This window comes from Pygocentrus nattereri, chromosome 22 (genome assembly GCF_015220715.1).
Source record: "Pygocentrus nattereri isolate fPygNat1 chromosome 22, fPygNat1.pri, whole genome shotgun sequence".
Lineage (NCBI taxonomy): Eukaryota > Metazoa > Chordata > Actinopteri > Characiformes > Serrasalmidae > Pygocentrus > Pygocentrus nattereri.
The window spans coordinates 26,615,636-26,759,814 of NC_051232.1; the positions used below are offsets into that span (position 1 = coordinate 26,615,636).

The 144,179-nt window shown below is 39.5% G+C and overlaps 4 protein-coding genes and 1 long non-coding RNA gene across 8 annotated transcripts; 3 read left to right on the forward strand and 2 right to left on the reverse strand.

Annotated features, from left to right (window-relative positions):
* The first annotated feature begins 34,693 nt into the window (after window positions 1–34,693).
* LOC108414732 (SLAM family member 5-like) lies at window positions 34,694–43,438 on the forward strand. 2 transcript variants are annotated; one of them, XM_037533039.1, is made up of 6 exons: window positions 34,694–34,936; window positions 35,898–36,236; window positions 37,910–38,200; window positions 38,417–38,539; window positions 38,656–38,726; window positions 40,745–43,438. In XM_037533039.1, exons 1-6 carry the CDS (start codon window positions 34,888–34,890, stop codon window positions 40,814–40,816), a joined length of 945 nt encoding a protein of 314 aa, XP_037388936.1. In that variant the 5' UTR covers window positions 34,694–34,887; the 3' UTR covers window positions 40,817–43,438. The 2 variants fall into 2 exon arrangements, with proteins under 2 accessions (XP_037388936.1, XP_037388937.1); XM_037533040.1 differs by lacking the exon at window positions 38,656–38,726 and having other exon boundaries at window positions 34,695–34,936.
* Window positions 43,439–52,606: 9,168 nt separating this feature from the next.
* On the forward strand, window positions 52,607–62,727 carry LOC119262074. The gene is made up of 5 exons (XR_005129394.1): window positions 52,607–52,864; window positions 54,604–54,632; window positions 59,313–59,445; window positions 59,926–60,000; window positions 62,542–62,727. It is a non-coding gene; the product is annotated as an uncharacterized LOC119262074 (long non-coding RNA).
* On the reverse strand, window positions 55,303–61,419 carry LOC108413578 (CD48 antigen-like). The gene is made up of 6 exons (XM_017686169.2): window positions 60,349–61,419; window positions 59,097–59,435; window positions 58,249–58,536; window positions 57,789–57,914; window positions 57,609–57,679; window positions 55,303–55,584 (listed from the first exon to the last, which is right to left on the reverse strand). The coding sequence occupies exons 1-6, from the start codon at window positions 60,395–60,397 to the stop codon at window positions 55,516–55,518; spliced, it is 942 nt and encodes a 313-aa protein (XP_017541658.2). The 5' UTR covers window positions 60,398–61,419; the 3' UTR covers window positions 55,303–55,515.
* Window positions 62,728–71,570: 8,843 nt separating the features above from the next.
* LOC108413580 (CD48 antigen-like) lies at window positions 71,571–81,817 on the forward strand. 3 transcript variants are annotated; one of them, XM_037533046.1, is made up of 5 exons: window positions 75,914–76,583; window positions 77,655–77,993; window positions 78,752–78,916; window positions 79,047–79,070; window positions 81,344–81,817. In XM_037533046.1, exons 1-4 carry the CDS (start codon window positions 76,535–76,537, stop codon window positions 79,067–79,069), a joined length of 576 nt encoding a protein of 191 aa, XP_037388943.1. In that variant the 5' UTR covers window positions 75,914–76,534; the 3' UTR covers window position 79,070; window positions 81,344–81,817. The 3 variants fall into 3 exon arrangements, with proteins under 3 accessions (XP_017541661.2, XP_017541660.2, XP_037388943.1); XM_017686172.2 differs by lacking the exons at window positions 75,914–76,583; window positions 79,047–79,070 and adding an exon at window positions 71,571–71,675; XM_017686171.2 differs by lacking the exon at window positions 79,047–79,070 and having other exon boundaries at window positions 75,911–76,583.
* Window positions 81,818–124,926: 43,109 nt separating this feature from the next.
* On the reverse strand, window positions 124,927–139,796 carry LOC108415311. The gene is made up of 10 exons (XM_037532810.1): window positions 139,745–139,796; window positions 134,103–134,441; window positions 133,197–133,484; window positions 132,924–132,997; window positions 130,141–130,156; window positions 128,973–129,171; window positions 127,544–127,675; window positions 127,356–127,473; window positions 125,910–126,336; window positions 124,927–125,282 (listed from the first exon to the last, which is right to left on the reverse strand). The coding sequence occupies exons 1-10, from the start codon at window positions 139,794–139,796 to the stop codon at window positions 124,975–124,977; spliced, it is 1,953 nt and encodes a 650-aa protein (XP_037388707.1). The 3' UTR covers window positions 124,927–124,974.
* Between the last annotated feature and the right edge of the window lie 4,383 nt (window positions 139,797–144,179).

Genomic DNA, 144,179 nt, shown 5'->3' on the forward strand with positions numbered 1-144,179 from the left:
CAGCTCCACTTACTGTATAGGAGCACTTTATAGTTCTACAATTACAGACTGTAGTCCGTCTGTTTCTCTGATACTTTGTTAGCCCCCCCTTTTACTCTGTTCTTCAGTGGTCAGGACCCCCATGGACCCTTCACAGAGCAGGTACTATTTGGGTGGTTGATCATTCTCAGCACTGCAGTAACACTGACGTGGTGGTGTTGTGTTAGTGTGTGTTGTGCTAGTCTGAGTGGATCAGTCACAGCAGTGCTGGTGGAGTTGTTAAACACCTCAGTGTCACTGCTGGACTGAGAATAGTCCACCAACCAAAAATATCCAGCCAACAGCGTCCTGTGGGCAGCATCCTGTGACCATTGATGAAGGACTAGAGGATGACCAGCACAAACTGTGCAGCAGCAGATGAGCTGTTGTCTCTGACTTTACATCTACGAGGTGGACTGACAAGGCAGGAGTGTCTAATAGAGTGGACAGTGAGTGGACACAGTATTTAAAACCTCCAGCAGCACTGCTGCGCCTGATCCACTCTTACCAGGACAACGCACACTAACACGTCAGTGTTACTGCAGGGCTGAGAATGATCCACCACACAAATAATACCTACTCTCTGAGGGTCCATGGGGGTCTTGACCACTGAAGAACAGGGTAAAAGGGGGCTAACAAAGTATCAGAGAAACAGATGGACTACAGTCTGTAACTGTAGAACTACAAAGTGCAAAGTAAGTGGAGCTGATAAAATGGACAGTGAGTGTCTGATTGGTTTATGTACTCTCAGTGGACACTCTGTCAGGTCCAACTACCACTTTATAGCCCATCTGCTTATATTTAGGTGGTGGATCAATCTCAGCACAGCGGTGATTATGACACTGACATTGCAAAGCAGTGTGAGTTCTGATGGCACAAGTATATCAGGAACAGAGGCGTTTCTGGAGTTTTAAAGCATCTTAATTTTAACCCACAGTCATCATCCAGCAGTAAGCAAGCCACGTTTATTTATACAGCATATTTCATAGACAAAGACAATTCAGTGTGCTTTATGTAAAGCAAAAGGACCATGTAATGGAAAAATAGACAAAGTGCTTAAGAGTGAAAAATCTTTAAAAAATAATAATTAAAAAGAAGTACAAAGTGCGTAATGTAGAATAAAAACATATAAGAGAATTAAAACAAAAGATTTGTATTATTAAAAAGAGCTTGTTAAAGGTAAAGTGCAGTAAGAATAGAGTGCAAGTTTTAGAGCTCAATCAAAAGAGAAATGGTCTTAACCAGGATTAAACATTTCTACATTTGAGGCACATCTAAGTTCTTCTGGGAGTTTGTTCCAGTTGTATGCAGCATAACTGTTAAATGCTGCTTCGCGATGTTTAGTCTGGACTCTACTATCTAACCTGTGTCCAGTGATCCAAGAGACCTGCTTGGTTTATATTGTTTAAACATATCAGAGATGTAATCTGGGCCTAAACTGTTCAGTGATTTATAGACTAGTAGCAGCACTTTCAGATCCATTCTGTAAGCCAGTGTAAAGATTTTAGATTAGATTAATGTGCTCTGCTCTCTTAGTTCTGGTTAAAGCTCTAGCAGCTGCATTCTGAATGAGTTGTGTCTGTGTAAAGGTTTTTTTGGGAAGCCAAGTTAAGAGACTATTACAGTAGTCCACCTTGCTGGGGATAAAGGCATGGATGAGCTTCTCTTAGTCTTTTTGGGACACCAAACCCTTCATTCTGGTTTTAATTTCAAGATGATCGAAGGTTGTTTTGGTGATTTGCTTTGTTAAGGTCATGTGAAGGTCAGATCTGAGTCTGTTAGAACTGCAAGATTTTGAACTTTGTCTTTGCTTTTTAGAGCCAGAGAATCGAGGTGTTCACTAATACTAACTCTCTTCTCTAATACTAGCTTCTAATAATCTCTTCTTTTTTCTTATTTAATTGAAGGAAGTTTTGGCTCATCCAGTTATTTATACGCTCCAAACAGTGACACGGTCTACTGGGCTGTAGTCATTTGGTGATTTGTATATCAAATGCATAACTATGGAAATCAGCACTGTTGTCCTGTCTAATTTGGCCCAAGGGCAGAACAGAAGAGGTCAGAGAACTGAACCCTGAGGGATTCCGCATGTCATAGCTGCCCTATCAGATTCATAACTGCCAATGGTAACATAATGACTCCGGCCTTCTAAACAAGATCTGACCAAATGAAGGACTGTTTTGGAAAGTTCTACCCAATTTTCCAACCTGTAAAGCAGTATTTTATGATCGACAGCGTCAAATACAGCACTGAGATCTGGTGAAATCAGAACTGATATTTTACCTGAATCAGTATCCAGCTGTATATCATTTAACAATTTCATAAGAGCAGTTTCAGTACTGTGTTGAGGTCGGAAGCCTGATTATTTGCCAAGAGAACTACTCAAGTTCAAAAAATTGCAAGACGATTAAAAACAAATGTTCTGAGCTATAAAAGGCAGATTTAAGACAAGTCTGTAGGCAAGTATGGCACAAAACATTTCGTTTAAGGCAGTTAATATAGTTGAGCTTGGCTACATTTACAGTGATTTGATTGGATTGTGGTTCACTTTGCAGGACACACTTTAAAGTCTAAATTAGACTTCATTATTTATAGAGTAATTTCAAGGATATATGCATTGTGGCATTTCCACTCTTTAAATTCATTCAGACTATGTGGGTGTTTAGACAGATAAGACCATAGATGGCAACTTTGAAGATAAGCGTTGGAACAACTTTCACCACAGTGGTCTCAAACCTTCACCAACACAAACCCTCAGTGAGCTGCTGTGGAGAAAAAACTCATTCTCTCTTGATTTCTCAGATTGTTGGTTACCGCACATCTTTTGTGCAGTGCATGAAAACAGATGTTCTGTTAACTACTGTAAAAGCCTGAGACAAATGCCTTTCAAGCTTTGCTAGCACTATAAAGACGTAAATTACATTGGCGTTGCTCTGTGCCGAGTCAGAGTGCTACCGAATGTGGTTTATTCTATATAGGTCAGAATGTATGAGGGTCTGTTACAGAAACTGAATGTGGCTTTCTATGCTGAATGGAAATATGTTTGAATGCATGCACTCCTCTAACTGGCTTTTTGTGGTTCCAGTTCCTGTATACCTCCTGTGTTTATGGGCTCTCATGGGCACATACTAGCCTGATGTTCAGAGAACAGTGAACACTTCAACAAGACATTTACAGAAAACGAGAGGCAGAGGTTACTGGTCAGGCTGAGCAACCCACATGAGCACCCCCCCTTATGTGAAAGCTTCACATGCATGCCCCACTCACCCTCCTCATGAGACTGGTGCCTGCACAAGCTTATCTAGAACGATTCATAGAACGAGTCTTAGACATTGACCTGCATCATGCTATTCTGAGATATTCAGACTAATATGTCATCATTAAAGGCTTCTTATAGTAGGCATTGATTTTCATGGCTTCTGATGGCAGTCCTTAACACTTCTGTTTAATGACAGGCTCTTTTCTTTATTCAGTGCCCTCTATTGTACATTCACTGTCAAATCTTTATTCTTTACTCATATTACCCTTGTTGTGTTATGGTTTTGTTAGGTCTTGTCTAAACTAATGTATATGCTTGTTTAAAGAACTAAAAAATAAATGGCTGTATATTTCAGCAAAAATAAGAGTGTTGCACATTTCCAATACTTTCTCTTAAGCCAAAGTCCTAATATAAGTGACATTTGGTCTTTAACAGTCCAAACTGTAATAGTAAATTCAGAAATAAAAATTATGAATCATTTAATAAAGTGCTGTATCAAGAGTCTTGAATGTAAATATCAGAAATAATTAAACCTACACAGAGGAGACATTAGATGTTCTTTTAATAGACATTAACCATGATTTATGGTATTATGTGAAGCAGGCAGGCCCAGATCATGTTAGGGCTTTTATGGGCATGTGTACATGGGGCCCCCCCCCACATGCAAGTATGTTGTATGTAACAGCTGTTCAGATTCACAGTGGGAACATTTGTAGTGAAATATTTTTCTTCCAGACAACCACTTCCAAAGCCAAATACAAAATATTAGCCACCCAAGTTAATAAGGCCTGCTCATAAAGTCACCAGAGTTACAAAATAAATGAGGAAAAAAGACAATTTTCTATGCCAACCGTGGCAGCATCCTTCAGTTTAGGATGCTTGACAGTTTGGGCTTTGGGTTTGTTGCTTTTTTCCATCTTTACTGCTAGTTTCTTTTCATTTGTCATCTGCATAAATGCTTTCTTGTCTCATATTCTACAGAGAAGTGTTGCATTAGTTGTTGAGTTTATGCTAATCTGTGCTCTCACTAATGAGTGAGTAATCTTGCTAAATGATTGGAAAAAACGATGCATTTATAGTGGTGTCCAACGTTGCGGGTATGCTACCACTGTGGTGCTGCATAACCCTCATGTAGCCTGCTGAGATACTGTAAATGGATGCCAGACAGGGGCCCACTAAATATTTGTGCCCAAGGGCCAAAAACCTGACGGCCTGGCATTATAGTTGGGTTCTTAAACTCAGAAAACGTAAACATAATGCACTACAATTTATTATGAGTCAAGCTGGAGTAACACTGATGCCTCCCAAGGAGGGGTTTGAGAAACACTGCTCTAGAGTTTGTACAAGAAGGCTCATACAATGCGTTCACTGTCCTGCCTTCTTGCTTATTCTGCTGATGAATCATATTGGTTGATTCCACAATCTTTATATAGATCAATCAGTCTGGATGTGGTTTATTATGGTATAGGAAGTGAGCAGAGAAAAGAGAACAGGACTTGCCCCATGTTCCATGATTAGCAGCAGTAATGGTGCAACAGCTCTTGTTATCAAAATATTATGGCATGGTTGAAAATAAGGGCTGGGCCACTTTTTCCATCCTGATATACAAGGTGACCTAACTGACCCTGGTCAGGCTGTATACATGACGTGAAACCCATTCAATTTCCAACTTCAAATGCAGTTAATTGGTTTAAGTAATTCGTTGATTAGTTAAATAATTCCTTGGAGTACAGTTGTATTGCTGAAGACCTCTCGAGGACCTTCATCACCTCCCTTTTCCTCAGAATAACAGCATCCACACTTCCTGAGGATGTCTGTCTGCCCTGCTAGATTTTCACCTTCTTAGGATAGACTGTGGAAAAGAACAGTGCATTGATAAAGCAGTAGTAGCAGCCATGTTGATGCCTGATTTTTCTCTCTGCTTTTATTCATTCTTATAGATCATCGTTTACTATAGTGCCAGACATCACATAAATAAGATTACTCTATGACTTCATGTGGTCTGAGGCGAGTGTGTGATGATTTAGACAGACAGTTTGCACAATACTGACTGTAAAAGCTAATGTATTTGCACCACTGCTAAACATTTTATGTTCTAATTGTACTAATTTGGACCACCTTGTATGAATCATTTTAATGCTTTTAAAGCCATATTATTTGAGGAATAGCACTGATGCTGGGCCCACTCTTACTCCAAGCTGTTAATTGTTGTATGTTAAAGCATTAAAAATTTAAAAAACAACAACAACAAAAAAAAAAAAAAACAGTCTTGTGAAGGACTTTTTAACTGCAGTTTAATATGTTGGCTGCGAATAGAAAGTCATGATACTGGACGTGTCTGGAAGCTATGTGGTGGTATGTAGGATTGGTCCGCAGATCAGAGCCGTACCGTCCTGCCGATGGCAGCAGAGTGTATTAATAAGGAATTCTAAAACAAGCCACTTCAGGCTTTTCACTAATATTTAGTAAACTATTTTGCCCGGTCTCATGCATTTTCAGGCAAGTGCATCTTATCCAGTTCAACAACCTTTCAAACTCAGTTCATTTTTAAAACTTACAGTGTGCATTCGATACATCAAAATGGGCAGACTTGGAAAAGGCCTGTGTAGCTCCAAGTACAGCCTTAAGAACCAAATTGTAAAGTAAACCTGAACAGCTGATAACCTCCACTGCCTTCACTGCCTATTACCTGAGAGAGAGAGAGAGAGAGAGAGAGAGAGAGAGAGAGAGAGAGAGAGAGAGAGAGAGAGAGAGAGAGAGCTAGCTCTATGTAAATACATGTCATTTGTATGCAGGTGCGAGTCTGGACTGGCTTGGTGAAAAGCTGCTTTGTGAAACTGGCGAGGTTCTCTTTTCTGATTGAACATGAAGATGAATCTACACACAGAACTGCTCAGACATTGAAACTGGCTGTAATGCTGTGAGCAGAGGTTTGAACTGTGAGGGTTATTTAGTGCATCTCAACACAGTCTCAGCTAAACTGAGCAGCTGTCACTACAAGCTAACTTAACACCAGCCTGACACGTCTGAGAGGCCACCGCAGAGCTGGGTTTGATCGGGTTCGGACAGACAGTTCAACTCTGGGCCGGACAGAGGATTACTATTATTTAAATGACGTCACCAGAGAGGAGGAGGCCCGCTGTATGGTTCCGCCGCCATTTCTATGGGGAGAAAACAGTGCGCAGGTATCGGTCGATTCTCTTATTCTTTTCTACAGCGTTTCATCTTTTCTTCATCCTCTCCGTTTTACAAGACGCTGCCCAGTAACGTCTGCCTGCCGTAAACGAGCCCTAGCGGTGTGTCCTCTGTTTACTCCTCTCTCTCAGCGGGGTCCCTGCTCTCCTCCTCAGAGACCCTCTGGAATACAAACAGCGGCTCGAGCGCAGAGCTGCAGGGAAATCTTATTAAAGTGAATTAGCCGCTTTAATTTAATCCCTCGGCTGACTGCGGCCTCGGTGGGATCCACTAGTAACACCCAGGTGGGGTATTTAAGCAGCCCGAGCAATCGAGTTCAGATAAAGCGATATATCAGCTTTAAAAAAGCGCAGGAAATAAAAAAAAAAAACATTTACACACGTTTAGTTTTTCCGCTGTTGTCGGAACAAAACCTTGTATCTCCAAAATTGTAAATTTACAGGAGAAGGAAAAAACCTACTTTACTTTTAATGTAAGTCAATGGAACCAGAAACGCCCCCCAACCCCCCCGCCCCCCAAGTCATTTCGAGCTTTGGTCCATTTGGTCCATTTGGTCTTTTGGTCCATTCATCATGAAATTTACATACAATGTAAAAATCAACAGGCATTTTCACATTCATGTCAAAAACCAAAAAACATCAAAAGTGGAGAATAAAGATTTTCTTCCGCCAACTGTGAAATACTTCAACATGTTTGCTCTTTATAGCGTAAAACTCAATAAAAAGACTAGATTCATAAAAAACACACTGTGTGTCTGTTCTGCGCTGCACTGGGCTCTGACCTCACGACTGGAGAACTGGTTTAGGGGTCATTCTCCACTTGACCCTGTCACAAAGGTTGCAGGGCTTAAAAGATGCTTGAAATATTAGGCGCATCTCCAAGAGTCAGTAAGTACACTGTACTGCCAAAAGTATCAGTCACCCATCCAAATCATTGAATTCAGGTGTTCCAATCACTTCCATGGCCACAGGTGAATAAAACCAAGCCCCTAGGCCTGCAGACGGCTTCTACAAACATCAGTGAAAGAATGGGTCGCTCTCAGGAGCTCAGTGAATTCCAGCGTGGCACCACGATCGGACGCCACCTGTGCAACAAGTTTCTTCACTACTAAATATTCCACAGTCAACTGTCAGTGGTATTATAACAAAGTGGAAGAGACTGGGAACGGCCAAGAGATTTTGTACAATTTCATGCTCCCAACTTTGTGGGAACAGTTTGGGGACGGCCCCTTCCTGTTTCAACATGACTGCGCACCAGTGCACAAAGCAGGTACATAAAGACATGGATGAGCGCGTTTGGTGTGGAAGAACTTGACTGGCCTGCATAGAGTCCTGACCTCAATTCAATAGAACACCTTTGGGATGAATTAGAGCGGAGACTGTGAGCCAGGCCTTCTCGTCCAACATCAGTGTCTGACCTCACAAATGCGCTTCTGGAAGAGTGGTCAGAAATTCCCATAAACACTCCTAACTCTTGTGGAAAGCCTTCCCAGAAGAGTTGAAGCTGTTATAGCTGCAAAGGGTGGGCCGACATTGCATTAAACCTTATGGATTAAGAACGGGATGTCACTCAAGTTGATATGCATGTGAAGGCAGACGGGCGAATACTTTTGGCAATCTAGTGTACATACACAATTGACCTAAGATAAAATAACAATTTCCCTTATGATTTTTTTTATTTTTCATTTTTTATCCTGTTTCATAGTCACTAAACATCTGTAATAATAACATGCTATCTGCATTCACATGGAACATGAATTGTGAATTGTGAGTAACCATACTGTGGATCTGCCTGTTAACGTGCTAAACTGAGTTGGGTCTGTTTAGTTCTGAAACAAATGCTTCATGGTTGAGACATAATGATAGCTGATGGCACATTTTATGTTACTATATATTATATATGTGTATATATGAGTGTATATATATACACATATACACACACACACATATATATGTGGAGGGCGATACCTGAGAAGGGGGGGAAATAACCCGGGCTGCCCCCCCGGGCCTCCAGGAGGAAGACGACAGGGGGTTATGGAGTCTGAAAGAAGAAAAACTTAGGTTTTAAATATACTCCTCCATATTTAAAACCTATCACTCACATTCTGAGCGGCTTCTTGGAGGAAGACCACTGCTGTTCTTCTCCACTTCTGGATCTCACCTCACTCCCTCTACATCCTTCTCCATCACCCACCACAAGCAAGGCAGAACCCAGACTGGATTTGAACCAGCAACCTCTTGGATGTGAGGCAAGGCTTTTCCCACAAAGCCACTAAGGTTCACACTCAACACTCTTTTTTTGGGGGGTTTATCTTGAAGAGTGAAAGGGTGCCGCATGACCCCACCTAACATACTCTTACCAAAAAGCTCATCTCAGCCACATGTGATGTTCTAAACAGTCATCCTTTACTCAAGTGCTCCTGGTTTAGGATGCTCTCTAAACTAACTGCTTCTGGGAAGTTTGGAACATAAGCCGGTTTAATGTGATTGCCAACCTGTGGATTCAGGTGGTGCACCATCAGCGAGGTAGCATGTGATCAGTTTATTAGTACAGACCAGTCCAGGGCATTAACTATTTGTCCAAACTGGATAACACCCGGCTGTACATGGCGGGATTGGAAGTAGTTTCTCAAATGCCTGAGGCTTTTACTGACATTCCTGTCTCCTGGACACTGTTGGAATACACGAAAGCTTCAATCGTTGTCCACCAAATCAAATGTTTTCAAAAGCAAACAGAAAGGTGGTCTTCCTGCTGCAGGAGTCTGTTCTGTATTTCAATTTTGGTGCACACAAACAGTGCATGATCAGTAACTTCTGTACTTACGTTCTGAGACAGGAAAGAGCAGAAGAGCATTCATACTTTGTGACTGAAAGATTAGAAACTGTCGTTGTTGTGCATAAAATAAGATGACTGGGGCAACCAAGATCATGTATAAAACTTCACAAAGCAGCATGAGTTTATGCTGCCAATACACCACTGTAATTCTTAATGTAATTTGTGGGTAAAAAGATTGATCTGAGTTGATCCAAGCCCCCTACCAATGACCTTAAGTCTTTAAAATTGCGTATTTCGATTTTTAAATACATTTATGTGAAAAGTAGAAGCAGAAAATTAAAAGGAGGGTGTCCCTAAACTTTTGATTAACAGTGTACAATCAGTCAGCATTAGACTTGCTAACATGAGCGGTGAGTACTTTGTCTACTCCAGTGATTTAAAAATCTGCAGACTGCGCCCCCCCAGTGGGCCATAGGGGCACTGCTAGGGGCCATGACTGCTTTTTTTACTTCTATCTTTTTACAGTATGCAAACATTTAACCAAGTGCCATTTTAAAAACGACTAATTATTAATAACAGGACATCAAATTTAGGTGGACCTCATTTATGTAATGCTAGCTATGTTTGCAGTTTCAGTGCAAATCAAAGTAAAACATTTCTTTTTTGATCATATGAAATGTGTCCACTATGAATAAATGGTCACAAAAAGGCCTTCTAAACTTTCTCTAGCTGAGCAGGTACCTGAATGTGTGTTTAATAGCAATACAGCGTTTAATTAAAACACAGCATGGACTTCTCGAAATGTTATGGTGGGAGGTACATTAGCCCAGGTGTGCATGTGTGAACTATGTCTTTAGCAGCTTTAAGATAAACCGCAGTTAAATCTGAAATACAGTGACATCTAGTGGCAGATGAGTAACTTGCAAGTGGACTTAAACTGCAGGTGCGCTTTAATTGTTTTTAAATATTGGTTTCATTTGTTAAGGATGCTTTTCAAATGAAATTCTATTCAACTCAATATTTAAAGAGTAATAGGTATTTCAAATTCACACAGGCCTTAATGGTGATACAACACCACAGATGTTAAACACTGTCCTTGATGTAAACATCAGTGTCACAGAGAGAAGTTTGTATTAATATAGCGGTCATTAATGTCAGAGGTGTGACCTACCATGCGATACGGCCATCAGAGAGTACCACTGTTGGGTGTGATCATCTGATGAACAATGAAAGTGGCACAAATAGCCATGAATTCCTTGCGGATGCTAACTTAAGAAAAAAAAAAAACTTTTGTTCTGAGATTGTCCCTCGAGTTTCCGACTGGGCCACCTCTGCTTCTGGCCAGTCCAGGGTGGAGCCTCCTTCCACAGTCTCTTTCGTCTCTCTTCGATCCGCATCACTCAGTCCAGGCTCAGCGTCCACCCCCTCTCCTGGCACCATCTCATCCTCTTCTGGGTGTATTGCTTCCTTCTTAAATCTGGAAAGGGAGTCAAAATAAGAAATTCCCAAAGATGGATTTCACTGTCCAGATCAAGGATCCCCTCAGTTTTTCATGAAATGCGAACAAATCGTGACAGACATCAAATACACTCCGCTACAGATCACGCCAAAAAGGCTCAATTCTTTCATTATGCGCCTGCCAGAGCCCATGAAAATGTTCATGAAGTGGGAGATGGTGTTGTTTCCCCCACCATGATCCATCCTCACTCTGGAAGAAACACCATATGTGCCCACAGCACTGATAAAGCTAACAGGGCCAGAACACAACAAATACTTGGGAAGATATTGATGAATGAGGCCTGATTTTTTCCTCAACTTCTCATGATCTGTATAATGTTGTCATATTTTAAAGCTTAATATTAAAAGTATTTTCAGCAATTAGCACAAAATAAATTCTGTAAAATATCATAAATTTGATTAAACCTCAACTGAACCCATCAATTGTTCTCGTATTGAAAAGCCAGTAATGTCACTAAGGAGAAGGTCCGAAAAGCTTTGAACTAGAAAGATTATAGAAATACTGTTTATCTGCATAATGAATACAACACTCAATTATGTATGGACATAGTTGGAGGTGAAGACGGCTAATTTATACCTAATAACCTGTTGATGTGACACTGAGATGGGTCCAGCCACACGATCATTTCCTATGCGTCACCTCTGAGACGTAGCGTGGCAGCTGCTCTTCAACCAACACACACAGTGCTCTAACTCTTTACCTCTGCACTCGCACACCTTCTGTCCTTAGTTGCACCCCGACAGCCTCTGAATCTCTGATTCTTTCATCAAGGACAGAGAAAGGCATGCCAATGCACTCTGCGGACTGGTGCAAACTTAAGTGCCTGTGGGAAAACAACCATCACAAGAGTTAACAGCTAGTGCTGCAAAGCACATGTGCAGCAAGGGGAGACAGGTTCAGAAAGGTTTTGTTCTTTAATGTATTTCCAGATCATATATCCACTTAAAATACATTAATATGAACCGAACTATGTATTCATAAGCATAAAGATATATTTAAAAAATTAAACAATCAAAAAAGTGTGAACTGCACCTGGTGTTATTATAAAAGATGTTGGTTGTTAAGAATCAGCAAGTAGCAATCTTGGTGAATAAACTTCCTAAAGCTCTCGGGGACAGCATCATTAATCAAACACTAAAGAGCCATCGCAAAGACCTTGAGCATCCCTGTCAGTTTAACTGGATCGATAATATGCAAGTGGAAGATTCATGGACCCTCAACTAATCTGGACTAATCTGCCACATCAGATTTCAGAGAGTTCACTGACTAATAATAATGAATGTAAGAAAGAAGCCAGAAGTCGCTCGAACAGTGACGAAAAGAGCATCAGCATAATTTAGATAATTGGAGACATATTAGTGTGATGAATATAGATTATAGATATCAGTGGAAGTCCTAATGAGCTGAATGATGAGTTCATAAATAGAGCAATCGAATTTGATCAAACGTGCAATGAAAGGTCATTTTATGATTGATAATGTATGAATGGTTAGGGAAGTTATTTCAGACAAGCACGACTACCGGTTAATCAGTCTGGACCAGAAAAAGGCTTTTGATTTTGTTTCAAGGGAGTATTTGTGCCAAATGATGAAGTGTTTGGGTTTGCCTTTAAAATTCATAGATATGGTGAGTATTACCGTTTGAGATTCACAGAGGGGTTAAACGGGAACGCCCTCTGAGTGCTGCACTCTATATCATAGCCATAAGTCCTTTTTTATTCCTTTTGTATTTTCAGGGTTTAATAAATCAGGTAAACAGGTCAAAATCGCAGACGATGTAATGGCCATTATTAAAATCCAGTGCAGATTTAATGCGGTAAACGACCATTTAGAAAAGCATAAAGAGGTCGCTGGGGTGAAAGTAAATCCAGATAAGACTGTGTGGATAAGGAATGTGGCTGGGTGGAAATAACGAACCTCATATGAGTATAAACACGAAGGAAGAGATGAAAATTGAAGGACTCTTGATTACAAGCAATAACTGTACTGAGCATAACTGGAGCAATAAAGAGGAAGAGACCAAAGGAACAATGGAAAGTATCAAATTATAAAACCAAGATCCATCCATCCATCCATCCATCCATCCATCCATCCATCCATCCTCTAATCCGCTTCTCCGTCAGGGTCGCGGGGGGGAGCAGTCTTCAGGCGGAAGGCAGGATACACCCTGGACAGGTCACCAGTCCATCACAGGGCAGACACACAGACACAGACAGTCACTCACACCTAGGGGCAATTAAGCACGTCCAATTGGCCTGACTACAGTTCTTTGGACTGTGGGAGGAAACCGGAGAACCCGGAGGAAACCCACGCAGACACAGGGAGAACATGCAAACTCAACACAGAGAGGACCCCGGTCACCCAGCCGGGGAATCAAACCCAGGCCCTCCTTGCTGTGAGGCGACAGCGCTACCCACCACGCCACCGTGCCGCCCCAAAACCAAGATCCAAATTATTAAAATGATTGTTTTGTGAAAATTGTTGTTTTTAATCCTATTTTCCATCCCAGTGAGAAATGCATTATGAGACTGAACAGGATGTGTGCGATTTATTTGGAGCACTTCCATCACTAAAGTCACTAAAAGGGAAATTTTATTTCAATCTAAAAATTTATTGGGTCTCAGCGCAAAAGACATTGGTTAAAACTAAAAATGGCTTATTGTAAAATGACAGCACAGGCAATAAAGAGAGGTGCAGTGCGGCTGGGTGACATTAGAAGTTGGGGGGAAATATACTTAAAACTAATGTACAGCGACTTTATTTCCAAATATGAAAAGCTGCAGATTGACTGGTGTAATATTTCTAGTAGAAAGATTCAGAACATTTATAACAAACAAATCTATGGAGACCTCTATCAGTATAAACATCTATATATCATATAGATGGTATATATACTGGAAACATCTCTGAGAACATGAGAGGCACGGCGTGGCTAGTAAATGTGGGGAGATCAGCTGTACGACGTTGTTAAGCTGAGTTGCTACGTCACCATAAAAATACGTCCAGCTGCTGATTGTGATGAAGTTTAGACCACTGGACATTTGTTAACTCACTGTGAAAGATCTGTGGACATGAGGAAAAGCCTGAAAGCACTTGGTGTAAAGTTCAATATAAACATTAAGACTATAATTTTGCGAAATTTTGTCAGGAAAGATTTTTATTGGTTCATTGTTTGTGTTACTAATGATGAAATGTGGAAAACAAGATGTAAAATGATAATCCAACAGACTCAAATTCCTGTGGAAGTTGTTTTAAACGGCGACCATGGAAAGAAGACACATCAAAATATCGCTGCAGTCTGGATTTATTGTTCTCTCTTCTAAATCAATAGTATGTTTATTACTGTGTTTCAGACAGACTTGTTGTACTGTGTGTGTGTGTAAGTTGGTTCTCATGTAATTTTGTATTGATTGTTTGATTTTATGATTTGAAATCTTTAATAAAGTCTATTTTAAAAAGAAATTTGGTGACGAAGAAGAACTTATAAAGCAAAGGTTTCTGGAATGAACAGCTTTGTTATCATATATTCACTGTTAAACGACAAAAGTTCAAAAATTCATGAAAGGACCACAATATACGAGCAAACGTTCTCATCCAGCGGTCCAAGGTTTCTTGGCAGCGATACTGTACTATAATATAGCTCAATGTCTTGGTGGAATACTTATGTCAATTATTATTAATAATAACTTACCAAATTTTCTGAGAAATTGTCTATTTTATCAGATTCTATGTTGGCCACCACTTTATAAAAGCAATAAGCCACTTTTTCCATCTGTTGCTGTGATTTCATCACAGGGAAGGGAGTTTCAGTGACTCCGCGTCACGCTTCAAGTCGGTTATTGCTTTATTATACGAGCACAGAGCTGAAGGCGTTTTATGTCCTTATTCCCAAAATAGAGCCAAATCTCAAATGGCTCCCTACTCCCTGCCTAGTGCACTATGAATAAAACACTGCCTACTCACCCAAACAGCGTGGAACATGTCTATATAATAATCATTACTCCTCACCATTTGCTGGGCTTTTGGCCTCGTTGAAGTATTTGGCAGCAACGCTGGTGAATCCATCCGCAGCCTGCGCACTCAGTCTGAAGGCTTCGCTGCATGGTTTCCCTTCTGCGTGACGGGTCAGCAAAATACGCAGTGATGTGATTGTCCTAAACAAACCACAGTCCTGAAAGCACAGCTGAAGAACTGAAACATTTCCATTGAGGTCATTCCACACCAATCAAGGCCTGACAGGTCACGTCTTGGACTTCCATTAAGAAACTCAGGAACAACAACAACAAAAAACATTTATTTGAGGCAGCCATGAAAAATGTCATTAAACAGTCAAATAAAATAAAATACATATCATTCTCATTGTTGTATTTATATCAGGTAGATATTTCAGCTCAAGTCAGTCAGTCTGTAAACAGTTAAACTAGATGTTCAGGTGCAATTTAGAACCTGCTGGAGCAACTTTAACAAACCATAAACGCTCTGGAGAACAGCTCTGGGGCAAATCTGCACGGTTCATGAATTAAACTGGGCGGTTTCACTGATCAGATTTCATGGAAACACATGACCTACCAGGTTTCATCTGAGAAGAGCTGGAGAGGAGTGTGACGTCACACAGCTTAACTGATTTCCCCGTTAAATCAAATACAGGCCTGCTGACCGCCAGAGGGCGCCCGCGAGCAAGTCCTCAATGAATGGGAGTGAATGGAGCTCAACGGCTAAAGGCGAACAGTTAAAATAGTTTCTAATCACTCGCCCGGAACGTTTCTTTAATGTTAGAAAGTAGAAGAATTTATCTGCTGTTTAGTAAAAATATAAGGTGCCAATATTTCTCCTTTTCTACAGTAAACGGGTTTCGGGCAGCAGGAGGCGGGCTTTACTGCATGATTGATGGGCGAGCAGAGCAGCTCATTGGCTGTTTGCTTACTGACGTCATGGACCTACACGACCTGTTTTAAACTCCTATAACTCGAGTTTAAAAGCTCTTAAAATATAACAGCGGTGTTAAAATGTTTTATGCTATTGTTTATGCTGTTCTGTGTTCAGGAAACGAATGTATTGCTTCATATTAAAATGTTGCAGCGTTTATAAACTATGATTTTTCTCAAATGCTCCATCTCAACCCATTCGTTTTGGACTCGCTCGGGAGCGCCCTCTAGCGCCCGAACCACGGGATAGCATTTTGTTATTTATCATGTTTCTAATAGCTGGTAATACAGACTTAAAACAAACCTCCGTTCACATTAAATGTTCTTAACTAACGGCTCCCAACACCTACAAACTCTGCAGCACGTTTTCAAACAGAACTCATGTTTTTCTAGGTGTCATACTAAGAGCTACCGCTGTCATGGGGTTTAGGTTAGCAACACACATCCTCACATCGCCAACTGATCCAGTCATTACATCCCATATACACGACTACTGAAACGGACAGTGCCGAAGTACTGCAGGGTATGCCGCACTCTTACGTTATTCCGCCTAGAAAACTAGTTCCTCTAGCACAGTGCTTCTCAGCGCCGGTTCTGGAGACCCACTGCCCTGAATTTTATTGTGCGCTGCCTTCTCTCAACATCATCCAACAAATCAGCTTATTAACAACCCATTATTGGGTTAAAGTGAGTGTGTTAAAGCAGGAAAACCACCAAAATGTGTAGGGCAGGACCAGGGCTGACAAACGCTGCTTTAGAGCGCGTCATCGTTGCCGAGCAACCATGGACCGTTTGAATGAGGACACGACCATTCAGTCGCTCCTCAGTGTATAGTGCGGTCATTTTCATGGACTTACTCATAATATAACGTTAGAACTGTTTAACACAAAAACCTTCATTTTAAAAGTACTTTTTGGTTACCAAAGCACCACCGCGACGACAATGCTAATTTTCATAACCGTCTGAACGCGATTTACAGTCATTTTAGCACCAGGCTAACGCCCCTCCTCACACGCTGGGGCTCAATCCCAAACGGCTCTTGCGTTCCTACATAGTGCCCTAGGTAGGGAATTGATTACTGGCTCCTACATCCCAATAGTTCAAAATATGGCTCAAAACGAGGTCATCTGAGACAGCCATATACATACTGTACATACTGCGCATTAAGCAGCTTCAGAAGCTCAAAATTAAAAACTTTCATAGCGCACTATCCAGGGAATGCGGAGCCATTTGGGATCCAGCCTGAATTTGACGCTAGTTAAGGCAGATCTGACTGAAACACTGACATTTGAAGCGTGCAAGCCATTCAAATGACATTCCTTCAACTTTTACAATGCCGTTTCACACCGAATCACGCCGTAGCGTCAGCTAAGCAACGTTAACGTTACTGTAAATCAAGCCTGTGGGATTAATGACTGAGTTGTTTATCATGTTTACTAACTTTTAGCCTGTTAGCTGATCTAGCTGAACAGTCAAGCTCTAGGTAACGTTAAGAGAATAAGCCGTCAGCCATCAGTTTAAACAGAAACGCGTGCTTACCTCGTCAGTACACTCGGACGTCCAGGCGAGCGGCATTAGAGTCAGAGATTAATATTAATCCACTAACACCACAAGGAGTTTAGTGACGTGGCGCAGTAATACAGACCTCAGTTGCTGTGAAGCGGTCATTGATTCCCCCAGCCAATCAGACTTAAGACCGGTACTATACGCTGTCTGGGTTTTGAGGCTGATGCTGTTGTGTCTTTTTCATTCAACCATGAACTGTTTTGTGTTTCATACTAATTAACATGTCCTAAAATTATACAGCTTTTAAGCTTAAAAACAGTAACCCGGGTAATTTGAAATATGTAATATTAAGTTAACTTATAATTCATATTTTAAACTTGTTAACTTAATATCACGTGATAAAAATCAACCAGTTCTCAACAGAAAATAAACAGGGAGCATTTTAGCTCATTTTTAAATTCTGGGTTTATAATAACATTCACAGCATTTAGCAGACTGTCTTATCTAGAGTTCTTGTTCACGAGGTCCAATGCTTGAAAGACTCTTAAGGCCCAGTGATTTTATTTGAACATTTATTTTGACAGTTTTATATTACACGTTTAAAAACAGAGAACATTGCCTCCCTCTAGTGGCGACAATCCGAACTGCACACTCAAACTCATGACGTGTGAAAGGATACAGGCCCTAATTGTTATATATATATAATTATAGATCATATATATCATACACAAGCAAGATAAGTTATGAGAAGATAAGATAAGATAAGATATGAGTGACAAACCAATATGGGGAATTTAGCTTCAAAATACTAACTGAAAAAACATTTTGTCCCCTAATTTGTGGAAGGGGTGGAGTAGAGTGCAAGGTGGGGTCGACTGGTAGACAAAATATTACATTTTTATACACTTTTATACATTCCTTGCCTTGAGTTTTCCACCCCATGTGCATTTGTGAGTGGTATGAAGCTGTGATAATGTTTGAAAACCAAATAATGTTGGTTTTCTAATGCTATTTTACTGTCTTTTTCATGCCTACATTACCAGGAGCTGTGGTTAAGCTCACAGTAGTGTAGTGAGTGTTGTTTTCTTCTGTACTGGTGACAGGATATGAGAAACTACATGTGATGAATGGGGAACCAGTCAAGGCCCTGGAGCTCTACCTTCCCCGCAGACATTAGCGAATCCCACTTGATCTAATTACTCCGTTCAGACGTCCTTGATCAGCTGAATGAATTGTGTTAGATTTAGGTTGGAGGTGAAACCTTTCAGCATCAAGCTGATGGTAAACTGTGAAGAAAGTCTGGAGATTTCCAGCCAGACTGCACTAAGGTTACTGTAAAGCAGGGCTTCCCAATCCCAGTCCTGGCAACTCAGCATGCATATTTTTGTGCCTTGACTAATTGAGCACAGCTGATTCAACTCGTCCACTGGTTAACAAGCGCCTCATTCAGTGTGTAGAAAAGGCTGATCCAACATAATTTACTTCAATTGGCTAAACTTAATCTGCTCTCATTTCCTCCTTAGGGTTCAGGGAACTTGATTTAGCCCTGCGATGGACTGGCGACCTGTCCAGGGTGTATCCTGCCTTCCGCCCGAAGACTGCTGGGCTGGGCTCCAGCACCCCCCGCAACCCTGACAGAGAAGCGGCTTAGAAAATGGATGGATGGATGGATGGAACTTGATTTACCAGTGCTGACTTAACTCGTTTTACTCATGCAGGTCCAATTTATTTGACCAAAGTTGTTATAAAATAATAGGAGTTCAGTTACCTGGAATTATTATTGTTTGTGAACAATCAGTAGACAGACTCTACAGCCTTGGTAGGATCATAACACAGACAGAGTTGCTGCAAAATATACTTATATTTTTTAAATAGACACACACACACACACACACACACACACACACACACACACACACACACACACACACACACACACACACACACACACACACACACACACACACACAAACACACACACACACACACACACACACTCACACATAGCAATCCACTGCTTTCAGCTGTTAAACTACGTTAATCCTGACTATAAGAATGAAATTCCTCACTCTGAAAGGTGGCACATCTATGAACCCAGCTATGTCCAGTTCCTTTAAGGTGGAAGGTTTTATTTAAGTGTAAGATACTTTTGAGTATTAAAGGAACAATATGTGATATGTTTACTGTTGTAAATCACACAAGGACCATGATGTGTCATCAGACATTAGGGAAACATGCTACATTGCAATAGTGGATTCTCCGACAGCAGCCCTGCAGCAAGTATGATGTTCTCTGAAATTTCCATTGCGGAGCGGAAATTCTGCTTGTGTTTCGGTTTGTGATCCCGCCCACTGCCCATTTCCCAGCACTATTTTGACGCCCCAGGTTGCCAGATACTAAACAAACTGGCTATCAAACAGCATCCTACCATGGAAGTGAGCAAATGAAACAGAGATAATATTAGGTTCTACACAAGCTGAAGAGCCTTGGCATCTTTCTAAAGAGCTCCACGATCAGAGATGTAGTAAAATGCATGTAATTGTGGGTGATGCATTTGAAAGACTGAGATAACTTAGAGCCCAGAAAGATGGATGCCTAGTTGGCTGATTTTCTCCTGAACTGGTAAGCACTGAGTTTCAGCTAAGATTAGCTAACCTTCACTAATTTATTAGGCTGACCAGGGACAGTGAATCTGTAAAAACTTTGCAGACATATACACAAACTGATCAACTTACAGGGTAGGACTCATCATCACTTGCCATGTCAAAGTTTAAAGTTGAGCTTGTCTTGAGCTTGTTGGTATAGTTTCAGTAGCTTTAACCTGGCAACCCATGTGAGGTTCAAGCCTGGGGAGGAGGTGGTGGGTGAACAGAACCCTCTCCAGTATTTTGAATTTGTACGGAGCCCCACTGGAGACATCCTGTATAAATGAAAATAATGCGTGGCCACAACTTAGTAAGGCATGGGAACGATATAATTAAGTCTTGGCCACGACTTAGTAGAGTGTGGGAACACTATCCTAATGCGTGGCATGACTTAGTAAGCCGTGATCTCATTCTCATGCCTTACTATGTCATGACCATGACTTAATCATCTCATTCCCATGCTTTATTAAGTTATGGCCACACATTAGGATCTCATTCCCACACGTTAATAAGCCATGCATTATTTTTATTTATACAGGATGTCATCAGCGGGGCTCTGTAAATTTGAACTGCGGTACCTATTTAAACGCTTTCTGTCAGTATTACATGTTGTTCCTTTAAGTAAGAGAGAAGAGAAACATTCTCTGTTTTCAGTTCTATTCAGTACCAAGCATTTTTACATACAGTCTATTTTTTGTGTTCTGATATGAGAAGAACATCAGTGATTTGTTAGTGGTGACGTTTTCTATTTAGTCCTCCATCTGAAACTGATCTGGATGTGAAGTGATAAAGCAGGATGGAGATGGTGGCCAGGACCACCAGAGCGGAGAGCACCAATCGGACCACAAGCTCAACTGAGCCACAGCAGTGGACACTGGACAAGCCTGATGAAGAAAAAAACAAAGAATCTGTGTGTTTTGAAGGGACAACTCCAAAATGTGTGATCATAGACATCAATATTCAGATTTCTAAGTTTAAAAGCTGCCTAGAACTCGTTCAGGTAGACATATCTTCAACAGAATAATGTGTGATGATCATTCACAGGTCAAAAACTGGATTATATACTAAAACAAAGGCTCCTCAGAACTGTCAAACAACAAGAGCAGCGCTGTCATATAACACAACACAGTGCGATGGTTATATATAAATACACACACACACACACACACACACACACACACACACACACACACACACACATATATATATATAAAAAGTTGACTGCTGTCTCAAGGTTGAAAGTTTCTAGTACGTTGCTGCTCTGAAGGACTGAAGGGCTTATCATTCCAGCTTCTGCTACTTCCTGGATGGACAATTGCAATGCCTTGTTTTTCTGATTTGGCTTTACTCGTTTTACTTTTGTCAAATTAATTGGCAAAACATGTAAAATTATTAAAAATGTAAAACTAATGAGATATACCTTAGAAGTACTAAGAAAAACCTCAAATTGTTAGTATTGACATAAACCTTTAAAACTGTGCTAATGTGCTACTTATTTAATTACGGATAATTATTGGCTTTTTCCAGGAATTTGCATGTAATTAAGAAAAAAAACAGAAAAGTACTATATAAATTATACAGTAATGTTTCTGTAAAACATGTAAGAAATAAATGTAATTTGTCAGTATTGGTAGAATCCTTAAAATAACAGTTGGCCAGGTAATTTACAGAGGTCCATAATTTTAGAGTCTTGTATACAATTAAAACAAAAATAGAAAATTAACTTAAAAATTTAAGTGTTATTTCCTGTAAAATTAGGGCCTTTTTTACAATGTGTTGGATCATATTCCTCAATAAATGACCGAGTCAATATTTTTGAGTCATTTATTTAATTTGGGTATCTTCTTTCAGGACTTGTGTGAAAATCTGGTGAATTTTGAGATCAAATTCATACAAATATAGAAAATTCTAAAGGGTTCACAAACTTTCAAGCACCCCTGTAGATTCCTCTATTACAGTTACTGACTTAATAAGCATTATGTTACTTGCATTACTTATATGTCTCTGACAGAGCAATATTAATCGCTTCTGTAGTTTCTTGGTTTTGAGACCGATTCATAATCTGAACCATCTCTGATTATAAAGCCTTTCATTTAGTAACAAACAAGATGCAAAATCAAAATAATGAATTTAATCTACCTGTGCTGTTATAGCAGAGTTCTGTAATGTTGAGCTGGGTTGTCTGATTACTAACTGGATTAGCAGCTACACAGGTGTAAGCACAACAGTCTGGGTTGGTTTTATTCAGAGGAAGATAAAGATGTTCACTGGAATCTGAGCTGCTGATGCTGGAGATTCTCTCTTTCTCTTCATACCAGGACAAACTCACATCCTTCCCATTCTCCACAGAGCACAGAGGAGAGCACGACTCTCTGAGACTCACTGAGCGCTTTTCAGCTTGATTTCTTATGACTGGCTTTGATACTGGAGCTATAAAATACAGAATAAAACATTAAAGCAGATAAAAATAGCACTGGAAAAGTTACACACAGAAATATAACCACAAACACTGCCAATAATACTCTTAACTACTAACAGTACAAAAAACAACAACAGCACAAAATGTCAGAAAAATGGAAGACCCCCAAACAGATCACTGAGGTTTAAGGGATGAAAAAAATCAACTTTCCCAAGTTGGAAGATTAATACTGTTTTACAGTCTGAACCCAGTTCTGCTACTTCATCTTCTACCTCAGTCTATAGACAACAATGTAATATTTTCTCACCATAGACATCAACACTGAAACTCCAGACTGAGGATATTCCAGTAATGATGTGCAGTTTATAAACTCCAGAATCTTCTCTGCTGATGTTCCTGATGGTTAAAGATCCACTGGTTCTGTTCAGCTGCAGTCTGTCTCTGAATCTCTCACTGTAATAGTCTGTAATAATCTCTCCTCTAATGATCTGACTGTTCACTATCTTTATATCTGCGTTCTCAGATCTATAAAACCCCAGTATCTGAGCATCACTCTGAACTCCAGTTAATCCAGTATGGATGGTCACAGTGTATCCCTCCAGCTCCTGCAGTCTGACAACCTCTTCTCCAGCTGAGCACAGCAGACCTGAAACAGTGTAAGTAGACAATATTAGTCTAAACATTCACATACAGAAGATATTTACTATCAGTTCATTTCATATTAACCTCTTAAAGTCCAAAAAGTGCATATGAAGGCCTACACTTCAACTTCTCACTCTTCTTATTACATTACCTGGTAATTTCACAGCAACTACTAAACCTTTTCATGGAAATGACTGAATAATATGCCTTAAGATAAACCCTTAGACGTCTAGAGTTGCTGTCATTTTTGACTGTTTAATGTAATTACACAATAACATGCTTAACTAGTTAGTTAGTGACTCTTTACATTCAGTTTGCATTTGCTGTGACAGGATTGAGTCTGTATTTATGACTTTCCTTAAGTTAAACAATGAGAAATACGTAAAGGAAGTTTGTTTTCTTTCCAAATGATTTTCTGTGCAGATTGTAATAAAATATCTCCTATTTACAAAAACATAGATATGAAGGCAAAGTTTAAAATCTGTGCTTTGACCAATTTATTCTGCTTCTTTAAATGTGCTAATACAAAAAAGCAGACTCACTTTGCTGTGCTTTAAGCTTTAGCTCAGTTATATCTGCTTTTCTCGCATCTCAGCAGGAAACTTATTGGGAAAGTAGAATGATATCTTGTAAAATGTCTCTCAATGTTTGGCGTGTTATGAGGCTGAAGTCAGCTTCTCATTTGCCAGCTTCTACTCAGTTCATATTCAAAACATTTTAGCGACAGTTTCTCGTTGCAGATTAAACGTATCAGGCATCAAGCTGCAGTGTTTATAAATGCAATTCATGTCCAAATTAGCAAGACTCTTTTAAAGTCTTTGTCGTTTTGTTAGCTTCTAGCTAGGCGAGACTGTTGTCTGTGTTGCTATGGTGAGCAGTCTGTGCACCATTCTTTAGGGTTATGGGGTGATCTAGTAGTTATATATTTAAAGATATAACTTATATATTATATAACTTTCATAACTTTAAGTTAATGTAATTATATTTTTCAGTAATTCTGGACAGTTTCTGTTGGTTCATTAATCACGAAACATTCACACAGTTTAAAGAGCAGCTGATATTTATAAAACAGAGCACAAATTTAAAAAGGAGATTTTGATGGGACAGTAATCTGCAATGCTTTTCACCTTTGCTCACACTTTAACTAAACATTATACCTGCACCCCAGTTACTCTGAAGGGTCACTGACCACAGAGCCCACAAAGGAAATGGGCAGCACTGCAGCACAAAGAGACTCTAAACACACTTTGTTCCTACAGTCACACTTTGTGATGTCTAATGTCTAATACAATCCAACAGTGCAGTGTTTATAGAGCCAATAGCTTCTGAATTTTAGATTTGTTTTAGTTTATGGCTTTATTTAGTTTAGTTACTGGCATATATTCCATAATGAGAGTCATTCCTTATATGTTTCAAAATCCATGTCTGGCTCAAATGGAGAATACAAGAGAAATACTCATTTTTGATGACTGGGATTTTTTTTAGTTAAATCAATAAAGCTGCTACTGTTCAATACAATATGGGTACATATAGAGCAGTTAAGGACAAATCACTCTCACTGCTTTATAAGCAACTCAGTTTAAACTCAATTTGTTAGTATTGCCCAATGATAAAGCATTTGCTTCTGAGGAATCTTCTTTCAGTTAGTAATTACCTCTGATCAGTTAGTTCCTCTCACTTTGGAGATTTAGCATTTTATTTTAGGCCAGATGGAACCCAAAAAAGATGCTGGATGAATTAAGGTTCCGCTGTAGTTCTTTATGGAACTTGTTTGGACCTGATATGATTTTACACTGTTTTCAGCTCGGCTACTTCTACTACTACATGAGATATTATTCCATTGACATCAGTACACTTCAGAATGACTCTATGTTGCTCTATCAGTCTCTGGATATTAGAAAAGATGCTCACCTGTGGTGTAGATGATTAAACAGATGAAGGCTCTCCTGCTGGAATCCATTCTTTAAGCATGTTGTGGAGTTTCTGTGGTGTTCAGCTCTCACTGTGATCTCACTCAGCAGAGGCGAATGATACAGACTCTCATCTTCTGTCACTGTTCAGTAAGGAAGTGACTTTACTCTGTGTGTTAAGAGCTCCGCAGCTTCTGAGATGTAAATAAATGTCTCAGGTGGAGCTGAAGCTGTTATTAGCTGTAAACAAATGTGTTATTGATGCAAAGCACCCTGGGCACCAGATGATCAGCTGTGGCTGATCCACATGTACCACTGTAACACACACTAACATGCTACTATGTCAATGCTGAGAATGATGCACCACCCAAATAACACCAGCTTTGTGGTGGACCTGTAGGGTCCCTTGAAGAACAGGGTCAGAAGGGGCTAACAAAGTATACAGAGAAACAGTTTGTACAGTTAAAAGGAAATAAATTAACTGTTGATGTTCATTTTTTCTGTCTTCTTTCTCTGTTAGTAATGTAGCTAGTAAGGGTGTAACAACTTCAATGACTTGACGAAGTGGTAAGTGATCAGCAGATGGCGCTATTTCTATTTGTGCAGATATTTAAGAGTTCACATTCACTGGATGCCCACCATAAAAGTTCTCCTAAAAAATGCTGTAGTAAATGCTTTTATAATTAACATATACTATTAATACAGCTTTATTTAACTGGTGATTTGTGCCTCTTCAATTACCTTTTGTTTTACAACAGAACATGTGCTGTCTGAATATTTTGTACATGTCAACCTATTTTTTGGCTCTTAAATATTAATTTATTTAACCTCTTGGCACAGGCCTACATCGCTTACAAAGAGTTTCCAAACATAAATGCCAATAATAATATGACAAAGTCTATAGCCAACCCAAGTGAGCAAAAAGAAAATATGAAAGAAACCAAACTATCATTAATTCACAATAATCAATAAAAGGTAATGTTAAGACTATGCTCAGTAGAAATTCATAATAATAACCGAATGAAGTTATCAAATTAAGAGCATTTTTAATGTCTATGAAGGTTTTTGCATGTTTAACATGGTAACCTGTTCATGTCTCCAGGTATCATGTTATTTAAGTCATCTCAGCAATGTTGCTGTGTATATATACAGTATCTGACAAAAGTGAGTACTCACCTTACATTTCTGCAAATATTTTACTATATCTTTATATCTCATGAAACTTGAATATAACAAAGTAGTCAGTGTACAGTTTGTATAGAGGTGCAGATTCACTGTCCTCTGAAAATATACACTACAAAAATGGCCTAGGTTATAAGAAAATTGCTAACACCCTGAGACTGAGCATAGTGACCAAGGTCATACAGAGGTTTTCCAGAACAGGTTCCACTCGGACAGGTTCCACTCGGCCTCCGCAGGGTCGACCAAAAACGTTGAGTCCACGTGTTCAGTATCATACCCAGAGAATGGCTTAAAAAAATAGATGCATGAGTGCTGCCAGCATTGCTGCAGAGGTTGAAGAAGTGGGAGGTCAGCCTGTCACTGCTCAGACCATACGCCGCATAATGCAATAACTCCATCTGCATGGCTGTCGTCCCAGAAAGAAGCCTCTTTTGAAGCTGACACACAAAAAAGTCTGGAAACAGTTTGCTGAAGACAAGCAGTCCAAGAACATGGGTTACTGGAACCATGTCCTGTGACCAAGATAAACTTGTTTGGCTTAGACGGTGTCCAGCATGTGTGGTGGCGCCCTGGTGAGGAGTACCAAGACAACTGTTTCTTGCCTACAGTCAAGGATGGTGGTGGTAGTATCATGGTCTGGAACTGAGGACCTTTGGTTCATTGAGGGAAACATGAATTCCAACATTCATCATGGAGGAGTGGAAGAGGATACCAGTACTATATAGGTGCACTTTGTAGTTCTACAGTTACAGACTGTAGTCCACCCTTTTTTCTGCATAATTTGTTAGCCCCTCTTTTACCCTGTTCTTCAGTGGTCAGGACCCCCATGGACCCTCACAGAGCAGGTACTATTTGGGTGGTGGATCATTCTCAGCACTGCAGTAACACTGACTTGGTGGTGGTGTGTTAGTGTGTGTTGTGCTGGTATGAGTGGGTCAGACACTGAGGCAGTGCTGCTGGAGTTTTTAAAAACTGTGTCCACTCTATTAGAGACTCCTACCTTGTCAGTCCACCTTGTAGATGTAAAGTCAGAGACGATAGCTCATTTGCTGCTGCACAGTTTGTGTTGGTCATCTTCTAGTCCTTCATCAGTGGTCACAACGCTGCCCACAGGACACTGTTGACTGGATATCAAAAGGCAAAACCTGGATGTACAGCAGCGCCATGTAGGCACTGTGGTTCAAATTTACTGTCACCTCAAATAAAAGACCCATTTCTGTGCAATTAAAACACACCAGAACATCACAGAGCTCCTACAGCTTGAAACATACCTTGCTCTCAGTCCTTATTGAAGGCTTACTGAGGTCTATGATGAACATAAGGTCTAGCATCATTCATATACAGGCAGAAACAAGATTCATCTGTTTCCAGTCATGAACAGTCCAGTTTTTGTGTCTCTTCTGCCACTAGAACTTGGCAAATTTGTGAGTAGAAGTAAGCAAAAGGCTCTTGCATGCCACTCTGCTCCATATGTTCATGGCATGCAGCTCCCTGCGCAGTGTTCTGTCAGAAATTGGTTGTGACCTGCATCAACTTCTAGAAGCAATTCTTGCCTGGAAGTAATTTTGATTCACAAGCCATGAAACACACCGGCAGTCCCTGTCCATCAGTTTGTCTTTCTGACACAATTCTGACATGAATTTCCTGTAGATTTGCATTTTTGTGACCCATTATCCACACATGGAGTGAGACATTCACTGCACCGCACCACCTTTTCTCAATCAATGAATCCTGTCTCACACGTGCAGGTACTTATAGTCTGATCATCCTTGTGCAACACCATCTACAGGAGCCTGAAGTTGCTTCCACCTTAAACACCCAAGGTGACAAAGTTCTTGTCTGGGGAGCTTATGTATGTATGTCTGTAATGTGTATGCATGTAGGTATGTATATGTGTGTATGTATGTTCATGTAGTTGTGGAACTATTTATAAAATCAATGAATCAATCAATCAACCTTTATTTTGATTCGGAAGTACATTGAGGGCAACCCTCATTTTCAATGTAGCCGAGCATTTACAAAAACAGAGATTGACATGACAAAGAAAATAATAACTACATTTAATCATTTTAAATTAAAAGAAAATTTAAAATAACAGTGAATAAAAGATAAAAGTAAATCCACAGATGTGTTAAATACATGCTTTCTTTGTTTATTGTTGACACTGTAAAATGAATAACTTTCTTGTGCTTAGTACTGTATGAGCTTTCATGAACATTCAATAACTTCACACATCACAGGCAAAAGGGAAGTGGTGGGGATTTGTGGGTAACGTGTGAACAAATTAAAAGAAAGTGTGAAAGGAAACAAACACACTGTCAGCTCAGGTTCATCCTTTTATGATATATTTGAGCTTGAGGAAGTTTTTGTGTGACTCTTGTTTTCATCATGATGTTCCTTTGAACAGAGATGTTCAAAGTAAAGAATGGAATGGAAGACATGAAGAAGTCATCACATGCACGTATATAGACTCACATAGTGGCGGTTGGTTAAAGGAGGGTAAGAGGCGTGAACACCTCAAACTGCTTGCTCTAAAACAAGCTCCACTCTTCCTATCAATACCCAACTCTTAAAAGCCTGATTTAAGTTTGTATGTAATTGTAATATTTATTTTACATGAGAAAAACCTTCAACTATCGTTTGTCAAAGACACTAAAAAGACAAAAAGGAGGGCAATTCTGCAAAAGCAGCTATAATCACTGTAAGATTTATGAGTCTAACTCAACTGCTTTTAGACCCTCAGTGGCTCTGCATTCACAGTCAGTGCAGAATCTCATAGCAGCTCTGAAACTCATAATGGAGATTGTGGGTTTCTGTATCTGGGGCAGGACATTGATCTGTACAGTGGTGAGCTTTGTTCAGTAGTACAGTCGCACGAGAGCGTGTCTATTTCTGTCTGTGTGTAAATGCACTCTTTGAGGACGGATTCTCTACTACTTTTCGATTTACTAAACTAAATTTTTTTTTACAAAAATTAAGTATTCTATGTATTTGACAGCACTGAACAAAATAATATTTGGAACTAAAGATGTAAACATGAACTTTATTAGCATGATGCTCATTTTCTAACCTTTCTGAACTAGTTGTCAGCTTTGTTAAGGCCAAGTGTTGTTTTCTACATGATAAGCTCTATTAATGAAACTCTGGCTACTGCTTTCAGTGCTCCAAAAAGTATTTCAACCATAAAGAGTAAGTAGATATGAAAGAACAGTGAGGGACTAATTATTTACTTGAGACAAACTGAGACATTATAACACTCTAACAACTCCAGTCTTTTAGGGCTGGTGTCCAGCACAGTTTGGTGATGTACCTGCTCAAACACACTCATATGTTGGATGCAGGTTTATTGATTGTGTTTGATTAAGGAGACCTCCAAGCTATGCTGGAGACTGGCTCTCTAGGACAGGAGTTGTGCACCCCTGTTCTGTCAGGCCAAGTGTTAAATTGCTGGATTTTATCAGCTAACAATTGTACACACGGCTGGCTATCCAGGAACATAATCAGCTTAGATGATATGATGATAAAGGTCCTCACTGTGAAATTCCATGAGGCTAAATGAAGCTGTAGCTGATGCAGGTTCAGAGCTCTTCACTGTTCACTCACTCACGTGATGAGAACTGAAAGAGATGCTCTCACAGTCAGTCATACAGGAAGTGCTACCCACGAGAGAGATATTAGACACTTGATTTTCATTTAAAAAGGGAAGTGTGAAAAATTACATGAAAAAAAACAGGTGTTTCCAAAACTGAAGTTCAAAACTATAAATAGATACAGAGAAAAATTGGTAACAACCATGTAAGACACGGAAGACCACCAAAACTGTTTGAATGGATGCTGTTAAGAAGCTGTTACTGAGAAAATTTAACAGATAAAAAAGACGACAATTTGTACTATAACACCAAAATTGGACATCTGAGGTGTGGAGTACGCTTTCATAGCCTTATGAGTCTTAATTTGTACTCTTGATAAAAATGATAAACTGGGACACACCACTTAATCGTTGAATTCAGGTGTATATAATCAAGCACCTAGCCATGCAGCCTGCCTTTACAAACATTTGTGAAAGAATGAGTCGTTCTGAAGAGCTCACTGAATTCGAGTGTGGTACTGTAATAGGATGCCAAGACAGTTTCCTGTTTACTCAGAAGAAATGTAAGCAAACGCAAATGTTTGTGGCTGGTAATTGCTTACAACCACTTCCAGACAAGAATCTAGAAACTGTGAGGCAAAGTGGGTGCTGAGCTACAGCTGAGCTGAACAGTCTAAAAAAGAACTTGTGTTTGTTTTTTATAAACATTTTGGTTTCTCCACATGTTCTCCACATGTTATTATAGTTTATCTTCACTATTATCACATTTTGAGACAATATGTGAAAAATCTTTAGAGAATGTTCTTGAGGGAGTAGTTCCAGATGAAATAGTAGGAAGGGAGAAGCTTCATGAAGGAATCAATCAAGATTTGAATTTTGGGAGGTTGCTGGTGGTCAATGATAAACTATGTCACAAACTAAGTAAGGGAATTTCAAGACAATATTAGGATATACTGTATTTTGGCTTATTCTAACTTGTTCTTTCAAAATGGAGCAGCACTGATCTCTGTGGTATGTGGGTGAAGTCTGGATGCTGTAAGCATCACAATGCAGTGAAAAGATGGACAGATAACAGAGACATTCTAAGAAAGGTAGTTCAGTTTACACAGAGAGACACATCTTATCTAAGTAAAAAATAGTAGAGCACAGTGGAAGAGCAGGAATATTCCAAACTGAAGGAAAGGGACATTCAACATTATGGCAATATAACAAATTAAATACTGTGCTTTCTTTCACTTATTCATCAGCTGACTGTGACGTGACTCATGTGGAAGTGAGTAACAGTGCACATGGCTGGAGGAGACTTGTTGTTTGTTAGTGTTTTTTCCCTTTTTCATGAAAGACTCAATTTAAAAAGGATGCTGTACTGTTTTGTGTGATGCAATACAAAGAAAAACTACTTGAACATTTTTTCAAAACTCTTTTATTTCAGTATTTACAGTGATTACACAGTTTGGACCTTTTAGAATAATCATTCAATAGACAGCTATAGCATACAAGGATGTGGTTCAGCACATGTGGCTTGGCATAACACCCCCCCCCCCACACACACACACACACACCTCCACAAAATTCTTCCTTCCCTTTTTTCAGCAGCTGAAAAGCTCTATTCTGGTGTTCTCTGATTATTTCTGCTTTTCTTATTTCTGCTGTGCTCTTTTGTGGTGATTCCCTTGAAACTGATGACAACAACCAAACAACAAAACAGAGAACAAATAGTTGAAAATAAGGAACTAAACAGTAAAATAATAATTAATATTTAGCTTTGCACAAGAATTAAATGCAAGTCATAACTGAGCTGCAAATGAAACAATAAAGAGCAGATTAATGGCACCCTGACTGTGTGTAGTTCTATGATAAAGGTTCTAAGGTACAACTAAAATGACTAAACATATCATTAAAGAACCAATCAATTACAAAAACAGCTAAAATAGTAAGGGTTTCAGTGGCTACAACAAAAAAAGACAAATTTATTTTCAGATCAAAGATAATACAGATAAAAGAATGATTTTAGTGACTTCCAAACAGATGCTGTTTTTTATTTATAGAACCAGTAGCTTCATGTAACTGCAGCTCTTGTTTAATTGCTGGTTATTCATTTAATTTTCTCTGTTGTTTTTCTAGCTCACTCACCTGTTCATTTCATACAGCAGACGGCTGAACTCACTCTGTAGAAAGAACAACAGATACTGAATAAGTGAGGATGGATGGATAAACAAACCACATTTTCCATTATGATTCTCAGAGCTGCAGCCAATTTGATCACAGAGGCATATCGCTGTTGTTGGATGAAAACCTTGTATCTCCAGAATGGTTACTTTAAAGGAGAAGGAAAAAACACACTTTACTTTAAATGTAAGTCAATGGAACAAGACTTTTTTACAAGTCATTCTGGTTCAATTATTTTGGGCCACTCCTCATGAAATTTACACACAATGTGAAGGACAATGAGTGCTTTCAAAATGTGTCACAAACTGAAAAATGGCAAAAATGGAGATACGACAACAGCGATATGATAATGTATTGATGTGTGGATGATGGTAAACGGAGGAGGATGCATTAAACCCTCCAACACACTAAGAATAAAACTCTTAAGTGAAATTCACTAGAGCTGCTCTAGTGTTCAGTACATTTTTGTACTGTAAATAATCCCATGATAGCATAATCATCAAAATTTGAATAGTGGTTTCAAATTAGAATAGTGAATTTAAAGCGGCTTTATACAGAAGCTTTTAGATTTTTCTATTGTAGTCATACAACTGCCTAAAAACATTTGACCGCCAAAGGGTCACAAATCTGCTGGTTGAACAAAACCATAACATGGCAACATGATCCACTTAGTCCAGTGCACCACATACTAACACACCACCACCATGTCAGTGTTACTGCAGTGCTGAGAATGATCCACCACCTAAATAGCACCTGCTCTGTGAGGGTCTGTGGAGGGCCTGACCACTGAAGAACAGGGTAAAAGGGGGCTAACAAAGTATGCAGAGAAACAGTTGGACTACAGTCTGTAACTGTAGAACTACAAAGTGCATAATCAGTGGAGCTGATAAAATGGACATTGAGTGTAGAAACAAAGAGATGGTCATAATGTTATGCCTGATTGGTGTCTATATATTACAAATATAAGTGAATAAATTGTACTTAATAATCGTTTTGACTGAAAGTTAAGTAAATGAATGGTGTCTGACTTTTGTACTGTACTATATGTCTGTGGTTGATGAACTCTAGTCACAGTGGCAGCAGTCAGCAGCCCCCCAGACTCACACTTTAAAACGGAAGTGGTGGGTTTCAGCTTAAAACGAGGCCCCAGCGTATCTAAAAGTTTTATACAATACATGAGAGATCAGAGACTGTCTTTTCTGATCGTTTTAATTTTGATTGATCAAGGGAAACGTAGATTCCACTTTTTCAGTGTACACCGGAACATCTAGCTTGTGAGAGTGTGAGAAAAAAGAAATAACAGCTAAACAAATATTCTCCTTTATTCAGAGCCTCCAATGTATTCCGTCAACGCCTTCAGCACGAAATATAATGACTGCCTGAGTTTGACTGAACACGTGCTGAAAACAACCTCGGGGTTGCTCTCAGGAACTGCAGTCACAGATACAAGCAGCTGTGCCACTCACAGCCATTCTTAATAGTGTTTCACGTTTTTGACTTATAAAGAAAACGTGCATAGTGTGTTAGGCTGAAACAAGAAAACATTTCAGTTTGTTTTCTACTGTTTATGTATGTATGTTTATTTGTATATACTGTTTTATTTATTCTTCTTTTATATGTACAATTATGTTATTTTTCACCTGATGTTTTTATTTGTGTATAATATTTATTACTTCCATTGTAAATGTACTTGGGTTTTTGAAAGATGCTTCATGAATAAAAGTTAAGTTAAGTGATACTTTTTTAATCCCACAACTGGGGAAATTCCACCTCCGCATTTAACCCATTCTTGAAGCGAAACACCACATACACACTAGTGAACACACACACTAGGGGGCTGTGAGCACACTTGCCCGGAGCGGTGGGCAGCCCTATCCACAGCGCCCGGGGAGCAGTTGGGGGTTAGGTGTCTTCCTCAAGGACACCTCAGTCATGGACTGTCGGTGCTGGGGATCCAACCGGCAACCTTCCGGTCACAGGGCCAGTTCCTCCAGCCCACAACTGCCAGTGTAGTAGTTGTAGTAGTATTGGAAGTTTGGCCAATAATTCACCGTATAGAAGCCAGCAGCACTGGGGATCTAAGTCTATAAGTGTAAATTACTGTGGCACATGTAAGCAAAAACAACAAAAAACTGTAATCTTTTCAGGAGATCCTAATCTGAGAAAATGAAAAGTAAAGCCAATTAGTTTAACATCACAATAAACACAATAAGAACAAATAAACACTTAAAGAGCGCTGGCTTAACCATTTCTAAATCTCCTCTGGAGGAAATCCAGTATTTACAGTTACCACCCAACACCTGCTTCAGCTGATCAATCCTTCATTACATTAGGTCAGGTGATGATGATGGGATTGAATAAGTCCATACAATGACTGGAGATCAGCAAGAAGTCGGGAACCAAATCTGTGTTCTTGTACCTCAGTGGTCACCAGCTCTCTCTGTAGATCTACTTTCCTGCAGTATTTAGTTCCAACCTGTATCTAAAATGCACACTAAAGCATCCGGTCCAGCCAATCGTGTCCTTCTGAAGAGAGGAAGCAGGTGTTGCAGGTTGTAGTTGGAACTAGAAGCTGCAGAAGATCTACAGCACCAGGGTTAGTAATCATTAATCTAACTGCCTTCCTTTAACCATGATGTCAGCAACTTTATTTGTGTGTATTCTAATGTAATATGGTGTTTACACCAGCTAAAAGAACAACTTACTGCCAAGACAGAGAATTACAAACAATGTAAACAATGTAAATATATACACATGCAGTGCATTCAGAGAGTTTGTGTTTACTGGGTTTACAGTGCATGATCACAGCAGATCATTTATAACCCTTCACTATAATCTATCAGTATAAATCATGCAGTTAAGGGTTAACCTATATTTTATACAAAGTTTTTAACATCATTTAAAAGACTCATCTCACCTGATATTGTTATAACTCCCGTGTGTAAGGTGGTGAAACAGCCTGTTAAACTCCATGTCAGCTTTTACCGCAATGCATGATGGGCATGCCCAGCCTAGCCCAGCCCCTAGAGGACATCAGCTCCGTCTTTCTTTTGTTTTCTATGAATCTGAGAAGAAACTGACGATGGAGTTGAAGAGTTAGTAGATGAAGCTGGTTGATTAGAATGGCTGGTTAAGATGTTCTCAGAATACAGGATTCATCCAGCTCTGCTTCTCCTGCTTTACTGTAAGTCTGTTTTCCTCAAACTATTGCAGGAAAACGAGGAGCTCTGGACTGACAGAGCGGTCAGTCCGGTCTGATCACTGACAGAGATCGTCTTTACAGTTACTGCTCTGGGTTTAATAGAAAACAGTGTGACTGTGAGTGTTGATGTGTTTATACAGTAGAGCTGAACTGAAAGCTGGTGTGAAATACAGTTACATTAATGATGGATCTAGTACATAAAGTGTGTTGGATGAAGCTTTAAGCAGTAGTGAGGTCACTAAGCTTGTGCAGAGTGATAGAAAGATGAAAGAAGGAATAGCAGGATCAGGTAGACGAGTGCTTAAACGAAGTGCCACAGTACTGAGTCAGCAGTTGAGTGTTTACAGCAGGGCTGATGGCTTTAATTTGAAAATGAAAATGAGCATGTTAGCTATGGTCATTTACATATATGTAAAGTATGAAATATATTTCAAATCATGTGAGACATGACATGCAAAAAAGTGATGTGGTATTTAGATGCTGTTCACCAGTGAATATAGTGACTTAGTGCACATATACTATATGTTTTATCATATGACCTGAACATTTTTTTTAACAAAATTTTTACTATTTTTATCAAAAAGCACCTTTGTAATAGTTTAATTACATTAGTTTTTACATTAGGAGTCTCATTGTTGGTACTTCTTCTGCAGGTTTTATTAATATTTTAATATTGTCTTAAAGGACAGTTTAATAAGCTTAAAGTTTAATACGTAAAGTAGAGCGGTGGTCTTCCTCCATAGCAGAAACACAGCAAGCAGTCTGCTGAGCTTGTATCTAATGTGAATTCAATTCAGTAAGAGTGTTGTACAACAGGCCAGTTGTAGTCCAAGTTCAGTCACTGTTTAATTCATCTGAGAAAGTGGCTTCAGAGATGAATTCATGTGAAATATCTTCTGTATGTGAGTCTTTAGACTAATATCATCTACTTACACTGTCTCAGGTCTGCTGTGCTCAGCTGGAGAAGAGGTTGTCAGACTGCAGGAGCTGGAGGGAAACACCGTAACCATCCATACTGGATTAACTGGAGTTCAGAGTGATGCTCACATACTGTGGTACTATAGACCTGAGAGTGTAGATATAAAGATAGTGAACAGTCAGATCATTAGAGGAGAGATTATCACAGACTATTACAGTGAGAGATTCAGAGACAGACTGCAGCTGAACAGAACCAGTGGATCTTTAACCATCAGGAACATCAGCAGAGAAGATTCTGGAGTTTATAAATTAAATATCATTACTGGAATATCCTCAGTCTGGAGTTTCAGTGTTGATGTCTATGGTGAGTAAATATAGTTTTATCTTCATAGTTCTTGTAGAATGATGTACAACAGAAAAAAGAAGAACTGGCCTCAGATTGAAGACAAATAGTATTGAATTTCATCAACTGAAGTAGCTGCAGCACCAGAACAGGATTTTTATTTCATATTTTTTGCTTGTATTATTACATTTTCAGTTTGTATATTATTATTTTTAATTTATTTTACTTTCTTCATGTGATGAGGGCATTTTCATGTAATGTAATCATAATCCAGTTCATGTCCAGTAACTACATTTAGTATAAGGAATTTATTGCGACTAGTGTAAAGTGATTAGGTTCTGTATAGTTATATCTTTAACGAAGAACTAACAGTACAGAATATGTGGTCACACTTTATTTTGTTTGTCCCGTATTGATTATCTACAGAGTCTCAAAGTTGTAAACAAACAATGTGGTGAAACAAGAGAATATTAACAGTGTCAAAGTTAATGTTAGGTTTGGATGAAAGTTAAGGTTGGATTGAAGTGTAAATTTGGATTGGGATTAGGTTCAGTGTTAGATTTATCTGAATCAATTACATTCATCTTCAAGTTCAGCTGTGTTTAATAGATGTTTAGTTGAATGTTAGTTAAATGGAAGCCTGACTATTAATATGTACATTAAAATAATGAATATGTTCAACATTGTTAAAATATGATGTATAAACCAAATGGAAGTGTTTTGATTATAATAAAACATGAAAAATATACAAAATATCTCTGTTAGTAGACTGACATTATCTCTTTGTTATAATGTGTTTTGGTGCAATAAATCAAGAAGTGTTTCTCTTGGGTAATGTCTCGGTCTATCTAAATTGGGAAAGACTAAATTCAGGATTTATATTAAATTAGATATTTAGTGCATTGTTCCTCACTCAGTGGGCAAGAGAGGGAGCGCAACCATGTAATGCGGATACAGAAATGGCAGCCTACAAGTTTTAGTAGTTATAATAGTCATTTTTAATAGTATGTAAAGTATTTTGCTTGGTTTATACAACTTATTTTAGCAGACTTCAATATGAACACCACGTTCAGGCTTATATGTCTGAACTTTCAGGTTTATTTAAAGAGAAGTTCAGCATCTACAAAACATGTCCAGCAGACCTTTTGATACTTTTATTCACAGTCAAATTTGCATATGTGACAATGATTATATTTAATTATAATTAATTAATTATTTATTTACTGATATAATTTTGATTGATTTTAAATTGTACCTCATTTAATTTGAGCTCTGGCAAGTTCAGAGAGCATATCCATTATGTTTGTTTTGTATATAATTGTTGTAAAGTGAATATGGTAGATTCAGCTATGCTTTATACTGTAAACATGCATTTATTTTTGCATACATTACCTAAGCAGAGCAGCACAGAGTAAATTTAGTACATAGAGTTGAAGAAATTTAGGAGCCACAGTAGATATCAAACGTGCCGAAACATGTCTGAATTTTGTAAACTGCAGCTGCAGCATAAGATCAGATACTGAATCATCTCCACAGCAGCCAAACAGTCCAAACAAAACACATTTCAGTTAATATTACTAAGGTGTAACTGTTAGTTATTTGATATATTTCTGTTAGTTTTGTCAATGATTATGAGTTCAGTGATTCAGTGAATGTCTCTTATCTGCTTTGTTATTTGATTTTGTATTTCACAGCTCCAGTATTAAAGCCGGTCATAAGAAATCAAGCTGAAAAGCGCTCAGTGAGTCTCAGAGAGTCGTGCTCTCCTCTGTGCTCTGTGGAGAATGTGAAGGATTTGAGTTTGTCCTGGTATGAAGAGAAAGAGAGAATCTCCAGCATCAACAGCTCAGATTCCAGTGAACGTCTTTATCTTCCTCTGAATAAAACCGACCCAAACAACTCTACCTACACCTGTGTAGCTGCTAATCCAGTTAGCACCCAGACAACCCAGCTCAACATTACAGTACTCTGTTTTATTAACACAGGTAAGTGTTACCATTATCACTTTGACTTTGTGTTTTGTTTGATGCTAACTGAATTGTGAATATAGTCAGAGTTGCTTACGGAAAGAAACAGTTAAGCCCTTCACTGGATCCTCAGATGCTCTACTGATACTACATGATACTAGAAATGGTTGTCTTTTCTGTTTTTGTAAAGTATTTGGCAATAGTATTATTATTATTATTACTATCCCTTTACAGTTAGAAATCCAAATGAGGCGGGTCGTATGAAGTTGCTGGTTGCTGTTCTTATACCTGTTCTCATTGTTGGTCTATTATTGGTGTTTATTGCGCGGGTCTGGAAGAAGAAGTCAAAGCAACAAGGTGAGAAACACATCTTCTCAATATATCTACTGATTTTCATTATTTGTGATTTAGTATGTGACAGAGTTTTTTTATGCACTTCTATAATATACTGTTCTTTGTTGTTGTGTCTGTAGTCCCTGTCGATGCTGAGCTGAATTATGCTGTAGTTAAAACTAAACCTCAGAATTCAAAGGAAGCTCGTGAGGTAAGTTTATTACAAATCTAATTGTTAATCATATATGGTAATTGTGCTGTGATTATACATACCTTATGAGCATGGGGACATTTGTGTTCACCTGCTTCAGACTTGAGCAATCGCATCCACACCTGAAATGGTGCAGGAATAGAATAGAAATAGGTCTCTTTAAATTAGTTGTTCATTTACCCACTTTTAAGCATTAGTATATGTGCACAGATTTTGGCATAATATATATATATATATATATATATATATATATATATATATATAAACACTGTGTTATCAACGTTAAATAGCTCGGCCTTAAACTTCACAGACTGACTTCAGAGCTTTCCAAAATGTGCTAACAGAATACTTGTTTACTGGTGTTAGTTCTTTTGCATATGTAAAAGAATGCCATGCTTACAGTATATTACAATATATTGCTGAATCTGGTGGATTGTGGACGGTATCAGGTATTTTACATAGGATTTTTTGGTGGTGGATCCACTGAGGTGCTTTCTGACACTACATACAGAGCCTCTGTGAATTCAGTATAAAGACATTATTTTCTCCTTAATTACAGAGTTATGGTTATGAACTCAATCTGCCTGAATGGGAGAAGGTAGCCGTTTCAAATACAAGCCATGTGTTTTGTTTTAGCGAATGGCCACCAAGACACAAGACAGGTTATAGTGCATGAAACCAGTCTAGCTGGTTTAACGGACTTGTTGAAACTCATGAACTGTAAACAGCTTCACATCTAGGTCTTTAGATATGTACACTCGTATGCTTTCATTACATAGTCAAAGGCACCAAAGCAAAATGGAAGGATTGTATAATGGGGTCCAGATATCTGACAGCACTAGTGGAAATGCTACTACGTTGCATTCTTTACCAATTAAATACAAAATGTCTCATTACAAATGATATTATCAGCATAAAAACCTGAGTCTAAAGTAGAATATTTGAAATTTGAACACTTCAGAATTTAGTATTTGGTAGGCCTCTTTTTGCTTTAACTCCAGTGACATGAATTCCATGGGTTTGTGAACATGTTTCTTTTGAATGTGACCCTTATTAGTCCCACAACGGGGAAATTTCACCTCCGCATTTAACCCATCCGTGAAGTGCAACAACACATACACTCTAGTGAGCACATACACACACTAGGGGGCAGTGAGCACATTTGGCAGTCCCATCCGCAGCGCCCGGGGAGCAGTTGGGGGTTAGGTGTCTTGCTTAAGGACACCTCAGTCATGTGCTGTCAGCTCTGGGGATCGAACCAATGTCCTTCCGGTCACGAGGCTGGTTCCCTAAGCTCCAGCCCATGACAGCTGACCTTTGTGAAGAAAAACCTGGCCAGTGTCACAAACCTGATTAAATGTAAATATTTATTTTATGTAAAGATTATTTGAAATTCTGCACTATTTCTACTGTTTTTAATTTTTTTCAAAATTTGAAAGGAGGGTTTGGAGGTATGATGGTTATACAGCATACCAGCGGAGTGTAAAATGATGATGTGTCAGGTTTCTATTCCATGACTGGATGGAAAAATAAACACATGCCAACCTTGCATATTTTAGAGGGCTCACCAGTCGGTGGTGTCGGAGCTCACTGAGCAGTGGCACTAACAGAAAAGGAAGAAAATCAGAGCCAGAAAAAACTCAGAAAAGCTAAGCATGATAGCAGCTCCGCCACAGCAAAGAGCTACACATATCAGAATCCGCACACACCACAGAACACGCTCAAATTCAGCTTTCACTCCAACACTAGTCACTCGGCTTTGTGGTATCCTCTACATTTTAGCCATTTTAGCATCAGGTAGCTATCAAGCCATATTCTGCAGGGGGCAGAGCTGTTAGCATGCTGGCAAAGCTAATGCTAACCAGATCCTCTGTCCTAGGTAGCAGCGCTGCTTGAAAGTTTCTGTTGTGTATTTTCAGATGTTGTCAGAGGTGTTTTGATGAAGACTTTTGGACCACAATGTAAATTTTATCAGTATTAAAAGAGGTTTTAAGGAAATGTCCTTCTGTGTTTTACAGGAAAACAGAGCTGGAGTAACAGAAGTTCAGGACCAGAGTGACTCAGTGCTGTACTCGACTATCAGGACGTAACTCATTTCAGTAGCTGTATATATCCTTTTTCAGAACATTTCAACTTCTTTGTTCATCCCTGCCTTGTTTTGATCCGTATTCAGTCTGTTGTTTAGAACTGGTCAGAAATATTAACTGTATGAGAGCATTTACACAAATCCACTGCTGTATGTAAAAATGCACTTCATTCTGAACTGCTATAAAATGGTATTTCAGTCTTATCTATTGCATATTTTTATATGATTTATTTTGTTATTGTATGTTTAATTTTTATGACATCACAACTGTCTAGACCTGTGTGAGCAGCAGTTTAATCATGGTTTTATTATTCACCCTCTTGAATACTTGGGGTTCTGACAGAGGTGGACCTATTTTTTTTGTGTGCCATTTGTGGCATTGTGAAAAATATCACAAAAACCAAAAACCAAACATGCTACATGGATAAAATGATTAGAAAGCAATTGTTACTCCAATAAGCACAAAAAGGAAGCATTGATTTTTTTTTACAGTTATATACATGCTTTACATTCTGCATATTTATGTAGATTTCTTTTTTTTTTTTAATGTGTTGCTCCTCTATGGCTGTAAATCATTAAGTTCATGCGTACATTCACAAGCATGAAGAATCACAGTTCGAGTATCTAAACCTGGAGAAAGGTGGGTAACACTTCACTGAACAGCAGCATTTGTAAGGCTACATGACACCTCCATAAGCTTTTTATGACAACTGACATACACATTATGCTTATTCCAGCATCAGCTAGCGAAAGCTGCTTTTGTCAGTTTTGTTGTCATTTCACCTCACTAAGCGTTATAACTGATACTTATGTAGGGGTATCTTATGAACGCTGCTCTTCAGTATTGTTACTCAACACTTTACTGACACAGTTGCGAACAAGCGTCATAAAAGCAGTAAACCACAGATGCCTTTGTTAGGTTTTAATGACGCTGAAACTCAGTCTGGAGTCCTGTCTTGCTTTGTGAGTTCAGCTTGCTTTGTGAGACAGACCCCTGACGAAAGTACTCTTATTACTACATTACTATATCTTATGTCACTTAATAATGTGAGGGTATGGGATAGTGGCGCTGCAGGACTTACAACAGCAAAGCCTTTGGGTAGAATCTAACTAGTTAGACTTGTTGTAAACTCTCAACTCAAGCAATATTTTTGAACACTTTTAAAGTAGAAATGTTAAAGTGAGCTAGGGAAAAAACAGAAATAAGTGAGGCCATTGAGAAACTAGAACTACTGACAACCAGCAACAATAGAGCAGCTTCAAGTTTCAGTCGTCCCAAATTTCAAGGTGTGTCCAGCATATTTTGTGCTCTGTATCTTCAGTAAAAGAGTCAAATCTATACACACCAGGGTCTATTCAATGCTGTAGAAATAATCTAATGTCAAATAGATAATAAAGTTGTTATTCTATAACCAGCAAAACCTTTAGAATAAATATAGCTTTAATTATTAGAATTTTTAAAGCATTCACTCATTGCAGTGGAGATGGAAGGTGCACATACATTCAGTAAGACCTTATTTCTTTGTTTTGTTTATGTTCAACTAACAGGGATCTGCAATTCTGTATTTCTATAGTGGGTGTTGGCTGCTGTGCAAGTCAGCACATGAACCTGGATCGTTTCACAACAACTACGACAACATCGCCCCCTAATGTTCAAATGTGTTTCTCTCCATACTGAAAAAAAAAAAAAAAAACACATGAGGACAGAGAATGCACAAGACCTTAAAATCCATTCAGCTTTTCAGGTGACCACTTAAACTCTTTCAGTGCTGTCTTAAATTGTACTTTTCTACATTTTTCAAAAATGATCCATCAAAGCAGTGCAACACAATGAAGCAGGTGGATTTACATGCTATTCCATGTTGGCTGACTATGTGCATGTGTGTGTGATTGATCTTATACATCTGAAATAGCATGCAGTGCACATGACAATCATAAGAAAAGTAGAAACTCTTCATCACAAACTGGAACTGTTTGAACCACTAAACTACAATTTAGTCTTTCCAAGAAATATTTAGCAGGCTTCCTCAGTTTATTACATTAAATTGACTGCTGACTTATTAGTGAATTTAACTGAAAATTTTGAAAAATAATCTAATACACATCATCCCTCCTTCCTTACTCTCAGCAAATGAAGGTTAGGGGGATAAGCAAACTTTTTACAGACACATATATAGACTCATGCTTTTCATATTGCAATACTATATCAAAATTAACTCATAGCCAATAACATGAACATTCAAAACATGATTAGCATTTTTACATCAATAACTTTATCTACTTTAACTACAGATCAGTTTATTTAACCTATTTTTATCATTCCTCCAACAGATCAGAACATTAAAGACAAATACTCTGATAAACAACTAATACTACATCAAACAACCTTCACTCCCCAATAAAATAACCTACACTGAGTCTTCAGTAATAAAGTTTCCAAAAGTTTTAAAGTTAAATAAAGTTTTTCCAGCTCAGTTTTTCTTCCTAAAGGACACCAACTGGAGTTCCTTCCTGCTTAACTATCATTTGAACTGTAATCTGAAATGCCATTTTAAAGTGAATCTGTACTCTGTAGTACAATAATACTGTAAATAAATCAGTATAAATGTATATAATCTCAGTAAAATGACGAGCTGCTCATTCTTTAGTCTCTAATCTTCATTCTTTAATCTGAGTGAATGTGTTGTCCTACCGTCCTTCGTCGACCTCCTCTCAGCTCCGTCACCCTTCAGTTTAGACAACAAGAGCAGCCAGTCAGCCACATCCATCAGACAGTGTCCAGGTCTTTAGTGGAAGAAGGAACTGCAGGCATTTCCAGCAGCAGTTTGTCAGCAATCTTTTCATTCTTTATGAACTGAAAGTATGTTCAGTCCAGCAGATCAGCTCTGAGCTCCGACCGATGACTGTCTGCGCTTCTTCGAAATGGCGACAAACATGCAGAGTCTCCTCCTACATGGTGACGTAGCATCACAGCGTCACTCACAGTATAACAAACCTTCGTCTTCACTTTTAAACTCAAATTCAGGATGAAACCTCTGTTTCTGCAGTAATCTGAAATGGCACTAAATCATCACTCTGTATAAAATCATTACCAATTAATTTCATATAATCTGAACAAACTATAATCTGCTCATTCTTTGGAGAGTTTGAAATCTCCATTAACTGTGACAAAATATTTCCTGTTCATGATTGTTAAAGTCAGTCCAAATGAAGCATTGAACCATTTAAATATGTAGAAAAAGTATTTAATTAATTCACTAAATTTGGAAACCTTCACTTACCTCCACTTCACTGAGCTCCACTCAGCTCCTACCAGGCCACTCAACAAGGACACCTGTTAGTCAAACCTGTCAAACAATGACCAGACTGATTGTTTTTTTAATGAATGAAGGAATTGCTGGCATTTGTAAGAGCTGTTTGTCAGCATTTCTTCATACTTTCATCTACTGAGATTATGTGCAGTACAGGAGACCTCTGCTTTAACCAGTACGTCCTTCTCTCTGTTTACAGAATGGAGATTGAGCTTTTGTCTCCTCCTCCATGGTGACGGAGGATAATGCCATCAGTCAAATTAAAATCAACCCTTAGTTATTTCCCGTACACAGTAAATTCAGGATGACAGTAGAAGAATCTGTTTTTACAGTTATAGTAAATTGTTAGTTCACAGTACAATAGAGAGGTTTAGTCAGAGTCAGCATACTTACAAATAAACCTCATATCATAGTTCAAAATCAACTCACATTAATTATTATAGTCAGTCTCAGGCTCTAGTGGCTGTGCAGGTCTATGCATGTATACAATTATCTTATATTAAATCATTTATTAATGAAGTTATTAGTATAAAAGTAGAAAATTCTGTGTCACCACTCCCTGCTGAGTTTATATGTCACACTGGTCAGAAGGAAGAAGGAAGCAGGATTCTGGCACATTGGCTTTAGTTTTGTTTATCAAATGATGTTCAGAAGGTCTGTTCTTGAATGAAAGCTAAAACTGAAGGCATTTCGAAAGGCCTGTCTGTCAAGAACTCCTTCACTTTCTTCATTATAAGACCATTTACAGTAATTAAATCTCTTTTCTTTTTAACACTGAACCAGAACAATGATGACTGACCCACCTATATTTGCATTAAACACACATAAAAAAGGACAGGATTATGACCCAAATCATCATCTTACTAACCTGTCACACCCCCATATACTCAACAAAGTCAGTATAGAGGTATAAACAAATATTAGTGCAAAGACTATTATTAGTGTGATTAGTTTCAGTTTCTATGAAAAGCTTGAGGGTAAACAGTACGTTGGGATTACAAAAGAAGCACCTCACTAACATACGGTCAGGACCTTATGGTATGCAAATATTTGGATGTGCAAAGTTATTATTATTTTACCTGTCTATTACAGTGTTTTGGAGTTGAAACTGATTAACAGATGTGACCTCAAAGTGCAGATTATCTGCTTTCATTTGAATGTGTTCACATCCGACTTGGATCAAAGGTGTTGGAATTACAACCATTTTTAGTCATAGTCTCCCCTATTTTTAGGGCCTCAGAAGTAATTGGATACATGGATGATCAGCTGTTTTGTGGCCAGATGTGTGTTACACCCTCATTATTTCATGTTGCATTTACATGTGGGACCCAAATCAAAGTCCAAAGAGCTGTCACTGTCAGCATGTTCACAGTTGCTCCCTGCCAGCTCCTAAAGTAGTCTCAGAGCTAGCTAGTCTAGGCTGGTAGGACATCATTCTGGTTCTTGTATAAAGTAGGAATGCAGAGATTTGGGAATTGTGAGCAGATGCTGATTTTAAATGTACATATCTGTCCATGGTGATACATAAACATTTATAAAATGTAGAAATTGGGACTAAATTCACCTGAAATATGTTACAGAAAAATATTTGTAGAGGGTAAAATGCAGGTCTTTTAGCATAATAGCTTAGCATTGCCTAGTACAGAGGTAAAATGTGCATTGTCAGGTGGGCCTTGAGGACTAAAACGTCCTGTTATACCATGATACAATAAATATTTCATCACATATTGATTTGAAATATCTGTCAGATCAAAACATTTGGACTATGTTGATATATTTTAAGCAAATATTGGTTCTGGTATTAACCTGCATCTGTAGTGATAAGTTCATATTAGCTTCAGCTTTCTCTAAGAAACTTATTAAAATATTTTTGTGGAGAATTCCTCCATTTAATTTAAAATTTTAGATGTAATCAAAGTCAAACAAATTTAAAGTAAAATGGTTTATAACAGAGAAACTCACTGACTCTGATTTCTCTACAGTAGCGTGATAGGAACCATGGGTCACAATGTCTTTGATGCATCTACACGTTTTCTGAAATTTTTGAGCTAATGCAATCACAGTCCGAAAAAAATATGTTTCTTTGGGTACTAGTTTCCCTTACAACACCCTGCATGTACATCTCCAGCATAAATGACTTTTAAAGATCCGTTTTAGGTTGAAATCTCATCCCAATCTATTATAATAATCAATGCCCCTGACATCAGGCAGTATATTCATATCCATTTGATGTTATAACCTCTGTAAAGTAGCTTTAGAGGCATCAGACTCTTTGTTTAGATGTCTCATTTCTCTCACCACCACTGTGTACAGTTCTGATATACTTTCTCTGAACATTTCACACCAAACCACTGTGAATAGCTTTGTTTACACCGTAATTGTTGAATAATGCATAAATTGTTAAAAATCAATGGAATTTATTTTTAGAGTTAGACTTTTATAAATAGTCCACTTAGTCTGCCGTATGAGTATAAAAATCATTTATATCTGTAAATCTGTATTGTGTCTATATCAGTCTATATGAAAAAATAAGCTTGGTGAGCAACCAAGACTATGCAGAGCTCACTTTATAGGTCAGTGCACCTTGGCTCCACTTATAGCCACTAAGCTTTGGGGTTCTTTCACAGTTATTGTTGGTTTGTCTGTGGTTTCCCTCACAAGTCTACAACTTGCTTGGATGGTTGGGTGGGGTGGGTGGCTTCTTCTGGTGTGCAGGTTTGATACAGCTTTGACCTTCTAGTTATTGACCCAGTGCTCACTTAAAGATCCAAACACTTTTTTTCTAATTTATGCATTAAATAACTTCTAAACATTGGTCTTTAGTCACCAATATATTTGTAAGTTTTTACTTGAATAAATTTGTTCTTGAGAAAGGTCCTAAAACAAAGACAATGCTAGATTTGTGATGTGATCTTAAGCTGCAGAATTGTTAACACCTTTGTGCTCTTGAGAGTGTGTAGATTCTTTTCTTACCTAAGAACAAATCCCAAATAAGAAAACAGTGGTTAGTGGACCTAAAAACGAGGACTAAAGAACATTGGGCTTCATTCACCAACCGTTCTTAAGAAGATTCTGATTCTTAAGAATGGTTGGTGAATGAAGCCCGATGTTCTTTAATCCTCATTCTTATCCTTATACGTTGTCTTCAGATTCACAGGGTACACAATGATCTTTATTTTATTTAAACCGAGAATTATGTCCATGTAGCACTTTGTAGCTCACCTGTTGCCCTTTTTTGGATGGTAGGCCCGTCTTAGAACAGCAGCAACAGGGACCTTGACAAAGCAGTGTGGGTGGTGATGGTATGACAATCATTCACAGCAGTGCTTTTGGAGTAAAAGTCTTAATTTCAATCAAAAAGGTATTTTTCCACAGCTCCAAAGTCTTAGAGGCTGGCTGCATTTTCTCACAATCCAGAATGGAAGCAGATCAAGATTAAGTTAAGATTATCAGTAGATTTGCTAGTATTTGTTCTCTAGTGCTGGTGGGGAAGGAGATACAGAGATACTGATCATTTACAATACAGGTATGGTGTACAGCACTGTGTGTCGAGCATGTAATAGAACTGATCCTGGCTGCGTTTGCATTGATACCCACTTTGACTTGTTCTGTGCAGGTGTGTTTGCCTAAGAATCTGTTTGATATGGAAAAATCGATGTAATTTTATTGTATTAAGCAATAAAAGTTTGAGTTACATGAAACTCTGTCATGTGTTCTTTTTTGTAGGGAAAATGTATGCGACAAATTAAATGTAACTAATTTCATTTCACACAGACAATGTGGGCACATTGAGAGATAAGATTGTATGTGCGTAGAAAGATGCAAGACAAGTGTGGGAACAACAGAGACAACCTTTACCACAGTGGTCTCAAACCCCAAACACCTTCACCAACAAACCCTCAATGACTTGCTGTGGAGCAGAAACACTCTCTGATTTCTCAGATGGTTACCAATGTTGTTGGTTTTTGCCCTTTTTTCAGCAATGCATGGAAAGAGATGCTCTGTTAGCTACAATACAGGCTGAAAAGAAATGCCTCACAGGTGCTGTGAAATATATATATAAATTCCAATAGCATTGCTCTCTGCAGAGTCAGAGCGATACTTAGTGTGGTTTATTCTATATAGGTCAGAATGTATGAGGGTCTGCTGCAGAAACTGAATGTGGCTTTCTATGCTAAATGGAAATGTGCTTGAATGCACGCCCACCTCTAACTGGGTTTTTGAGGTTCCAGTTTCTGTATACCTCTGTGTTTATGGGTTCCATACCAGCCTGATGTTCAGCCCATACTGAACACTTTCTCAGCAAGTCATTTACAGAACACAGGAGTCAGGAGCTCACAGGCTGAGCCACCTACACGTCCATTTAACCTCCTGCTATGCCTGAAAGCCTCACCTGTATGATCCACTTACCCTCCTGATAAGATTAGTACCTGCATAACCTCAGCCTAGAGCTTTTCAATCTTAGACTTTTGTTCATTATCCATACTAATGTGCCATCATGACAGGCTTCTAACAGTAGCTAATAACACTTTACTTGAACTCTGCTTCCAACATTGACATGAAAATGCCATAAACATGTCCTGTCCAGGGTGTATCCTGCCTTTCGCCCGAAGACTGCTGGGATAGGCTCCAGCACCCCCCCGCGACCCTGACGGAGAAGCGGCTTAGAAAATGGATGGATGGATGGATGTCATGGAAGTTACAGTCATGAGTTATAATGACCGATTTTGTTTAGTAATACAACAGTGCCCTGTTACCATTACCAGGAACTGTCACAGCAGATAACAGTGTTTGATATCATGATGGTTTTTGTCACATGCTTTTTATTTACATGTACTCATTAGCCATCATGGCGTTAAGCATGTTGCCTCATTTTCAGTCATTTCTATTAACCAACGGCTCAGTATAAATAACATTATTTACTATACTTGGACTACTGCTCTGCTTTTTTGCTCGGTTAATGCAAATGTAATGCAATTTGAAACTGTATTCATATTAGTATTCATATGTGTCATATTAGTATGATTCATTTTAGTGCTCATGTGATTGATGTGTAGTCTGAAAAACCATGTTCACTCTATTGCAGCACTTACATCCTTTAAAATGATTCTTTAAAGCTGAGTAAAGGCAGTGCATGGGCAGACTGGCCATCTGGATGTTCTGGAAAAGTCTAGAATGGCTGTCCATCCAATTACTGTCAGCCTGACAACCCTGTGTCTAAAATAACTTATGTTTATTCATTTAGGAGACACTTGTATACAAAGCAATGCACAAATATGGTAGATATAATCAAGCATATTTATCTATTCAATAATGTGTTTATTGTTATTATTTGTTTATTTAGGTTGAGGATAGTTTCAGCCCAAGTTATGTCAGCAAGAATGCTGGGGCATATCAAGGAGATAGCTTAACCTCATATTATTTTAAGCGCCCCAAGACAGACAGTCACAGTCTTAAATAGTGTGTTCCGCATCTCTCAGGTTTGCAGTTGGATTAGAATAATAGATGTCATTATTTGTAATCTGTCCTTTATATGTCATGGTCATCTCATTGCACTCACTGCACAGCACTGTGAATTGTGAGGGCATGTTAAATACAATTGACTCCAGCCTGGTCATAGGAGGTAGTACTTTTAGTTGATTATCTGAGGTCTACTCAAAAGATTAAAAACACAAGAAAGTCAAAAACAGTACAAACGCTCAGCAGATGGACACAAAGGAACTGGCAATACTTCAGACTGGTGTGCTGTGCTAGAGGAGTATTTGAGGTGAGGCTGATTAACACTGTGATGAGGTGCAGGTGGCATGGAATCAGAGTTAGTCTGGAGAGGGAGACCTCTGGTGGCCAGGTGGGGAATCATAAACAATGAGTTATAATCCACTGTTACAAGTCCTAAAACCTTTTTTGGTACTATATAATATTGTTCTAGCTGAAAAGTGTAGGCAAAGGTAAAAATGTTAGTTACTACATGTCTTGAACATAAATATTAATAAACATAAATATTAACAACAAATAAACCACCTAAATGCTCAGGGGAGTTTTTTCTGTACATGGTTCATTAGGCTCCATTCATGCTGTATCGAAAGGTTTCTCAAATTTAAAGCATGTACTACTAAATGTTTAACCCTTAATGAAGAATGTTGAAACACTGGAGACTCCCAAAATGTATAAGAAAGAGAAACGCTGCTGTAGTGCAGGCCTATGCACTAAAACTGTCCAACTGCCACATAAACATGTTGAATTTACATTTGGAGCACAACCTTCTTCCTCCAGGAGGCTATATATGCTTTATCAGAAGCAAAAATACATGCTTGTTTAGCTATATCATATTTCTTGGAAGACATTTGGGTAACTGAAGACATCTCATGGACCTTCACCACCTCCCACCTCATCAAAAGGCACACTTTCTGTGGAGGCTGAGGAAAGTCTGTACATTTCTGTACTTTTGGTGAATTTTATAGATAAACTTGCTATGTAGTGCCAGAAACCCCATAAGATGGGGTTTGAGACTACTCAATCATCTGATGTGGTTTGAGGCAAGTGTATGTGATTTATACATGCATTTTGCACACAACTAACACAAATGTATTTTATTTTCACACATTTTCTAAACTGCTTCTCCCTCAGGGCCGTGGGGGGTGCTGGAGCCTTTCCCAGTGGTCATCGGTGGAAGGTAGGATACACCCTGGAAAGGTTGCCAGTCCATCGCAGGGCATATTTTATTTTCAATGCTTCTGAAATTACATTCGTTGATGTATATTACTGCAGGTGGATCCCGTTATCCTTCTGGTTCACAGGGGGAGCCGGAGCCTATCCCAGCACTGATTGAGCAGAAGGCAGGAAACACTCTAGACTGGTAGCCAGGCCATCACAGGGCAGACAAACAGGCACATGCAATTACACACTATATTCACATCCAGGGGCAATTTAGCATCTCCAGTTCATCTGGATGCATGTCTTTGGACTGTGGGAGGAAACTGGAGCACCCAGAGGAAACCCACACAGACACGGAGAGAACATACACAGAAACTCCACACAGAGAGGATCCTGATGGCTTTACCTCAATTACTTGGACTTACTTATTGTATCATAAAGCCACTTGTCTTACGTAGTTATTATTAACTATATTTTTCTGAAGAAGAGCAACAAAAGTTTGTTATACTGCACATACCATGTGCTTAATGACAGCAATAATGAATATAAACTGGCAGATCAAAAATGACCTGACAATGTTGAGAACAAACTCTCAACATCATCAGAAACATCTTTGTAAAGGACTTTGCAGTTTAATTATGTTGCCAGTTTGTGGAAAGAAAATCATAACACTGAATTGGAATGACTGGGTTTTATATGGAAGCTACACACCTGTATGCAGCTTGGTGCAACTCACACAACGTAGCAACTGTTTTAATGTTTTTGTTTAGTTTTTCAGAGGAAAGCTTTGGTGAATTTGGCCTCTCACCCTCTATTTATATGTGTCTAATGCAAATATAGGTGGGACAGTCATCACTGTTTTCCTTCCACGTTTAAGAGGCTACAGAACAAATATTATGAACATCATTTGACAAGCAAAACTGAAGCAAATGTTCCTGAACTCCAGATCAAACTTCTGACCAGACTGATATATACACTCAGCAAAGAGACAGGTGACACTGAATTTTCTACTTTACTGATACATCAGCGAGAGGAACGCAAAGATAATGTGGACATGCAGAGAACTGCTCAGCCATTAGTGACTGAGACTGACTATAAAAAAAAGTCCAGTTGATTTTGAACTATAACATGAGGTTTATTTGGTGTGTGTCAGGTGGAGCAGTAGATATTTTGACTATGACTACATTTACAGCATTTAGCTGTAAGTGTAGTCATAGTCAAAATATCTGACTAAACCTCTATACTGTATTGTGAGCTCTACCTGATAATGACATTACTGTAGAAATAGATTCTCATACTTTGATCCTGAATTTGCTGTAAGAAAGCAGAAATAAACAAAGGTTTATTTTAATTTCCCTGATGGCTTTATACTCTGTCACTTTGGAGGAGAGATAAACTCAATCTCCATTCTGTAGTCAGAGAGGATGTAATGTTTTAAGCACAGGGCTGGTCTGCTGTACTGCACATAATCTCAGTAGATGAAAGAATGAAGAAATGCTGACAAACAGCTCAGAAATGCTGACAAATCAGGCTGGTCATCGTTTGACAGGTTTGGCTAACAGGTGTCCTTGCTGAGTGACCTGGTAGGAGCTGAGTGGAGCTCAGTGAAGTCTCAAAAGAATGAGTAGATTATCATTTGTTCAGATTATATATCATATATTTATATAAAATAAATTTGTAATGCTTTTTAGACACAGATGGTTTAAATTGTGTTCTACCTGAAAATGGAGGTGCAGATTACTGTAGAAACAGAAGTTTCGGAGTGGAAGACATCAGACGAAGGTTTGTTACACTGTGAGTGACGCTGTGATGCCACGTCACCATGTAGGAGGAGACTCGCTGTATGTTTATCGCCATTTCGAAGAAGCGCAGACAGTCATCGGTCGGAGCTCAGAGCTGATCTGCTGGACTGAACATACTTTCAGTTCATAAAGAATGAAAAGATTGCTGACAAACTGCTGCTGGAAATGCCTGCAGTTCCTTCGTCCACTAAAGACCTGGACACTGTCTGATGGATGTGGCTGACTGGCTGCTCTTGTTGTCTAAACTGAAGGGTGACGGAGCTGCGAGGAGGTCGACGAAGGACGGTAGGACAACACATTCACTCACATTAAAGAATGAAGATTAGAGACTAAAGAATGAGCAGCTCATCATTTTACTGAGATTATATACATTTATACTGATTTATTTACAGTATTATTGTACTACAGTGAACAGATTCACTTTAAAATGGCATTTCAGATTACAAATGATAATTAAGCAGGAAGGAACTCCAGTTGGTGTCCTTTAGGAAGGAAAACTGAGCTGGAAATGTAAAACTGACTTTATTACTGAAGACTCAGTGTAGGTTATTTTATTAGGGAGTGAAGGTTGTTTGATACATTATTTGTTGTTTATCAGAGTATTTTAATAACTGTTGTCTCTTATGCTGTGCTCTGTTGGAGGAAAGACAGAAACAGGTTAAATAAATATAAATTAAAAGATATAAAAAGCAGATGAAACTATTGAAACCCCAGATATTCTAGATCTCAGCTTGGAGAACAAAGAGAAAGCTGCAGACTATGTTCAACTTGGAAAATTATCCAGTGTTTTTAGTTAGTCAGGCAGTTTTTTATGAACAGTTTCTGAGATGATTGGCTATTTATTCATTAATCATTATTTATGCATTTATATAAAAATAACAACTTATTTTTCTATTCATAATCATGTTATGACTAGTCACATTATTGCTTGTTTATCTGTGTGGTCTGTATTGTGTTTTGTAACATATTTCTAGTGTAATTTAAGCTATAATGAAATATCAGATCATGAAAAACCACCAAGCTTTATGTGCTTAAAAAAGTTTGCTTATATTTTTCAGTTAAACAGCCTAAACAAAAGTAATTACAGCTCTAAAACTGGACATTAACAGAAAAGACAACTGTAGTTTTAATGTATAAAACATCTCAAGATTACATGCTGTCTCAGAAAGTCTAATCACAGACATTTATGTTGACGTGATCAGAGCACGGAGGTTATAAAGCCTGAATAACCTGTGAAAGCTTGTGTTTTATTGTGCTGCTTGCAGTGATATTGCTGTTTACTTCCCAAATGCTCTCTAATGCTGTTGATCTTGTTTCTTGGAAAATACAGAAGTTAAGGCAGAGCTGAAAGAGAGAACTCTGTGTTAACACAGTATGACAATCTGTGTCTTCAACAGCAGAGGGCGATGTTGTTTTGAAGGTCTAAAACTGGTCCGACTGATTAGCTGAGTGGCTCAGCAGATAACACACACAATAAGAACTAAACTAGTAAAACACCACAAACAAAACAAGCTGATCGTACTGACTGTATGTTCAGAGAATGTTTGATTGCTCAGGTTTATTAAGCCTATTTTAATGCTATATTTTTTTGGTAATAGAAGAACAGCTTTGAAATCCATTTGACATTACACTATTCCTACAGCATGAAATAGACACTGATGTGTTTTAACTTTGACTCATAGAGGTTTACTGAAGATACACAGCACTAAATACTCTGAACGGACATTGAAAATTGAGGGTTCGAGCGTCAGACTGAAACCTAAAGCTGCTCTGTTGTTGGTGGTTGTCAGTAGCTCTCGTTCCTTGGTGACCCAGTTTCTTCCCTTTCTAACTTCAACATTGCAAGTCTAAATCGTTTAAATGTGTGCAGACCCACAGGCTGAGGCTTAGTCACTTATCAGACAGTGTTTGTGGCATGATAAAAACAAAAACCTAGGAAAAACCTAAATTCACAGTGGTCTCAGCTTATTTAAGTGGAATAACAACAAAATGTTTTTCTTATGTTTGTTTTTCTTTTCTTCTAGGTCCTCTCTCGGTACACATGTGAGCAAAGGTAGGATATTGTTTTCATTAAATAAACCTGATACAAATATAAATCTGTAGTAGTTATAGATTTATTATAGTTGTTAGTAGTTATTCTTTTATATTGTTTTTCACTACAATCAGTTTTATGGATATTATTGATGATGATGATGATTATTAGGTCATTACAAATCCACAAGATAATTTTGTTCTTAAAGGCCTAATTGATGAATATGTATACATGTTAATGTTGGGTAATATTTGCATGAAACATTTAGATTCATATGGTATGAAGCAGTAGTGCTAATTAGAGGAATAACTGCTTTAGTAGTATTATTTGCCTCCTTTGTTAAAACATACCACATATGTCAAAAAAAAATGGCTCCACCCCCTCCCGTCCCTGATTGGTAGGAAGCTCAACCTTCAGGTAATCTGATCTGTTATTCTGAATTTAACTGGCACTGGAGCTTGATGAACAGATTAAGTTACCATGGTGAGGCAGCCTAGTAAAAACAATCACTGGTGGGTGGAACATCCGGGAAAGTCCAGGCTGGACTGAATTAAGTACAACGTTAGCGGAAAATACTGCTTGGTGAGACACGCCAGGTGTTCAAGGGGTTAAACAATAAATCCACAATTAAATTATTCACGCAACTTCAGACAGGAGTCACCACAATCAACAGACTGTAAATAAAACCATGTACAAAGACATAAAATATAATTTAATACCAGCACAGACTGAGATGTTTTTATAAAATTCATAAACAATAAACACAGCATAAATACAGAAATGGATTGGGTGAGCGCTCACACAGTAAACGACAAGTTTGGCCAATACTGATCAAAACAAGGCAGCTATCTGCAAATAATGTAAAACATAATTAAAAAAAGGACATACAGCTGCTGAAATACAGTTAATGTCTGATCTCTGTATAATCCACTGATCCACTGTGGTCTTCTTCTGCCACTCCAGCTCTGTTTATCTGTAAAACACAGCAGGACTTTTTAAGGCTTTTTCATTTCTTAATACTGATAACATATACAGTGTCTAAAAGTCTGAGAATGTGTTCAACACCTGGGAAATAAGCAACAAAAAACTTTAGCATTCAGAAAAATATCGAAACAACGTAAATCTAAATAATAAATAAATAAATAAATATTTGAGATTCTGCACCATTTCTAAATCATGACTTATCACCATGTTTAGGTCCTTAGATTAAGGTTAGACTAATTATAAGTATTCTCTCTTCCACTGAAGTTCGTGTTCAGACGACTCTCAAGTGATCGACTCCTGTGTTCACACAGCTTGAGTGCACACGGTCATTAAAGCAAAAAGGGGGTGTAATAAACAGGCCTACGAAGAACGCCTAAAACATCACAAGTATTCCTCTCTTCACTCACATTGTTGTGTTAATAATATATTCTGAAATAATCTGATTTGTATTCATTTAGAAAAGAACACAAAATAGAAGCATTTTCACTAGAGGCCTGAGACGTTTGGACACCGCTATAAGACCCTTTTAGTTTGCTTTTGTGGCTTTGACTTTGATTTAAGCCTGAATGGCTGCAGCTTTAATGTGGCTTCTGGGTAAAAAACTTTTAGCAGATCAGTAATAAAATATACAGGGAATCCAATGTGTGTGTAATTTAGTACAAAGAGTGGGTCTTATAGCCAGAAGCACAGGCGCATGAGAAATCAGATTTCCTTTGACTGGTATTTTATCACAGACACAGCATCTTGGAAAGTCCCTAGCACTTCAGTTTCGCCATTCAATCAGGATCTTGAGTCCCCATCTGTCTTTCTATAAAGTAAAACTTACTGATAAACACTTTTGTGATTAATAACATCATAACACGCTTTTCTGAGAACATCATCGTCAGTACTTATAAAACACTGAGCAACGGACAGACAGGTTAGAGAGAGCCAGTAAACAACAACAACCAGTGTACGGTAACTGTGCAATGTCTGTTATTTATTAATTTAACTAAATCTTTGGTCTTCCCTGCTGTTTGTTCTAAAATAGTTATGAAAAAATAAAAAGTCAGGTGCTGCCTGAGCCTTGTACTCAGTTTAAATGTAGCACTGCAGCTTTTGTATATTCCAACTTGTTCACAAACTTCAGAAAATAAAACATACTGATATGTACTGTGTATCATAAACATGTCTTCTTGTTCAGAAAATTACAAGCAGAACTACATATTAATAATAGTACATGACACTGCAGTCCATGGCCATTCTTTAATAATAATGAAAGCATAAGAGAGTGAAGAGTTGGAGTGAAATCATAAAAATAGTTGTTTATATTTCACAAGTCTCAACAAGTCCAATAAAACCAGCCAGACTGGTTGCACTATCTACAGTCTAGATTACTGTCATGCATTTCTGGCCGTTTGATTCGTTAAACAAAACGTATTTGACATGACTGAACTCCCCATATGAGCAATCCATTATGAGACACATATTTGCAGAGTACACAGCTAGAACACTTTTAATTATAGACAAAATAATGTCTCTATACAGAACTCACTGAAGCTCTGAATTTGCTCTGTAGTAGCTTCAGAAAGAGCTTCACTGACAACACCAAAACTGGCATAAAAAAAATATAGTTATATGTAATAAATCTAATACAATTTATTTGTCAATTATAGTAATAGTATAGTAATGTCGGAAAAAAATATATAAATTATTTCATGAAGTGAATCAGTCCAAGTCAGAGGTATTTCACAGTACATAGAAAAATGACACTTGTATCCACATAAGAGTTACATGCTGTATGACAACCTTGATCTGTGATTCCAGTCACAACACATTATCACAGTGTGACCATTTCAATGACCAAACAACTTAAAGTGCAATAATAACATTCTGCTGCTGTTCCAGTCCAGATAAAGATGCTGATGTTCAGGTTTGCAGCCTGATAGAAGATGAATATTCTCCTCCTCACAAAGTGTTTTTAAGAACTTCAGAATAAGGACTGACTAGTACATTTATACATATAACAATTACCTCAGGAGCTGCTCTTGAATTCCGAGTTAGGGTTTTTACTTCAGTGTAATTCAACTCAGCGTCTTCGGAATCTAGAGGGGAAAAAAGGCAGAAGAGTGTTTTGTATAAATGTGCCAAAAACTGCGTTACATACAAAAACACTAATATCCATGCAGCAAATCGAGAAGATGCATGTCTTGCCTTGTTTCCTTTTCTTCTTTTTGCAGAACCACACAAATAATAACGATGGAACCACAAGCAGGCCTACAGATGTCAGAACAGCAGCCAGCAATATGAAGCGATCTCTCTTAACATTTTGACCTGAGGCTGTTAAGAAAAACATTGCTGCCCTGAATTAGTCCAATAATTATACTGTTAACACTCCAGGTTTATTTCATACAAAAGGCTTATTATTCAGTAGCTACAGGGACTGCTCAATACAAAATAATAAATCTATTTTTAGGTTAAAGAAGTTTGTAATAAAACAGGGCTTTAACAGGACATATGTGTTAAACCTCATTAATCAGCAGATGGACCTGCATCATTAGATGATTAGAAAAATATTTTATTGCTTCTTTGTGTAACCAACTCTGATCAACTCTGTAAACTTCACTGATCAACTAACACATAAATTCAAAGTATTAAGGATTTTGTCACCTACCTGCTTTACAGCAGATGTTTGTAATGTTGAGCTGGGTTGTTTGAGTGCTAACTGGATTAGCAGCTACACAGGTGTAGGTAGAGTTGTTTGGGTCGGTTTTATTCAGAGGAAGATAAAGACGTTCACTGGAATCTGAGCTGCTGATGCTGGAGATTCTCTCTTTCTCTTCATACCAGGACAAACTCACATCCTTCCCGTTCTCCACAGAGCACAGAGGAGAGCACGACTCTCTGAGACTCACTGAGCGCTTTTCAGCTTGATTTCTTATGACTGGCTTTGATACTGGAGCTGTGAAAGACAAAAGACAATAGCAAAATAGAAAATAGACGATTAGTCTCACACAAAAGTCATTAGTCACATGCAAAACTACAACTAAAAATACAAATATATGTCAAATTACTATTAACAGTAACACTGACAGTGTTAAGTGAACTGTGCTTGTCCTGTTTGGCTGCTATAGAAAAGATTCAGTGTCAGCTGCAGTTTACAAATCTCAGACAGGTTTCGGCACGTCTGATATTTACTGTAGCTCATAAACAGCACATCCGAGCTTTGTGCTGTATCTCTATACAGTACACACTGACTGATGATCTCCTGTCTGTGATCACATCCTTCAAAACAATGTGTTTTGTATTATGTTAGATAATTTGTAAACAACAGGCTTACACTATAAAGTGAAGGTGTATCTTCCATGTTATCCCAGATTAGTTGCAAACAAAACACACAAAACTGATCTATAAGGGCCCACAAACTGAATTTTTACACTCTAATTTTATCAAATCAATCACATAATATACAAAACAGTGCAGACCCACATACAGACACTTTGTTGGGTAACATTTACTCACCATAGACATCAACACTGAAACTCCAGACTGACTGATGTCCAGTAATGATCTGTAGTTTATAAACTCCAGAATCTTCTCTGTTGATGTTCCTGATGGTTAAAGATCCACTGGTTCTGTTCAGCTGCAGTCTGTCTCTGAATCTCTCACTGTAATAGTCTGTAATAATCTCTCCTCTAATGATCTGACTGTTCACTATCTTTATATCTACACTCTCAGATATATAGAACCACAGTATCTGAGCATCACTCTGAACTCCAGTTAATCCAGTATGGATGGTTACAGTGTTTCCCTCCAGCTCCTGCAGTCTAACAACCTCTTCTCCAGCTGAGCACAGCAGACCTGGAACAGTGTAAGTAGATTATATTAAAGATTATATTATATTATTCTAAATGCTCACATAGAGAAGATATTTACTATCAGTTCATTTCTGAATCCACTACCTCAGATACTTTTCTTCTACACTGTAATTTAATCTGATCCACATTTAGTACAGGAACAGCTGTGTGTCTACTATAAAGGAAGAGCACTGACTGTTCCACAGTTTCCTTATCAAATCTAGCAACCATTTACTTTACTGGTAATACTCAAACATTAAGAACAAATGCCCACAATGAGGCCCTGATGCCAAAACTAATCAATATTAAACTGTGTAAAATGTAGGTTTTTATAATATTCAGTTTTCTTTGTATTCACTACAAGCACTTAATAATTTTGTCCCATCAAACTTTATTTAAATTATACTGTATACTCTTCATAACAGATGTGCATGAAAGAGTCTGAATTTTATGATCCTGAAGTTCCTCTTGTGTTTTTTATGAATTCCTCTTAGAAGATACAGACACTGTAACAGAGCTGAAACCAAAGCCAGCAAACCTGCTAGAAAGACTCAGCTGACTCAGAGCTGGTAACTACACTTCAGTTCAGCTCTCTTTTGCCTGATCTTGCTGTTCTTTCATTCCTCCTGAAAAACCCCACTGATCTCACTACTGCTCCAATGTTCAGGCTTCATCCAGCACACTTTATATACAGATCCATCATTAATGTGCCTGTATTTCACACTGATAGATCATCATCTAATACAGATACACCAACTTTCAGTTCAGCTCTACTGTATAAACACATATACGTATTTACAGAAACACTATTTTAAAAAAGGAGCTGAAACAATGAAGTCAAACTCAGTCCAGAATGATCTCACTGTGAGTTCAGAGCTTCTCATTTTCTTGGAATAGTTTGAGCAAAACAGACTCACAGTAAAGCAGGTGAAGCAGAGCTGGATGAATCCTGTATTCTGAGAACATCTTAACCAGCCATTCTGATCAACCAGCTTCATCTACTAACTCTTCAACTCCATCGTCAGTTTCTACTCAAGAAACACACGGGACTCTAGGGGCTGGGCTAGGCTGGGCATGCCCCTCATGCATTGCGTGAAAAGCTGTCATGGAGTTTAACTGGCTGTTTCACCATCTTACACACTGGCTGGATCAGATGATAGTGTTATGAAAGGAAGAGGCAGCATTTTAGATACAGGTTGGAACTAAATACTGCAGGAAATTTGATGCGTGTTGCACGCATCAAATTCAAAATGACTGATTATTTGCAAAAAACTATAAAGTTTATCCGTTTGAACATTAAATATCTTGTCTTTGTAGTTTATTCAATTAAATATAGGTTGAAACGGATTTGCAAATCATCGATTTCTGTTTTTATTTATGTTTTACACAACGTCCCAACTTCACTGGAACTGGGGTTGTAGATCTCCAGGTGGATTTATTAAATTCCATCAGTGGCACATGAGTTAATGTAATGAAGATTTTAATCAATTAGCTTCATCAACTTACTCTTCATGTCCATCAGGAATCTTCTCAGCTTCAGAAAATAAGAAAACAGCTGATGTGCTCACACTGGGCTGGACATGTCTATCAAACATTGCATTGTGAACAGTTCAATGAATCAATCAAATTTATTTGTGTTCATCTCTTATTTGTAAAGGTAAATTGTCACTTATTTCCTCAATGTACAAGTGTACAGTAGTAGGAAAGTTAAGCACAACCATATTCAATCTCGTAAAGACTTATATCCACATTGTGTATCACACATTTTGTATCTATGGCTGTAGTTTCAAAGTACAATCAGTAGATTGTTTTCAGCAGGAGTTCAGCCAGACAGAGGAAGTATTTATATTTCATGATGAAGGCATTGCCTGAATACGCTGGAAGCTCTGAATAAAGGAGGATCTTTATTTAACTGTTATTCCTTTTTTCTCACACTGTCACAAGCTATATTTTCCAATGTACACTGAAAAAGTTGGACTTATAAAATGTTCCTCCTTAATTAATCACGACTAAAACAATCAGAATTCTGAGATGATAATCTTTGGGTGTTTTCTAAAGGATGGCACTTTTATTGTCCTGCTGTAAAAGTGTAAGGCACGCTGAGGCCTCATTTTAAGCTGAAACCCACCACTTCCGTTTTAAAGTGTGAGTCTGGGGGGATGCTGACTGCTGCCACTGTGACTAGAGTGCACCAACCACAGACATAAAACACTGTACAAAGATCACCTTCATTTATTTAATTTCCAGTCAAAACAACCACTAAGTACAATTTATTTATTTTTTTAGGAGGAAATTAGATACAATATAATCGACTGTCACAATAAGGAGAAAGCTAAATGAAAAGGAATGAAAATACAGTAGTTTCCAAAACTGGAGTTAAAAAAAAAACAAAAAAAACAAATAGAAACCACCAATTAAGACCTGATAGACCACCAACACTGATAACATCAGATAAACAGTGCTTTCATCTTGGAGAGAGAGGAGAAAATCAAACTGCTTTAGATCTGAAAAAATCCACAGGTTTTTCTGTCCATCCTTCCACTGTGAGAAAACAACTCAATGCTATGAGCCTGAAAGGATGCCGTTCCAGAGGAAAGTATAGCAGCATGTTTAAGAAATGTTTTTGCATGTTAGTTTTAGTATTGATTGCACTTTCTTTATTGCTATGTACTCTAATTGCAAAGGGCAGGACAAGGAACCATCCCAGGAGTGTGACATATGTGCATGCGTGTGTAAAACAGAGAGAGAAAGAGAGAGGAAGAAACAAAGGCACATTGTTGAGTTGCGGGTTATTCAAATCTGAAGTCATTATCAGGGACTCGTGACAATTTTATCATGTGACCAAGGATACACCTGTAGCTGAATTAGAACAAGAAAATATATGCAAAGTGCTAAAAATGTACTGAACACTAGAGCAGCTCTGGTGAACAGGTTTTATTGGTGTGCTGGAGGGTTTAATGCATCCTCCCTCCACTTACCATCATCCACAGATCACACGCTCCTGTGATCTAATGAGCTGCTACACTGAGAACCATAATGGAACTTGAACATTGTGCAGCTTGTTTATTCATCCATCCTCACTTATTCAGTGTCTGTTGTTCTTTCCACAGTGTGAGTTCAGCCGTCTGCTGTATGAAATGAACAGGTGAGCTAGAAAAACAACAGAGAAAAACAGCCATTAAACAAGAGTTACATGCAGTTGGGAAATCCCTAAAAATAATTTTGGATTTTTTGAAACTAGTCTGGACTCTCCTAAAATTGAAATTATGAACTAAATAAATAAATGGAATAACTTGCATTATTGCATGTGTGTGTGTGTGTGTGTGTGTGTGTGTGTGTGTGTGTGTGTGTATGTATATATATATATATTTTTTTTTTTTGACAATACTTGTAAGATGAGGTGTATATTCATTTTGGTTGCACTTTAAATAATTCAAATATAACACCTAAGGATATTAACATGGGTTTTTTGTATATTTGCAGGTCAGTAATCAGTTCCATTTAGTTAAACTCAGAGAAAAGTCTTTTAATGCTTCTTTATCTATTTTACTGTTTAGTAGCACCCCTACATATATTAAACCACACCCTGCATGTATTAACCAAACCCCTAAATGTAATAAACCACACATACATGTATTAAACCACATCTACATGCATTAAACCACACCCTGCATGTATTAGCCCTGCATGCTACAGCTATCTATTGCATGGTTATTATTAAGTGTCAAACTCTTTGATAAATGTAAGCATTCAAATAATAATTGAATAAAATATATTTTTTTAAAAGATGAAAGATTTTTTCTTTGTGTTCCAAGACCTTCCTTAGAATATTTGTTCATCTTTTGGATGCTCTGTTATGCTTATGATGGCCAGACTTCACCAAAAGATCTCAGAGTTTATTTATTGCTGCTTCATTTTGAAAAAGTAAGTCAGAATAAACCACATTATACCTTAATGTTGCTTTGAACCCTCCTTCCTTGTCGTGGGAGTAGACTACAACTTTCTCTCTATTGAAAGTACCACTTCCTGTGTGACTGACTGTGAAACAGCATCTCTTTCAGTTAATCACACACTGACCTCTCATCACCTGAGTGAGTGAACAGTGCAGAAGCTTCATAAGCTACAACAGCTCAATAACTTTCTGAAATTCCTCTAAGATCAGAGCACATGTTCCTGTTGACCTCTACCAATTTCTCACCCCTCTTTCTCTGAACATTCCTCCTATTTCATACATTTTGTTTCATGTCACATGTTGACTCATCAAACAAGACAGAGTATTACATACAGTACAGAGTGTTTACACTATGGAGTCTTCAGTGGGTCTGCAGTTCTGATGTTCCAAAATGTTTCTGAATTTACTGCATAATTATCATTTAAATAAAGAGACAGACAGAAACGAAGCAAAAGCAGGAGGTGTCTACACACCAGGCCTTTTGTTAGTGATATTAGCTGTTTTCTGTACCTTACAATAACATAACGCAAAAGCACAGATAAGCAGGTATTTATATATAAATAAAACAGTTAAACTGAAGCTCAGGATGTTGTACTAACAGTAAACTGAGGTGTGGGAAGTTTGTTATGGTTCCACTACACAGTAACTGAATAACAGAGATTAATTAAAAAGTGATATGAAATACTGAGGACAGTTAGTAGTTCAGTGAAAGTGTAAAGAAGCAGAGAATCTGTCTATAAAGACCACATTTACACACAAAGATACACAGACATGCACTCATGCGACTGTAATACTGAACAAAGCTCACCACTGTACAGATCAATGTCCTGCCCCAGATACAGAAACCCACAGACTCCATTATGAGTTTCAGAGCTGCATTCAGATTCTGCACTGACTGTGAAAGCAGAGCCACTGAGGGTCTAAATACAGTTGAGAGAAACTCATAAATCACAGTGATTGTAGCTGCTTTTATCTTTTTACTGCCTGGAAGACCTTTGAACTTAGTGGCTGTTCTGACCAGAAATTTAATAAATTAATAAATACATTTGCACATTAAAGTACACAACAGTTCTTTCTCTGTGAATTATAAGCTGCATCTCCCAGCTGTCATGGGTTACTCAACACTGGTTTGTAATGAGATGAAGTGTCTGGGGTGTGATTATCCTCTGCTCTGTGTAGTGTATCCCTCATTATCCAGCCCCACCCTGTTTATTATAGACCAGGTGGGCTGCCCTGGTCACATGTACATCACACACTGAAAAATCTCCTGATACCTCGACTCCTGATGACTCATTGGTCTCTCTATTGCCAAGGTTGTCATTTTTTAATATTGTTGCACACACAGATGCTGCTGTAGTCGTGTCATTCTTCTCATGTTAAACATGCATAAACTCTCATAGATGTTAAAAAGGTCATGTATCTTCATGTCTTCTGTTCAGTTCTTGACTTTGGACCCACCATGAAAACTCAAAATATCATTAAAGGATGAAGCTGAACTGACAGGGTGTTTGCTTCCTTTCACACGTTCTCTCAGCGTATTCACATGTTACCCACAGATCCCCACCACTTCCCTTTCACCTGCGATGTGTGAAGTTACTGAATGTTTGGAGGCATTTGACAATAATATGAGCTCATACGGTACTGTGAAGAAGACAGAGCCCAACCTTTAGTTATTTCATTCATCAGTGCATGAGCTTTGTTACTATGAACATTTTTCTGTTTATTTGCTCTTCTTTTTGCTCACTTGCAACCTCAAGTTTTTCATGCTGATTTACTTTAAAAAAAAAGAAAAAAGAAATAATATGAAGATACTGTGTGTGGGTTAAGATGTTTACTTGTGGCAAGGGGTTGAACGACTAAGTAACTTTACATATATGTAAAAACATTCAGACAGCACACGCAGGTCACTGAAGAGACACAAAGTGATAGTGAGTACTAGACAAATTATCATCAGCTAAATATCTGAATAAAGTTGTACAATATATAGTAAGAATGTGAGCTCTGAAATATCTACATCAACAGAAATAGTGCCATCTGCTGATACACTCTGTTGCTGCTTTTTCAAGTTGTTAAAGTTACACTCGTACTGGTTACATAATTTACAGAGAAAGAGGCTTAAAATAGAAAAAAACAACCATTATTTTCAATTTTTGTCATTATTGACGACAGAAGTGACAACAGTATTAATAAAAATTGGCCTCCACATATATGAAAATGTATCATATTAAGGCAGCCAATATCTTTTACAAATCACAAATTATTAACTGGTGCACTTTCATGAAGAAGCAGGATTAGCAGAGCTAATTATCTCAACCCTCTAAACAGTGCTACATCCTGAACACTGTATCAGATTAAAACCTGGCCTTATCCAAGCCTCCTCTCCAACACCCTAAACCTCTGTGCCACATTCAGCACTAACAGCCCTGTACACCACTGAACTCAGCTTAGTTTATTAGAAATTCAGCATATCCCTCAGTCTAACACACTTTCAATGCAATACGTTTAAACACAAATGCAATGATGTTCCTCCTGTTTATTTAGTGTTTTACTTACTATAACTGTTAAAGTGCACTAGCCTTAGACGTATTCTTTACAGCTCCTTCTTGCTCTTTTTGCCCAGTTTTCTCTTGTTGCATTAAAAACTAGGAACTGCCAAGTAGAATATGAGGTGACGTGTTACAAACGACAAAGCCTTTTTGGTGCTTAATGTTATGAACTTGAGACATGAGCCCGCAGGCATTTCTCCAGCTGTCCTCTCTGGCCCTCACCCTGACCTGGGCTCTGCTCAGAGTTAACAGGTAACACCTAAGAAGTTTTTGTTACTGTGTTTTTAAGGTGGCAAAATGACCTCTGCTCTGACTGGTTGCCCTGTACTGTGCCTTCACCAAGAAACAGTCTAGTAGTCTGAATCAACAGATGTATATATAAATGTGCTTTTGTGAAAAAACACCACATTGAGCATGGGCTGTTTCTGCAGCTTAGGTTCTGTATATGGATTGTATTGACTGAAGAATAAATATCCAACTTATGTTTGAAACTGACATTTTACATCAAAATCTTATTTTACATAAGGGGTAAAATCTGTTTTTCATGATGTGGGCCCTTTACACATCCATAAAAACAGGCAGTTTGCAGTACTTTTTACCATGACCTGGTCAAAAACTGTGAGTACAGTACAGTACACACAGGGCTTTGGGGGGCAGGTGTCACTCAGTGGATGGTGGGTGGCGCTGCTGATGTGACCTCACTTATCTGCTCACTGCTACCTGCCCCTCAATTTTATTTACACATTAGACATTGAGGGCCTTGGGGGGCAGTGTGGCAGTGTGCTGTTATTCAGTACTACATTGCCTCTGTCCCTCCAATTTTAATTGCACTGTAGCTCACACACATTCTTTTCATTTCACACAAATATTGAGTGGGGGGGGAGGGGGGGGGGGGGGGGGGGGGGGGGGGTGGGCGGGTCCTCTCACACCCCGGTTTGGTGCACCCTGCCTGGTGGGGAGACCGGCCGGTCATTCGGGGCCGGGGTGGCTGCCTCCCTGGGTTACCGCTGACCCGTGCTGGTGTCCGCCCGCCGATACTGTGAGTCCATGTATGTTCCGTGTGTATACATGAGTGGGTGACTGGTGTGTGCGAGTGTGGGTGTGGGTGTGTGTGGGTGCATGTGAACATGTGTGTGTGGACAGCTGGGCCTGGGTCTATGACTTGCTGAGCCTGGACATCTGTGGTACATGGTGGTGGGCAGGAGTTACCCCTCCCCACCGCTCCCCGCTGCTTGCCGACTCCGCCCACCCCCCCGGGGTATGGGTGCCCTGTGGGTCCCTGGGTGCATGGCTGGACATCTTGGCGTGGTCCCTGCCCTGCTCCCTTGGCGGTTGTGTCCTGAGGGTGGTTTGGGCCTCTCTGGCATGGGGGGGGGGGGTCCTGCCAGGGGTCGGCCGGTCTCGGGCGCCTGGGCCCTCGGGGGCCGCATGCTCAGCTCATGCTGGGGATGTTGGCCTGCCGGGGGGGTGGGCTGCTCATTGCCTCTGGCTCTCCGGTCACTTGCCCTTTGTCTGTGGGCGCTCTGTCTGGGGCCTCCATTCTTCGTCCTCTGGGGCGTGCACGCGTCGGCCGTCGGAGCCGGGTCCTTCCCTATCTGTCTCTGGACCACGGGGGCATGGTTGCGGCTTCTTGCCCTCATTGCTGAGCACATTCCATGACACATGACACGTGAACGCATATACACACATATACACATTGCTGCAAACAGTAGAATTGTGTGTGGTGGGTGGGTGTATATGTATATGTGAATATGTATATGTATGTATATCTGTATAATTGTTTTTTTCCCCTCCCTTTTTTTTTTTTTTTTAACTTACTTATTTATCTATTTATTTTTATTTAGTTGTCTGTTTATTTACTTATTTTATTTGTTTTTTCTCTTTTTTTAATTTTTTAATTTTTTTTATTATTATTTTTTTTCTATTTATTTATTTACTTACTTAATTATCATTATTATGAAAAAAAAAAAAAAAAAAAAAACTGTGAGCTTCCCCATCAGGCAGCATATGAGTTCCTTTTCCAGGGTTACAAATATGTCTAGCGCCACCCAGTGTGCAAACTGTGAAAGACAACATTCATACAGTCACACATACATAGATGTGTTTTATAAATTTAAGTTACTAGAGGAGGAAAACTTTGATTTGCGTGACTAAGGGTGTGTATTTAAGTCTGCATTTCAGTTGCTCTCCATGTAATATATATTAGCTGTTTACTAGTTACCAAATAATTCCTGCTTTAAAGATAATGATATTTTATTTGTTTGCTGTGAGCGCTGTTACTGTATTATTGCCAATCAGTTCTTACACTCTTCACCAAGCTCCAAATTTCCTCTGCCCTCTAATTACTGTTTAGCAGACATTGCTATCCACCATTGCCCCAAGCCTTCGGTTCGGTGAGAGCACAGTAGAGAGCTGAACAAACTCCACATGTTTGAAGAATGGATTCCAGCAGCACAGCTTTCATCTGTTTAATCATCTATACCACAGGTGGACATCTTTTTTATATTCAAAACAGAGTCATCCTTAAGTATACGTATACTTACTTGAATGAAGTAATGACTCAAGTAGAAGTAAAAGTAGACTAGCCAAAAACAGCATTAAAATGTTTCATGTCCAAAAAAGATAAAGAACTGCAGCAGAACCTCAAAGTCCATTCAACATCTTTCTGGGTTCCCTTTGGCCTAAAAGAAATAACTCCAAACCGAGAGATGAAAAACAGTAGTCTAGGAGCTGAACTACCTGATCAGAGTTAATTAAACTAAATAATGAAGTCTTATGTAAATAAAATGGAACTGACTAAAAGAGGATTTCATAGAAGCTAAAGGATTATCATCAGAATCAGAATCAGAAGAAGTTTTATTGCCACTGTCAATGAACAGGATTCACAGACTAGGAATTTGCTTCGGCATGAAGGTGCAACATAAAAACAAGTAATAGGCATGCAAAATTAAGTCCACATAAAGAAATACTCTATGCAAATATATAGATAGAATGAATAAAAATAAAAATACAAAAGGCATGTACAACAGTACTATATACAACAGTGCAGGTGGAGTAGTGCAATTCAAGTAAAGTGACCAAGGCAGGGTTATAAAGAGGTAAGTGATGTGATTATATATTGTTCTTGAGTCCAATGGCAGAGGGGAAGAAACTGTTCCTGTGGCGGGAGGTTCTGGTCCGAATGGACCAAAGCCTCCTGCCCGAGGGGAGTGGATCAAATAGTCCGTGTGCGGGGTGAGAAGGGTTTGCTATAATACGATCCGCTCTCCCCACAGTCCTGGAGATGTACAGGTCTTGGAGAGATGGGAGGCTGCAGCCTATCACCTTCTCAGCGGAGCGCACAATGCGCTGCAGCCTTTGTCTGTCCCTGGCAGTGGCCCCAGTATACCACACTGTGATGGAGGAGCTGAGGATGGACTCGATGATGGCCGTGTAGAACTGTACCATCAGCTGGGCCGGCAGTTTGGCTTTCCTCAGCTGCCGCAGAAAGTACATCCTCTGCTGGGCCTTCTTGATGAGGGAGCTGATGTTCAGCTCCCACTTGAGGTCCTGGGTGATGGTGGTGCCAAGGAACTGGTAACAGTCCACAGTGGTGATGGGGGTGTCAGTAAGGATAAGGGGGGGCAGGGGGCTTGTGGCTTTCCTGAAGTCCACAGTCATCTCCACTGTCTTCTGGGCATTGAGCACCAAGTTGCTGTTGCTGCACCAGGTCACCAGCCGGTCCACCTCGTTCCTGTAGGCAGACTCATCACTGTCTGAGATGAGTCCAATAAGGGTGGTGTCGTCTGCAAACTTAATCAGTTTGACAGAGTCATGGATGGAGGTGCAGCAGTTGGTGTACAGGGAGAAGAGCAGGGGGGAAAGTACACAGCCCTGAGGAGATCCTGTGCTTAAAGTCTGCGTGTCCGAGACAATCTTCCCCAGCCGTACTCGCTGACTGTGGTTCGTGAGGAAGTCTGTGATCCACCTGCAGGTGGAGTCGGGCACATGGAGCAGAGAGAGCTTGTCCTGGAGCAGAGTGGGAAGGATAGTATTGAATGCAGAGCTGAAGTCCACAAACAGGATCGTAGCGTAGGTTCTTGGGGAGTCCAGATGCTGCAGGATGAAGTGGAGGGCCAGGTTTATGGCATCATCTACAGACCTGTTGGCTCTGTAGGCAAACTGCAGGGGGTCCAGAAGGGGGTTGGTGATGGACTTGAGGTGGGATAAAACCAGACGTTCAAAGGTCTTCATGACTACGGACGTCAGGGCCACAGGCCTGTAGTCATTAAGTCCTGTGGTGCGTGGTTTCTTGGGGACAGGGACGATGATGGAGGACTTGAAACAGGCTGGGACATGGCAGGACTCCAGGGAAGAGTTGAAGATTCCCGTGAAGACTGGGGCCAGCTCATCAGCACAGTGTCTCAAGGTGGCAGAGGACACGGAGTCAGGGCCCGAAGCCTTATGTGGATTTAGCCTCTTAAACAGCCTGTTCACATCCTCCTCCTGGACTGAGAGGGCAGAGGGGGCAGATGGGCAATCCAAAGTGGTTGAGTGTATTGTGGTGTGGGGGGTGGAGGATGGGGGGTGTGAGTCCATGACTTCAAAACGTGAATATAAGTCGTTAAGGTCGTTAGCCAGTTTGAAATCTTCTGAACAATGAGGTGCTCTGGGCCTATAGTTGGTGATCTCTTTCAGCCCCCTCCATACAGTGGCAGAGTCGTTAGCATAGAACCGCTGCTTCAGACGAGCATTGTACTTGGATTTAGCCTTTAACACCTCCCTGCTAAATTCATACTTTGCACCTCTGTAGCTGACACTGTCTCCCTCTCTGAAAGCAACCTCTTTCTGCTGGCGAAGCTGTCTGAGTTTTGGTGTGAACCAGGGTTTATCATTATTAAAAGTGATTCTGGAGCGTGATGGGATGATGCTGTCTTCACAGAAATGTATATATGACGTCACGGTATCTGTGTATTCATCTAAACTGTCTGTAGAAGCCTTGAACATGTCCCAGTCTGTGGTGTCCAAACACGTGCGTAGCTCCTCCACAGCTTCACTGGTCCACTTTTTATATGTCCTCACGACAGGTTTAGAGAGCTTTAGTCTCTGTCTGTACGCAGGGATCAGGTGAACCATGACATGATCTGAGAGTCCTAAAGCCGCACGGGGCACAGCACGGTAAGCACCACTCACTGTAGTGTAACAGTGATCCAACGTGTTCCCCTCTCTGGTCGGGCATGTGACAACCTGTTTGTATTTCGGTAGTTCATGATTAAGTTTCGCTTTGTTAAAATCTCCGAGGATTATAACAAGGGAGTCCGGTAAAGACCGCTCCACGTCCATAATCTGGTCCGCCAGAGCGCGCTCAGCTTCGTGCACATCGGCGCTCGTGGAATGTAAATAGCGGCCAGAATAAATGAAGAAAACTCACGTGGGGCGTAGAACGGCTTACAGTTAATGAAAATGTATTCCAGAGAAGGAGAGCAGTGTTGGGAAATCACTGTCACATCGGAGCACCAGGCGTTGTTGATGTAGAAACAGACTCCTCCACCTTTCGTTTTACCTCCGGCAAGTTCCCGTTGTCTGTCCGCGCGGAGAAGCTGGAATCCCTCAAGATGGAGCGCACAGTCCGGGGTCTGTGTGTTCAACCACGTCTCGGTGAAGCACAACACACTAGAGGAGGAAAAGTCGCTATTTCTTCTCATCAGCAGCGCTATCTCGTCCATTTTATTGGAGAGTGAGCGGATGTTGGAGAGGAAAATCCCAGGTAGGGGCGTGCGCGTCCCCCGTGTGCGAAGGCGCACGAGTACACCAGCTCGCTTCCCTCTTCGGCGGCGTCTCACTTTTTTGTTTATAAAGTGCACTAATAATGCAGCAGGCACTAGAAAAACTGGTGAAATGTCTGTAGGGGTTGTTCTGATGTTTAGTAGCTCCTCGCGGCTGTAGGAGCACGAAGACACACGAATAACGCACAAAAACAAACAAAGAGCACCCGGACGCCAGGGCAGCCTTACGTGGCGCAACACTAATAAATTGATTTTAAACTGAGACGCTAATGAAGCAGTGAGAATGGTGGGTCATCCACTGTTGCATATGTAACCATAATGTATTTAAGAGTAGCACTCATTATGGATTATATGCCAGCATTTTGCAGACGTCTTGATATGCAAATTTAATACAGTTGTGCAGAAGCCTGTTTATTCAGTCCTCAACTGAAATAAAAAAATCTTAAATTCAGAAGCCATTGGTACCTTAAACACTACTAGATTCAACTAGACATTAGACATCACAAAGTGTGATTGTAGGAACAAAGTATCTCTTTCTGCTACAGCACTGCCCATTTCCTTTGTGGGCTCTGTGGTGAATGACCCTTCAAAGTAACTGGGGTGCAGGTATAATGTTTAGTTTAAAAGTTAGCAAAGGTGAAAACAGTCGCAGATCACTGTCCCACCAAATTGTCCTTTCTTTCCATGTCCTCGTTTAAAGTTTTGCTCCATTTGAAAATGACAGCTACTCTATACACTGTGTGAATATTTCATGCTGAATAAAGCAATAGAAATAGTCCAGAATTACTTGGAATAAAACATAATTACATTAAATACATGAAAGTTGATGAATTCACAGCTGCAAATATGTGAGGTTTTGTTATGTTGATCATATATATATATGATATGATATCAAATATATGATAATATAATCCAGTTGAATTCTGGCTCGGCTGAATTTAATAAGTCAGTTTTCTCAGAACTAACAGTTACTGATAAGGTGTTAAAAGATCAAAGACACACTCTGAATCAGTGATGTTTGATACAGAATGCAATGTGTAATGAAATACTCAATAGACTGAAATGTTGAGTTGGTGAGGTTCTATTTGTTTACAGCAGTTGGTGCAAGAGTTACCTCCTTAAAACCATATCGCTGTTGACAGAACAAAACCCCATATCTCCGTTTTTGTCATTTTTCAGTTGTTGATGTGATTTGAAAATGCCTGTTGTTTTTTTTCATAAAAATTTTTTTCATTTTAAATTTCATAATGAAATGACCAAATGACCATCTCAAAATGACTTGGAACAGATTCTGGTTCTATTGACTTACATTAAAAGTAAAGTATGTTTTGTTCCTTCTCCTATAAGTTATCATTTTGGACATACAAGATTTTGTTCCGACAACAGCGATATGCTTGTTATTTAGCTATTAAGTAAGTAACTAGACCACATTTAGATATACACATGTTTTATTTAGAAGCTACTCAGACAACATAACTCGACATTACAGAACTGTGTTATAATAACACAGGCAGGTCAAAATTACTACTTTATTATTTGTATAGTGTCTTTTACTAAATGAAAGACGAATATTCTAATCAGAGATGATTACAGAAAGAAGCAACTAAGCAAATCTTTTTTAGACTAGTTGCTCTGACTGTTTGTGATTTACACTACTTTGTAATTCCTATTATATTTTACTTTGTACCTCGCTAACGTCAAAACTGACCTGGCATATATACGATTGCTGACTGAAGCCCACCTGTTTCTGCGTAAATCGTAATGCGTAAATGAGGTAGAGGGGGGCTGATAAGTTGTGCAGCAGCAGAGGGGCTACAGTCAGTAACTGTAAACATGTTAAGTGTATGTGGTAGGTGTTTCTGATAAAGTGACCAATACATTTTGGTAGGTATTTCTAAAAAAAAAAAAAAAAAAAAAAAACTGGGTATATTTGCTGATGAAACTACAGCTGACCAGCTCACATTATTCAGTGAAAGTAAATGGTATCCCCATGACTGCCCCAAAAGTAGGGTGTCCCTTTTGCTGTAAGTCTGCTTTCCTGGAACAATTGGGCAAATGTAGGTCTTAAAACAAGCATAAGCAAATGTAATCTGAGCCTCTAGTACTGTCAGCGAAGTTTGAACACAGATAGTCTTTGTTGTTTAGGTTTTGTGTTTTAGTAAATCTTGTCACTTTAAACATGAATATCGTTTTTTTTTGCAACAGAGGAGAAATGGCAGTAGCACCAGAGTGTCCAGTGGTGTCCACAAAGGGCCAGAGTGACTGGAATAAATGGAGTTCAGAGTGATGCTCACATACTGTGGATTTATGGACCTGAGATTGTAAATAGCAATATAGTGGACAGCTTGGTCACTGATGGAAAGCCTAGCACAGATTTTTACAGAGACAGATTCAGAGACAGACTGCAGTTGGACAGAACCAGTGGATCCATCAGAAAAGGTTCTCTACCAATGTAAGGGACATTCACAGAACCTTCACATCATGTGGTTGTTCAGACGATTTTGCACGTTAGCTGTGTTTCCCTTCATATGCATAAATTACGCATCATGTGACAGTAAGAGAAAAGTTACAAAGACAACAATATAATATTTACTCAGCATAGACATTAACACTGAAACTCCCGATAGATTTTATACCAGTAGTGATCAGTAATATACAAACTCCAGAATCTTCTCTGCTGATGTTCCTGATGGTTAAAGATCCACTGGTTCTGCTCAGCTGCAGTCTGTCTCTGAATCTCTCACTGGGATAATCTGTATTAGTCTCCCCTTTAAACACCAGACTGTTCATTGTTATCATCTCTACATTCTCACATCTACAGAACGACAATAATAATGTAATAAAGCACCACTTTTTATTGTGATATTTAAAAAATTGTGATATGCTATGCACTGATTTTAACTGCAACTCATTCCTCCAGAAATATATTTCACTTCTATCTATTGAAATTGATTTCGGCAGAGTGAAATGGTGCCATCTTGTGGATTGAGAGAGAAATGCATTTTGATAACCTTCACAGGAAAGACTAAAGAATGCTGCAGCACTTGTTCTCTCATGCTATTGATCTTTATAGCACTCTATTTTTATTTTTATTGTTTTTCCCCCTTGGTAATGCCTCAGCTCTAGAGGACTTGAGTATATTTGTTAGGAGAGGAATCTTCTTTGCACTTGGTAAAATTTCAGTCACTACCATTTTTTATTTTAGCATGTTATACATTGTTGGTAACAGCATCTAGACTGCTGTGTGGTTGGTCATATCACTCACTTTAGCTTCAGCATTTTATTTGACAAAGATCAAAATCAGAGGTGTCCAATCTTCTCCAAGGGAGTAGGGATAGTGTGGGTGTAGGTCTTCCTTCCAAACAAGAGCAGCACACCTGATTCCACTCACTTAATCAGTCAGTCTCAGTCCTTAAACAACTGTTCATGTGTTCTGCTCTGCTGCACCGAAAACCTGCAGCCATACCGGCCCTTTGTGGATAAGATTGGACACATCTGATCTACTGTAAATGATCCCAAAAGAGAAAATAGAGGATAATTCAGTTTCTATGCTGACAGATGACACTGCAGTCCCAAACATCACACAGATACACATTTTTAAATTAGGCCTACAGTGAAATAATTGGTGACAAAAACAGACTTATGAGTGAGTGATGAGCATTAAAAAAATAAATACATCCATGAATAATTTCCAAAACTAATTTTATAACCAGCGAACAGTTTTGTGACTTTTGTGAATGTCAGTAAAATCTAAACTCCAGAGCATGTGTTTGTATTTGGTTCTTTAAAAGCTTTTTGACAAACTGACTTGACCTTTTGGTGCCAGTGTTCGTGCTCTCAATCATTACTTAGACCTGCAAGACCAAACTGAACTAAGAAAAAAATGACAAATAAGAATAACAGAAATATCAAGTTGCTATTATAGTTTGTGTATAATCTATGCTGGACTGCATTCTTTGCATAACTCACATTCCTGTACATTTCTCTGTCTCTCTCATACTGGCTTCTCCTATTTATTGAGTTATATTGACTCTTGGGCTAATCGTGGATTGTTGTCTTCTTACTGTATTACAGTGGTCACACTCTGTGTCATACTGCAGGAGGCCCTGGAGAGATATTGTGTATAACACTGTGATAAAATAAGGTACAACTTTTGGTACAGTTTCATCCCCTAAAAGAACGGTAAAAGGTAAATGTGCCCTCAAAAGGTACAAAATGGACCTTTTTGTACATTTTTTTTTACTTTAGTTTTACTTTTTTTAAATTAGTTCTGAATGTACATTCCATTCAGTTTCTTAGGGGAAAGATGAGTTGACTACAGTTCCTAGCTATAGTTACTGAAAACATACCACCCCAGGGACAACATTTCCACCTCAAAACATACAGTTTATTACCTTTCTTTCTGACAGTGTTTGCTTGGTATGAGAAAAACATCTAAAACGTAAAAGCTTATGCACAGCACTGGCCGTTTAATTGGAAATTAAATCGGCATTAATTACTATACAGCCAGTGCTGAACTTTCAGTATCAGAAACTGGCAGCTGAAAGTTAACTTATATTTAATAATGGGTGGGAGTTCTTATTACTGACTGTCTTAATACTGAATCATCTTAACGGACACTGTTGTGTCCCAGTTGTTTGTATAATGGCCAAACAGTAAGTTTAAGTTCATGACAGCTATTTTATCTCTTTATGAAATGCATGATGCACATGCCCAGTCTTGCCCAGCCTACTGCATGTACATGCCTGTTTGTTTTTTCTGTAAAGCTGAGAAGAAGGTTCACAGCAGAGTACAGTAGTCAGTTCATGTAGATTATTAATAAAAAAAACGACACATTAAAATGATCATGGAATACAAGATACGTCGAGCTCTTGCCTGCCTCTGTTGCTGTAAGTTTGCTTTCTTGAAACTATTATGAGCTAATGTGGGTCAGAAAATGTATAGAACTGAACCTTCTGTGCTGTTAGCCTGGTTTCAACACAGATGTTTTCGCTGTTTGTGTTTTTAATTGTTAAAGTATGGAGTCATATGCTTGATGATTTTTGCTGGATGTTGCTTGAATATGTAAGGAGCAGTGAGATCAGTGGGATGTTTATTTTAGTTGAACTTTTTTCCTCAGTGTTTTACACCTGTATCAGTGATATTACAAGCGTCTAACAACTAATGTTGTAGCCTAGTTTATTAAGGGTAGTTAACCAGCTAGTTTAGTAGGTCTAGCAGATTTATTTGCTTCTTTAAACTGCAGAAGCTTCTACATCTAAAGGTGGACTTCTAAGTCTGTGCAACACCTTCATATGTCAGACACTTTCATATGTCATATCGCTAACTGCGGTTGCCAGGTATCTGGACTGGAGAGTCCATTTCAGAGTTTTGTTGTCTTCTTGGTGCTGCTGACCGGAGGTTAAAATGACCAATCTCACTAGTAAAGGCATTAGATTTCTTGTTGTAGATAAAATTGTGCTTCTCTCTCTCAGTCCCGTTAAAACACAGGCTACTGAAGATTATGCTGTATGGTGTGTATACTACTTATGTTTCAGTAGGTTCATAAGTCAAGTATAATTTCTACCTAGATCATTTTTGTTTTCATCTTGACGCTTGAATCTCTCTTTTATTCATGAAATCCTTTAAGAGGGAAAAACAAGGGCGTACTATTGCTGAACAGTCTTATATAAGGTCTGTAAGTTTATATAAGTTAGTGAAGTTAATAAAGAAGGCAGTTACAACACTGTCATGATGCTGCATTATGATTGTGGAGACTTCTAAAACAGTGAGATATTATTTACTCTAATTTCTAGCCACCAGCTGTCCTTGTGTTATAATTTTATGAAGAATGGACCAATAGTAAAGGTCTAGAATTACAAGGAATAAATGACTTCTCCATTCATTTCCATTAAAAATTATGTTTTTTTTTCTTCTCCTATATTGATGCCTTTTTGGACTTTCTACTTACACTGTTTCAGGTCTGCTGTGCTCAGCTGGAGAAGAGGTTGTCAGACTGCAGGAGCTGGAGGGAAACACTGTAACCATCCATACTGGATTAACTGGAGTTCAGAGTGATGCACGGATATTGTGGTTTTACGGACCTGAGACTATAAATAGCAATATAGTGGACAGCCAGGTCATTGATGGAAACACTAGTACAGATTTTTACAGAGACAGATTCAAAGACAGATTGCAGCTGAACAGAACCAGTGGATCTTTAACCATCAGTAACATCAGCAAAGAAGATTCTGGAGTTTATATATTAGAGGTCATTGCTGGAAACACCTCAGTCTGGAGTTTCAGTGTAAATGTATGTGGTAAGTAAATGGTACATTGTTATATTTTTCCTTAATGTATTTCCTCTAGACCAGTGGTGTCCAACCAGCGTGTGAAATACCCCCTGGTATTTGGCTGGACGGGGCATGTCAGGGGGGCAAGGGCAGGGGGTGTTCCCATGTTGATTGGCTACTTCAGCTTTAGTTGGCTGCTTATTCACCCCCTGTGGCAGGGTTGATGCTTCAATGGCACAAAATTTCTCTTTCCACTAGTCTCCTGGGAATTTGGAGAAAGACTTGGGCCCCATTACATCTGGTGTAAGGCTACCACAGCATTCCACAATAAGAACATCATACTAAAGTTAAACATGGTGGTAGTATGATGATGTGAGAATTTTTTGTTGCTTTAGGGAAACTTGCCATAATTGACAAAACCATAAATTCTGCTCTCTAAAAAATCCTGCAGGATCCTGTCTGGTCATGTGACATGAGTGATATAAATGTTACAAAACTTTTTTTAATTTAATGAATAAAATAAATCATTTACTCAGAAGAACACTATTGAGTGTATTATGAGATCTCATACACAAACAATATTATGAAGACATCAAGGAATGGAGACTTGGAATACATGCTATTTATGAGCCACAGTAAATATTAAATATGCCAAAACTTCATAAAAGCCACTGCAGCATAACATCTAGAATAGAATAGGCTTAATCTTTTCACTGTTCATTGTATTTCTGTGTGCGACCTCTTCAGCAACTGTCTCATCTGTTCTGTTGTTTTGTATTTCACAGCTCCAGTATCACAGCTGAGCGTAAGAAGTCAATCTTCTAAGAAACCCCAAAAGTCACTGGCTGCTGTTTTGACACCTGTTGGGCTTGAGATTGTCGCTATATCTTTATTAATATTTATGTGGTTCTGGAAAAAAAGATCAAAGGAAAAGGGTCAGAAGGAAGAAGGCAAGAAATACATATTCTGGTTTTGCAATATCAATTAACTTTTAGTTGTTATTTTTACATGACAGAGCTTTTACATATTGATACACTTGTACACTAATCTGTTTTTTTATTCTCTGTCTACTTTCTGAAGATAAATCCAACGGAAGCTCATGAGGTTAGTTATTTATAAATTTAATAACCAATATTCTTTTTAAAAGGGAGCGCATCTGATTTTGCAAATTACTTAATACTTCATCTGTGAAAATGTCATACATGGTTGATCATAACACAATTTTGCACAGTTGCTCAACCTGTAGATGGGAATTAAAAGGTAGCAGCTCTGTCGAAGGCCAGTCAAATGAGAAGATTTTCAGCAGTTAAACAATTGAATTGATCGACTTTTCATTTTTTCCTGAGTTCTTGTAAATCGGAGTTTAATAAATTAATGTATTGCTAAATACTGGAAGAGATGGGAAGAAAGAAGCTGAAGGAGACTGACAGGACTGAAGGAGCAGATCTGATGGAGGTTATTTAAGCCTTCTATTACAATTGATACTGAATTTGACTGACCTTAACTGAGAAAGTAGATCACTATGATCATGAAATTCTGTCACTTTATTAGTTTATTAAACAAGAGCAAATCACGCTCTTTCTAAATGCACCTGGACTGAACTGATCTATATTCTCTGTATTTGATTAATACATTTAGGTGCTAAGAGAGAGGAGATAGCATTGCTTGACTTTCAGAACCTTCACTTAATCTATGCTGCTGTAAATGGGGATGGATATAGTGTTCAAGTCATACTAGATCTGGGCATAATACAAACTGCAAAGAGACAGATCTCCTATGTGTCAGTTTGACCAAATTGCCATTTTTGATCACTTTTCTGGCTGTTGCTACTAAAAAAGTTGATGATAAACATTTTGGGGCCATGCCCCTGACCCCACTCGTACAGGCTTAACTCCCTTATCCATAGACCTCTGGTGATGCCTCCCTTCTCAAGCTGTTACCCAACAAATTCTACACTTCATGTCATTTTTTGTGATTAAACAGCGTCCCACCCACATCAGCCAAACATTTTTGATATAGCAGTGTACCGATTGACAATGCAAGCATACTGCAGGTAACTGGTCTGCCAGATTTATCTTACTTGTTGAGACGTGTGTAACTCAGACTGCTTTAGATTTCACTTTCTTCATCACATTCGCACACCAACATTACACTCTCTTACACTCTCATTTTTATAAAGAATGCACTATGATTGACTTCACTATTATTCAGATGTAATTCTATTATGTGTGTTGAGAAAATGGTAAGAAATTCAGTGCCCGATGCAAATACTGCCACCCATGGTACATGAACAAAACGCTCTGTAAATAACATTTTTTATTGCTGATCCTTTTGATCTTTCATTTATAACTTTAACAATATAACTGCGAACAACTAAGGATAAAAAGAAAAACCTACATTTCATCACGAAATTTTTTTTTTTTCAGAATTATTGGCACCCCTTCATTATCTACTTTGTGCAGCCTCTTTTTGCAAAGATAACAACTCTGAGTCTTCTGTAAAACTCAGTGAGACACAAGAGAAACACAAGGCGAATAATAGGAGACCTTTCCTCTACAGAAGCCCTCCCGATCCTTCAGAATTTAAGGCCCATGTCTGTGGGCTCTCCTCTTCAGCTCATCCCACAGCTTTTCTATAAGGTTTAGGTCAGGGACCTGGGATGGCCATAGCATGTTTGTGTTGATTTTGAGGTGTGCCTTGGATCACTGTCCTGCTTGAAGATCCAACCATGGCTCAGCTTTTTCCATGATAGCATGTATCCAAATAAGCTGTCCAGGACATCACAGATTCATCCCCATATTTTTGTGCATGGGTATCTTGGTCCATGCCAAACCCATCTCTGCTGTTTGTTGCCAAAAAACTCTATTTTGGTCTAATCTGACCACAGAACACAGTCCCACTGAAAGTCTTCTGGCAACCCTTCAAAACATCTTGTGGATATGTAGTTGCTATTGTAGTTTGGGAGATATTCTGACCCCAAGTCCTAAGTAGTGACACCCAGTTTAAACCCTTGGAGATTCTTTGGCCACTAAACTATCCTCCTCACTGTCCATAGGGTCAGTATAGACATTTGTCCTCTTCTCAGCAGATTCATCATCTTTTTTGCTTTAAAAGTCTTAATTGAGGCACACATAGATTGGAGAAAAATATTTAACTTCATGGTAAGATAAACAGAAGTTTTTCTTTTAGTCATTGTACTTTAAAATGTTTGAATACATCAAAACGATAAGCAATAAAAATGTTTTACTGCCTATTTTTCTGATTGTTTTGAACAAGTTGGGAAAAAAATGGAGAAAACTCACCCTAAAAAATGTATACTATAAAATAGATTTGAAGTGCTTTTGAGGTCTGATTTTGCTTTGTTCTGTGTTTTACAGGGAGCAGCGCTGAAGTGACAGAAGAGCAAGACCAGAGTGACCCAGTGAAACAGCTATCAGGATGTAACTCTGTATTTCTGCAGCAGTAAATCCTTATTCTTTAGTACTTATACATTCTTTGCTGACCGCTGCCTTATTTTGTTTATTATAGCCATTTTTTGTAGTGTTTGCTGACCACTGCCTTGTTTTATTTAGTATAACCTTTTTCATAGTTTTTGTATATTTTTTGCTGACACCTGCCTCAATTTAGATAGTATGTGGAATGTTTTTTAGAGTTAGCCCAAATCAATTACTGTGTACCAGCATGTACAAAATTAATTTCTGTAAATAATATTATTAAATTTAAAAAAAACCTCCTGCATTTGCTTGACATGTTCTTTCAGCTTTTAATTTTACATCATTGTAACACTGTACGAGGGTATTGTATTGATATTTGTGTTAATAAAGTGTTTTTGAAGGTGGAACTGATATTGACATTAATGTAATGTCATTTTTTCCCCCCATGTTATTTTCCTCCCATTTTGATTGGTCCATTCATCATGAAATTTTAATACAATAAAAAGGGTAACTGGAGTTTTCAAACCAAAAACATGCAAAATTATAAGAACAAATAATGAATGAATGAATGAATGAATGACATTGAGATATAAAATGTTTGAATAGCAGAAACTAATATTGTATCTACACTCCCTATAGGTGAACGTCCTAGTTCTACAATGACAGACTGAATATCATCTGTTTCTCTGCATGCTTTATTAGCCCCCTTACACATTTCATAGCAAAAGATGAGCTATCATCTCTAACTTTACATCTACAAGGTGACCTGTTTATTTAATATTGTAGACAATGAGTGCAGACAGTGTTTAAAAAGCATGTTTTAAAAAAAAAAAAGTGTTTAAAACCAGCACCACTTGTACCAGCACAAGTATCACTGCTGTGCTGAGAATGATCCGCCTCCCAAATAATACCTCCTATGGTCCTGTGGGGGTCCTGACCACTGAAGAACAGGGTAAAAAGGGGCTAACAAAGTATCATCTTTGAAGAATCATCATCATCAGTGAAGAAGAAGCAGAGAAGCTCATTATTATAAAAGAGTGAGGAAGCCGCTTCTAGCCATATAACTTCTCTCTATGTTAGACACCCAAACCCATACCAACTGACTGACAGCTTAACAAACAACACATAACACAGTCAACACAAACACATCTTAAACCAACAAACAACAACATCAACAACAACAGCAGCTACAATTGCTCTACAGCTCTACATACCACACCCCAGACGTCCCTTCTGAAAGACACAGCATATGGCAGACGCCACAGTACACAGAGAAGGATATGGACTATACAGTCTGTAAAATTAGAACTATTACCATTTCTATAGACCTGCACAGCACCCATATGTGGAGACAGATGCAGCTGGTTGGTTTACATTTTATATTGCATTTGTTCATCTGACCTGCTGCAGTAACTGTGATCATTTATTTGATTTAAAAACTCAAATTATGTTATTTGGCTCAAACTTTATTGTATTATTATAATTTTATTGCAGATGTGCGCAGCAAACAAACTGCATCATGAACTGTTTTATACTCTCTAAAGCAGGGATCTTAAGCACAAAGGGTTGCTGTTTCTGCTGGTTTTCATTCCAGTCAATCAGGTTTGCTTCTGCTGGACTGGAATGAAACCAAGTGTGTGTGTGTGTGTGTGTGTACGTGATGAACTACTTTGCTATTCAAAGCAGTAAAAAGACCCACATTAGAACAGAGACTGCACAGCTCTTTCAGATGCATTCAGCTTTTTAATTGACCACTTTAACTCTTTCAGTTTGGCCTTAAAGGTGCACTGTATTAATTTAATTCAAATGATATTAAAAGCTTACTCATCTCTTCTCCTTCCTTATATTCTTATATTAGCATGTTTTTAATTGGAAAATTAAACTGCTACACCACTTGGTAGAGTTCCATGCATCTACGTTAAGCTATCAGGTTACACAATATGTACAACTACCAGCCACAATTGAATTGAGCGCAGTAGAAAAGTCAGTAAAGTCAGTAGGAAGAAGAATCCGTGCTGTTTTACTAATGAATCTGCTTCAGCTTTACTTGGTAAATCATGTTTAGACCAACTGATCCAGAATGAAAGATGAAATTACAGCCATTATTAAGGGCAGATTTATACAGTGTGTTGAATAAACTTGTGTTCAGAATAAACACACATCATCTTTCTCTTTCTTAACAGTGCCAAAACAACGATGGCTGTCCCACTTATATCTGTACTGGACACACATGAAGGGAAGAGACCGTCTAGTTACACTTACAGTAGTGTGAAAAACTGTTTGCCCCCTTCCTGATTTCTTATTCTTTTGCATGTCCGTCACTCTTAAATGTTTCAGGTCACCAAACAAATCTAAATATTAGACAAAGGTAACACAAGTAAACACAAAATGCAGTTTACATGTCTACGGGGCCCTGTGTGAAAAAGTGATTGCCCCCTAAACCTAATAACTGGCTGGGGTACCCTTATCACTTTTTCACACAGGGCCCTGTAGATTTGGATTAGAATAAGGAATCAGGAAGGGGGCAACCACTTTTTCACACCACTGTATATGATCAGTAGATTCAGAATCAGCATGTCTCCTTGTGTTTTGTGCCATCTCCAACCTCATCTGCTGCTCCCAACCTCTCTCAGCTGCTTCTGTGACGAGCTCCTCTCCATCCTCTGTTACTGCGACATGTCATACATTGCTTTAAAAAGCAAACATCATTAGACAAAATGAACCAACTGGCCACACATTAATACATCTGAATTAACTGCTGCCTGGAATCTCATCGGAACTTTGTCCTGGTTTAGTTCTTACAATATACAGCATAACTGAGATAGATGTGGTCCCACAGTGCGCCAAACACGAAGCTCTTTCCTATCTTCACCTTTTCGTGCAGCTCTTTCTGGCTTGAAAAAATGTCTCGTTTTGTTGTCTCTTCTTCTCAGCTGCAGCAACGCACTCTGACCAAGGTTAACCAGATGAAAGGAACATTAGCACAAGACGCCCAGCGTTACTTCAGGCTCGTCGTATCTGTTTCACTAATGAAATCATTTTCCTGAAGTATATTATTGCACATGTGGCTCTTATTCGTTGTAACCTCGCTGTGGGGATGCGCAGGACTGCAGCTCATTAAGGTTTATTGTCTGTTTTGAGGATTAATTTTTGTTAGCACGCTAGCATCCGAGCGCTAATCTGTTTACATTGCACTGGCTTAACGACCCGCAGCTTCAGCAGGGCTGAAAATAAAAATATGACATAAAACTATAAAAACATCCCATGTCAGCACTTTTACCGCGTATTTAAAAGCCCTGCTTTTAGCAGGAGGGCTGGTAGCTGTGCCGCTTGTGTAGGCTGAGGTTATTTTGATGGCTGCGCTAGCTAATGTCAGAAAGTAACAGCTGCACCTCTTAAGGTGGAACGGGAAAACTGGACGAAGAAGCTGACTGAGAGAAAAATGCATGGAAAGGGGCGAAGAGGCTGCCCCTGTTTGGCAGGTGGGTAACATTAACATGTTTCAGAGAACCAGTCGTATTGTTTTGTATGTGTTTGCTAATGTTTGTGGTAGCAACGGTAGCGACAGTTAGCTAACCCACGACCTAGCTAGCTAACGCTAGAACATCACTCGCTATGGCGTTATTCACTCTGACCGTGGACCGTTATCATGGGAGCAACCTGTCTGTGCATTTGTGAAGGTTTTTAATGGCCACAGAGATTTAAAGGAACTGTCCTGCGCGTCCATGGCCTGGGGGGCTGAGCTTCTTTAGGAGCGGTGAAGGGAGGGGTCTCTTTTTTTTTTTTTTTTTTGCTGTTGAGTGAGTCGCGTCGTCATTTTGTAGTCGGCACCAGGCTCTTATACCCATATTAGGAACTCCGGGTCTAAAAGGAGTTTCTCTATGGGAAGAACAAACGGAGTTTTTGAAAATTGGCTATGCCGTATCCTGTGATAATCAAAAAATGTCCCAGAGCTGATACATTACAAGGTCCTTAAAGAGTTGAAATATGAATATTGCTACATGTAAGCTAATGCTAGTTCGCACTGAACCGACGTCATTAGACTGGCAGCCTCTTTAGGTATGTTCCAGTTCAGGGGCTGCATCCTTCTAAGGACACAATTTAAGAAGGTGTGTCGTACAAAGGCTGTGTAGACCTGGAGGCTGAAATGAGACTTACTGTGTCTGAGTTCAGGGGCTGCATCCTTCTAAAGACACAGTTGAAGAAGGCGTGCCCTAAAAAGGCTGTGTAGACCTGGAGGCCGAAATGAGACTCAGTGTGTCCCAATTCAGGGGCTGCATCCTTCTAAGGACGCAGTTTAAGAAGGCATGTCGTACAAAGGCTGCATAGACCTGGAGGCCGAAATGAGACACTGTGTGTCCCAATTCAGGGGCTGCATCCTTCTAAGGATGCAGTTTAAAGAAAATTAAGCAAAACACCAAATGAATTATATAAATTTAAATAAACACTGCACTCCACAAAAAAAGGAACCCTCAAGCTTGTTTCTCAGCTTAGTTTATATTACTATGGTAGAAGTAAGCTACTGGTTTCCTCCACTTAACTGGCCTCCCACAGTCAGAACTGTTAATAAAAAAAATGCGACACTGACTAAAACAAGAATGGCTGGCACTTGACTCATTTAAGGCGTAGTTCAGTTAAAATCCATCTTTAATAAATCTATTTTCTATTAAGACTTAATGGTAAGGAAAGAACAGTGATTAACTTTTTTTTCCACATGCCAGGGATACCACTCCTGTCTGTATACTTGAACAATTTAATGCGTTTGCCTTGAAAGGGCTCCACTTCCCCTTTGTCAATGAAACTGCTGTCCAATACCGGATACTGCTACCCACTGCATCTGGGCTATACCGGATACTGCTACCCACTGCATCTGGGCTTCCACAGCACGTACCGGATTCACTGTGCACAAAACAGCTCACTTTTCCAGCTCCAATTAGTATAGCAGCATCTACTCCAACCAACCCGATTGAAGTATTAACAGCTGTGCTGAAGTTTTAAGAGCTCCTCACGCTGCCCGCACGTGTCCCTGGCAGTGAACCAAACGATATCTGGGCTAAATCTCACGAGACTTTAAAGCTCAGCATCTCGTTCGCAGCGAGCCAAACGAGAATTTACTCAGCTCCCACGAGACCTCAAACAAAGCCTGCAGGCACGAAGCATTCACAGTGCACCGCCCCCCTCTGCTGGTCAGGTGTGGGAGTGCCCCAATGCACATATCCCTAGTACAGGCTACACTATATTGCCAAAAGTATTCACTCACCCATAAAAATAATTGAATTCAGGTGTTCCAATCACTTCCATGGCCACAGGTGTATAAAACCAAGCACCTAGGCCTGCAGACTGCTTCTACAGACATTAGTGAAAGAATGGGTCGCTCTCAGGAGCTCAGTGAATTCCAGCATGGTAGCGTGATAGGACGCCACCTGTGCAACAAGTCCAGTTGTGAAATTTCCTCACTACTATATATTCCACAGTGGAAGCGATTGGGAACAACAGCGACTCAGCCATGAAGTGCTAGACCATGTAAAATGACAGAGAGGGGTTAGCAGATGCTGAGGTTTGGTGGTTGCCAGGAGACGGTACTTGTCTGACTGCATTGTGCCAATTGTAAAGTTTGGTGGAGGGGGGATTATGGTGTGGGGTTGTTTATCAGGAGCTGGGCTTGGCCCCCTAGTTCCAGTGAAAGGAACTCTTAATGCTTCAGCAGACCAAGAGATTTTGGACAATTTCATGCTTCCAACTTTATGGGAAAGGTTTGGGGATGACCCCTTTCCTGTTCCAACATGACTGTGCACCAGTGCACAAAGCAGGTCCATAAAGACATAAATGAGCGAGTTTGGTGTGGAAGAACTTGACTGGCCTGCACAGAGTCCTGACCTCAACTCGATAGAACACCTTTGGGAAGAATTAGATTGGAGACTGCGAGCCAGGCCTTTTCGTCCAACATCAGTGTCTGACCTCACAAATGTGCTTCTGGAAGAATGATCAAAAATTCCTATAAACACACTCCTAACTCTTGTGGCAAGCCTTCCCAGAAGAGTTCATGCTGTTATAGCTGAAAAGGGTGGGCCGACATCATATTATCTGTGTAACCTGTGTAAAATGGTGACCTGTGTAAAATGATCAAATTGTAAGTCGCTCTGGATAAGAGCGTCAGCCAAAATGCCGTAAATGTAAATGTAAATATTAGTCCCTGTGGATTAAGACTGGGATGTCAATGGGGGCAGGGGGTAAATGAAATAAAATGTATTTGAAACTTTAGTTTAGGTTTCCATATGCATTTTCAGCTCAAAATAAAAATAAAGCATAAATAAATAGTTAAATTATGAAAAAAATAAACTTAATTGGATTTAAATCAGTTCATGAAACAGTAGTAGCAGTTCATAAAGGAATGGAGGGATGGGGAAGGAACAAATGACAGGAAAAGGTGCGTAAGGAGGGGGTAAAAAAGCAATGATTTTGTAAAAAAAAAAGAAAGAAAACCTAAAGGAGAAACTTATCGTTGGTGTAACACTCATATTATTCACTATGAGATGTAAGTCTATTTCTGCATTTCTGCAAAATGGACCTCACTAAAATTCTGACCCTAGTTACGGCCCTGATTATGTCTGTTTTCTTATACAACTTATAAACAACAGGCTTAAAACCAAGTTCTACTTATTATTTTTCATGTGCTCTGAGTTGTTGGTGGTGGGATTATTTATTAGATTTATATTGTAGAGTCAGCAGTGGAAAATACTACAAAGACTACAAAGAAACTGAGAAATGTTATTGTTATTTTGAGAAAAATGTGCCCATTTTAAATTTAAGGCCAACAACACGTTAGTTTTTTAGTTTTAACAGTGATATATTTTCTCATTCTTGCTAGATATAGGATTTTAGCTGCTCAACAGTTCAGAGTTTCCTTTGTTGCATTTTTTTTATTTCATACTGCACCACATGTTTTCAGTGGCGACAGGTCTGGACTGCAGGCAGGCCAGTTTAGCACCATGACTCTTTTAATACAGAGCAATGCTGTTGTAATACATGCAGAATTTGGTTTGACACTGTCTTGCTGAAATAATCAAGGCCTTCCCCCAAAAAAGACATTGTCTTGATGGCAGCATATATTGTTAAAACATGTATAAATATCGTTCAGCATTAATGATGTCTTCAAAGATTTGAACGTCACCCTATACCATCATGAATACTGACTTTTAAACTGTGCACTCATAACAAGCTGAATGATTTCCAAAAAGAAGTTCAAATGTTGATTTGTTGGACCACAGGACACTTTTCCACTTTTCCTCTCAGTCCATTCCTCTGGCCCAGAGAAGGCTGCATTTTTAGATCCTGTTTATATGGGGTTTCTTCTTTAGAGTTTTAACTCGTATTTGTGGATGCAGCGACAAACTGTGTTCACAGATGGTGGCTTTCAGAAGTGTTTCTGAGCCCCTGCAGTGATTTCCACTACAGAATCATATGCTTTTAATGCAGTGCTGCCTGAAGGGCCAAAGATCACAGCCAACAAATACTGTTTTTGGCCTTGTCCCTTGCTTACACAGATTTCTCCAGATTCTCTGAGTATATTAATGTTATTGCGTACTGTGGATGATGAAAAGCAAAAGTTCTTTGCTGTTTTATGCTGTGAAACATTATTCTTGAATTGTTGCAGTATTTGGTCGTACGGTCTTTCACAGAGTGGTGGACCCCTCCTCATCTTTATGTCTGAAAGACTTTGGCTCTCTGGGATGCTTTTTATGCCCAATCTGGCCTGTTGCCAATCAACCACCAGGTGTGTTTTTTTTTTTTTTTTTTTTTTTTTTTTTACCATTACACAACTTTACCAGCCTTTTGTTGCCCCCGTCCCAACTTTTTTGGAACATGTTGTTGGCATCAACTTCAAAGTGGGCAAATATTTTTCCAAACACAATACAATAAACGTTCCAGAAGTCAGGACAGGGACAATAGAAACTTGTCTGACACCAAACAGAGGCATATGCAGGGGTTGTAATCAGTCTTGAGAAAGAGCAACAGGTGTGTGTAAGTGTGAGTATGTAGAGCCAGGGTGGAGTTAGAGCTGTAGTGGCCCAGTCCCATGACACTTTGATTATGTAATTTCCATACTTATATTCACAATCCAATTTTAATTTTCAAATGCTTTATTAATTTCACTTTCAATTTCTGCTTAAGCAAACTCTGAGAACATACAGACCACATGAATTTTTACTTTTTTTAATTGAATAATATGTGAAGAAAGATAAAAAAAACATTATTTAAAATGTGTGAGAAGAGAGAACATCAGCAGTTTGTTAGTGGTGACACTTTCTATTCAGTCCTTCAGTTTAAACTGTTCTGGATGTGACGTGATAAAGAAGGATGGAGATGGTGGCCAGGATCACCACAGCAGAGAGCACCAGTCTGACCACAGACTCGACTGAGCCATGATACTGGCCACTGGACAGGACTGAGGCAGAGAGAGAGAGAGAGAGAGAGAGAGAGTTTCGAAGAGAAATCTATTGAATGTATAATTGTGTCAGTATTCAGTTCTCTAACTTTGCAATCTGCCTACTAGAATTTCACTTGATAATAAGCATCAGCTTCTATGAGCACTTCAAATCCATTTTTTCACATCTGACACCAAAACTAATACCATAACATTGAGGATCTGCTGATACTAAAACCAGTTCAGTACGATCTTTTGTTCTCTCTTAAACAACTATGCTGTTAGTAATATGTTTGTCTGGATGTAACCCAGCCATCTGAATAACATTATTTGCGAAATAAATATTCTGCTCCCATAAAGGAAGAAATCATAGCCCACAGCGTGACTCACTTACGCAATATGTGCTGCTTGTTTGTATTTAAACTTTTTCACACACAGAACGTTTAGCAGCATTTTTGATTGGGCAGCACAAAACAGACATTCAAAATGAAATCTTCAATTTTGTGCCAAAGTTAAGTTCAGCATTTATGAGATAGTTTAGGCTAATGGATCATATCGGATTATGCTTTTTTCCTTCCAATATCGGATCCAGTGTGTCAGCCACTAGCAGTCATATTGGTGCACCCCTGTCTGCTTTCAGTGAAGGTTTTTTTTATCTTTAATCCATTCCTTTACTCCTTTAATCCACAAAATAAATGAATAGAATTTAGAGGTTAATATGAGTTGTGTAATGTTTAGTTTATATTCAGAGGAAGATAAAGACGTTCACTGGAATCTGAGCTGCTGATGATGGAGATTTTCTCTTTTTCTTCATACCAGGACAAACTCACATCCTTCCCATTCTCCACAGAGCACAGAGGAAACAAAGCTGCTTAGGACTCCCTGTATTTTTCTTAAATCTGATTTCTTATGAGTAACTTTAATACTGGAGCTATGAAGTACATAATAAAATAATAAAGTGGATAAGAAATCAACACTGCAGAAGTTTCACACTGCAGTACAACCAATTACAGCGACATATCAACCTAATATTAACCACTAACAGTACAAACAGCAAAACCTTTAACCTCTAACAGTGTAAGATGTAAAAGTGCTGGTATTGTACACTAAAAACTTTTTTCCTAGTTCTCCTGTTCTTAGTTGTACTGCAGTTGCTGATCAACAAACTTTCATGATATATGTGTGTATATGTATATGTATAGGTGTGTGTGTGTGTGTGTGTGTCATTTATGGTGGTTGCTAAGAATACAACACCCTTGGGGCAGTCATGGGCTGGAGGTTAGGGATCCAGCCTCGTGACCGGAAGGTCACCCCAGAGCCGACAGCACATGACTGAGGTGTCCTTGAGCAAGACACCTAACCCCCAAATGCTCCCGGGCGCTGCGGATTGCGCTGCACACCGCTCCGGGCAAGTGTGCACACTGCCCCCTAGTGTGTGTGTGCTCACTAGTGTGTATGTGGTGTTTCACTTCACGGATGGGTTAAATGCGGAGGTGAAATTTCCCCGTTGTGGGACTAATAAGGGTCTCTTAATCTTAACCCTTGCCAACTTATTTTCATCCATTATTTTGGAGTTATAGGGAAATTAGGGGATGTCAGTATTTCTGTTATATCAGTATTGTTAAGTCTGTGATTGTGATTGAAGAACGATAAATTGTGCAGCCCTGCTATGAATTTTTGATAACTACTACAAAACAAATATTATAAACTGTGGTGGGGCCTTTGGGTGTGGTTAAAAAGTGGCTAAAATGTTTCAGTTCCAGGGCAGCACTTTTTTCAAGTGATTGAATTAATGCTCTTGTTCTATAATCTGAGCCCTGTTTAGAACCCAGAATGTGATTTATTTACCAGAGATATTTATACTAAACCTCCAGTCTGAGGTACTACTAGTAATGATGTGTAATTTATAAATTCTGATTCACTGTAACAGTCTGTAATAATCTCTCCTCTAATGCTCTCACTGTTCACTATCTTTATATCTGCATTCTCAGATCTATAGAACCACAGTATATGAGCATCACTCTGAACTCCAGTTAATCTAGTATGGATAGTCACAGTGTTTCCCTCCAGCTCCTGCAGTCTCACAACCTCTTCTCCAGCTGTGCACAACAGACCCGAGACAATGTAAGTAGTTCATTTTAACTTGTCACATAAAACACACTAAATACATTCTTTCACAGCTCATCATTGCTGCTATACTTTCTAAAAATAAAGATGCTTGTGATGAGGTGGACTCGAAGTGGCCAGAAGGTTATCTTATTGGCTTGTTTGGAAGAAGTTTGGGCAGAAAGCTGGTTAATTGGTTCTCTTTCCCCGTTTCTTTACTGCATACACGTCATCAAAAATACAAGCAGTACCATAAAAGGTCCTTCACCAGTGGCACTTGCACACAACTATTTACAATAAAAATAAATAAAACCCAAATACATGACAAGCATTTTTGCTACCCTTCCTTGACTTTTCTCACTTGTTTTTCCTCTGTACTTCAGGGTCCATGTCGGCAGCAAGACTAGCCATTTTACTTACAGCAGTGGACTAAACCAAAATTACATTCAGGTATTCTTAAGGCAGTCATGTTCCAGTTCACGATACAAGAATATTCAGCATTTAGTTCAAGTATATATTTCTACAGATTTGATTCATGGCACATGTTCAATATTAGCAATTAGATCATAAACAGTGTTTGTTTTTCTTTTTCCAGGTTGACCTGTGTACCCCTCTGTCCCTTTTCTCTGTCCCTTCCAGGCCTGCAGACCTACAAGAGGACTGGATGACCTTCGCTGTCACTCTCTCCAGGAAACAGGTAAGTATCTGTCTCTTTACATTATTTAAACGAAAGGCTCAGTCAAACCTTTGTCTGTTTCAGTCGTTATCCATGGCTAGTGATATGCTAGACCAGCTAGCATCATCACAGTGCTAAAAAGTTTTATTTGGCGTGTGCCATAGAAGAACCACTTTTGGTTCACTAAAGAACCTTTCAGTTGAGGATTCTTTAAACAACTATATAAAACAACTATAAATAAGATATACAAGGTTGAAAACAAGGTTTGTTTTTTTATTTAAAGAACCTTCACATAATGTAAAGGTTCCCTGGAACCGTGTGTCTAAGCCAAGAACCATTTAGGAACCTCTATTTTTAAGAGTGTACTGCTCTCTTAAAGAGAAACTTCAGCAGATTATCTTAATAACTAACATTCTCCTTCCTCACTCTTTTCACTTCCATTATTTAGGGCTGTCATGATTCTGAAATTTTAACTGATGACTAATCATCATACAGATAATCACAATTAATAATACAATTGTCTGTTTCTACACTTCCACTATTTTATGAGGCCTATATGCTTAATAATAGTTCAATAAAAAAAAATAAATTTATTGAACAATACATTTAAAAACATAAATAAAGATATGCTCTTGCATTTAAATTAAATTTGTATGCATATCACCTTGAAAATAATAGTTAAACATTTTCAAAATAAACTAAAAAAATAAAAAACAATGCTGGTTTTTCTACCAGATGTGCAGATCTGCAGCATTTCCTTGGCTATAAACCGTGCTACACTGTGGGTTAATGTATGCCATCTGGTATTGTCACGTTGATATGTAGATGCTCCCTTCATGCCTCCAGAATAGCCAGCTCCCGGGAAGAATATGATGATGCTGTTGTCTTTCCAAGTTCACCACAAATGTTTGAATATTTTGGACAAATCTACCTTTAGTAGCTGTGGTTTATGTCTCTTCATTTCAGCTGAACTTGAAGTTTGGCAGCTTGGTGCACACCAAGCCATTTAGCTTTATTTTCAAGTTAGAATCACATTAAGCTCCAACTTATTAGTCATAAACAGTTGACTAAAAATTATCTCCAAGGCAGTAGTTGCTTGATATATTTTAGTAGTATTTTTAGTAGTAAATTTTAATTAGTCATGTTCACTTTTAATTTTACTGTTACTTAATTTTCATGTTCATTGCCACATGATAACATATATTTATGTATTTGTATATTCACCCTCCATAAGAGCTCTTCTCTACATTGGACACTTTTTAGCATAATTCCCAAGAAAAATTTCTTTGTGACAGTCCAAACAGTTGGACTATTTACTAAATCAATCAACAGTCTACTTTAATGCTACAGGTCCTACTCTGGCCTGTCTGTCTCCTACTGAAACAATGTGGTGCATGATGAGGTGTAAAATGCAGCGAAAGACCTGTAAAACTAAAAACTGTTGCAGTTTCTGTCTTCATTCCCCAAATGACTATTAAGTGCTGTTAAATGGAAAGGTGATGTAACACAGTGGTAAACATGCTCTGTTTTCAACTTTCTTGTACCATGTTTCAGGCATCACATGTGGAATAATCGTATATTTTCAGAAAACAGTATAGGTCATAAGGTAAAACTATCAAATATATTTTGGTATTGCAGGCCAAACAAAATGTCTCAACTTCCTTGGGACTGAGTTTGTACAATGAAATTGTCTTACCTGTTTGTGGACAGAACTGCATGATGTTGAGTTGGGTTGAGTGATTGCTGACTGGGTTGGCAGCTACACAGCTGTAGATGTGATTTTCCTGAAGGTGTATCTCCAGGTGGAGGCAGAGAGGGACACTGAGGTCAGGATTACTGCTTTGTTTCAATGTATCTCTGTTTCTAACCCATGACAGATTGACCTTTGGGCCATTTGTAACTGAACAAAGCACTGTGCAGAGATCTAAAGTTGACTCTTTCTTTATGTGGATACTCTGAGACTGCATTGACTGATTTACTGGAAGACAATGAAAAAAAATTAAGAATTAGGTGGTTTAATACAATGTTTTTGACAAATTATCACTTCAACCAGTTCTACTGGTTGTTGACATCATCATCATCGTCGTTGACCGCTTAATCCAGATAGGGTCGCAGTAGCAGTTGGGACAGCAGAAAATCCCATATGACCCTGTCCCCTGCAGCTTCCTTCAGCTCATTCCCAGGGACCCCAAGCTGCTCCCAGGCCAACTTGGAGATGTAATCCTTCCAGCAGGTCCTATGACAACCCCTCGGCCGTAGGCCGTGCCTGGTGCATCCCCACCGGGAGGCGTCCAGAGGGCATCCGAATCAGATGCCCGAACCACCTCAGCTGGCTCCTCTCAATGCGGAGGAGTAGCAGCTCTACCCCGAGCTCCTCCCAGATGGCCAAGCTCCTCACCCTAGTGTAGACCGCCACCCTGCGAAGAAAGCACATTTCCGCCGCTTGTATTCTCGATCTCATTTTTTCGGTCATTACCCACAGCTCATGACCATAGGTGAGGGTCGGGATGTAGACCGACCGGTAAACAGAGAGCTTTGCCTTATGGCTCAGCTCCCTCTTCACCAATACAGTCCGGTACAGTGACTGTATTACTGCTGCCACCTGTCCCAGCCTGTGGCCGATCTCACGATCCCTCTTCCCTTCACTTGTGAACAAGACCCTGAGATACTTAAACTCCTCCACCAGTCCTTTCCCCTTACCTGGAGTGGGCATGCCATCCTTTTCCAGGCTAAGACCTGGACTCAGATTTGGAGGTACTGATCTGCATACCAACCGCTTCACACTCAGTTGCAAACCGCTCCAGTGAGCGCTGGAGGCAACCATGTGAGCCAAAAGAACATCATCATCTGCAAACAGCAGAGATGCCACCCTCCAGCCTCCACACATAATGCCCTCCTGACTTTGGCTACGCCTTGACACCCTGTCCATGAATATCATGAACAGGAGTGGAGACAGGGCACAACCCTGCCGGAGCCCAACGCTAATACTGAATGTGTCTGACTTAATGCTGAGTATACAATCACAGCTCTCACTCTGGGAGTACAGAGATCGAATGGTCCGGAGTAGTAGCCCCGGTACCCCATACTCCCAGAGGACCTCCCACAAGATATCTCGGGGAACCCGGTCGTAAGCCTTCTCCAAATCCACAAAACACATCTAGACTGGGTTGGCAAACTCCAATGCCCCCTCAACAATCTGTGAGAGGGTGAAAAGCTATTCACCATTATTCCACGGCTGGGACAGAATCCGCATTGTTCCTCCTCAATCTCAGGTTCAACTATTAGTCAAAGTCTCCTTTCCAGCACCTTGGCATAGACTTTCCCAGGGAGGCAGAGCAGTGTGATACCCCGATAGTTGGCACACACTCTCCAGTCCCCTTTTTTAAAAATGGGGACCACCACCCCGGTCTGCCAGTCCAAGAGTACTTTTCATGAGGTCCATGCAATACTGCAGAGGATTTTGCTTCTGCCACCATTGCAGCTGTCACCTTTTTCACCTGTCGGTACCTCTCTGCTGAATCAGGAGTCCTTCGGGCCATCCAGTCCCTAAAGGCCTCTTTCTTCAGCTTGACAGCCTCCCTCACCACTGGTCTTCTTGACTCCATGTCCCCTACCTCCCCCGGGACATGTCGTTCCCAGCACACCCTCACTATTCACTTGAGCCTACCGGGTCTGGCCATCAGTTTTCCTTGCCATCTGATCCAACTCACCACCAGATGGTAATCAGTTGACAGCTCAGCACCTCTCTATACCCGAGTGTCCAGAACATATGGTCCCAAGTCAGATGAAACGACATCAAAGTCGATCATTGATCTCTGACCCAAGGAGCTCTGGTATCATGTACACTTATGAACATCCTTGTGTTCGAACTTGGTGTTTGTTATGGACAATCCATGTCATAGAAGTCCAATAACAATTCAGCGTTTGGGTTTAGATCAGGCAGGCCTTTCCCGATCATGCCTCTCCAGGTCTCCCAGTCATCGCCAACATGAGCATTGAAGTCCCCCATTAAGACTATGGAGTCTGTAGGCGGGACCCTTTCCAGAACCCTGCCCATTCACTCCAAGAAGGCCGAATACTCTGATCTGTTATTTGGTGCGTAAGCACACACAACAGAGTTTTCCTCTCTGCAATTTTAATTCGCATTGAGGTGACCCTCTCATCCACCGGGATAAACTTCAACTGCACGGCCTCCAGCCGGGGACACGTCAGTATCCCCACTCCCACCTGGCGCCTCTCACCCTGTGCAACCCCTGAGTAGGAGAGGGACCAACCCCTATCAAGGAGTTTGGTTCCAGAGCCAACGCTGTGGGTGGAGGTGAGCCCAACTATATCTAGTTGGTACCTTTCAACCTCCCGCACAAGCTCCAGCTCCTTCCCCCCCAGTGAGGTTACATTTCACGTGCCAAGAGCCAGTTTCTGCCACAAGGGCCTAGGCTGCCAAGGGCCCCCCTGCAATCTCCCACTGCCTGTGCTCCTCCATGCTGGACCTTGCGGGTTGTGGGCCCACACATGCTGTGCACATTTTTCATGGTGGGTTTTGTTGACATTCTCTCTTATAATAAATGTAGTACCAGTCAAAACAACTAGTTTGGACACTAGTTGGAATGTATTGGACAAGCAGCCACGTGGGTCACAGCCACACCACACAGAAAGCAAGGCTTTAGGTTAACAGGTAGCTCTAGCATTAGCCTGTGTCTGCATTCTCACACATTCGAGCTCTGACTGACTCAGTTTATCCTGTTGTACAGGCAGGACATAACGAGCTGGCTAATCCCACCCATAAGGACAAGAGTCCTTAGAAAAGTACATTCAGAAATTAACTGCAGCAGAACAAACACCCACACAACCCTCTTACTGAAGGTCCTCAACCCCGAGGATCACAAAATCTTTGAACCAAACTGGGATCCGCTCTCTTCTCTTGAGTTGCGCTGGGTTGGGGACACTCTTGGTTTATGAGCCATCCGTACTGACTGGTGCTCCAACTCTGTGGCATTCTCCATCAGTGTGCCAGAGCGGAAAGAGCAGGGTGCGACTTTTGCAGCAGCTTTTCTTGACCACGCACAGATCACAGCAATGCACAAATAGGTCTGTGTCGTCCTCTTAGGCATGAGAACACTTCTCTCCAGAGACCCTGGGAGTAATGACAACAGAAGCAGCCTTCTTCTTGACCACCTTCTGCTCTCTCTGACATCCCCTGTGTGATCAACACTGGTGGGGCTGCCGCTTGTGCGCGCACCCCATGGAAAGCCGTTCTGCCCCTGATCTGACAGCACATTCTGCCCATGGAGATCCTCCACTGGCTCTAATGTTCCACTGTACACTGGACATCTGATGGCTTCCTTGTTACTGGATGGCCACCTCTGAAATTCAGCATGGCACCCTCTAGGTCCACTTGGTACCCCTTGATTCTCAAAAAGTCTAGGCACAGGATGCACATTTCTTGGTGCACGTTCTTGTTTCTGGCTGTCAGAGTCGGCCATCCTGTCCCCATGATTGGTGCTAGATCTTCGGTCAGCAGGCAGAGATGAAATGTCATGTCTTCCAGCTTGAACCCTGGAGGCACCACTTCTGGCCAGGCTACTGTGACTGTCAAGCCTGTGGCAGGCATGGAAACCAGCAGCACACCATAAACAGGGGCAGTGACACCACAGCACTGATATACATTCAGGATGGTCATACATCCAAAATACTCTTTCTCTCTCTCTCTCTCCCTCTCACTTTCTCTTTCCCTCTCTCATATTGGGAACAGTGAAAATAAGGAAAATGCTTCAATAAGTGTTTGGGTCTGTCCAAACATTTGTTCTAAAGACATTATCAAACATTTGCACAACAACGTGCACTTAGAGAGTTCTTATGTTATGTATTTTTACATACCTGAGTGTTGTGTTGTGTTAAAATGTGGAGTTTGACACTCACTGCTGTCTGATATGTGTTTGATGGTCGGTACAGAGACAGGTGCTGGAAGACAAATAGTGAACATTGCAAAGTACATTGAAGTGTATACAAAGTATATATGAAGTGTATATAAGTAGACCTATATTACTTATATGGTATTGAACTCCAATCTACATTGACTTTAAAACTGAATTGAACATTTATCAGCTAATAGATAAGCTAAAACCAATACTCCCTTACCATAAACAGTGACATTGAATTGCTTGTTAAAAATGACCATATAAAGGAAGATCTGTACTTTATAATCTCCAGAATGTGTGGTGCTGATGTTGCTGATGGTCAGAGATCCAGTCTTTGTGTCCAGCTGCAGTCTGTCTCTGAATCTTTCATCATAATGAGTGGAAGAGCCTGATGAATCTTTCAGTGCTATGCCAGTATTTGTAGTTCCAAACATCCAAACTATATCAGCATCCCTCTCACTAGGCCAGTCAGTTCTTAGAGTTACAGTGGCTCCTTCTTTTACTTCCACTGTCTCCACTTCATCCCCTGCAGTTGCTCTCACAACTGCAAGACAGACGGATATTGTTATAGAAGTGTTCACACAGCTTAAACACAGTGTAAATTCCCCTAATGTGTGTAGGTAACCCACACAGGCGAAACAGGAAATGACTAGTGTAGCTTCATCCTCTTTACTCAGTCCACAATGGACTTTTATGGTTACAGTTTCCACTGCATACTTCTTATACTCATTTTAAAACTACATAGTTTTACAAGTACTTGATTTACAGCAAAAGCACTAATTTATGAAGCAAGCATTAAAGCTATTCAAAAGTCAAAGTCAAAACTTAGACACTGAGTGAGAAAATGCAAGCATTTGAAAATTGGAGTATTCAAATGAATGAAAGCACAAATCTGAAAATGTCAAGTAGGTGAAACAACATCAGCTAAAAAAATGAAAATGAAGAGAAAATCCAAATTTGATTGTTAATAAAAGTATGAAAATTTTAAGCAAACAGATTCAAACAGGAACTCTTACGTGTTTGTTCAAGATATAACCATGCAAAACTTTATTAACCAGAAACAAGTAATTTGAATTTTTCTTTATTACAGAAAAATTTGTTGCTGAACATCAATAGGTTAAGATTACTGCCATTGAAGGCTCGTTTGTCTCTTTTTTTGAACCAAGACAGAAAACAATCCCGATTTAAGTAACTTTTTAAATATTTTTAGGGCCCTTAGATATTATTACTGTTTCAAATACATCAGCTAAACCCCCATATGAATGAAAACACTATGAACAACTAAACATCTCACCCGTGGCGCAGATGAAAAAGCAGACAGTGGCCATCATGCTGGAAGTCTAACAGATACCCGCAGAGATACTTCTAGCAGAGCGTCTGAAAGCTGTTGTAAAAACCTTAGTGACCGAGCGCAGCTCCACTGAAGCATCACTCTCTATCAGAGAAACAATGAGTAATGTAGACATAAATAAGGAAGAAGAACTTTCAGATCAGAGTCATACAGTCCAGCAGATGGCAGCAGAGCCTGTGTGTGATAATTTAGGCATACAGTTTTCTTGCTACTGATAAAACACACATTTCCTTTACATCTTAGCAACATTCGCATTAGAAGGAGCGGCCTTTGAGCTTCAGATATCCAATATCTTGGCCAACTGTATTTGTTGTAAAAGGAAAGTTAGGTCAATTTTCAGAATGTATTCCTGTTTATCTATAGATAAAGGCATGGAGGACAGGTTTACTGCTCTGTTTGAAGCTCACATGGCCCCTAATCCATAAAGCGAAATCTCCATTTTCAAGTGAACAAGGCACTTTTTCACACCCTGTATTAATCTTAAAGAGCTAGTGATGATATAAAGCATGACACTATTAATAATAGTGTGGATGCTTAAGCTTGTGTCCAGCACAACTGTTGATTTTCCTGACTAAACACACCTAATTACACTGATCTGTTAATTGCCAGGTGTAAGGGGTGTGTGAGTAGAGATACTATCATACAGTCATGCACCCCTGAACTAGGGCCTTTCAGAGAGATGGTGAGATGCCAGGCTAGGAGAAGATAGGAGCAGGTACGCTATCAAACATCAAGTTGGTTTAGTACCAGGCTATTGTTTTTCATAATGCTATTGTGCTTAATCCAAGCAGCAGCAAGACTGACTTTCCCTTGCGCCCAAGCTTACATACCACCTATCACAATTCAAAGCACCAATTCAATTCAATTCAAACAAAACACATATTTTAACTGATTATTTTATGCTTCAGGAAAATCTGAAATTCACAATCCACCTTTTTTGAAACAGCCTACCAATATTACCTGCTCAATTATGGTTCAGTGCAGCATGGGGTCAAAACTCAACACATTTGAACTCTTCCCCAGAGTGGCAACCAACGCCTCTCTTAAAAGTGAATGGCTGAGACATGCAGAAAAAAATGCTGCTTAAAGCTCTGCTCTTAAATGGCACTTTATCTGTGAATGAAAATTATGGTGCAGAATGCGGTCAGTTTTCTCTGCTATGTGCATGGTGAGAGAGCTGATTTGAGAACCACAGTTATACCTGCTAATGTTTATGAGCTGTGGTTTAAGATAGTGTTTGAAGTGTAGTAATGTATTTCATGCATGCAAAATTTATCATTTAATGTAAATCTTCATCTAAAGGGAGCTTCAATGTTTTATCTGGAAAAAAGTGTGGTAGTATCTCTCCTATTACTGCAGTGGTACCTTTACCGGCACTTTGGGGAACATACCACATTCCTTTGTAATTATATCCATACAGGCTTTTTGCCTTTATGGAATATTAGGTTTTGAAAAGGCACAAATACATACTTTTATCCTGGGAAAAAAAATATTAAAGGCACACAATTGGACCTTAAGATCACTGTTGTAGGGTACATTTACATTATCTGTGCCTTGATGAACAACAATGAACATGTAAAGTACATTTTTTCTGACATTTTTTGACTACAAATCTACTTAATCTGGACAAAATTGAGAGTTGTGGAGGGGTAATATCTTATATTGTGCTTAAACTGGCTTCAATACTCATACTGACTTTATGAAATTATTACATCTCTATGTTTGCATTTAAAAATTCACTATGGTACACTGAATTGATCGACTATGTGATACACCTGTCTAGTAATGCATTTCAGTCCAACATGAAAAGGAATGGATTGTACAGACTGCTGGATGCATCATGCAGGGATCATGTGGAAATGATTGTATTGTGGGTGCAACTTTGCCACCGTTGCATCAAGTCAGCTGTGAAATTTCTTCCCTCCTAGGTTCACTAATCAACTCTGAGTGGTATTATTAAAAATTGGAAATGTTTAGAAACCACAGCAAACCAACTACGTGAAGTTATGGGGCCGAGGTCACTGAGTGCTGAAGCACATAGTACATAAAAGTCACTATCACTCTGCTGACTCACGAAATGGTTTCACTGGCCGATCAGCTACACACAAGCCTAAGATCAAAACGTACAGTACCAAGGGTTGGAGGATGAGTGGTGTAAAGCACACCAACACTGAACTCTGGAGCAGTGGAAACATATTCTGTGGTACTGACGAAATCTTGCTTCTCTATCTGACAGTCTGATTGATGAGTCTGGGTTTGGCAAATGCCAGGAGAACATTACTTCCCTGACTGCGTTGTGCCAACTGTTTGGTAGAGGAGAGATAATGCTGTGGGGTTGTTTTTCAGGGATTGTCCTACACACCATAGTTCCAGTGAAGGGTAATGTTAATTCTTCAGCATACAAAGACTTTGTTATGCAATTGTATGCTTCCAATTTTAGGGCAGAGTCTGGGGAAGGCCCTTTTCTGTTTCAGCATGACTGAGATCCAGTGCACAAATCAAGGTCCATAAAGGCATGAGTTTGGTCTGAAAGTACTTGACTGGGTTTCACAGATCCCTGACCTCAACCCCATCGAACACCTTCGGGTTAGAGCTAGAACAGAGATTGTGAGCCAGGCACTCTTGTCCAACCTCAGACAAACTGCAAAATGTTGTAGAAAGTGTCCTGTAAGAGTGGAAACTGTTATTACTATTAAGGGGGGCAACTCTATATTAATGCCTATGGATTTCTAAAGGGATGTCATTAAAGGTCCTGAAGATGTCCCAATACTTTTGCTAAATATAGTGTATGTATGTTGTAAACCTAAAATGTATATGATGTGCTGTAAACCTGACATCTATCATTTTTACCAACTTGTAATCTAACTTATTGGTGCTTGTCTGAATAATGAATGGTAGGGTCTAGCATATTGTTGCTAGTGTAAATAAATAATGAGGGCAGTAATACTGACACCTGAAGACAAATTAAACCAGTGGCCATTAAGTCAGTCTGCAAATTTTTTTTTTATGATCCTGATTAAATAATAAGTCAAGTTGTCAAAAATAACCTGATTAGAAGTACCAAAGTACCAGGTTAAAAATCTATTGAGCTGCCTGGAGAACTGCAGTGGAACGTTCAGCATCTGTCATCATGGACTAGAGTTTATTAGGTACAACACAGCTTTAGATCATTTTGGCCTAAACTAAAACCTTAAGCTCCAAGGTGAAATGTGCCAATCAGAAAACAGTCCTGATGCTGCCACCAATGGAACAATGTGTTCATTCATGGAAAAAAGACAGAAATTTAAGCTACAACATCACTGAGTATAAAATAAATTCCTTACCTCACAAAGATGATTGTAAATAAAAGTATTATCATTTGAAAAAGAACAACCTAATTGAAATATAATATTATATTTAACTGATGTAATGTTCAGGGGGTGGAACTGCCATTACCTCTGCTGTATTTTTTTTTGTGATCAGATGTTTTTGTTTTTAAGATAATGCTTCAATGTAATACCAAATACAACAGGCAACAAAAGAAATAGCAACAAAATGCAGCACATTCCCCAGCTACATGGCACCCAGTAACCCACCACTGATCAAGGAAGAAAATAACAGTGAAAAAATAAATGAATTAATTATCTCTTTGACATATCTGGTAATAAAAACAAACCAGTACTATATGACAAATATAAAAATAGTTGTAAAATATAATAATGCTGCACAGGGAATAAACATCTTTCACAAAAAGTTGCCAATTTTCTTTCAACTTTCTAAAGAGTTCAAGGTTCTCCCATTAGCTCCATGGATCTGTGCAGTTGAAAGTTCCATATTAATAATATCCACAAAGGTGAGGATCCTTTGCCACCAGCACTGAGGATGTGGAGATTGCATCTCTGCTGGATTTTGGTGATTCCTCTTTTTGCTACAGATTGGAGAAATCTCAAATATTTCTTGTACTGGTACTTAAAGAGCATAGCCACCTGTTCTGTATATTGCTAATTCTTCTCTGATTTTGCTGGTTATTCATTTTATAGAGGGGAGAAATCTCAGAAATATCTCTTGAATATCCTGAAAAATGAATAGCTTGTACATGCAGCACAGCGCCATAGAACATGGCATTCTCACCTGTACGGGGTTTAGCTGATGGGGGAATGGAATTCCTGTGGCCAATCAACGAAGGAGGACAGACACCTCAAGAAGGGTTAGAGGAGGAAGACTTTAAATACAAGTTCAGTGATCGATCCACATTGTGAAGCAAAAGTGAACCAGTACTTAAAACACAGCCGAAGTACAAATTTTTCACACCATTGAAAATTTGTTTCAGCATATCTGATATTTACTTTTGCCTCCCTCAGGAGGTGTCACAAGCAAGTCCACCTGGGAGGAGACCCCGGGGAAGACCCAGGACATGCTGGCGTGACTATATTGCCCAGCTGGCCTGGGAGCGCCTTGGAATCCCCCCGGGGAGCTAGTGGAAGTGGCTGGGGAAAGGGAGGTCTGAGCCTCATTGCTTAGGATGCTGCCTCCGTGACCCGAACCCCAGAGAAGTGGAAGATGATGGATGGATGGATGGATGGATGGATGGATGGATGGATGGATGGATGGACTTTGGCTCATAAACATCATCTTTATGTTTTCTGAAAATGTATATTTTATAGGAAATTACACAGAAACCTATCACACCGAAATATTATATTTTTCAGTATTTAGTATGGCCACCCCTGTGCCTTAATTAGAGCTTGTATTCTTTTCAGGACACCTGCTTTCAGCTTTTCAAAGAAATGTGCAGGGATGTTTTTCCACACCTCCAGTTTAGTCTTAGAAGCTTGTAGCATTTTCTGCTTCTCATTATCCGAGTAACCCCAAACACATTCAGTGATGTTGAGTTCTGGACTCTGGGGTGCTCAGTCTGTTGTTCTGAGACCATCAGCACCTTCTTTGTTTGATGTGAAAATGTTCTTTTTTGTTCATTTCATTTTCTCTGTGACAGCTTCTTGAGAGCTCCTCATCCTTTTAGATTTAGTTGTCTTCTCATAGTGACAGGATGGACAGAAACACATGTAGATTTTTTCAGATCTTTGGTCTTTTAAAGCTTCAATAAAAGAGCAATTTTATTTGAGCAGAAAAATGACATGTATAGTCATGGCAGGTCCAAGGGTCCTGCCGGCATATGCCAAATGAAGCCAATCCGGGATTTACAAGCCTTCTCCAAGGTGCTGAAGAGCCTGGCAGAGTGCTTTAGGACTAATGTTGTGTATAGCGAGGTACAAGTGGCTAAGACGAGGACCTTATTCTGCTCAGCTGGGACCTGTTAATGAGAGCCCAGCTGCACCTCGTTGATGAGCTCTGACTGCCCTTCAACAACAGAGCTTGAGGACAGGAAGAAGCGGCAGGTTGGACTAACAGTTACTGTTCTCACCCTTTTTCTGTTTTGTACAGACACTTGGACATCACTGGACTGCACGAGTGTCACCGTCCTGAGCCCTGGGTTTCCCCCTCGGCGATAAAAATTATTTTTTTCTCTCTTTTCTTTTTTTGCTTGTTTATATAAACATCTCACTGCTAGGCATGGTAAGTCTGAAACTAGTCTCATTCTTTCATATGTGGGCCCAAGAGTCTCACCGACTCACAATAATGCATTCTGTAAAAAATATTAGTCTGGTCTAGATCTGGTCTCGGTCTTGGTCTTTTTCACTCCAGGTCTAGGTCTTGTCTCGTTTACTAACAGTCTTGATCTTGACTTGGACTTGTATCCTAGTCTCAGCCTTGTCTCTGACTCTGTCTCTATCCATCTTGATTACAATGCTAGCTTTCAGTGCTGTTTATCTTATGGGGGTAGTTTTTGTGGTCTACCACGAAAATCCCATTCTTATTACATACTAAAGCTTATTTAGTTAGTTATTATTCAGTAACTACACAGACTTCAACACAAACTGGTTGAGCTGTTCTCAGGTTATAGAAGTGTGTAATTAAACGTTGGGTCTGTTGATGTGTTCTGGCCACGTAAGATGTTAAAGAACATAAGCTTGACTCTATGTTTCTAACAACGTCCTATTTGGAAGAATGAATTTGTTTTATATCTATTATATATTTTTATATTACATGATTATTATTGTATATTAATGTTAAATTATTTATAAATATTTATAATCTTATATCTGTGTGAAAATTTAATGTATTGGCCAGTGGTTACCAACCTGGTGCTCATTTTTCCTTCATCCCCTGTGTGTCGTAGGCTGGGGGTTGAGAAAAAATGTGGACCCTGTTGGGAATTGGGTTGGGAACCAGCCTGTGCTGATTGTTAGATCACTTTACTAGCTGACAGGCAATGTTAATTGGCCTATAATATGTTTAACTGCTTTTATAATTGGTATTCATTTAACTGCATTTTGCTACATTCCTGAGTTTTGTTGCGATTGAGAATGCATGACCAAAGATGAATCTTAGTGAAGACTGAGTGATTTTTTTTTTCCTTGTCCATTAGAGAAGACCGTCCTTTTCTGAATATACCTGTATTGCTACTGCTATTGACTGCAATATCTGCTATGCAGAAAGTACCATATAGGCTGACCATAAGGCAAGTATAAAGAAATTTCATGTCCTGTGTTTTCAGTGTGCTAAGTTATTTGTTTTCTTGATACATAATATTTTAAGAAAAAAAGACCGGCCTTACTCATAAAGAAAAGATAAGCTATTTCCCTGTCTGTCATATGTTTGTTTCTGCATTAGGTTACCTGTATGCACTGATCAGGCATAACATCATGACCACCTCCTTCTTTTTATGCTCATTGTCCATTTTATCAGCTCCACTTACTATATAGGAGCACTTTGTAGTTCTGCAGTTAACAGACTGTAGTCCATCTGTTTCTCTGCGTACTTTGTTAGCCCCCTTTTACCCTGTTCTTCAGTGGTCAGGACCCCCATGGACCACAGAGCAGGTACGATTTGTTGCTGAGTGTTGCTGCTTAGGATCTGTGGTTGGGAACTCGTGTTGTGTTTAGCAGTCGAGGGTACAGACTGCATGTTGTACTGTGATGGAGCACCTTTATGGATCCCAGGTGCATGTGGTGCGTACTGTGGCTGTCAGAGCCTTTTGTGCATTGTTGTTTTCTGCTGCTCTGGATCTGTGGTTGTGCAGCTGTATTGTGTGTATTGTATTCACAGTGACAGTGAGAAGTTTGGCAGCTACAGGAGGTCCCCAACCAATAGAGCTAAGAATGTAACTTCTTTTCCTGTGTATAACTGAAAAAAAGGAATTTCTTAATGGTTTAATTTAGCCAAAATAGTAGTTCTCTCTTGGAGAGCCACATGTTCAGTAGGGAATAATCAAAGAGCCACATCAAGTCACCACATCTCCACCCATTTAGGAAATCTGATGATTTATATTCCCACAATGTACAGTGCAACCCTGTAATGTAGCCAATACAAAGTGACACATTCAATCTCTTCTGTGCTAACTAGTGTAGCCTTTTATGCACAAAGTTTACTCTTAGCTTTTTTTTTATCGCCTGCTGCTATAAAAGCATAACATGCTTGACCCCAGCTTGCCTATATTACTGATGCATCTGATCTTGGCAATCAAGGAGTTCTGAAGGAGTTAATTAGCTGGACAAGGTGTGACTAATCTGGTTGGAATTAGACTCTGCAGGAAGGTAGATCTTCAGGACCAGGTATGGTGACCACAGCCATAAAGCCGTGCATCTACATCAAATGTGTGCTCCTGTACTTGTGCAGGATGATGATTATGTATTATTATCATGAACCCATGCACAGATACGCTGAAGAAAATGCCGAAAGATCAATTCCTAGATGGTTGTTAGGGTCTTTCCAGGCAGTTAATATGGTGTTTTAGCTGGTTGCTATGGTGTCCCACCTGGTTCCTAAGGTGCTGGTAAGTGGTTGCTGTGTCATCCCAGGTGGTCATTATGGCATAGCAAGTGGTTGCTAGAGTATTGGTTCCAGTAGTCTGGCCCACATGGTTAATAGGGTGTTGCTAATAGACTTGTACCAGCATAATATAAGTTAACACCTTCATTCCTTTGGGGACAATTCATCATTTAACTATAATTGTTTGAAAATCGTACAGCCGATCCAAAAGCTGTCAGCAAGCACACCATTCCCAATGAGACTAAATATTTTGGAGTTGGAAAGGTATTGATATCTCGAAAACTGTGGGATGATCTAGCAGACAAAATTAATTAGAAAAATAATAAATGTAGGATGCGGGGCATTTTAAAGAAGAAAGAAACTGAGCCAACTGTGAAAACACCGTATAGAGCACCGTTAAAGGAAAAAAGTGTCGCTGTGGACAGCAGCGGTCAAATGAAAAGTCACTTTGAACAGTATCTCAAGTGCAGCCTGAACGCCGCTAAAAGAGATAAAAAACCTGTTTGTTTTGAAGCACTCCACTAATGGTTTGTTTTCCTAACACATGTGACCAGTGATGTGCATAGTTTTATTCAGCAGAAAACCATGGGACTGCTTTAGAACCTGATCCAACAGAACTCTCTTTCCGTAGTTGCTGGGTTGTTTGGTTCTCACAGCTTCTCAAACACTAGAGGGCGCTCCTGAGCTTGACCAAAATGACTGGGTTAAGATGGAGCAAAATCACAGTTTATAGACGCATATTTTAAATATAAAAGAATACAATCATTTCCTGAACACTGAACAGCGTAAAACATTTTAACCCTGCTGTTTTACTTTTAAGAGCTTTTAAACTCGAGTTGTAGGAGTTTAAATGGTGCCTCACGTAGGTCCATAACGTCAGTGAGCACAAACAGCCAATGAGCTGCTCCGCTCAACAATCAGTCAGTACTCAGTATCAGTAATGATGGTGTCCTGCTGCCTGAAACCTGTTTGCTGTAGAAAAAGGAAACATACAGGTGAGTTTTCTTTACTTCGTTAGTGAAATACATCCTTCTACTTTGTAGACTTATTGGATGGTTCTGGGCGAGTGATCAGAAACTATTTTTATATTATTTATCAGCCATTGAGCTCCATTCACCCCCATTCATTGACGACTCGCGAGCGAGCGCTCTCTGGCGTTTTGCAGTCACGTTTATGATGTAACAGGGAACCAGGAAGGGGCTCCTCGTAAACCGGCTCTGGTGCTGATTTCTTCTCAGTGAATGCGGCTCCTATTGACTTGATTCGTGAAGGAGAAAATGAGGAGGAGTGAATCTGATGCAACACCTGCACCAGTTTTCATGAATTTCAAGCTCACACCTTGGCTATTAGAGAATATGCAGAGGAGTAGAGCAAAGGTAAATGTGAACCCTGCAGAAAAAAAACAATCATAGAAACCATTAAAAGAATCTGTTGGTTCCTGGTGGTGTCCACTAGTCACTAGTGGTATTTTATGTTTTCCTGATGGGCTGATATCACAGTGTAAAGGACTTGATGGTTGAGCAGGTGACCTGGGAGATGCAGATGCATTTGATGGTTTCCTAATGGGATCTGAAAGTGTCCTTCAGGGAACTAGTGGTCTCCTAAATGTAACAATTAAGCCTATTCCCCTTAGAAAGCAAAGCATTCAGGTTTAAATCTTACTGGTTCTAATGGTCTTTTTTCAGCAGGGAATGAGGTCATATGTGTGTTTGTCAGGAGATTTGCTATAAATACCAGCTATAAACTGCGTTGAGGCTCAAAGGTGATGTAATTTTTTTGTAGAACCAACATGTTTATGTTAGTTACCTTCAGTGCTTTAGAAACAAGTGAGTTGCTTTTAAAATCACTAGAAAATAAAGAATGGGTCCTTTATTGTAAAATATCTCCCAAGACAGGGTGAATTTATAGCTGCTGTTCATGTTTTTAACCACCAGGTGTCGATAATGTGCACTGATTTTAAAAGTAATTAACCCTTTTTAGATAGTCTTCACTGCTTCAGACAGCTTTGTTTTTGCCATCACTACTTCCACGTTCCCATATGATTATTTGGTTGGAAGGCTTAAAAACGTTCATGCACTCCTGTCTACAGAAGATTAGCCCGGCCTATTCATATAGAAGTGTTTTAGTCCAGACTGCAATCAATCAATCAATCAGTCAATCAATCAATCAATCAATCAATAAATAGGGACAATACAGGGAAGCCAGCGAGAACAAAGGTTATTTACATATCGCTGCTGTCAGAAACAAAACCACGTATCTCCAAAATAATAACTTTACAGGAGGAGGATAAACATGCTTTACTTTTAATGTAATTCAATGGAACCAACCACACCCCCCCCACCGCCCCAACCAAAGTCATTTTGGGCCGTTTCTTTTAGTCCGTTCATCATGAAATTTACACACATTGTAAACAGCAACAGGTATTTTCAAACTATATCCAAAACTGAAAAGCGACAGAAATGGAAATAGATTTTCTTTCAAGAGCAGGATATGTCAATCTTAAAGCCACAGTATCAAAGACAGCCTGTTTAATGATGGCAGAAGGAGAGGTTTTGGGAAAATGAATCACAGCGGTTGGTTTTTGTTTTGTTTTGTTTTTTTTTTTGGTGACATCACAAATGTTTTGTGAAAAGAGAAGCTCTCACACTAATTTTAAATAAACATGTAAATAAATTTACTTAGAAAAATCTTTTTAGGAATGCCGAACATGAAAAAGGAAACTAAACTAAGAGAAACTAAATTAAACTATAACTAAAAGAAAGGATAAAATAGATAAAAATAAAGAAAAAATAGTTTCAACATGTTATCACGTTCACATACACACAACCTTACATGCAAAGGCTTAACTAAGGCACAAGTTTAAAGAAAATCTACAGGTTAAAACCAAGGAGCAAACACAAAACAAACACCTGAATTCAATGATGTGAATACTTTTGGCAATATAGTGTATAAGTGATATTAAAGTAAATACTGTCATGATTTCTGTGAGTGTTACTTAAAGCATATCAAAACTTTACACTACTGACTAAAAAAAAAAACTGTGGATGACATTTATCAACACAGGCCATACAGGTTGTGTTAAATTAACATGTTCTTCAGCTTTGATGACCTTGAGTGGGTTATAGGATGATGGAAATCCTCAGTTCCAAGTACAACACACTGTAAAACATAATAACTGCACTGACTTAACGTTTTTTGGTTCATGTTAAAATTACTAATACAGATCTGGTAACACGTATAATTTTTTGTTTTATCCTCAGTTACTGAGGTAAACATAGTTAAGATCAGTTCATTTGGAGAAGTCCTACAGACCGAGGAATCTTGGGCCCAAGAAGCTCCTCAGCATTCTAAGCAGTTTTGTTGGTGTCTGTTAATTAACTCTTTATTTTTCTCATTTGTGAATGTAATACTCTTAGCAAAGTGCTGTTTTAAGCAAAGTATCTGCTTACTGTGTATTTTACTGTAACAATTCCAATTTCCCCCAGTGGGATAATAAAAATCTATCTTATCTTATTCAAATGGACTGATCTTGTACCATCATTAATAGTACACCTCCTGAAACCAGTTACTGGAACCACATTTCTCTGACTAGCCTACAGTCCAGGCTTTAACCCACTAAACACCGATCCTCTCCACCTAATAAACGCACAGTTATATTCAGTTTCACTCTGTCAATACAGAACCAACTGAGCTGCTAAGAACTTCCAAGGAGCCCTTGAGTAAAGGATGACTGAATGCCTGTTGAGCAGAGCAGCACATGTGGGTCAGAGAGAGGCTTACCAGGAGGCTTGTGGCAGCCTTTCAGTTTTCAAGATAAACCCCCTAAAAAAAGGATGCTGTGTGTCAGAGTTTGTGGCTTTGTGGGAAAAGCCTTGTCTCATGTCCAAGAGGTTGCCGGTTTGAAGCCAGGCTAGACTCTGCTTGTGGTCCTAGTGGGTGGAGGAGAGAATCAAGGGTGCACAGAAATGAGGTGGTGAGGAGGGAGACCGAAGTGGAGAAGAACAGCAGTCTTCCTCCAAAAAGCCACTCAGAATGTGGGTGATAGGTTTTAAATATGCAGCTAAGTTTTTTTCCCTTTCAGGTGCCATAACCCCTTATTGTCTTCCTCCAGGAGGCCCGGGGGGGTGGCCCGGGTTATTTCCCCCCCTTCTCGGGTATCGCCCTCCGGCCTTCCTCCGGTGCCAGTGCACCTCCAGGCTCCATCCAGGACCTCCTTGGAAGGTGACTTCAACTGACAACGGCAACTGTGACGTGGAGTTCCTGATCGGGATTTGAACCGATAACCCCCAACCACGGGGCATGGCATCTACCAGCGAGCCACAGGATCTCACAAGGCTTTCTTATTTTTTTTCGACATTTATCTCTGATTTCCAACTTGCTGTGTGAAAAGCAGTAGCTTGAGCAAGATTTGAACCCACATCCTTTTGAGTGCAACTACATTGCTTTTCTTAGTGAGCCACCGTGGCTCAGGTCCAGCACCTTTTTTTGGACATTTGATTGATGATAATAAGGATGCCTGAACAGGAGTTTAATAGAGATTCCCAGGCTGTGTTTCTACTGATGCTTCTAAGACTCTTAGACCAGGATCATTAGAGGAAGAGGAAGACTGACTGTTCAGACCTGAATAAATGGCAGTCTAAATAATACAGTCCTGAAAGCTTCCTGTTTTCTTCCTAATAATGCATGATTGTGCATTCAAACAATGGAAAGTGAAATGGGTGAAAAGGGCTTATGTCTCAATTTAATAATTGAATCTGCAAAGTGAAGATTTACACCTTTTTTAGTTTGCATGGTTGCAATGTTTGATGCTGATTTCTCAGTCAGTGCTCATTCTTGGGAACTTGATTTGTGAGTGTCTGTGGTGCACCTCAGATAATAAGTAATGCAATTCCTTCATTCTCATATTGACAAGTTTTCCTGAAATTCAGTGATGGCTTTTTTTTTGGGTTTGCCACACCAGGATTTCCAGTGAGTCCATCTGGCCACCTATATGAAAAAAATCTGGGGTGCCAATGTCTGGAAGAAATCAGTACCTTTCTAATCTAGTAGTAGATGGCCATGTGTGATAACTACATGTTATTCCAGCCTCTTTCATTAGATTTTCTTTATTATTTGTAACAGACTGTACCCACCCACATACCCACCCACCTACCTACCTACCTACCTACCTACCTACCTACCTATATGTCTTCAAATAGACACCATAGTGGTGCAAGTTGAGGTTTGTGAGCCATTGCACATTGTGGTCAAAACTGGTATAGCATGATAGATTTGAAAAACTAGTATTATTTTCACCATGAACGTGCTAAAATATTTGTTCTCAGTTGTGGTTAACACATTTTGTTTTACTTTTAATACAGAATGTGTTAAACAGCAAACATTAATGTGTTTAAGGCGAGGGTAACTCACGTTATTTAACACATCAGTTTTTTGAAAGTGCGGGAGTTTCACCTTCAGCCCAAATCAACACACCTGATTCATGTAGAAATTAAATGGACATGGTGTTGTGGATTACAGTTGCTGCTAAACGTACACGAAATAAGGTAAATAAAAATAATCATATTATTACTCATTAAATTCTCATCATCTTGTCCTCACAGGAGGTGCTGGAGCCTGTCCCAGTGTGCATTAGGTAGAAAACACAAAACACCATGGACAGGTTGTCACTCCATCACAGTGCAAACACAGCCTTCAGTATCTCCAACTTGCCTGTAGACACCAAAAGGAGAACATGCAAACTCCCTAGTCTGGGAAGCGAACCCTGGCCTTTCTTGTTGGGAGACAACAGCACTACCCAGCGCACCACCATGCTACTGTCACAAAACTCTAAATCTCCATATTAAACGATGACCAGTCCTGATATTTGATCTATAACTCCAGAATCTTCTCTGCTGATGTTTGTGATGGTTAAAGATCCACTGGTTCTGTTCAGCTGCAGTCTGTCTCTGAATCTCTCACTGTCATAGTCTGTAATAATCTCTCCTCTAATGATCAGACTGTTTACTATCATCGTGCTCTCAGGTCCTTGAAACCACAGTATGTGAGCATCACTCTGAACTCCAGTTAATCCAGTATGGATGGTTACAGTGTTTCCCTCCAGCTCCTGCAGTCTGACAACCTCTTCTCCAGCTGAGCACAGCAGACCTGAAACAATGTAAACAAGTAACATGGAAAATGTTTCTGAAACTGTTTAAATAGTGACACATTAACATGTAAAAGATATTCCATGTAAATTTAACTTTGAAGTCACTACCACACGTCTAACAAAGTGACCTGACCTGCATCAGGTCCTTTTTAAACACTAAAGTTATTAGCTCCACGTTTGCCCCAGTATGTATTGCTATGTATCTAGTATAAAGAATGCTGGGTGATTTCTCCTATTGGTGCAAGCTTGACATTTTGGTGTTATATAGAACCATATAAAATACCTTCTTCATCATCTGAAGAACCATTTCACTATGCAAAGAACCACTTAGGCATGAAATCCCACTTGGCATTTCAGTGTTTAACGTCGTGGATGAAGGTTGAGTCACCGTTGGACTTTTTTTTTTTTTTTTTGGAAAAGTGAACCAGCGTTGATATCGTGACATTGTTTCAACATCTTACCTTTCAACACTGAATCTCCCAGAGAGCAAAAATCAGTTGAGCCACATCTAAGCCGAATGCTGCACACAGAGCTCGGAAGGCATTGGCCGAGACTTTGAATTCAGGCCCAATTCTGGCCCAGTTGCTCAGCTCACATCCAGGTACGCCATGATATTAACACTCCCCTGCCCTGCCAGCATAATATACTCACTCCATTCACTTCCAGATATGTTCTGCATAAGTCTAAATCTCTATTTATTAACTACATGTACCTGAATCAATAGCACAGCATCAGATGTAGCCTAACGTTCACTTTTATTGAGAAACGGCATAACAGAGAAAGCAAACAACCACAAAAAGAAAACCAACTGACCCCAATCCCCAATGAAGACAGTACAGCATAGGTGAACACAGCCAATCAATCAATAGTCTGCCATAGTTTTAACGTGCATTATCATGTCTTCAGCCAGTATGTACTGCCTTGTAAAGTCAGCAATTCATAAAGCTCACCTGTTTTCATCTGTATGCATGCACAAATTTCAATGACAACACTAAAAATAATTTGGAAACAATTGCTTTAAATTGTCTGACATAAATCTACAGCACTTGACTACAACACAGACCAGATTGATGGAATAGTCAGTACGTAGATAAATAATCAGTTACCATATACCAATATTACTATCAATATTAGCCACTTTAGTATTTATAGCTACCTTACCTTCGCTCATTTCCAACTTATATAGGAGCATTTTGTAGATCTACAATTACAGCCAGTAGTCCATCTGTTTCTCTGCATACTTTGTTAGTCTTTTCACCCTCTTCTTCAATAGTCAGGGCCCCCTCAGGACCCCAACAGAGCAGATATTGTTTGGGTGGTGGATCATTCTCAGCACTGCAGTGACACTGATGTGGTGGTGGTGTGTTAGTGTATGTTGTGCTGCTACAAGTGGATCAGACACAGCAGAGCTGCTGGAGTTTTAAACACCTCAATGTTGATGCTGGACTGAGAATAGTCCACCAAACAAAAACACCCAGCCAAAAGCATCCTGTGACCACTGATGAAGGACTAGAGGATGACTATCAAACTGCATCAGCAGATGAGCTTATGGCTCTGACTTTACATCTACAAGGACTAGCAAGGTCGGAGTGTCAAGAGTGGACAATGAATGGACACAGTGTTTAAAAACTTAACCGTGATTTAAGTGGTGTTGCTTGTACCTTTTAAACCCACAGATGAACTGTGCAAAATTTTGCCAGCATTTTTGGTCAATTTCTTGCATTTATCCCCCTGTGAACAACAAGATTTGGTACGTGATATAAGTTTCTCAGAGCTATTTAAGCAACCATAAACAATGTAAACCACAGGCCTTTTGAGAGCTTGTGGCAGTTCTTCTAATAAAAATCACTTCCTGCCCTCCAGTATGTGCCACAGCAACGCAGTGACGGATTGTCATATGCACACAGGCTCAATTAGTTAGGTGTGGCAAAAGGCCTCTGTGAAGCTGGCCCCCCATTTGGTCAGAAATGGAATAAAAATGCCACTATTTGTTTGTGCTGCATTTGTGCTGGTTTGTCCCCTTGAAAGAAACATTCCAGCTCTTTCAATTCTCCAGTTATAAAGCCGTAAATGCTGGATTAGTGGCATCACACACTCATGAGGATGAAGCAAAAAGGCCTTTCTCAGATCTTCACCATCGACTAGTGTTAATCCTGTGGTAAATGATGTCATCTGTAGTGACAAAACCCGTTCATGCAACAACTTAAGAGCTATAACAGCACAAACTTTTAATGGGACAAACTAGCACAAACGAATGAGAACATTGTTTTGGATGTTGATGGGGGGCTGCATGACGTCACCAGTCCAACCTTTATGGCTTTATCACTGGAGAATTAAAACAGCTGGAATTTTGCTTTTAATGGCATAAATGAATGAGACCCTTTTGGTGTGATTTGGACGTTGATGGGAGGCTGAGTGATGTCACAGGCAATAAACTGTAATGTTTAATATCTCAGAAATGGTGCCAGCACAAACGATGATTTCTACAGCTCAAACCAGCGCAAAAAATAATAGCATTTTTATTCCATTTCTGACCACACGGGGGTCAGCTTTACAGCGGTTGTAAGAAGATGTCAGTGAGCATATATGTAGAGCATGAATGGGGGAGGGAGAGGGGGAGAGAGAGAGAGAGAGAGAGAGAGAGAGAGAGAGAGAGAGAGAGAGAGAGAGAGAGATGAGAGAGAACCTCTAAGAGAGGAATGAAGGTCAGTAGAGATAAGATGGAATACATGTGTGTGAATGAGAGGGAGGCAGGTGGAAAGGTGAAGATGCAAGGAGTAGAGGTCGTAAAGGTGGATGACTTCAAATATCTTGGGTCAACCATCCAGAACAATGGACAGTGTAGAAAAGAGGCGAAGAAGAGGGTGTAGGCAGGATGGAGTGGGTGGAGACGGATGTCAGGGCTGATGTGTGACAGAAGGATAGCAGCAAGAGTGAAAGGGAAGGTTTACAAGACAGTAGTACATTTACGGCATTTGGCTGACGCTCTTATCCAGAGCGACAATTTGATCATTTTACACAAGTAGGCGAAGGTGGTGTTAGGAATCTCGCCCAAGGACTCTTATTGGTATAGCGTAGGGTTCTTACCCAGGTGGGGGTTTGAACCCTAGTCTACAGCGTAGAAGGCAGAGGTGTTAACCACTACACTACACCAACCACTACTGGTGCATCCTGCTATGATGTATGGTTTGGAGACTGTGGCTCTGTCTAAAAGACAGGAGGTGGCGGAGATGAAGATGCTGAGATTTTCGTTGGGAGTGACTAGGCTGGACAAGATTAGAAATGAGCAGATCAGAGGGACAGTGAAGGTGGAGCAGTTTGGAGATAAAGCCAGAGAGGCCAGGTTGAGATGATTTGGACATATGTTGAGGAGGAATAGTGGATATATTGGGCAAAGAATGTTGGAGATGGAGCTGCCGGGTAGAAGGAGAAGAGGTAGACCTCAGAGAAGGTTTATGGATGAGGTGAAGGTGGACATGGAGATGGTTGGTGTAAAAGTAGAGGAGGCAGTGGATAGGGCGAGATGGAGGCAGATGATCCGCTGTGGCGACCCCTAAAGGGAGCAGGCGAAGGAAGAAGAAGAAGAAGATACACGAGTCTTAACAGTTGTGGGGTTTCTGGTCAATTTTTTGTCACCTGCTGCTTGTGACTGTGGATTCTACATGGCTGCACCTAAAATAAAGACAAAAGTAAGCAAAATGAGTAACAACCTCACCAGATAAATGAGAGCTGGCCGACTACATGGCCACAAGAAAAAAGGGGATGTGTATGTAATAGCATACAAGTAGGAGGCATACAAGGAGGGTTTTACTGTGAACTAAAACAGCTGTTTTTCCCCAGAAGTACTCAACATTCAAAGCTCAGCTTTTGCAAACTAAAGAAAAAAAAAGAAAGCAGGTGAGTCACGGTTTTAAATACATAATATTGTGCTAAAAGACAGAGTAAAATATGATAGAAATATGATAATGAGGAGCAACTCTGTAACCATTACTATAAATAAAAATACCTGGGACGAGCTGTAAGTCTTTATCTGTCAAGAGGCAGCAGGTGGGTGGCTGTAGGAAGAGGACACATTTAGTCAAAGTTTAAAATGCTAACTTTAATAACTGCAACAGATACAGGCATATTTCTGTCAACTACCTGCATTTCTATAAGTCTACAAGCCTCCCAAACATAGTCGAGACATTGCTTCCAAACCTGAGAAATACCTGTTTATGCAGACAGGGTTTGTTTCCCAGCCTCTGCTCATAAGCCAGGAGCACACAACCTCTGTACTGGAGTAAAAGGGGAAATGCTCTTGGTAAAATTTTACTTGAGCAAAAGTAGTCGATCAATTTTTTTTATTTTAACTACTTGAGTATCAGAAGTAAAAGAACTAAGCTATTAAAGAAGTTCTGCAATTCTGAATACTTTGCAGTGAGGAGAGGGACAATTCAATCTAATGCCTGCAGCCACACAGGCCTCCTTAAGAGAAAGGATTAAAAACAACAGAACTTTGTTAATTTTAATAACAATTTAATAATTTAATAACAATTAAATAATTTCTTAATTTGAAATGGAAACTTACCTTTGTTAGTGCATATTTACTTCAATATGTAAGTAGAGGTAACTTGGGGCTAAACAGAACTCATAATGACTTGCTGGTTCTGAGACCCCTGACTGTGACAGGAGCACATCTCACATAGGGGAGTCTGGCCACGTCAAGGTGACATGACAGTGATAACTGTCCTCTCTACAAATGCTCTGTGGAGAATGACCTCCAGCAGAGCCGAGACTCACAGACGCTGAATCTCAAACAGCCCTGTACTCCCTACCTACTGCAGTCTTCTTATACTGACTCTCGAGCCAAATCACTACATATTAAGTCATGTGTGCATAATTTCCTACTTGACACTGAGAGAATTATCTTGATGAAGAAGTTCCCCTAGTGCACTACATAGGGAAGCAGGGAGCCATTTGAGACACAGCCTGAGGGAACAGTGAGCAGAGCCGGTTTATGAAGAGCCTGGCTACTTCTTATTTCCCCAGTTATATAAAAAAAACAGCAGAGGGCGCAAGTGAGTCCTCACTGAATGGGAGTAAATGGAGCTCAACGGCTAAAAATGAAAATTTAAAATAGTTTCAGATCTTTTAATTTTAGAAAGCAGAAGGATGAAAGAAAAAGAAAACACACATATTTTGATTTTTTTCTACAGCAAACGGGTTTGGGGCAGCAGAAAGCCGGTATTACTGTCACTGACTGCTGATTTGTTAGCATTACTGCTACTGAGTGCTGGCTGGTTGGCCAGCGGAGCAGCTAACTGACGTCATTAACGTACATGAGGGGCCATTTTAAACTCCTATAGCTCCAGTTTAAAAGCTCTTAAAATATAACAGCGGTGTTTAAATGTTTTATGCTGTTCTGTATTCAGGAAATTATGCTATTATGTTACATTAAAAATGTTTAAGCATTTCTAAACTATGATTTTGCTCAAATGCTCCATATCAGCCCATTCACAGTCGTAATTCACCCAGGGAGAATTATACTCTGCAATGTCTTCTGGTTTTCTCAAACGCTAGAGGGCGCGCCCGAGTGAGTCCAAAACGAATGGGCTGATATGGAGCATTTGAGCAAAATCATAGTTTCTAAAGTTTCTAAAGGCTTAAACATTTTTAGTGTAAAATAATGCATTAATTTCCTGAACACAGAGCAGCAAAAAACATTTATATTTTATATAAAATATGTTATATGTTATGTTATATAAATGTTATATTTTAAGAGCTTTTAAACTCGAGCTATAGGAGTTTAAAACGACGCCTCATGCACGTCACTGGGCGCGAACAGCCAATGAGCTGCTCCGCTCGCCAATCAATCATCCCGCTCTAGCAGTAAAGCCCGCCTCCTGCTGCCCAAAACCCGTTTGCTGTAGAAAAAGGTAAATATATCGGTAAAACTTTTTTTTTCTTTTTAGTGAAATACATCCTTCTACTTTCTAAAGTTAAAGAAATGTTCAGGGCGAGTGATCAGAAACTATTTTAACCGTCGGTTTTTAGCCGTTGAGCTCCATTCCCTCCCATTCATTGAGGACTCACTCGCGGGCGCCCTCTGCTGTTCAGCAGGCCCGTATTTGATATAGTTGGGGATAGGAAGCGGACCGGCTCTGGTTCTCCTTTCTACAAGTTCTCTGCTGTGAGTTCTTACCGTTCTGGTCTGCTCAGATGCTGTAAAATTCACATCCACGTCTTCCACATTCAGGGAGATCCTTAAAGAGAGAGTGCTTGAATACCATGAGCCTTTGCGTGAAATGTATATGAACCTTGTTCTCAGTATGAAGTGCTCTCGCATTGTATCTCGTCTTTTGTGTACATCAGATACCCCCTCAGTAGATGCTTCTAAACGGTGTGGCGTGACATTAAAAATGAAGCTCTAAGAAATGCAACTTATTATTATTCAGTGAATTAAATTCAATTCCATATGGATTCATTTTCTCATTCATACGGATTGTTTTGGCGAACTAGACACTATAAAATAAAGCGGTTTATTAAAATAAACACCAGACCAGGAGCAGCAAAACACGATATTGACATGGGAGAAAGTCACAACCAAGGTCACGTTAGATAAACATGCGAGGGTCGAGACCAAAGAGCCGATGTAAAGGTAATCTTAGCCAAAAGGGGAAAATCCGAGAGATCATGAGAAACAAATCAAGGTCATGAAAGGTTATCTACCACAACAAGAGAACAGCAGGCAGCACTTCAGACAGGCATTTATGCACAGGCGCTAAACGGACGGGGTTCCGCTGATTAACGAATGATTGGTTGGCGGAGTCACATGACAAACTGAGGTGTCTTGGGAATTGGAGTCCGACTAAGACGCGAAGCGTGGTGTTGCAAGTGTTTGTCTTTGTGTCGGACTTTACTGGTGTGAAATGTTCGGTTTTAAACTTTATAAACTCAGAATTGTTCACAGTGGTGATGATGAGAACCAGACACGCCTCTACAAGCTCCTTCACAGTAACACTGTTACCCAAAATCCACTGAATCCACTGCCGGACACCTGAAATACTGTTTTACAACACATTTGTCAGAAGATACTGGCTTAAAACACAAAAATCTCATCTGTTAATGGCACAGAGGTACAAGCAGGGTGTCATAAGGCAAAATAATCTGAAAAAGGAAAATAAAATATATTTTTCAGATGCACCCCCTATTTTATTATCAACACTATAAAACGTAAAAACGTAGAACACGGCTTTGAGTAAGAGGTGAGGCTTACTTTGGTCAAGAGTCCATTTATTTGCTTTCTTTGTGGTCAAAAATTTGCCCCTTCCCTTTTCAACCTGTACACTTCAACTGACTTCAAGTACAACACACAGTCCTGTCATCTACAAAAAATCCCTGATGACACGTCCATTGTGGGGTGCATGAGGAATGGACAGGAGGAGGAGTACAGGAAGCTGAACCAGCTGTAGCTAAACATCAGTAAGACGAAGGAGAAGGTGCTGGACTTCAGGAAGTCTAAACCTGCCGTGTGACCAGTCACCATTGATGGTGTTGATGTGGAGGTGGTACAAGTACCAGGGTGTGGACAACAAGCTGGACGCCTTGGACATTGTTCCAGTCTGTGGCAGCGAGTGCTTTATTCTGTGCTGTTGTGCTGGGGCAGCAGCATTAGCACAAGTACTCTGAACAAAATAAACTTATTAGGAAGGCTGGCTCTGCTGTAGGAGACAAGCTGGACTCATCAAGCTGTTAGCCATCTTGAACAATACCTCACACCCTCTGCATGCTACACTTGATGAACAGAGAAGCACATTCAGTGGCCGTCTGTTACGGCTATGCTGTGTTAAAGAGCGCTGAGTGAGATCTTTCTTACCCACAGCTATACGGCTCTACAATGAATCTCCTTACTGCAGAGAGGGTACTGATCTCCTGCTGTCTGAACTGTGCTGAACCATATCACTGTACCTCTTCTCTGACCAATACACACTGTGCAGTATATCACAGCTATTACTGTAATAACGCTTTCACTATGCACTTTACTTTTCACTGTAATATTGATGCAACTCAGAGTTAGTCATGTCTATAATATGTGCTTTAGTTTACCTCTTACCACTCCATGCCTGCTGTCTGTAAATACAACAAATCTGTCATGTAAATAGATATACTTTTACTTCTCTTGTACTTTAACTTATGTCTAGATTTATTTATATTTTTCTGCATAGTATATGTAAGTTTATATGTAATTATGTCTTGCTACTGAAACACTGCAGTTTCCCTCCAGGATCAATAAAGTTCTCTCTCTCTCTCTTTTTATATATATATATATATATATATATATATATATACACACACACACACACACACACACACACACACACACACACATATATATCACCATCACAAAATAGTCAATTGTGTTACTGAGAGAACACTAAACAATGAAGACTGGTGATATGTGTTTGTTAAAAAGTGTCAAGACACATTTGATCAGACAAGCAAGAAAAAATGCAAAGGAATGACATGGTTTCATTGCTTGTTTATTTATAAATATGTAAACATTAAAAATGAGACAGGCAGCAGCTGCAGGCCACAGTGTAATGAAATGTTTAGCAGCAAGAACAGTTAAGCAGTGTAACGATCTCAGTTCTGCCTATCTGGGGCTATTTTCAAAGACAACCCAATTAAAACAGCCTATTTTCACATTTTTCATACAGACCTGTACTTCTTAACCATTTCTTTTTTTAGCTTTTTCTTAAAAGAAACAAACAAATGAGAAAACAAGCTATGGGAGCCCAACCCCCGCCATATTTTTCACTTTTTTAAGTTTTGCGCCATTTTCAGAAGCCACTCAGCAGCTGTTTGTTCATCATACTACACTCCTGCCACCTTCATACTGGGCACTTGTCAGTAATCATACTCAAGTAATCCGTTTGGAAAAAGACCATAACACATAAAGTAAAACTGATAATGTCCACTTTCCCTTCCTGTCTACGCAATTTCACTCATGAAGGAGACGCTTGGCTCACATGGCTGAGTGTCATTCTGTTGAGATCCTGCTGTATACTGTATTCCATTGTATCTTTCAGCTACGGAGGAACCTGCAAAGATAAGCAGGGGAACATTAGTAGGATCACAGAGAGCAACAGAACACATACTCAGTATTTACATTACTGAGATTGTGAGCATTGTGTGCTGGCCTGCTGCTGCTGTTTATGTGGGTTTATGCATTGCACTGCATGCTGTATCTAACTTAGTATAAGAAAATTAAGCCATAATAAAGTTAAATGATAGAACAGTTGTAGTGGAGATGAACAAACTCGACTATGTTTACAGTCCCATTTACTATTAAGACGTTGTGGAATGAGCACAACTTTATCTCTGAGTAAACGTAGATCAGTGCAGCTGGGGATGAGTGGATTGCCACACTCACCGTTTCTCATGAGCAGCGAATTAAAATGGATACTGCACCATCATGTCATGTTTACGTTTATGTCAGATGGAGAGATTTCACGCTATGAGTAAAGTTAACAAGCACAAGGCGACTCGATTAAACAGACTGGCATTCCAGAGAATTCAGAGGCAACTGACTGGCTGTCATACAGTTATAGTTGAGTCAGATTGTTCAGTGTTGATTATAACAGCTCACAGGCGTATTAAGTCTAACAGTAAGAGATCATGTATGATAGTTACACGCTATCACCGCCTGTTTGTTTAGAGTTTCTGTTTTGTTTGGATCAGATTGTAATGGCTCGCCGGCTCTATCTTCTCTTTCCACTGTCTTGGTTAAAAAGTGTAGGTGATGAAGAAAAACACTACAAATGCTATCAGATAATAACATTTATCTGCACACGCCAGTGCTCTGAGTTCACATACTTATAATGAACACAATTTCAACCGGAAGAACCAATTCATATAGAACAGCGTATGTTTGTTCAGGGTTAAAAATGCTCATTTTCATGTATTGCATAAGAAATTATGGAGTATGCATATTTCTATATTGACAGAGAATAATCAACAGAGTATACACTCACAGGCCACTTTATTAGGTACACCTTGCTAGTAAAGGGTTGGACACCTTTTTGCCTTCAGAACTGCCTTAATTCTTCGTGGCACACTTTCACCAAGGTGTTGGAAACGTTCCTCAGAGATTTTGGTTGGTTATTTGAGTTACTGTTGGCTTTCTATCATCTAGAACCAGTCTGCCCATTCTCCTCTGACCTCTCACATCAACAAGGCATTTTCGTCCATACAACTGCCGCTCACTGGATATTTCCTCTTTCTCGGACCGTTCTCTGTAAACCTAGAGATGGTTGTGCGTGAAAATCCCAGTAGATCAGCAGTTTCTGAAATACTCAGACCAGCCCGTCTGGCACCAACAACCACGCCACGTTCAAAGTCACTTAAATCCCCTTTCTTCCCCCGTTCTGATGCTCGGTCTGCACTTCAGCAAGTTGTCCTGACCACCTCTTCATGCCTATATGCAATGAATTGCAGCCATGTGATCGGCTGATTAGCTATTTGTGTTAACAAGCAATTGAACCTAATAAATACCTAATAAAGTGACCAGTGAGTGTATATCAATAACAGCAAAATGAGGAATAACTATTAGTATATACATAAAAAAAATCCCTCCTGAACTCCCTTTGAATTCTGTTTTCATTGTACAATACTTCAGCTCAGCACTTTCAGCAATTACACACACACAGACATTTTCTAAGCTGCTTCTCCCTCAGATTCGTGGGTTTTCAGCAATTAGACATGTAAAAAAAAAACAGACTGCTATTGTAGCAGATGTTAAAACTGCATCACTAAAATACAGAAACTAAAATAATGAAAGATTTTCCTTGCCTGTTCTTTCCTTCTTTTTCCAGTAGCATGTAACAAAAACAAAAGCAAGAAGAACAACAACAACAGCAACAGCAGTCAGTTCTGTAAAAAAATGAAATAAAACATTTAAACACATGTTATTAGCAGGTTTATCTATTTCAGTAGGACATCAGAGAAACCAGAACCCTCTTATATGTAGTTTGCTTAACTTCCTGTGATTCAGTGTGTTCAGGCTATTGGTCATTCAATTAGAAATAAACAGTGCACACAAATCATAATGAGTTTAACCTGCCTGTGTTGTTATAACAGTGTCCTGTTAAGTTGGGCTGGGCTGTCTGAGTGCTAACTGGATTAGCAGCCACACAGGTGTAAGTAGAGTTGTTTGGGCTGCTTAGATCCAGTGGAAGAACAATATAACCACTGGAATCTGAGCTATTGGTGGTGGAGATTCGCTCTTTTTCTTTATACCAGGACAGATTCACATCCTTCCCATTTTCCACAGAGCACACAGGGACACATCGCTCTATTGGAAACATTGTGTGGTTTTCTTTCAGACCTATGGTTGGTGTTGGAGCTGGAGCTGTAAAATACCAAAAGACATAAGAAATTAGCACAACAGAGTGTTACAACCACTACCAATGGCAATATGTCAAAACACTGTTAACCCCTAACATTTCCTCTGGTCTAGAGTCAATAACTACAGGCACTGATATCATAGTGCAATTAAAACAAGCTTTTTGTTAATATTTTATTTATACTTTTGTATATATAAAATATGCAACAATAAAACGACAGACAACAAAAACTGTAACCATTAAAAACGCAAAAGACTTGCAGTGTAAACTAAAATTGGCATCTGCTTAATTGTGCTGCAGCTGCTGTTCACTAAACTTAGGTTTACTTGGTAAAACAGCATGTTTGTGAGTTCATGTTCATGTTGCTGGTACATAATGTGTTCAACATTAGTATCAGTTCTGATAAGGTACTGCATAAATTATAGGTGGGTCTTCCAAATGTGTTTCATTCCAGGTGACTACAAAAAATACTTTATTCAGACAACCATAAAAAAAACTAGGTTCTCTAAATGAGACGGATGCTGCTGGCACTCAGTCTGAATCTAGTGTAACTCTTACACGCATCTCCTCCTAAAACTTATAGGACATCAGATAACTTTGAATAAAAAAATAATAATCTTGTATTTGCTCACCATACACATCCATCTTGTAACTCCACTTAGACCTAATTTTAGTGTTAATTTGTAGCTTATAAACTCCAGAATCTTCTCTGCTGATGTTCCTGATGGTTAAAGATCCACTGGTTCTGTTCAGCTGCAGTCTGTCTCTGAATCTCTCACTGTCATAGTTTGTAATAATCTTTCCTTCAAAGCTGTCACTGTTCACTATCTTTATATCTGCATTCTCAGGTCCATAGAGCCACAGTATGTGAGCATCACTCTGAACTCCAGTTAATCCAGTATGGATGGTCACAGTGTTTCCCTCCAGCTCCTGCAGTCTGACAACCTCTTCTCCAGCTGAGCACAGCAGACCTGAAACAATGGAAAGAGAAAATGTTGGTCTGGTGCTCATGTATAAAAAATTCCAGGTGAATTCAACTTTGAACGTGAACAGAATCATTCAGAGTGGTCTGATTTGAAATGTTCAGTTCTAGAGACGCTTATAGAGTCAAAACTGGAACCAGCCATATTTTCGGAAGCTGATGCAGGGCAGCAGGGATGCATGAAGGTGTTTCAAGTTGGGAGTACTGAAATTGTACAGTTTGTAAAAGTGCCACTATTTAAGTTTAAAAACAATATAATCAACAATATAATATATAATCAATATAACCAATATACAATCTGCATTGTTTATATTGTTTTATATTGTTTATATCACTATATATCTATATAATCAATATATAACTAGATATAAATCAATATAATCAAGATATTACTAGATATATAACAATATAATAAATATATAACTAGATGTAAAACAATATTATCAATATATAACTAAATATATAACAATATTATCAATATAACTAAATATATAACAATATAATCAATATATAACTAATGTAATTATAACAGCCTTTTTCTTTCCTTCAGTACATTTTTAATTACTGTTATTAGACCAGTGCGCGCGCGCGTGTGTGTGCAGTAATATTATACCAGAGTTTTTATCGCTTTATGATTATCTGAAATGTCCAGCCTCACACAGGAGGACTGTCTCAACTATTAACGCGTCCAAGAATCTTCCCAACATTAGCAGCAACAGTCCTGGCTGCTGAAAAGCCTCAGGCGGACTTCTCGGTAAGACGCACTGATCCCGGAGAATAAACCGCTACAGTCTGGAAAAAATCCCTCGTCCCGGTAGGCCATGCCTGGAACACACCCACACAGAGCCCACACAGAGCGCAGCAGCCACCCTGAGAAGAAAGCGCTTTTCCGCCGCTTGTATCTCGTTCTTTTAGTCATCATGACCGGAGGTGGGGGTCGGAATGTAGACCGACCGGTAAACACTGAGCTTCTCAAGCAAGCAACGCAAGCAAGCTGTTTATATAGCGTTTTTACAGCAGCAGCTTTACAGAGCATTTCTCCTTACGGCTCAGCTCCCTCCTCACCTCTAAAGACCGGTACCGTGACCGATCTCACCCCGAGATACTTATACTCCCCCACCTGGGGCAGGTCCTTTCCCCCACCTGGAGTGGGCCTGCCATGCTTAACGTCTTCATCCTTCATCGATTCTAAGTTCGCTTCACTGTCTAAGAATCTAAGACCCAAAGATACAAGACTAGGGTTGTTTTTAATCGTCTCCCCTTAATCCACACACGAAGACTTACAGCAACACAGGCAGAGAAGAGCTGGAAGACTCCTGAAAAGGTTCGACATCTTCCCGGAGCGCGGCTGGGTCGTGCAGGCGGTTTATATCGGCTGCTTTCTCTGCTCGATCCCTCCGTGGAAGCAGCTCAAATCTAGACCAAAATAACTCACCTGCCGCGATTAGCGGACCAAGCGGTCTAAGACTGGGCGTGGACCATGTAGCCACACCCAGCAGCGGATTGCTGCATACCAGCATCTTAACCAAGTTCAGCTCTGACGACATGACGCTGCAGTTTTAGTATTCCCCCCTCGTTATTGAGCGGCCTGAATGTTTTATCGAGATACTGAACAAATGCACCCTAATTATCTCTCGACATGCCACCAGATAAACTTCGGGACCTCATAACGACAATATTATTAGGAATAAACGAGGTTTGAAGGAGGAAAGCAGCAGATTGTATTCTGTAGTCTGTCAGGTTTTAACAGGAGGACTTTAAGCTGGTGAGGAGAGTTTGAACATGTTTATCTCCTCGTCCACACCTCCACTCTGCACTGTTTTGTGGGATTTTTGAAGAAATATGACCTTAAATCACCTTTTAATAAAGGTTTAGTAATAATCATTACCATAGAAATGATTAAAGACGGAGTTATGAGCATAAACCAGAGACAGACAGGCCTGTAAGCATTTAACTGAGGCAGGTCCAAAACTTCAGGTACAAAACTTCCAAATATGGATTTTCCGCTCCATGAACAGACAGTACAGGCTATGAAAGAGATCTTTGACAGTGAGTGCGCGCCTGGCCTAGGAGCCTTGAGAAGTGTTCCCCATTCAGCGAAAACAAGCCTGCCGTTAGTGAGGAAAATAGTTAAGAACCGGTAGAAAACGGCCCATCAATCAAAACTAATGAGGAGAGCACCCAACACTTGGCTATGATGACCTCATGTGCCAGGATAAGGGAATTATATAAAATATAGGAAACAGTGAAGCTAGAAAAACAATTCTACTGATTTAGTGAATTCAGGATGTATCAATAATAGGTGGAGCGATGATCTCACCCGTCTCACCCCAGGGAGGGGTGATGAGCTCGCCCGAGAGTGGTATGAAATGTATGGTTTTTGAAGTGTCTGTACATTTTGGCTTTCGGGCGCCAACTTGTCACATTGGAACTAATAAAGACGCCTTTTCTTCCCTTCGAGCTGCACCTGCGGCTGAAGTTTGGTCTATTCATCTGACTTTGACTTTTTTGCAAGATTGATTTTTCACTATTCTTTAACTTTATCAGTCTTTTTAATTCGCTACCCGCTGTTTACATTAGAGAACAGATTAAATTAAAACTAAAACTTTGATTTAACTTTAATTCATTAGTAACATTTTTCCAGTCAATCAGACAACGAACTACAGTCAAACTCAGACACACCGACATTATCGACTCAAGAAATCAGACTCACGGCAGGCCAGACAGAGAGCGCCGAGGATCCAGCGCTCGGTCGGAATCATCGCGAGCTTTACTGTCAGCTCGGTCGCTTGTATCCGCTTTATAGGAGTCAGACGCTGGAAGAAGCCGCGCAAAGATTCTCCGCCCACTCAAACTCTGATTGGCCACTTCCCCTGAAGCGTGACCGCCCACATGCTCTAGTTTAAGAGTCTCTGAACAAATACGTTTGTCCGCGGGAGAGAGAGCATCACACAGAGCACACCCCCCCCCCCCTCTCTCTCTCTCTCTCTCTCTCTCTCTCTCTCTCTCTTTTGCCCAAATGGCCTGCGGTGCTACATTAGTGATGTGTGTGATTATTTGAACAGAAAGGGACTTTGATCTTTTTAAAGAGGTTCGTTTTCTGCGCTGAGACTCTGTGATTGGAGATCGCTGTATATCCGACTGTGGAGGACAGAGTTAGGTTATTGCTGATTTCTGTTAAATTTTCTATTTTATTATCAACACTATAAAACGTAAAAACGTAGAACACGGCTTTGAGTAAGAGGTGAGGCTTACTTTGGTCAAGAGTCCATTTATTTGCTTTCTTTGTGGTCAAAAATTTGCCCCTTCCCTTTTCAACCTGTACACTTCAACTGACTTCAAGTACAACACACAGTCCTGTCATCTGCAGAAATTCCCTGATGACACGTCCATTGTGGGGTGCATGAGGAATGGACAGGAGGAGGAGTACAGGAAGCTGAACCAGCTGTAGCTAAACATCAGTAAGACGAAGGAGAAGGTGCTGGACTTCAGGAAGTCTAAACCTGCCGTGTGACCAGTCACCATTGATGGGTGTGGACAACAAGCTGGACGCCTTGGACATTGTTCCAGTCTGTGGCAGCGAGTGCTTTATTCTGTGCTGTTGTGCTGGGGCAGCAGCATTAGCACAAGTACTCTGAACAAAATAAACTTATTAGGAAGGCTGGCTCTGCTGTAGGAGTCAAGCTGGACTCAACAAGCTGTTAGCCATCTTGAACAATACCTCACACCCTCTGCATGCTACACTTGATGAACAGAGAAGCACATTCAACTATATCACAGCTATTACTGTAATAAAGCTTTCACTATGCACTTTTCACTGTAATATTGATGCAACTGAGAGTTAGTCATGTCTATAATATGTGCTTTAGTTTACCTCTTACCACACATGCCTGCTGTCTGTAAATACAACAAATCTGTCATGTAAATAGATATACTTTTACTTCTCTTTTACTTTAACTTATGTCTGGATGTATTTATATTTTTCTGCATAGTATATGTAAGTTTATATGTAATTATGTCTTGCTACTGAAACACTGCAGTTTCCCTCCAGGATCAATAAAGTTCTCTCTCTCTCTCTTTTTATATATATATATATATATATATATATATATATATATATATATATATATATATATATATATATATATACACACACACACACACACACACACACACACACACACACACACATATATATCACCATCACAAAATAGTCAATTGTGTTACTGAGAGAACACTAAACAATGAAGACTGGTGATATGTGTTTGTTAAAAAGTGTCAAGACACATTTGATCAGACAAGCAAGAAAAAATGCAAAGGAATGACATGGTTTCATTGCTTGTTTATTTATAAATATGTAAACATTAAAAATGAGACAGGCAGCAGCTGCAGGCCACAGTGTAATGAAATGTTTAGCAGCAAGAACAGTTAAGCAGTGTAACGATCTCAGTTCTGCCTATCTGGGGCTATTTTCAAAGACAACCCAATTAAAACAGCCTATTTTCACATTTTTCATACAGACCTGTACTTCTTAACCATTTCTTTTTTTAGCTTTTTCTTAAAAGAAACAAACAAATGAGAAAACAAGCTATGGGAGCCCAACCCCCGCCATATTTTTCACTTTTTTAAGTTTTGCGCCATTTTCAGAAGCCACTCAGCAGCTGTTTGTTCATCATACTACACTCCTGCCACCTTCATACTGGGCACTTGTCAGTAATCATACTCAAGTAATCCGTTTGGAAAAAGACCATAACACATAAAGTAAAACTGATAATGTCCACTTTCCCTTCCTGTCTACGCAATTTCACTCATGAAGGAGACGCTTGGCTCACATGGCTGAGTGTCATTCTGTTGAGATCCTGCTGTATACTGTATTCCATTGTATCTTTCAGCTACGGAGGAACCTGCAAAGATAAGCAGGGGAACGTTAGTAGGATCACAGAGAGCAACAGAACACATACTCAGTATTTACATTACTGAGATTGTGAGCATTGTGTGCTGGCCTGCTGCTGCTGTTTATGTGGGTTTATGCATTGCACTGCATGCTGTATCTAACTTAGTATAAGAAAATTAAGCCATAATAAAGTTAAATGATAGAACAGTTGTAGTGGAGATGAACAAACTCGACTATGTTTACAGTCCCATTTACTATTAAGACGTTGTGGAATGAGCACAACTTTATCTCTGAGTAAACGTAGATCAGTGTAGCTGGGGATGAGTGGATTGCCACACTCACCGTTTCTCATGAGCAGCGAATTAAAATGGATACTGCACCATCATGTCATGTTTACGTTTATGTCAGATGGAGAGATTTCACGCTATGAGTAAAGTTAACAAGCACAAGGCGACTCGATTAAACAGACTGGCATTCCAGAGAATTCAGAGGCAACTGACTGGCTGTCATACAGTTATAGTTGAGTCAGATTGTTCAGTGTTGATTATAACAGCTCACAGGCGTATTAAGTCTAACAGTAAGAGATCATGTATGATAGTTACACGCTATCACCGCCTGTTTGTTTAGAGTTTCTGTATTGTTTGGATCAGATTGTAATGGCTCGCCGGCTCTATCTTCTCTTTCCACTGTCTTGGTTAAAAAGTGTAGGTGATGAAGAAAAACACTACAAATGCTATCAGATAATAACATTTATCTGCACACGCCAGTGCTCTGAGTTCACATACTGTCTTATAATGAACACAATTTCAACCGGAAGAACCAATTCATATAGAACAGCGTATGTTTGTTCAGGGTTAAAAATGCTCATTTTCATGTATTGCATAAGAAATTATGGAGTATGCATATTTCTATATTGACAGAGAATAATCAACAGAGTATACACTCACAGGCCACTTTATTAGGTACACCTTGCAAGTAAAGGGTTGGACACCTTTTTGCCTTCAGAACTGCCTTAATTCTTTGTGGCACACTTTCACCAAGGTGTTGGAAACGTTCCTCAGAGTTTTTGATTATTTGAGTTATTGCTGCCTTTCTATCATCTAGAACCAGTCTGCCCATTCTCCTCTGACCTCTCACATCAACAAGGCATTTTCGTCCACACAACTGCCGCTCACTGGATGTTTCCTCTTTTTCGGACCGTTCTCTGTAAACCTAGAGATGGTTGTGCGTGAAAATCCCAGTAGATCAGCAGTTTCTGAAATACTCAGACCAGCCCGTCTGGCACCAACAACCACGCCACGTTCAAAGTCACTTAAATCCCCTTTCTTCCCCCGTTCTGATGCTCGGTCTGCACTTCAGCAAGTTGTCCTGACCACCTCTACGTGCCTAAATGCATTGAATTGCAGCCATGTGATCGGCTGATTAGCTATTTGTGTTAACAAGCAATTGAACAGCAAAATGAGGAATAACTATTAGTATATACATAAAAAAATTCCTCCTGAACTCCCTTTGAATTCTGTTTTCATTGTACAATAATTCAGCTCAGCACTTTCAGCAATTACACACACACAGACATTTTCTAAGCTGCTTCTCCCTCAGATTCGTGGGTTTTCAGCAATTAGACACGTAAAAAAAACAGACTGCTATTGTAGCAGATGTTAAAACTGCATCACTAAAATACAGAAACTAAAATATTGAAAGATTTTCCTTGCCTGTTCTTTCCTTCTTTTTGCAGTAGCATGTAACAAAAACAAAAACAGCAACAGCAGTAAGTGCAACAGCAACAGCAACAGCAGTCAGTTCACCAGGTGTTAGGGCAGCAGTCGGCTCCGTAGATTTTGAATCTGTAAAAAAAAATGAAATAAAACATTTAAACGCATGTTATTAGCAGGTTTATCTATTTCAGTAGGACATCAGAGAAACCAGAACCCTCTTATATGTAGTTTGCTTAACTTCTTTTTTCCTGTGATTCAGTGTGTTCAGGCTATTGGTCATTCAATTAGAAATAAACAGTGCACACAAATCATAATGAGTTTAACCTGCCTGTGTTGTTATAACAGTGTCCTGTTAAGTTGGGCTGGGCTGTCTGAGTGCTAACTGGATTAGCAGCCACACAGGTGTAAGTAGAGTTGTTTGGGCTGCTTAGATCCAGTGGAAGAACGATATAACCACTGGAATCTGAGCTATTGGTGGTGGAGATTCTCTCTTTTTCTCTATACCAGGACAGATTCACATCCTTCCCATTTTCCACAGAGCACACAGGGACACATCGCTCTATTGGAAACATTGTGTGGTTTTCTTTCAGACCTATGGTTGGTGTTGGAGCTGGAGCTGTAAAATACCAAAAGACATAAGAAATTAGCACAACAGAGTGTTACAACCACTACCAATGGCAATATGTCAAAACACTGTTAACCCCTAACATTTCCACTTATCTAGAGTCAATAACTACAGGTACTGATATCATAGTGCAATTAAAACAAGCTTTTTGTTAATATTAATTGTATATATAAAATATGCAACAATAAAACGACAGACAACAAAAACTGTAACCATTAAAAACGCAAAAGACTTGCAGTGTAAACTAAAATTGGCATCTGCTTAATTGTGCTGCAGCTGCTGTTCACTAAACTTAGGTTTACTTGGTAAAACAGCATGTTTGTGAGTTCATGTTCATGTTGCTGGTACATAATGTGTTCAACATTAGTATCAGTTCTGATAAGGTACTGCATAAATTATAGGTGGGTCTTCCAAATGTGTTTCATTCCAGGTGACTACAAAAAATACTTTATTCAGACAACCATAAAAAAAAACTAGGTTCTCTAAATGAGACGGATGCTGCTGGCACTCAGTCTGAATCTAGTGTAACTCTTACACGCATCTCCTCCTAAAACTTATAGGACATCAGATAACTTTGAATAAAAAAATAATAATCTTGTATTTGCTCACCATACACATCCATCTTGTAACTCCACTTAGACCTCTTTTCAGTGTTAATTTGTAGCTTATAAACTCCAGAATCTTCTCTGCTGATGTTCCTGATGGTTAAAGATCCACTGGTTCTGTTCAGCTGCAGTCTGTCTCTGAATCTCTGACTGTAATAGTTTGTAATAATCTTTCCTTCAAAGCTCTCACTGTTCACTATCTTTATATCTGCATTCTCAGGTCCATAGAACCACAGTATGTGAGCATCACTCTGAACTCCAGTTAATCCAGTATGGATGGTCACAGTGTTTCCCTCCAGCTCCTGCAGTCTGACAACCTCTTCTCCAGCTGAGCACAGCAGACCTGAAACAGTGGAAAGAGAAAATGTTGTATGTATGTATAAAAAATTCCAGGTGAATTCAACTTTGAACGTGAACAGAATCATTCAGAGTGGTCTGATTTGAAATGTTCAGTTCTAGAGACGTTTATAGAGTCAAAACTGGAACCAGCCATATTTTCGGAAGCTGATGCAGGGCAAAAGGAATGCATAAGGGTGTTGGGAGTTGGGAGTACTGAAATTATACGGTTCATAAAAGCGCCACTATTTAAGTTTAAAAACAATATAATCAACAATATAATATATAATCAATATAACCAATATACAATCTGCATTGTTTATAGTTTTATATTGTTTATCACTCTATATAATCGATATATAACTAGATATAAATCAATATAATCAAGATATTACTAGATATATAACAATATAATAAATATATAACTAGATATAAAACAATATTATCAATATATAACTAAATATCTAATAATATAATCAATATATAACTAGACATATAACAATATTATCAATATACAACGAAATATATAACAATATAATCAATATATAACTAAATATATAACAATATAATCAATACATAACTAATGTAATTATAACAGCCTTTTTCTTTCCTTCAGTACATTTTAAATTATTGTTATTAGACCAGTGCGCGCGCGCGTGTGTGTGCAGTAATATTATACCAGAGTTTTTATCGCTTTATGATTATCTGAAATGTCCAGCCTCACACAGGAGGACTGTCTCAACTATTAATGCGTCCAAGAATCTTCCACAACAGTCCTGGCTGCTGAAAAGCCTCAGGCGGACTTCTCGGTAAGACGCACTGATACCGGAGAATAAACCGCTACAGTCTGGAAAAAATCCCTCGTCCCGGTAGGCCATGCCTGGAACACCCCCACCGGGAGGTGTCCAGGGGGCATCCGGATCAGATGCCCGAACCACCTCAGCTGGCTCCTCTCAATGCGGAGGAGTAGCGCCTCTACTCCGAGCTCCTCACCCTGTCGAACAGAGCGCAGCAGCCACCCTGAGAAGAAAGCGCTTTTCCGCCGCTTGTATCTCGTTCTTTTAGACATCATGACCGGAGGTGGGGGTCGGAATGTAGACCGACCGGTAAACACTGAGCTTCTCAAGCAAGCAACGCAAGCAAGCTGTTTATATAGCGTTTTTACAGCAGCAGCTTTACAGAGCATTTCTCCTTACGGCTCAGCTCCCTCCTCACCTCTAAAGACCGGTACAGTGACCGATCTCACCCCGAGATACTTATACTCTCCCACCTGAGGCAGGTCCTTTCCCCCACCTGGAGTGGGCCTGCCATGCTTAACGTCTTCATCCTTCATCGATTCTAAGTTCGCTTCACTGTCTAAGAATCTAAGACCCAAAGATACAAGACTAGAGTTGTTTTTAATCGTCTCCCCTTAATCCACACACGAAGACTTACAGCAACACAGGCAGAGAAGAGCTGGAAGACTCCTGAAAAGGTTCGACATCTTCCCGGAGCGCGGCTGGGTCGTGCAGGCGGTTTATATCGGCTGCTTTCTCTGCTCGATCCCTCCGTGGAAGCAGCTCAAAATCTGGACAAACTCACTAACTCAACTGCCGCGATTAGCGGACCAAGAGGCTGATAGCTGTGAAGGCACGGGGCGTGGCCTTAACCAAGTTCAGTTCTGTGACGTCCCCTGCAGTTTTAATATTTCCCTCTCGTTATTGAGCAGCCGAGAGGAGTGGTGTTATTGAACAAATACTCCCTAATTATCTCTTTTGACATGCCACCAAATAAACCTCGAGAGGACACACTGCACTCCTGACTTGGGCTTTATATGATGTTACCTCTGCATCAAGATACGCCACCAGAAGAAGTCTGATCAATTTCAGTGGGTGTTACAATAGCACTGTTTTTTTGTAATGTAATGAATTCCCACTCCAAATGGAGAATGACCCAGAAACACCCACACAAACCAAGATCAATGAGTAAGTAACCAGAGTAAGTTGAAACTTTGATTGCATCCCAGAGAAAAGGGATGAGAGAATTAAAACCTCCATGAATCTGTCCCCGCATGTGGTCAGAAATGGAGTAGAAATGCTATTATTTTTCGTGCTGCGTTTGTTCTGGCACCGTTTTTTAAAGAAATGAATCATTACATCTTATTGTCTGTGACGTCACTCAGTCCCTCATCAACGTCCAAATCGCACCAAATGGTCTCATAGGTTTGCGCCGTTAAAAGAAACGTTTGCGCTGTTTTAATTCCTAAGTTGTTTTATAAACAGGTTTCGTCACTACATATGACGTCACTACCACAGGAGCAACACTGGTGAAGATCTAAGAAAGGCCTTTTTCCTCCTGACCAGCCGCTGACCCTGATCCTCCCAGTCCTCTGGCTTTAATTCTTCAGCTCCATGATTGCAGTAGAAGTCCAGAGCTGAGTTAAAGCGATGATTACAAATCAAAACTTTACTCTTTAAAACATTTTCTAAAAAATGGAGGGTTTTGTAAAGTTACACTGAGGAATAAAACATTGGCTGTTGGTCTTTCAGTGTATCGTGTACGCTCATGTTAAAATGCTCATCAAATATCAACGAAAACTTATTGGACCCACCAAGAGATTTTAACAGTGACCAACGTGGGCTTTATCCCACTCTGGAATTGTTGTGGATTTTTCCTTTTGGTTCCACACCAACCTAACTATGACCTGCAGTCTCAAAGAATTTCCACAAGAAAACGGTAGAAAATAAAATACAAAATAAAAAGATTGCACTTCAGTTTAATTTCATAACCATTTAAAAAATTCAAAGTTGTGCTCAGCGTCATTTTGAAGTGAATTTTACAAAGTTTTTTTCTTTTTTAGATTCATTTGCTCTTCCAGTCTCATTTCTTATAGTCTCGATGCAACCTGGATCATTTTCCCCCTAATGCCAGTTTTAGCCCCCCCGCCCCCCACCCCCATATAGGGTGACCAGATTCCAATTTACCAGATGTGGGACAAAGATGTGGGACAAACTATGTTTGTGTGGGACAATGTGGGACACTAATGCATCGAGATAAAATAGTGTGTAATAGGGTAAAATAACTTTAAATTAAACATCTCTATTCTGCCCCTTTAGCACATAAAACTGCAAATAATAATGTGTTTATAAATAAATGAAAGAAACTTAACAGAACAGACAGTTCTTTAATGTGCTTTAAAAGGATACGGCTTTCCAGTTTTCTCGAACAACAGAGAGCAACAACAACTCCAGCACAACCCAAACACCACATTAGTCCTTTTTTCTAGTAGAACAAATTGACCATGTACTGGATAATGCAGCATAGGCTGTTTATCTGCACAAAACAAAACTCAGTCAAACGAGAATCACGTAAATTGACTACAAAAAAACATTTACTAATCTAAAGGCACCACTGGGTATAAAATTAGCATTTACATAAATTAATAAAAAAAAAACAAATAAATCAAAATTGGTCAAAAGGAAACTCTCCACAGAGGCAGGTGCAAGCACATCTGTAACTATGGATGCTGCCTTTGTACGACCACATGACATTTTTTTTGCAATCTCAGAGTCTGGAAACATGGTCGATGTTAGCTTATTACCGCAGTCTTCTGACCTGTATGATAGGGAGTGTTTCACAGTGTGGTAAACGCTAGTTATTTCAGCTGCTGTTACTTTATCTACGCTTGAATCTAGTTTTGGTTTTAGCAGGAACGTATGCATATACTGGGAAGTCTCCTTTTGAGCTACAAGATTTTTGTGAGTCTCGCATTGTCTGTGTCTTTTCACATCGTATTCACCTCCGTGTGAAACGGAAAAATGACTCAAACTTCACAAAAAACTTTACAAGAGTCACCTTGCACTGGTTTCACCCAGGGGTAAATAGTTTCCCAGTCTCTGTTATAGCTGCATTTTCGTTTTTTAGATCGAGTCGTGTTTATCTCCCTGTCCTCCATAGCTCGTGCTGCATGTCGGTGCTGTTCTGACCTGATTTGCATTGGATTGTGTTGGTGGGCGCGCCCTTCGCCTGCATTCAGCCCGCCCCGCCCTCTGATGACAGCCCTCACTGCTTTTCCCACACACACAGCCATTTGATAAAAAAACACGCATTTCAAAACTGGAGTCTGACAGGCTATAACAATGCGGGACAACGTCTCAATTTGCGGGACACGTGAAAAGTAATGAAATTGCGGGACTGTCCCGCACAAAGCGGGACATCTGGTCACCCTACCCCCATAGGATTGATGGGGTTACCTCTCCATTATCATTTGGTTCGAAATATTATTTTACATTCAGTTTTAACTCTTGCACTACTTCTGTATGGATCAACAATGAGACATTTAATCCCCAGTATTTGAGAATAATTCTATTTCTTTATGCACATGTTCGGATAGACAGAAGAGGTCTATGCTTGAATGACCTGAAGTCCTTCCCTTAGATCTCCATGGGTCAGCAGTCCTAGCTCTGAAATCATGTGGTTAAGTGTTTTGGTGTTTTATTGTGGGGTCCCCCCTCTGCTGGTATATCTAATCTACCGTGTTGTGCAGCATTAAAGCCTAGAGACTCGAGGTCTTCACATCTGGCCGGCAGTTCTGCTGCTCTGTGACGTAGACAGCGAACGGCTCTCTGGTGTCGGAATGCTTCACCCTCCCACCCGCTCACTCTCTGCTCAACATTCATTACTGGCTGTTCCAGTTTTGTCGTGCGCTCATGAACATCAGGCAGTTTCTGTGATTTTTCCACCGCGGGTCTGTGAGCACCATCGCCGCGTTTCCTGCTGTTTCGCCAGTTCCGCCGGGTGGTCCCGTTTATCTTCCTTTGTTTCAAGTTGCCTTCGTTTTCGGCGTCTTTTTAAAGTGAACGTTGCAGTTTTCGTTTTTAGCTATTTGTACTGATTATTTTTAGCCCATAACTTGATCATTAAAACTGCACCGACATTTCTTTTAACGGCACAAACGAACGAGATCCTTTGGATGTTGATGGGGGGCTGCGCGACTTCAATGACATGTAATGTTTAATATCTTAAAAACGGTACAACACAAACGATGATCTCTACGACACAAACCAGCACAAACGAATAATAGTATTTTTACTCCATTTCTGACCACATGGCGGGTCAGCTTCTCAGGTCTTTACGTGCACTGTAACAGCGGAGGATCTGAATCTACAGCATTGGCCTCGTACACAGAGATCACCAGAAAGCTTCTTAACGTCTTCATCCTTCAATGACTCTAAATTCGTTTCACTGTCTAAGAATCTAAGACCCAAAGATACAAGACTGCTCATCTGCCCTTAATCCAGGAGGAGCCTCTACACACACACGCAGACTTACAGCAACACAGGCAGAGAAGAGCTGGAAGACTCCTTAAAAAGTTCTCCGACATCTTCCCGGAGCGCGGCTGGGTCGTGCAAGCGGTTTATATCGGCTGCTCCACTTTCTCTGCTCGATCCCTCCGTGGAAGCAGCTCAAAATCTGGACCAAACTAACTCATCTGCAGAGGCTAGCGAAGCAAGAGGCTGATAGCGGATATGGACCATGTAGCCGCACCCAGCAGCTAACCTGCTCACCAAGTATGCATGACCAAGTTCAGCTCTGACGACATGACGCTGGAGTTTTAGTATTTCCCCCTCCTTATTGACGGCCTGCCTGTTTTGTCGAGATACTGAACAAATGCACCCTAATTATCTCTCGACATGCCACCAGAAAACAGCAGTGCCAAAGTTCTACCCCCTGATAAAACACACCCCGCTGAACCAAGAGACGTGGGCTTTATATGATGTCACGCCTTTTCCCTCCTGACCAGCCGCTGACGCTGATCACCACAGAGTCGTCTGGCTTCGTCATGATTGCAGTAGAAGTCCAGAGCTGAGCTAAAACGATGATTACTAATCAATCCTTTACTCTTTAAAAACGTTTTCTAAACCAATCGAGGGTTTTGTGAAGTTACACTGAGGAATAAAACATTCATGTTGGTCTTTCAGTGCATCATGTGCGCTCATCAGAATCAGAATCAGGATCACAATCAGAATCCTTTAGTGATCCCAGAGGGAAATTCCAGTTGTTACAGTTGCAACCATTTATGTAAAAGAATAAATACTTTAATAACTTTAAACAAAGATAAAGAGAAATGTTAAAGTGTTAAAATACTCATCTGATATCAAGGAAAACTTATTGGACCCACAAAAACGCAAGGGATTTTAACAGTGACCAATGTGGGCTTTATCCCACTCTGGAATTTTGGTTCCACACCAACCTAACTATGACCTGCCGTCTCAAAGAATTTCCATAAAAACACATACACAATGAAAAGATTACACTTCAGTTTCATTTTAGCAACCATATAAAAATTCAAAGTTGTGCTCAAAGTCATTTTGAAGTTAATTTTATGATTCATTGGAGTTTTTCCAGCTCAGTGACTGAACTGAGCCAGAAAGATAAGATAAGATAAGATAATCCCTTATTAGTCCCACAAATTCACAAAGTTAAATATTAAAAATCATATGAAAAAGAAATGTATTTTAATAAGTAGTAAGATATTGCAGAGCTTCTGGAACATTCTGAATCTCATTTCAGAAATCCAGTGTTTTGCCTCAGAAAATGTGTTTTGATTTTTACTGTGAGTCACAATAAAATTGGAATAATTGTTCTCATTCTAGAAAAAGGAATGAAGGAAATGGAATGAAGCATTTAAAGGAAATATGGGGGCAGAAAAGCTTTGGCTCGTTTATAGAGAGCAGGGCCAGGAAGGCATAGATTTAGCTTCAGTACTGAATCCAGGCGAAATACATCTGGAAGACGACACTTCAGCTGAATTCTTACAACCAGGGAACATTTCAAAGCCAAAAGTACTTGTTAACGTTTGCCCACCTTGCTGTACATCAGTTCTTAAATATGTACTTTTCTTACAAATTGAGCTGAAATATTAACCACGTAAACACAATAAAGTGAATAAATTCCCACAGCAGGTCTTTTGAGGCCAACAGGTCAATTGAGGCTGTATTTTCGTCGTGCTATTTCTGAATTATTGAAATGTAATTCTTCACTCAAAGTTATTTTTGCGATACATTGATATTTGTGCGATATTCCTACATTTCTACCAAAACTATGAATTGTTCATTTCTGGGAACCAAAAGGAAACGTCCACAACAATTCCAGAGTGGTTTTCAATTTATTTTACAGTAGTTAGTCATTTAATTTACAGTGGTTTTCAATTTATTTTACAATAGTTAGGCATTTAATGTAGAGTGGTTTTCAATTTATTTTACAGTAGTTAGACATTTAATTTACAGTGGTTTTCAATTTATTTTACAGTAGTTAGGCATTTAATGTAGAGTGGTTTTCAATTTATTTTAAAGTAGTTAGACTTTAATTTAGAGTGGTTTTCAATTTACTTTACAGTAGTTAGGCATTTAATGTAGAGTGGTTTTCAATTTATTTTACAGTAGTTAGGCATTTAATGTAGAGTGGTTTTCAATTTATTTTACAGTAGTTAGACTTTAATTTAGAGTGGTTTTCAATTTACTTTACAGTAGTTAGGTGTTTACATTGGTTTGGCATTTACAATAATTAGGCATTTAATTTACAGTGTTTCGACCTTTGTTTTACAGTACTTAGTCGTTTATTTTACAGTAGTTAGACATTTACTTTACAGTGGCTTGCCATTTTTACAGTAGTTAGGCATTTACTTTACAGTGGTTAGGCATTTGTTTTACCCTAGTTGGGCATTTCAAAACACAAACTGTTATGTTGCTCCCTTATAGTGTAACTAAGTAAACATTATTACTCGACACACAGAGCACAAAGGACAGCTTCTTGTCGGATCACTCACTGGTTTATTGGACTATAAGGTGGCTATGGTTACATTTAGAATCCCTATACCCTAGTGGCGGTCCGCCCCCCTGGTGGTAAGTATTGGTAGGACATCTCTAGGTTCATACATAACACAAACGTCCAGATGAAGCCAAACAAAGAATCAAATATGAGGGCCAGCAGTCAACACTTCAGTCTGGTGGATTATGAATGAGAAAGCAGTTAGTATCGATGCCAAGATGTGAAGTGAATAAAACTGAAAGAATTAACGCCTGAGTCTAGACTCTCTGTTCACTCCTTATGTTCACTCAGACTTCTGTATGCACACAGAAAGCTGTTAATGCCCACATATTGTTGTTCTTCTGGAACACTGTGATGAGTACATAGGCTTTGATTCAAAGTAAAATTGGTCAATTATTCCTTTAAAGCACACAGAAAAGTTTACAGCTGATATTTCTCATAAAAATAAATATTTCTCATAAAATTACTGCTACCAGTGCATTATTCTAAAAAGTGTTCAATGTAATCTAGTATGTAGTATCCAAATGGAGTGGTGATGTAGAGGAAGGGCTTAGTTGGTGTTTTATTATGTTTTTACATGTTTGGCAGTAGACAGTATTTATGACTTGTAAAAGAAGAGGAACATGGATGTTCCTTGGTCATTATTTGCACTGCCCATTTTAGACCACCTGGCACCAAGCCTCACGTGGAAGCCCCAGGCAGCCCCATCATGCTGAACAGTCATATTCTTGTTGAACCTAATTGGTTAAGCTCACTTGACTTAGCATGGACTACATCCATATCAGCACACCACCACACAAAGATGTATGTCCACCTTCAGTAGTGTCTTTAAAAAAACTGAAAAAACTCGCTTGAATAGTGTAGCTGTTTATGGTTTTGACTGGTTTGTTGCCTGGCATCCAAAACTGGTTCAGCTAGTCTTCAGGCACCTACTAATCACTCACATCAGCACAGTTTGAATTGAGTATTAAGGGGTAAAATGTTGTGTATTCATTTAATGATTCTGGATATGAAAAAAATATTAACAGCTTAACAATTTTATATCTTTAGTAATAGTGTTACTAACCATAACATACCGTTGAAGTTTCTTGTGTATGTAATGACCACTCCCAACAAGATATATCATGAAAAAAAAATGTCTAAAAGGCATTTTGGAATAAAACTTCTACGCATTCCTTCACACACATACATCAAAAGACTGTTAGTAACTTACAGCATTATTCACACAGACACACACACACACATACGTGAATACTAATATATATATAAAACCTACCACACTTCGTAGAGGTCCAAATGTGTAAGTCATGTCCACCAAACGATGTCCAGACTAAATGATTTTAGGAGAAGCAGGAAAAGCAGTAGGTCCCAATGGTAGTTTGCCATGGTCTGTGTTTACAGTACAGCACACCAAGAATGCAGTTTCTGTTTAAGTTTCTGTGGTGCACAGCTTCTGTCTCCTCCTACTTTAGTCATTCAAAATGACATACACCATTATCTAAACTGCTCTCTCACACAAAAGAAAAGTAGAATGGAGAGTCAAAGAAGCTTAGTACAGCAATCTGAAATGACAAAGTCAAGCCCAACACATATAAATATAATCTTTTCTTTTTTTCAAATTGACTTTTGCTATGCAAACGTCTCCTTTGTAGAAAGTGAAAGTTAGACAGGTGGTGCCTTTGCCTGTCTCATTTTGCCTGTCAAATGACATCTAGACTGTAATGAAGTGTAGTTCAGTGCTGTTGTAGTTTTTAAACACCTCAGTGTCACTGCTGGACTGAGAACAGTCCACCAACCAAAAACATCCAGCCAACAGAGTCCTGTGGGCAGCGTCCTGTGACCACTGATGAAGGACTAGAGGATGACCAACACAAACTGTGCAGCAGCAGATTAGCTATCGTCTCTGACTTTACATCTACAAGGTGGACTGACAAGG

Coding starts and splice junctions, on each gene's coding strand:
- LOC108414732 (XM_037533039.1), top strand. CDS start 34,888: ATGTTCTCAGAATACAGGATTCATCCAGCTCTGCTTCTCCTGCTTTAC. Junction 36,237..37,909: donor TTTCAGTGTTGATGTCTATG/GTGAGTAAATAT, acceptor TGTATTTCACAG/CTCCAGTATTAAAGCCGGTC. Junction 38,727..40,744: donor ATTCAAAGGAAGCTCGTGAG/GTAAGTTTATTA, acceptor TGTGTTTTACAG/GAAAACAGAGCTGGAGTAAC.
- LOC108413578 (XM_017686169.2), bottom strand. CDS start 60,397: ATGTTCTCAGAATACAGGATTCATCCAGCTCTGCTTCACCTGCTTTAC. Junction 58,537..59,096: donor TTTCAGTGTTGATGTCTATG/GTGAGTAAATGT, acceptor TGTCTTTCACAG/CTCCAGTATCAAAGCCAGTC. Junction 55,585..57,608: donor ATTCAAGAGCAGCTCCTGAG/GTAATTGTTATA, acceptor TGTGTTTTACAG/ATAAACAGAGCTGGAGTGGC.
- LOC108413580 (XM_017686171.2), top strand. CDS start 76,535: ATGATCATGGAATACAAGATACGTCGAGCTCTTGCCTGCCTCTGTTGC. Junction 76,584..77,654: donor TCTTGCCTGCCTCTGTTGCT/GTAAGTTTGCTT, acceptor ACACTGTTTCAG/GTCTGCTGTGCTCAGCTGGA. Junction 77,994..78,751: donor TTTCAGTGTAAATGTATGTG/GTAAGTAAATGG, acceptor TGTATTTCACAG/CTCCAGTATCACAGCTGAGC.
- LOC108415311 (XM_037532810.1), bottom strand. CDS start 139,796: ATGTCGGAGAACTTTTTAAGGAGTCTTCCAGCTCTTCTCTGCCTGTGT. Junction 127,676..128,972: donor CGCTCTCTGTCTGGCCTGCC/GTGAGTCTGATT, acceptor ATTTTGGTCTAG/ATTTGAGCTGCTTCCACGGA. Junction 126,337..127,355: donor GGGAGTATAAGTATCTCGGG/GTGAGATCGGTC, acceptor AGACCACTCTGA/ATGATTCTGTTCACGTTCAA.